The sequence below is a fragment of the Martes martes genome, assembly GCF_963455335.1.
Source record: "Martes martes genome assembly, chromosome: 6".
NCBI lineage: Eukaryota > Metazoa > Chordata > Mammalia > Carnivora > Mustelidae > Martes > Martes martes.
The window spans coordinates 136,048,758-136,192,936 of record NC_137893.1 but is presented as its reverse complement, the minus strand read 5'-3'; the positions used below and the strand labels follow the sequence as shown (position 1 = coordinate 136,192,936).

The 144,179-nt window shown below is 45.8% G+C and overlaps 2 long non-coding RNA genes across 2 annotated transcripts; one reads left to right on the top strand and one right to left on the bottom strand.

Annotated features, from left to right (window-relative positions):
• The first annotated feature begins 45,889 nt into the window (after positions 1-45,889).
• On the top strand, positions 45,890-111,324 carry LOC308344980. Its single transcript, XR_013967028.1, has 3 exons — positions 45,890-46,080; positions 69,901-70,004; positions 110,645-111,324. It is a non-coding gene; the product is annotated as an uncharacterized lncRNA (long non-coding RNA).
• LOC308344981 lies at positions 91,053-95,355 on the bottom strand. The gene is made up of 3 exons (XR_013967029.1): positions 95,044-95,355; positions 91,653-91,784; positions 91,053-91,323 (listed from the first exon to the last, which is right to left on the bottom strand). It is a non-coding gene; the product is annotated as an uncharacterized lncRNA (long non-coding RNA).
• Positions 111,325-144,179: the final 32,855 nt, after the last annotated feature.

Sequence of the window (144,179 nt, the reverse complement as noted above, 5' to 3'; positions counted from 1 at the left end):
GGGGTACAGGTCTTCTTTCATCAGTACGCCCTTTTTCTTTCATCCTTATTCACTTTTCCTTTGGTTTGCTTTCATCCACATAGAGGTGTCTCGGTTGCAAGGAGGACTCTTAAGTGAGAAGTTGCATTTTTTCCCTTCTCTTCTTTCGATGTGTGGAAGGCTGAACTAATTAGGTCACCGAGGAAGTGACAGAGAGACTCTTCCAGGTCGTTCTTCCTGGAGAGTCATCTTTAGATTCTTTCTGGAGACAGAGGAGGCATCTCCGTTGGGTTTCAAAAGGGCAGTATGTATACATGCATAACAAAGAACGTGTTTTGCTCACTGTTCCTTGTGTGCGAACACGAACAGTGTGAGTACTTCCTCAAATCTTTAATCGTTGTTTACACATGAAAGTGTCTTTGTGCAGACCAAGCGACAATACTTGTGAAGATGGGGTGGCGTAAGACAACTGAGATGCCCCGGGATGAAGGTGTGGTCGGTGTGTCTGGAACTTGGGGGATGAGAGGCGAGAGGAGGCACAGAAATGGTCTTGAGCCAGACTGGGAAGGGCTTAAAGGCATGCACGGCAGGGTGGGCTTCTTCTTGAGGGCTATAGGGGAGCCCCTGAAAAATTTTAAGCAGGGATCAGATTTGCATTTAGGAAAGATAGTTATGGCGGCTGTGTAAATCATGGCTGTGAGGGGCACAGGTGGTAAGGCAGGGAGTCTAATTAGGAGGCTATTGAAATAATCCACAGAAGAAATGATAAGGGCCTGAACAAAGTATGTTAGGGGATAATTTGAAAGCTATTAAGAAGTAGGATGGGTGGCCCTGATTTCTATCTTGCCCCACTAATAGCTGTTCTATGCTTTCTCTTTATGGCTAATGAAATATGAGCCAAAAGAAGTACGTGGATTGCCTCTTCCCTCTTTTTTTCTTTCTGCTTGGAACTTGGGAACAGACAGTGTGGAGCCATGATGTACTCTTAAGGATGGGAACCTCATGAAGAGCATGACAGAGAGGAAAGGCCAGGAGTCTAGGGGCCCAATGACATGGCGGACCCAGCGCACCAGCCTTGGATGGTTTCCCTTTGCACTTCATGCTGTATAAGAAAAAAAAAATCTTCTTCTTTAAGTCATTGCAGTATCCCTCATTTTCATCCAGCAGCCCAAAGCAACTCCTAACTGAGACAAATGGTAATAAGCTGGGTGTAGGGGGTGAACAGAAGGATTTGAGGGTGAGCTCCAATGTGTTGTTTGAGTGATGGGTAGATGATGATGTCAGTTGCAAAGATCAGGAATGGAAGGAGAATTTAGGAACCAGTATGCATTTCGTTTTGTACATGTTGAGTTTGCGGAAACTCTATGATGGCCAATCCATGTCCAAGAAATAATGGGATGTAGACCTTGGCAGGAGAGCTACCTCTGGAAATCAGCACCTTACAGATAAGAGCGGAAGTCATGGGAGTGTTTTAGGTCATGTAGGGAGAGCCTAGATGAAGAGGGGCAAGGGCAGAGCCCAAGAGCCTAGCACTTGGGATTGATTTGCCCATAAGCAGGGTGGGGAAGAAGCATCTAGAAAGTTAGGGAGAGGACTAGAAGAGACTGGAATCATGGAAATCAAGAACATTTAGAGGACAGAGTGAAGTCCTTAGAAGAAGAGAAGGTGCAGGTAGAAAAGTGGTCAGAAGATTCCTTCCTTCTACAGAAAGGCTATTCTCAGAATGATCTGTCCATGGAAAGGGGCCCACAGGTGCCATTTGTGTCACGACACCACTGTACTTCTCACTCTTTGGGAGTCTTGCAATACCTTTTATTTGTTTCACTTAAAAAAAAAACCATTTCCTCCTCCTCCAATTGTTCAATCTCCCCAGATGTGTCAAATGATATATTTTATTTAAGATCAAAGTTTACCTAAAGGTGTCAAATACTCATTTTAAGTTCTTTCTTTCTAAAGAGTTTTGGGCGACTCCTGTAGCAACACTGAGGTAAAACATAACTGAGATTGGATTTAATGAAATATATCATTAGACCTTCTCTATGAAGGGCTCTGCTATAAGAGGAAAATAAGTTTGTTTTTGTTTGTTTGTTTGTTTTTTTAAAGAAGGGTAAACTAGACAGGACATGGCAGAGGGCAAGCACACTTTGGTCTGCCTGTGTGGGACCCATGCTCCTCACAGACTCTCTGGCCTTTGCAGGCTGAGCTGAGTTATCATGGGCTAGACCTGCCTTTTGTCTCTGAAGTCAATTAGTGTGATGTTTAGGATTGTTCTCCTAAACTTTTAATTTACTGTTTTAAACCAAGAAGTGAGGAATATGTCTTCTGGGGAATGTCCTCAGATTACATCAGCCAGGAGCTCTGAGGACCAGCTCTCTCCCTGGTCCAGGTCTCTCAAGGATGCTCAGAGAACCTCTTCCAGCTCTGGGCAGCCTCCAGCTAGAAGTGATTAAAATAATTGTTTTCACATTTAAAGGGCAGTTGAGTGGGAAATAGTAAGGTGAACTCATTGCTTTTAGCTCTCTTAGTCAGTGTCCTCCCTGAGGAACAAATAATAGTACTCATCAGGAATATTTTAATTGGGGAGAGATCATATTTGATATTCCCAAGAAGACCCCAGATACCACTTCTATAAGGAGTGCCTTGTCGCTTAGGGGTTGGGGCTGTTCCTTGGTCCATTAGCCAGCTCTGGGAGAATCAGCAGCAATGTGAGTGCTGAACATCACTCTGGCATTTACTATGAACTTCCTGGGTATAAAGTTTCTCTTCAAGATGCCACACAATGATGCATTAATATGATACCTGCTCTCAAGTTGCTTGAACCCTCAGAGAAGACATTATAGTTGAACTCATCAACTTTCAGGCTAACATTCTATAAGCATATGCATAGATAAACACACAACCCATACACTTTACAGAGATGCCGTAAAACTTGGCTTATCTGGTGGTTATTTCTTTAGCCAGCTCAGCTATCCAGAAAAAAGCTGAGGTCTCCCAGCAGACACATTCAATGTTTAAAAAAAGAGTTATGATTCTACAGTTCATGCATTTTATTTGCACTGTTCCAAATTCATTTTCCTCCATTTCAGATATATTCTAGAAGCTTTTCCAGAACATTGTATTAGAGTTGGGGCGATGGGTTATAGTCTATAGACCACCTATGAGGAGAAGTGATTTCCAGGACCCAACATTAAAGCAGTGGTTCTCAAACACATCTGATACACATTATCATCACCTGAGTATCTTTTTTTTTTTTTTTTAATTTTAAATCCAGGCCGCCCCCGAGACAGAGTCATACAGTCTCTGGAGGTGGGACACAGGCATCGATAGTTTGGGAAGCTATGCAGGTGATTCCAACATGCAGATAAGCTTGGGAGTCACTGCACTGAAGGAGAAGGAAGAACAATGGATGTTTAATGGTGGGTGTTCTGGGGCCATTTTGCATGGGGCAACTACCCTTCACATTCTAGAAGCAGTCCATAACTTCCTAGGGGTGCATGAAGGTGAGACCATGTCTTCAACAGGTAGTGGGGATATGCTTTCCTCCCCAGCTCATTGGTAGTCCTGGGAGATGTCCCTCTCTTACAAACACAACACATATTAAAGGTCCCTTTTCTCTCTCCCAAGGTTTGTGCACAGGGATCCTCTGGAAATGGAGAATTTGGAAACTAGTGTGTCTTCAAGATGGGACATATTATGGTCTTCTCTGCTTGGATGATAGCCTTCGAAGGTGTTCCTTCCCTGGTGGGACAGTGTAGACTCTGAGGTGTTATCTCCTCTTTCTGCCAATGGGGGGTAGTGGAGAATGGATACCTCTGCTAGTCAGAGGGTCTCCCATATAGATGCCCCTGCTTCTCCTAGACATTTCTTTCCACTTCCTACAGGCCTCCCTTTTATTTCTTTCTGTCTCCATGTCTAGAACCTCCTATTGCTTGCTGTACCCTACTCCCTGAGACTTGTGATTCTTCTCTCCAGAAATAAGGAGGACTCTGTCTTTTAATTCATCCTTGGGTCCTACAGACTTCTCAGCCTTGGGCATGTTGTGTCCACCCCTCCTCTGCTCTTTCAAGCTTCTGCTGTCACAGCAGAGGGTGGGGTAAACTCTGCTCCCCTGGATGGGGGCAAGAGGGGCCAGAGAAGTAGGGGGCAAACAGGGCCTGGGATTTCTCTCCTGGTCGACATGGTTCAACCAAAGATGTTTCCAGGAAAACTGGCTACACCATGCTGGGAACGTGTAAGAGAGCAAGCTATGAACTTTTGTGTTCAATATATTATATCTCTATTATGGCAAACTTCCTAAAATTGGTTGGACAAAAGCCTAGAAAGATACACAAATATGTTAGTGGTGGTTGCTTTTTTGGATGGTATGACCATGGGTGACTAAAAAAAATTTTTTTTTGCAACTTTTCATAAGGAACATATTGTTTTTCTAATTAAAAAAAGAAATGTTCAAGTTGATGCACCCAAGTCAACACAAATGTCTCAGATGTTCATTCCTCTCTGTCTAAGAAGGCGGGGAACAGAATAATCTGCTTTAGTAAGATCTACCAAAGAAGGCAGTGGGAGCAATTAAGATGTAAGTTTTTCATCCCCTAAAGGAGTCCCAGGCTTGCTTCTTGGCCTATGTAATGAATACTTTCTCTGTGTTTATTTTCCTTTGTTTAAAATCTCCATTGTGTAGCACAGTGTTTGGCACATAACAAGGCCATGTTCAATAAATATTGGTCCATTCAATGAAGCAAATAAAATACTGAGGCTTAGAGGCAAAGCTCTGTTTCTCTAGAAAGGTCTGCTTATTCCCCTAAATAATTATGACAAATGACATGATTTCTGTAGGAAAAAAAATGCTAACACAGACCAAGTCTATAGTCATACGGTAGTAAGGGTGGATCTCAGTTGACCTACAGAGACAGAAAATGGACAGAAGCTTTGTAGACAGGGTAAGAATCAAGCATGACTTTGAAGAAATCAAGAGAAATTTTATAGAAAGAGTGGGGCATTCCAGGCACATGGCCTAGCTTATGCCAAGATCTGATGGCTAGAGAAAGGTGAACATAGACAATCGTCCAAGTTGTTGACCAGAGCAGATGGTGTGGCCATGAAGGATCCTGGCAGGGATCACTGTTAGACAGCGTGGGCTTCACTGGTGAGAAATCCATAAAAAAGGAAAAGAAGGATATTAGATATCCTTAAACCCATAAAGAAGGATATTAGGTTTCCTTAACCCCATGAAGGAGGATATTAGATTTCCTTTGGATGTTTGTAAATGCAGAGCTTGTGCTAGATTTTGTGGGGAAGGTGTTCCCAAGGCCCCGCTCTGCTCTCTTATCTTCCATTCTACGGCAAACAAGGAGAAGCTTCTTCTAGAGAGGCATACGGGAGGAAGCTGAGCCATTGTCCTCATCCTTCTTTCTCTCACCCAATTAGTTCTCCAGGCAGCCCTAGAAGATGAATATCATAGGACAGATGTGATGAGAAAACTGTCCCCTCCAAAGATGCCATGTGGCCTTGAACATCTAGGAGGAGGAAGAATTTGATCTCCTCGATGATTCATTGAAGGGCTCTTCCTCCCTCCTTATCTCCCAGACCTCCTTGCTTTCCCATGGAACTGTCCTCATTGATCTCTCCTCCGTTCCAGATACCTATTGCCTGTTGGGTCCCCTGTACCACCCTGTTTCTCTCGCCATGCTCATTGCTTATGCAGCTGAATACTCTTACAGGACGCCCATAGCTTCCCTTACGGCTCTTATCCCAGGAGCTGCCAAGTCTGTCTGCGCCCTGATTTCTCTTCCGAGCTCAGACTTTCGTTTCTCAGCATCTGCTGGAAACATCCCACTATCTCTCAGGTAACTCTAACACAGCATAATCCAAAACAAAACTCAATTGCTTCTCCCCCAGCCTGCTCCTTTTTTGCTCCGGGTGCCTGCCTCACCATTCAAACAGAATGCCTGTTTGCCCTGGATTCCCTCCCACTCACCTCCTATGCCTGGTTAATCACCGCCTCTTGCTCATTCTACCTGGACAATGTCTGCTGGATCTCTTCACTTTTCTTGATCACCCTCGTGCTAATCTTGACCCTTAACCTCTTTCTTCTGCGTCAGTTTGCCGACTCTTAACTGGTCCTCCCCCCTTAGTTCTCAGTTCTGTTTTTTCCCTCTCTCTGTCTCTTCCCACTCTATCTTCCTTATTTGCTGCCAGAGTGGTCGTCCTGAAACAAAGTGGGTTATGTCAATTTTGCTTAAAAAGCGCTAAGGGCTCCCCCTGGCCTAAGGATTGAGAGCAAGCTCCCGAGTGTGGCTTACAGAGGCTTCCCAGCCCAGCTCTGGTGCTTTCCCAGGTGTGTCTTACACCACCTGCTCCCTGCCTTTCCCTCTGCACAGGTCCCCATCCATGCAGAAATACTTTTTGTGCCTCATACACAACTTGATTCCATTCTCTCCTTTTGCAACTGCGACCTTTTCCTGATCTGGCATTCCCTCTTGCCCAACCCACAAACTCCTGACACCAAGTAATGTCACATACATGGCCATTCGCTGACGTACTCATCCTTCCTAGCACAGCCCAGGGCACGTTGGCAAAGCCTTGTCTGTTCCTTTGTCCATGCTTAGATTAGAGTTTGTACAAGGTGATTTATTTCTGTGGCATCTCTCTTGTACAACGTCTGTCCTATAGAAGACGAGAGGTGAGTACTTGTCTTCTCAGTCCCAGATCCTAGCACAGAGCCTGGTACTGGGTAGACCCTCAATGAGTATTTAATGAATGAAGTAGTGAATACGTTTTGCATTCTTTTCACATTTTTAATTCCCTCCCACCCCGCAAAAGGTCCCGTTTTCTTTAGAACGTCATCACCGAAGGTTTAACAGTAGACGTATTCTTACCCCTCTCCCTACGTTTGCATGGAGGGGTGAGAATTTCCTTGCCTCTGGCATGTGCGTGTGTGCGTGTGGTGTGGGAGGGGTAGGGGAGAGACACCCCTGGGGCTACATATAATGTGTGCAGCTGGTCTGCCTGGTAGCCCACGAGAGCCATGCAAGCTCTTGGTGGGCTTGATTATCCTCAGGAAACCCACTTTCCTCGGAGGCCCTGTACTAAGTAGCCATCACTGCACAGAAGACTGCCCTTTGCTGAGAAGGCCTGCTTATGACCGCGTGTATGGGTTTAATTGTGGCTTTTTTTGTTTGCTTGTTTTTTGATTCAGGGCAGATATGAGAAAACCCATCTGTTTCTGGGTCTAAGCTTTAGACTCCAATCGGCTTTATCAGACATAAAGCAGGTATTTTCATCCCCATCTGGCTGATTCCTGTGACTGCCTCTTGATTGGTCCCAACTTAGAGCTGGGTGGGGAGGGGATTGGGGACAGATTTGGGACAGGAATATTATTTATTTGCTCCTCCCAAACCCCAATAATTATCCTATGACTCTACCACGAAGAAATCAGGAGTTTTACTCCAACCCCAGCCATCTGGAGGACTCTTAAGCCATGGAAGGATTTGGAGAGAGATTCTACTTCACAGGGTGAAGGGGTGACTGGGATAAAAACTTCTATGTGGGAAATGCCCTATACTATTTAAACGAATGAATGAAAAGGTTTGTGGGCAACAAGTTACAGATTAAACTCAAGTAACCTGAGGCAAGAGAAGAAATGGGTTTTCCGTTTTCATCTATCAGATGGGCAAAGACCAAAAGGTTTAATAGTCCACTGTGTTGGAGAGGGTAAGGGAAAATAAACAATCTCATTTGTGGCTGGTAGGCATGTACTTTGTTAAAAATAATCTGTGGAAGGGGCACCTGGGTGGCTCAGTTGGTTAAGCATCCCACTCTTGATTTCGGCTCAGGTCACGATCTCAGGGTTGAGCCTTCCAAGGGCTCTGCTCTCAGCACAGTCTGCTTGTCCCTCTCCCCCTCCTTTAGCTTCTCTCCCTCTCTCTTTCTCAAAAAAAAAAAAAATCTTTGGAAGGCAATTTAGGAGTATCAATTAAAAATACCTGAGCACATGACCTTTGACCCAGCCATTCTGTTTCTAGAAATCTGTACTGTGGATCTACAAACATGCACAATGACAGAGTATTCATTGTCACATCATTTACAATAGGACACATTTAGAAATTTTCTGATTGTCCAACAGAAAGGAGGGTGCATCCTAATGGGTTATTTTTAGCTGTAAGGAAAGAGGAGGACACGCCTTATATACCAGTATGGAACGGTTTCCCATATTGACAAAAGGAAACAATCAAAGTACACAACATCGAGTTCCTTATGCTATCATTTAAAAAAAGAGAGTGAGACAAAATGTATTTGCTTGTAGTGCTTTTATCTAGAAATACACAATAGAAGCTGATAACATTGTTTGCCTCTGGGAAGGGGAACCAGATGGCTGGGAGAACAAGGTTAGGAGGGAGACTTTGCTTTAAACCATTTGTACCTTTTGAATTTTAAACAATGTGAATATTTAATATTTAAATTGTCTCATTAAATTAAAAGTCACCCACTCACACACACATACACACTTTGGTTTTTGTTTTAATTGAAAGGAAAACATTTTCAGGTGTTGGGAAGAAACCAGGCATTAGTTTAGATAACCATCTCGGGAGGACTGAGGAAGTACGCATTAAAGCAGGCTTAAAGGGATAATTCGGTAGCACGGTGGACAGTATGCAGGCTCCGAGCTAAAAGTAGATTTGCTTTCTGTGTGACTGCGGACAAGTTATCTCTCTAAGCTTCAATTTTCCCTTAAAGCCGGGATAAGATAGTATCTGACTCACAGGATTGCTGTGAGGACAGCCCGAGAGAATGTGTGTATAACCTGTGTAAAGGTGGGTTCCCATGTGGTCCTGTCTTCGCTCTGAATCATATTCAAAGAGAAAAACAAGTTAACAGAGATGCTTAATCAAAAGGAATTCAAGTGTTTACGGTAGTCTCGTAAGAAAATTCCAAGAGGGTAATGTATGCCTAAGAAATAGCTACACTTAAAAAATTTCTCTGCCTTCAATTTGCCCAGCCCTCACTTTCAACACAGAGTAGCTGTACTTGAAAATCTCTCCTTATTCCACTCTCAATTGCCAAGTAAAACTTCTCATACTCACTCTGCCGTGTTTTCTTGGAGCTATTCTTTTTTTAATGCCAGGAGTTCTCTTCATTTCAAATATAAATCTTCTTGCCTCTCAGGCTTACAGTATTTTCCCGCAATCTGTGAATTAAGGCCCATGAGCCGACGATATGGGGAAGTGCCAAGTAAACCAAATCAGAATTTTACTAGTGGAAGTGGGGGTGGAGAGACCTAGAAAGGGATGGAAAACAGGCTTCAAAAATATTCTTATATTAATAATTTTTAGCCCCCATACACATGTAAGGAATTTATAAAATTGCCTGGCGTATTATAAGCACTCAATAAATTTTGGCTATTAAAATTACTCATACTAACCACTTTTCCACAACCTGATAATACTCACGTTAACATTTACGGAGAGTCTGTTATGTGTCAAGCACTCTTCTAGCATTGTACATGTATTCGTGCTCATAAGCTTTACAACAACACTGTAAACATAGGTCTTTCCGTAACCCTCATTTTATAGATGACCTCTAGAGAGGTTTGGTAACATGGAGTGACAAGGTAGAAGGGGGAGTGTCAGTACTTTGAAGCCAAGCTGCCTGACTCTAGTCTCCTGTTGGCCGCCATGTTGGATTGCTTCTAAGTCACGTTTTCTATATAATGTACTTATCAGGGACCCAGCCAATTTGATTCTTCTGTCTTAGATGTTTTCTCAGGGTACCCCTCTTCTACTTTCCATAGTCCCTGGGGTTCTCAAGTGAGATATGGGCAAATAATAAGGGTGGTGGGCCTCCGTAAGCTCCTGGGAAGACAATTACTATTGGATACTGAAGGTTTCTGGCTCTGGACCAGAGAAAGCCCCCTGCCAGTGAATTCTTAACGAACATGTTTGATGGTTGTCTTCATTGCCTCCCTAGTTACCTATCTACTAAGGAAAATAATTCCAGTGCTAACTAGATCACTAAATGCCCATAACAATTCAGCTTATTCTGGGGGATGTCCCGGAATATTTGTTTCCCAGCTGCTAGTGCAACAAGAACTGTAGTCTTGACATATCCATGTATTTTCATTCCTTGCTATCACGCTGTCCTGGCATTGAATCTATCAATTCAGGGGAAGGAGGAGACCACCCAGAATAAAGAATCTTGGCTTAGCTGTGGGTTTCATGTTAGAATTGTTATGTGAAAAGTGAGAGAGTCTTCAAATCAATGCTTTGCTGCAAGAGAAAAGTGTTTCCCAAATTCCAAAAAGCTTCCATCTGTATATCAAGAGTAAAACTTGGAGGCCTGAGATAGTGTTATTATTTTGAGCCATGATGGAGGAAAGAGAGAATATGATATAAGGAAAGTTTCTATACTGCTGGAAATAGAAAATCCTTTTGGTTCAGGGAGGTAGAGTTGAAAGGAAGAGAGAGAGAGAAGTCTTAATTTCTTCCTTAGAATTCAAATATTTTGGCAAAGTGGGGGCTGTCGGAAGTCCAGAAGCAGTAGGTAGTAAACCCATCCTGAATAAGCTGAGAGGGAGTCAACATGGAGGGGGCTGGACTCCCCCTCCATGTTCTGAATTTGAAGGGAGGTCACCTCACATGGTGCTGCTGGCTCAGGTGGGGCAGCCCTACCCAGAAGAAGGCGGTGTAATGTGTTAGCCAACGTGCTGCAGCCCCACGCTCTGCCCCATGCTGCTGCCACAGTGTGCTTCAGTGGGAGGTGTGGATGAAGCCGAGGGACAGGTTGGTGAGTTTCACCATGGTGAAGGGCCAAGTTGTGCTGAAGAGGAGGGTTGGAAAGGTGATTGTGAATTGTGTCCTCCTCCCTGCCCCAATTCATATGTTGAAGTCCTAACTCTAGCCACCCCAGAATATGACCTTATTTGGAGATAGGATCTTGAAATTAAATGGATGGGCCCTAATCCAATACGACTGATGTCCTTGTAAGAGGAGATTAAGACACAGACACACACAGACGGATAGATGATGTGAGGACACAGCGAGAAGGTGGCCATCTACGAGCCACGGACTCGGGAAGAACCAACAGTGCTGACACCTTGATCTTGGACTTGTAGCCTCCAGAACTGGAAATATATATGGGAAAATAGGATTTCTGTTGTGTAAGCCACCCAGTTGGTGTTATTTCGTTAATGGCAACTCCAGCCAACTAAGACAGCAATCTGGATTGTTAAACATTTATGATGAAACTAATAGTCCCAGAGGCCCAGAAGCAAGTTATGGGCATAATGTAGATCCGAAACCAAGGGAGCAAAACGGGATGGCAGAGAGGCTGGGAGTGCCAGACAAGAGCCCAGGTAGGGCTAGGAGGTGGCTCTAACACATGCTACTCGATTCACTTTTTAGTGAAATTGCAATTTCTTCTCTATGATTTCCCCAAACCAATCCAGTGCCAGGAGACCATATAAATCGCTCCTAATTTTCCTAACTTTTCCTCCTATCCATGGAGAGTAAGGATACATAGCACGCAAAAATCGAGTGACACTGAGCTTATTAGTGGTATTCTCTGGGTCCCTATCAAGGGAGGAGGTGTTGGCAGGTGCTGGTGTTTGGCTGGGGAGGGCAAATGGGATGATGGCAGAGGAAGACCAAAATATCTTTATAGACAGTCTCGTTTTCATCTCTTCCTGAGAGGCCAGTTGCTGTGGTCTCGTAGCACCATGACACATAGTCCCAGACTCACAACACAATGTGATTTATGATATCCATAAATCACAGAGCTAAATGTTATGATTAAATCTCATATTTACAGCTACGAAGTCCAAAGGGGTGGTAATCATTTTTAATGTAAGACTGTGGTTCCTGTGTCAACAATGCATGATTTTGCACGACCTGGGGCCGGTATGAATGCAGTAGGAAAGTTGAACGTGCACCCACATATCACCCAGCAAGGCCCGGCTGGGACACGATGAGACACAGAGAGTGTCCCAGTCACCTTAGCACTTTTCTCCACTGTCCCCACTTCAAGTTGGGAACCATACAGTTAAAGTAAGTATTACGGTTGTACAGGGAATGTGGAATTGGATGAGTTATTTGCCAAGAAGGTCATTCTTACTTTGTTCCAGAAGAAATGACATCTTGAGACATCATTAATTAAAACTTCATCTGTTTTGCCACGATCCCTCTCTTCTTCTGTTTCTTCCCCTTCCCTGTCACATCAGCAATTAGTTCAAACAGGCTGCTGTGATGATGCTGCCATTAATTAATTTCTCTTCACATCGATAGAGACCGGTGGCTAGTGGGGCGTATTAAAAATCAAGAAGACCCCACGCATAAGCATTCCATCTGTCCCTGATGCACTGGGATTCCCTTCAGCCACATTTAGTGTTCACTCTCATGGAAGACGGTGGGCTGACAACCTTGTAAAACTACATCTTTTTTTTCTTTGAATGGCTACAGCACGCATTTTTTTAAAAAATAATGGAATCTCAGTTTGGTTCCTGAGATTCACCCGGTATTCTGGTCCCACTTCTAATCTGTGTGAGTGGCAGTGTGAACATAAATACATTGCATTAGGAGCCTTGTGGGGAAAGGACCAGGATCAGACCCACAATTTACTTTTCCCCCTGAAGGGCTCAGGTCAACTTGACAAAGTCCTTATGGAACGGGGCTGAGCTATGCTAGTACCGAGCTAGATCGGCAGTGGGTGGGGGCAAGAAAGAGGAGCCCGGAGGAGCCCAGAGGGTCCCAACTTTTCTAGGGTCCTTGACCCTGGAAATTAATATTTGAAACAAGGTGTCGGATGATTTGGGCTTGGTTGTCTGACACGGACTATGTGAATAGTAAGGATTTAGGGAAGGCAAGAGGCCCAGGAGCCTGAGTTAGGCAGGAAGACTTAGGGATATCAACACTGAACTTGACTGCCAAGAGATAAAATCCATCCCCTTGGGTTCATTTGTGAGAGTCAATATTCTGAGCTATTCCCCCCCCCCCAACCCCATTCGAAGCCTGAACTGTTGGGTAAGGTTCATACTTCCTTAGGGAATAATCAAGGGCATTGGTCGTATCTTTTGGCTAAATGGCAGCAAGATATGATCTAATCTTCTGTGTAGGGTGACAGAATTTAATTCCGTGTTCTGAGGGAAGCATCATGATGCTTGCATCTAATGAACACCTACTCCCCTCCCCCACCCCGCCCCATGCAAATGTCTTTAAATGGACACCTACTGGTTACTTCTCATTTAGCTCTCTGAAGGGGAGAGGAATGGTAATAGTATTCCCCTCACAGCTGGGGCTGAGGCTTAGCAAGAATCTGCTGAACGAGGGAGAAGAAACTTTTTTTTTCCAAAGGTGAGAAAACCCAGGACAGTAAGAGGAATCCTGAAACATAAAACTTATTTTCCTCTTAGTGTAGAAATTAAGGTGTTCTTTGTAGAAAACTTAGAAAACTCAAACATCTGTAGAGAAGAAAGAACCATCTGTACTTTCACAGCCAGGATACCTGTATTATCAGAGTGGATTTCCTCCATTTATCCATACAATATGAAAGTATCAAAAATATTTCTCTAAAATTGGATTGTGGTGTGTTTGTACTTCTGTATTTCTTTTTTTTTGGGGGGGGGACATTATATCAGAAATATAATGGTAGAAATTTCTAGCACTGCCCCCTCTCTGGCTTTCCTCTCCCCTTGGGTACGACGTAGTAGGATCGCATTCCCCCCTCCCACTGTTGTAGGTAGGTGGAGCCACGTGACTGGTTCTGGCCAATGGGCTGTCACCCTAAGTGAGGTGCCTCGCTTCTGGGTTGAAAATGCCTCCGCGGGACCACGTCGTCTTCTCTTTCCAGCCTGAGAGCTTGGTCCTAAGGTCATCTGAGCGTTTGGGGCTCCGGGTGACTGCGTGGAGGGAGCCTCCCCCAACCTCTCCGGCCTAATCCCATTTGGATGTGGAATGTGGAAGCGTGTCTGTCGTGCTTAAAACCACTGAGATTTTTAAAAGCGGTTACTGCAGGACAACCCAGCCTGTCCCAATGAAGACCCCATTTTCGCATGCCAGGAATTCTCCTGAAAACTGGATTTCTAGCGACGACAATAATTTTGCGTTAGATCCATATTCTAAATTTTATTTAGTCATCCCCCTATTGTCAGGCATATATTTGTTTCACACTTTTTTTTTTTTTAATAGCACAGCTGTGAAAACTCTTAAGTGCTTATCTGATGTATTCTCACGAGAAATTTTTATAAATGGAGTAGTTAGGTCAGAAAAATATGAATGTTTTCAAGGCTCTGGATACGAATTGACAAAATTCTCTCCGGAGACTTTTTTTTTTTTTTTTTTTTTTGAGTTTACACTTCTTTTGGCAGCACACGATAGTGCCCCCTTTCAATGCACAGTTGCCAAAACTGTGCCTTATAAGTTTAAGTACTTTTTAATTTTTTGTGCAATTTTAAACAAAGTAATTGCCATGGATTTGAATAACAATGAGTTGGAGCTGTCTTTAAATGCCCTTTTGCCTGCTTGTATGTTTGTGAATGCTGTGAAGGGTAGCCTGACCTACTGGGGCTCTTTTTTGTCTTTTTCTTGTTGATTTATAACTACCTTACAGCCTAACTCTTAAGATTCTTGTTGATTTAAATATTTTGATATTTTATATAGTTCCAGGGAGCAAAATGAGACAGGTTTGTATGGGATAGATGTTCCCTAAGGAGAGTTAATTATAGCCTTCAGAATGAGGGAAGAAAGAAGGAAAGCCTCTGAGGCGTGCCTGTCCGTCAGAGATGCTCCCTGAAAAGCCATCGGCATGGGGGAAGAAGGGAGGGCTCTGCCTAGTGCTCCGCCGTGACTCGGGGACACCAAGGGAGAGTGAGACGTGCAGCAGCATGTCCTGGTGTTGCCAGACACATTTGTCACCTGGCCTGACATGAACCCCAGCATTCGAGAAAGTTCTAGGTTTCCACAGGTGAGGCTCAAACACGGGATTGCAGCGCACTCTCCTAGAACAGGTCTGTATCGGTGAAGAGCTTCCGTTGAGCAGAGGAGGTGGGACGTGCACAGGAGTTGACTGTCCTGTGTCCCAGGATAGAAAAAGTGCAGGTGACTTACAGTGCATGCGCGGGGGTGGTGGTGGGGGCGGTTTGCTCCTACCTGCGGGGGCAGGTGGGAGGGAATGAGGGCACTGGGGCGGTGGTATTTGGCCCGGCCATGCAAGTTGGTAGAGATTCGCTATTCTGAGACATACATATACTAAATATGGAGCATTATTAAAAAAAAATGATTCCATGTTTATCTGACATCCAAATTTAACTGTGCATCCTGTGTTTGCTATCATGCTAGAGGCAGATGGGGGTGATGGCTTTCAGGGGGGCCCCATCACTTTGGCGTCTTGAGGAGTGGGAAGAGCATGGCTAGAGGAAAGTGGGAATGGTCGTCTGGGATGTGGGGTCCAGCTCGGGACCCCGGTTGCTAGATCTAAGGGCTGCAGTGCTTAGAGATGTTATGGGGATTAAAAATTAGAGAACAAATGTGAAGTTACTTGGTAAATGTTGGTGAAGTGACTTGAAGCAGGGAACCCGATGCTGGACTCCATCCCGGGGCTCCAGGATCATGACCTGAGCCAAAGGGTGTTGCTTAACCAACTGAGCAGCCACCGAGGCGCCCCCCCCCTTTTTTTTTCATTCTTGAAGACATATTTGGATATTTTGTATATAGATGCCTTTCAGAGTTCTACACTTTTGCTAACTTGATTGATTGATTGAGTTTTGGTCACATACGGAATGACTATCAGCTTCCTTGGAAATCTAGGCCTCAGATTCCCTATTTCCATTGTCTGCATTCTATTGTTACATAATAAAGGAAGGGACAGGTTTCCTAGTGTCCTATATTCAAATTCTGGGTCCCCTGAAGGGCCTTTGTCAGCTTTTGTTTTACGGAACTCCACGAGCTTAATCTTTCTCAAATTGTTTCATGACTGTCTATGGAGTTAGCATTATTCACTCCAGAAGGGCAGGGACCCTGTTTTGTTCTGCATTCCCTCAGCAGTCAGCTCTGAGGCCTGCAAGTTGCTGGTGTTTGTCATTCAACAAATACTTGATTGATTACGTGGATCACCAAAGGAGCTGGGTTCTTTCCCTGGGACCCCTGCTTGTTATCATGTAGGTACTGTATGTGGAATTTGTATAATGAATGTCTGAATTTTCAAATGTGCCAAGGCCTCCCCTACCTTCACATATTCCCTTAATTACTGAGTGTGTTCTACATACCAGGCACTGGGCTTGGCCCCGGGATACGAAGATAAACAGAAGTCCTCATCTTCAAGGAGCTTGTCGTCAACTGGGGAGATGAAAATCCAGAGAATTAAGTGACAGTGAAATCGTGCTATCAGGGAAGAATGCACTGGCTTTATAAAACACCTGAACATACGAGGTAGATGAATCACTTGGCATTCTTCAAACAGATACCCCTTTAATATATGCTCAACGTATAATCTGTGTGGATATAGAGAAAAGAATTCTCTAGTAATAAAAACTGTTTAGCTTTTTCTTTTTGTTCAAAATAAGAGATTTATGACAGACATGGAATGTACCAGAACAGTTTAACTTTTTTTGGAACTACAGTTTTTGAAACCAGGCAACTTTTTTGGGGAGGCCTACTAAAGTAGTTAAGATTTATATAAGAATATGACCCATCTACTCTGGGTAAATATTACCCTGCCACACATTGCTTGGTTTCAGAGGTTTTTTTGCAAGTTCCAACTATGACTTAAGGCAAGTGTCTCAGAAATGGCTTCTGTTTGTTTAGAGCGATTTCTCATGTCCAGGGCAAAAACACTCAGGAGTGATAAGCTTGTGGAGACATGGAATGGTTCCATTTTGGATCACTATTTACTTCCATCCTCGTTAATTCATATTTCACTGGTTACCTGAAGAGTCGCCTGGGAACCTGAGGTAACTGGTGTCATCCATCAAGTTTATCCCAGTGATGTTCTAGCAGCCCAAGTTTGTTGGTGTCTCGGGCTGATGTCCGATGGCTCTGCTCTTCGGGCCGACTGTAGGAGTAGAAGTCCCAATGTCAGTCCATGGGGACATAGGGACGTTTCCTCAGGACAGCAAGTATGGGGGCCTCAACTCGAAAGCTAAATTAAAATTTTACTGGAGCACCAAGAGAGGTGGAGGGGGAGAGACTATATTCTGGGTTAAGGAATCACATGTGAAAACACATGAAAGATTGAGGCGTGTCTGGATGACTCCCAGCAGCCCAGTGTTTCTAGACCATCAGGTGGTTCGAGATGTTAGGAGACAAAGAAGAGGTGAATGGGAGCCAGAGCCAGAAGACACAAGGCCAAAGAGAGCAATTTCACCTTTCAGGCTCAGACTCACAAAATGAGCTAAACATTTTTTTTAACATACCTACAAAAATTACCCCCCCCAATTTCATTATGAAAATGAACCTATAGAAAAATTTAAAGACTAATACAGTGAATACCAGTATACCTGCCACTAATTTTAAATGAGCCTCTTGGTATGTTTGCTTCAGCCATTGTCTAAATGTAACCTATGGGTCCTAGGGGCTATGGCACAATTTCAAGGCGTCCTTGAGGTTAAAGCAATTTTCATGATAATGCTAAAATGTTTCCTCCCTCCCTCCCTCCCTCCGCTCGTTCTTTCTTTCTTTCTTTCTTTCTTTCTTTCTTTCTTTCTTTCTTTCTTTCCTGTGTCGATATTTGTACTGATGGGGCACAATGAGAGTAGGGAAGACTCTGAAGACTCTGGTGCCTTAGCACGAACCAGGCCCTGGCACCCGCTATACCAGTAGCCGCAGTATTCTTCACTGCCACTTGTCGTTGTATAAAAAATGCCTCCTTCAGTCAAGAGTGTCCTTGAAGCATTACAAGTGACTCATTTTATTACATCTCAATTCTTGAGTACCTCTCCTTTTAGCATTTTGGGTGAGGAAATGAGAAGTATACATAAAGCACTAATGCTCTAATTCAACTGTGAGGACTACCTTGAGGGAAAGGACTTGCGTGATTGTTTGAGTTGCCAGCTGAACTAGCGGCCTTTTTCATGGACCACCAATGTTTACTTGCAAGAAGGACTATATTCCTAGAGCTGTCTTTTTTTTTTTTTTTAAGATTTTATTTATTTACTTGACAGAGATCACAAGTAGGCAGAGAGGCAGGCAAAGAGAGAGAGTGGGGGAAGCACGCTCCCTCCCGAGCAGAGAGCCTGATGCGGGGCTGGATCCCAGGACCCTGAGATCATGACCTGAGCCAAAGGCAGAGGCTTTAACCCACTGAGCCACCCAGGTGCCCCTCCTAGAGCTGTCTTAACAGATGATCTCAGTGTTGGTGGCTTAAAGCAGCAGATCCTTATTTTCTCATAGTTCTGGAGGCTGGAAGCCCAAAAACAAGGTGATGGCAGGTCTATGCTCTTTCCAGAGGCTCTGGTGGAGAACCTGTTCTTTGTCTCTTTTAGCTTCTGGTGGTGATGGCCTTCGTTGGCTTCAGCAGCATCACACAAGTCCCTGCCTTGTCTTCATGTCACCTTCTCTCCTTCGTGTCTCTGTGTCTTCTCTCTTATAGGGACTTGTCATTGGATAATCCAGCATAACCCCCTCATCTCAAGTTCCTTAAGTAACATTCACAGGTTGCAGAGACTGGGGAGTGAACAGATCTTTGGTGCAGGGAAGGCATTTTTTTCCGTCTACCACAATGATTGACAGATAAACTATGGTTATTCAGATTTGGGTATTTGCCAAAACTTTTCTTGGAAATGAACAAAGAGAGCCTATCACTTCAACGAAAGCAACTGATATTTTTGTTACCAATTAGAGAATTTGAGCTTCCAAATAAAAAGTAGAATTCTGGAAAACTCATATGTATTTACTGCTGTAAGGTTTACATTTTCTCAATACTTGAAAGCCAAGTTTTAATTTTCTTTTATGAGACTGGTGGTGAGACGAATGTATAGGATATATATATCACACACACACACACACACACACACACATCCCCTTTAATGAAATGTGTCAACATTTGGAAGTTCTGCACAACTCCATGAACCAATACTTTCCAAATGGTCAATGCTTGATGCTATAAAATTATCAGTAGATAAAAGGGCCATTCAAAGTACAAGACAAATCAATGAGTTTTCATATAACAGAGTTTGAAAAATTTATCGATAAATTTTCAGATTCCATATTGCCACCAACTTTTAAGAAACTATCACTTTTCTAGTTTGGAACAGGATGAAAAAGCAATGTCTACGATAATCTGAAAAGTATTATAATTCTTCTCCCTTAATCCAGGCAATGTCTAGATTTTCTTCAAATGCTTCAACCAAAACAACTTATCATAAAAGATTGAATGTAGGGACACCTGCGTAGCTCAGTCAGTTAAGTGCCTGACTCTTGGCTTCAACTCAGGTCATAATCTCAGGGTCCTGGGATCGAGTCCCACACTGGGCTCCTTGCTCAGCGGGGAGCCTGTTTCTTCCTCTGTCTGCTGCTCCCCCTGCTTGTTCTCCCTCTCTCTCTCTCTCTCTCATAATTAAGTAAATAAAACCTTAAAGAAAAAAATGGAATGCAGAAGCAGGAGAACCTAGCTGTCTTCTAGTCAGACAGACATTAAAGAAGATTTGCAAAAATCGAAAGCACCACCGCTTTTCTCATTGTTATTTTGTTGTTGTTTTGGCAGATAGAGTTGTTTTTCATAAAATATATATTTTTGTGTGGTAACACATAACAGTTTTTCAGAAGTGATTACCATATATATATGTGTGTGTGTGTATATATATATATACACACACATACGTATATATGTATTCACAGACCTGTACCCCTGGGGCTAAAAATACACACACACACACACACACACACATATGTGTGTGTGTGTGTGTGTATATATATATATACACATATATATATACATATATATATATATATATTTTTTTTTTTAGCCCCAGGAGTACAGGTCTGTGAATCATGAGGCTTACACACTTCACAGCACTCACCATTAGCACATACCCTCCCCAATGTCCATAACCCAACCACCCTCTTCCCCCCCCAACCCTCAGTTTGTTTTGTGAGATTAAGAGTCTCTTTGATTACCAAATATTTAAATGTGTTCCTGATTTAATTTATCTTATGGTAAGTTGGTAGATAAAACCCACAAGATAAAAACTCCTTAGGTTCCTTACTAATTATTAAGTGTGTAAAAGGGTCCTGAAACCAGGATGCTCAGGAGCTGCTGTTCTAGGAGTTTGAACAGAGGAGTGGAGGTTGAGGGTATGGGACTTGAAGGACTCTGGGTAAGGGGGAGGGAATTCCAAATGTGCTAAAGGGCAGGGACAAGGAATGATGCATATAGAAAGGGCATAGCATATCGGGGGAAGGTCAAAGCAGGCTGGTTTGGCAGGAGGAGAGCATTATGGGTGTGATGCAGTGGAAAACCCAAGGTTCAGGGTGGGGTGAGACCAGGCCATGAAGGATTCATCTGGAGGCAGGATTCATCTGGAGGCAGTGGGAAAGCATTGAAGATTCTGCAAGTGGGAATGCCTACTGGACAGTGCTGCTCAGGAGGGGGACTTGAGGCAGAGTATCTGTCCTCAGGTTGTTGTCACGATTCAGGCTGAAGGCAATGAGGACCACACCCAAGTCAGTGGAGGAGAACTGAAAACATAAAAGATTGAAAACATGGGGCAGACATTTTATAGAAACGCCCCCCCCCGCCGCCCACCGGGTATCCATGGTATACCATGATAAAATGAGTGAAAGCAAGGAGACAAAGATAAAGTCATTGTTATGTCCTACATAAAAGCAGTACCATGACATCTGAAGCTGTCTTTTCAACTGTCAGATGAAAAGATTTCCATTCATTCCCCGCCCTTCTGTCTTCTTTAATTTTACAGACTAATTTTGTTAAATGCAGATTGGTTTGTGAAATTCTTGGAGAGGACCAGAGTCCCCCTCTTCGGAATAATCAGCAAAATGTTATCCTTGATCACTCAGTGGCATTTACATCAGAATTTAGAAGTTATGCTCTGGTCTAGAGGGTTGGAAAAGCCAGGTCTGTTTACTGAAGGAGAAAGGAATTTTTTAGAAAAGAATGCACCCTGAAGGAAGAAAAGTGGGTTCCAATGCTTCCAGAAAAGTGGAGGTCACGTATTTGGTCTGGGGACATGACTGAGGACCATAGGATGGGCATTGCCCCATCATTCTCCAATTTTCTGTTGATGGCTTGTGCCAAAGCCTTCTTGGTGACCAGCCACCTCCTAATTATATTCTGTCTGACAGACTGTACTTTCCTCAAAACTGTCTTATCTTTTGGCTCCCAGGCCATCACTTTCTCTTGGTTCTCTTGTTATCTCAGAGTATTTTTGATCTCCCTCCAGGATTCTTTCCTCTGTACCCCTTAATCTTTTGATGTTTCTCAGAATTCTGCCCTTGGTTTTCTTTCATCCTATATTCTCTTCCTAAGTGATTTCACCCACTTCATGTTTTCATGACTAGAACATCAGTTCCACGTGGGTTGAGGATTTCTCTTTCTCGCAGATGCATTCCCAGCCCCTAGCAGAGTACCCGTCGTGTTGTGGGTGTTCGTGAAATATTCAACGAAGGAATGAATTGCCATGCACAGGGAAAATCTAAATGTAACTCTAAGAAAACCTGGACACCTTGAGTCCAGTTTAATGTAGTGAACATTCAAAAGAAACATACATTCGATTTGAGGAAAAAGCATTTGTAAGTGTAGACTGGCTGGAGCTATTCTGGAAGTCAATCTGGTAAATTTTAGTTGAAATAAGTACGGGTACACACCAGGGCTCCATACCTAATCAGGTCCCTGGTTATAGAGTCTAGGAAGAAAAAAATCTCAATCTGGGTCCGTACGAGAACAGAAACAAGGATGTTTGTTCTAGCGTTATTTGTGGTAGAGAGCGTTGGAGGCAGTCTAGGTGTCCTTCCTGGGGGAATGTGACATAAATGTGGCAGAAGAACAAAGGGGACACTGTGAAGCAGCTGGAAACAGATACGTAAACACAGAGGCATGCATCAACCTTGAAAATGTCGTGCTATGGAATGAGGTAAGGAACAGAACGATATCTATTATTCAATGTCACTTATGGAAATTAAAAATATGTGCAGAGAGCCACAGGCGATAGTCTATGTCTGGAGCTGGGTGTTGGCTACATGGGTGTACACAAGTGTATCAAGTCAACACGTTGTATCGTTAAGGTTATTGCCCTCTGCCAGACATGGTTGTATCTCAAAGCAAAACAAAACAAAACAAAAACCAACCCATGCACACAAAATAAGATGCATTGTATGTGAACACTTAGCGAAATGTAAGGCTACACATCAGACACTTTAGAAAATTGCTTATGGTGGGAGGGATGGGGCTACAAGGGAATGCATGAAATAGCTAATTTTAAAAAATCATGGGGTGCATGGCTGGCTCTGCTTGTTGAACATTGGACTCTTAATTTCGGCTCAGGTCAGGATCTCAGAGTCGTTAGATGGAGCCTCATCTCTCTCTCCCTGTCCTTCCCCCGGCTGCTGGCATACCCATGTGCTCTCTCTCCTTCTGAACAAAACAAAACAAAACAAAACAAAACAAAACAAAACAAAAATGGGGCTTTGCATGAGCCAGTGATGATAATGTACTGTGAACTTACAAGTTTCCTCCGTATATCAGTCTATCTATAGAGTTGTCTACACTTGTGATGTCACCTATGATACATCTATGTGGATGGTTCCCCAAATATTATCCAAAGCCCTACTGTCTTCCTGGACTCCAATTCAACATCTCCAGTTGCCTTCTAGGTGCCTCTGCTGGGTGCTTCTGTTTTGCATCTTCAACACTAAACAAACCTCTTTAGCTTCCTTCCGAGATGCTCCTTCCCAGCATATTGAAATCCTAGCGACTAAAGGAATCTCTGTGCCTGTCCAAATGTTTTAGATTGGAGTTTTGGGTGAATAGCATTGGCCTTGCCTGGAGGCTTGTTAGAAATGCAGAATCTCAGGCCCCACCCCCGACTCACTGACTCACAACTTTCATTTTAACAAGGTCCCAAGAGATTCGTGTACATGTTAAAGCTTGAGAAGCACCTGCTGTGTTTCTTGTTTATTTTGTTAGTTTTGCTCAGATGATTGGGTAGAAATAAGTGGGGGCTCCCCTCCAGGAGTACCCAAGTGAGGTTAAAGACATGTTCCATTCACTCTTTGTGAGAGTCTGTCTGTCCGTCTGTCTTGCCAGGGTCTGTTCGATGGAGAGGAAGGCATCCCGAGTTCTAGCCTCTTCTTTGCCGAGTGACCTTGAAGGGGCCAATCTTCATTATGCATTTCAACAGCACTCTGTATTAACAAAGCACTCCACCATCAATTTATTAGTGATTCTCTCTCAAACTCTTTGCATCATCTTTCCAAGCAATAAATCGTGGTGGATTTTCTTTGTAAGCCATAAGTGGTTATACATTGTAAACAAATGGGTTGAAAGGTAACATAGCAGAAGCGTGTTTCAATTTTCCTTCATCCACCTTCCATGCATCACTTAAGGAAGAACCAAGTGCTCCCTGGCTGAATTGTGTATCTAGAATATAACCCTAAACAGAGAAGAACTTTATGTTACACGATAGAAACCATTAGTCTAATAACTCTGGGTAGGTTTGACAAGGTGGTCTGTCAGTCCAATGAAACTGGGATAACGGAAGTCCAGTCTCAAGAAAATTAAGCTAATGCCTCCCGCCCTCTGACTGTACGCTTATCACTGCTGAGCTACCGTGTCCGCACAGAGATGGAGTGTATTCTGCATTATTTGGGAGCTGCCTCCGTTTGAGCTGGACATCAAACAAAACCATGCGTATGTAGTCTGATTTTTCGCCTGCGTAAACTGGTTCTTTTTATTTATTTTTATTTTTAAAAAATTTTTTTTAACTGATTCTTGTAACAGGTTCCTCCTTGCTCAGAGCGAGAGCAGAGGGCAGCTCTAAAATGCCCTCTCCGTCTGCATGCATCTGGATTCTCTCGAAGCTCTACATCTCTCTGTCTTGCTTTTCGGCAGTTCTATGCCTGGTTCTTTGGTTTCATGTTTTAAACTTCCCCTTGAGTCCAGAGACTTCCTTTTTTTCAGAGAGACAGGCTGCAGTTCCCTTTCGCTTTATATCCACAGCCTCACAAGAGCCTCCCCTCTGCCCATACACAATCCGGGCCTCCCTTTACTCCCCAGCCCCAGGTAGACACCACAACCAGTCCTGACTCGACCTCCCTCCCAAGAAGGTCGGATGTCCCCTCTTCATGCACGTCATTGTCAGGCTTCTTAAGTGCACCCAAGATAGGAAACAAAATGTGCAGACTTCTGATTTCAGGGCCAACTCGTCAATTTCTGGGATGGTGATGCTCTGAAAATCAATGTTTTGATTATGTTTGACTCCCAGAATAAGACGATTTCAAGACAGAATAAAGAAGCAGCAACTGCTGACCCACTGAGAAACCTACGTATTTATCATTTAAAAAAAAAAAAAGAGGAGTCAGCTGTGATACAGGTGAGAAGGCAAGTTTCAATGTCTAATACAACTGGGGGGAGGGTGGATAAGAAGAAGAGAGTGAGTGAGACAGAGCCAGGCATCGAAGAACCTGCTGACCCCACCAGAATTTCATGAGCACTGTGCCAGCCCTTAGTGGGGGAAAGCAATTATTTTAAGAACATCTGTTTAAGGGTAACATTGTCATTATCCTTTTATTTTTTTAAGATTTTATTTATTTGACAGAGATCACAAGTAGGCAGAGAGGCAGGCAGAGAGAGGAGGAAGCAGCTCTCCGCTGAGCAGAGAGCCCGATGGTGGGCTGGATCCCAGGACCCTGGGATCATGACCTGAGCTGAAGGCAGAAGCTTTAACCCACTGAGCCACCCAGGCGCTCCTGTCGTTATCCTTTTAATGGTGCTGCTCCAACAATCCAGTTAAAGTAGTCCTTAAAAAATAAAAAAGTGCTCTTTTTGCCAATACAATGAAGGCATTTTGGAGAGGCAGTTGTTGTTAGTTCAGTTTATAAAGGCTTTTTCTCACTGTTTTAGAAAAGAACATTTTTTGCAAGTGTGGTGGTATAGTGCGGCAACAAGTCCAATATAGGCATGCACAACCAAATGATTGTACTCTAGAAGGTCTAGGAGGAAATGCACACACACGCGTGCACGCACGCGCGCGTACATCCCCCCCCCAATGCAAAACAGAGCTTCCTCTAAGATCCAAACAAATCTGTTTCACATCAGTAGAGAGTAAGTGGAAAATTACTGTGCTTTCCAAATAATAAGGGGAGAGATAACGTTGGGGAAGCTAACAGGAAGTTTTTCTACATGCAATAAATCAGTTGCCTTCTAAGTGGCTTACCTCATCCTTCTCTTTGTCCGCGCGGGGCAACGACATTCGCCCGACACCAGGTGATTCCAAAGTTTAGCTAATTCAAGGAACTTGAGGAGGGAGCTGGAGAAGCAGGAGTAGAAAATAGAACAGGTTACAATGTTTAGGACTTGCCCAGCCATCACTTGAAATCCAAAACGAACCCACAGAATCGGATTCCTGAAAACAGCGGGAGCCTGAAGGCCAGGGTCCCTTCAAAGACTTTGCTGCATGTCTGCCGTTGAGAAGCCCGGAAACCCAGAGATGGTGTCTCTCTGGCACTATGCAAAGGCTCCTATTTAACATTAAATAGGGCTGATATGAGCAAAATAGAGAAGTGGTAAGAAGATTGCAGAAGTACATTGCCCCGGAACTTAGGACCAGCAGATCAATCCCAATTTGGGGGCACACTTGAAGATGGGGTTTGTTCTACCCAGATCCCGATGATTCTGTTGCTGTGGACACAGCACGGACACCCCTGTGATCAGGGTTATACCTTTGCAATGCTTCCTGGACTGGAATTTCAATTGTGTTGAAAAACAAAACCCTTCTCCTTACTGCAAACCACGATGTAAAGGACCCCTGTGGCTTGTTAACAACTACTCTGTACATGACCTTGGGTGACTCACTCTAATTTGGCCTTAGATTCTTCAGCCACAAGAGGAAGGACTACAGTCAATGATCTCCAATATCTTCAGGCTTTTATGCTCCGTAAGACTATGAGTGCAGTAAACAGTCCGCCTGTTTATGGAAGTTTAAGTCAAACCAGGGAGACAATGCAAGCACGCAATGACACTTGTCAGTGCACGGCCACGTATGTTAGATGTCAGCTGAATGACACAGGTGTTCATTTAATGGCCAAGGTGCTCTGCCCACAAAGCAAACCCTCCGGTGACCTTCATCCTCCTCTAAATGTGTATGCCTTACCTCGCTCCTGCCTCTCATGGCAAAATTTCTAGAATGATTAGTCTTCATGTACTGTCTATGACCTCATCTTTCATTCAATTCTCAACACACTGAAATTTGGCCTCGTTTCCCCAGCTCCTCGACAACTGTTTGCTACCAAGGTCACCGTCAATATCCAACTTGCCAAATCCCATAGACTCTGGTCTCCTCATTTTTCTTGACTTCTCTGTTTTATACCGTAGATAAGTTCATCTTAAACTTGTCTCCTCCCCTTATTCCCAAGTTTCCATTCTCCCTGGTTCTCCTCTTTCCTCGGCTTCTTCTGGTTCCTTTATGGGCATCTCCCCACTGCCCGCTCTTGAAGACCATGTGGCTTCAAGCTCTGTTCTTGGCTCCTGCTGCATACCGCCCTCTCTAGACAAAAACCATGCAATTCCCCACAAATGCTGCTGACTCCCGTCTGTCTCTCCAACACTCACAGTATCCCCCAAATTGCATCCCAAATCCAACTTACAGCTTTTCCCCCAACATACGTATCACCATCCAAAACAGTTCCTAACTGTTGCTCAAGGTAGAAATCTGGGAGCCGCTGTGATTCCCTTGCGTTCCCTCATCCTGCTCCTCGTGTATAATCTATTGTGGAGAGCTGTCATTTCCACCATCTGCTTGTCCCCTCCTCTACATTCTGCCTATCCCTGCCCTGGTCCTCATCATTTATCTCTGGAACTTTGGCAATAGCCCCTGACCATCCGCCTGAGGCTTTGAGTCTCTCTCTCTTGCACATCATTCTCCCCACTGACACCACTGACACCAGTGGACTCTTTCTCCCCCTCAAATGGGATCATGTTGAACATTCTTCGCCGGAGTCAACTCTAGCTGATGTGTGTAGGAGTCTGTCGGCAACTTACTGTGAAATCCATAAAAGAAAAAAAAGATGGATTGCTAGATGGATCAAGAGACTGATGGCGGTGCGGTAGAGTTTTGTTTTTGTTTTGCATTCTTAATAATTGCTAAGCAAATGCATATATGATCTTAGGATGCCATTCAAGTTTCCCAAGGGCTGGACATCATAATATACTTCTGTGTCCCTCATCGCTCCTAATGCAGGAACGGGTCAGAGAAACTTCTTTGCCCATGTTTTGGCAGAAACTAATGGAGGATACAGGCACCTGGGCTCAGTTGGTTAAGCATCTGCCTTTGGCTCAGGTCATGATCTCAGGGTCCTGGGATTGAGTCCTACATTGGAGTCCCTGCTCAGCAGGGAGCCTGCTTCTCCCTCTCCCTCTGCTGTTCCCCCTGCTTGTGTGCACCCTCTCTGTCTCAGTCTCTCTGTCAAATAAATACATAAAATCTTAAAAAAAAAAAAAGAAACTAAAGGAGGATATCATTTTTACTTAGCCCTTTGTCTAAGCTCAAAGTAACGATAAGGAATACTACAGAAAAAAATCAAGATGTATAAGAAGAACATATCTATACCTTCAGTTATATCTATTTTAAAAATCATTAATTGAAAAATGCTTTTTGAGGCATTAAGAGTTCATCTACCTACCAAAAAGTTGGTCTCCCCTCTCTGTTTTTCTTCGCATAAGAGATTAAAACAGAAGTAATCTTGAGGCAATTTTCATTTTGGAGAAAGTACAATGACAGATTATTTTGTCAATAGTAAGCTGTTAACATTGAGGTGTGTAGGTGTTTAAAAGGAATTCACTGGAGCCCCACTATGAAGCACTATTTGAGTTCCGTGCTTTGGAATCGACTATGAGACTATTTCCTAATAAGGCCTCTTTTAAAAAATTTTAATTTTGTTTTATTGAAATTCAATTAATTAACATATAGTGTATTACTGCTTTCAGAGGTAGAGTTCAGTGATGCATCAGTTGAGGACCCAGTGCTCATTCCATCCCGTGCCCTCCTTAATGCCCATCACCCAATTATCCCATCCGCCCACCAACCTCCCCTCCAGCAACCCTCATTGTTTCCTGTAGTTAAGAGTCTCTTATGGTTTGTCTCCCTCTCTGATATCATCTTATTTTTCCTTCCCTCTCCCTGTGCTCCTCTGTTTTGTTTCTTAAATTCCACATACGAATGTAATCATATGATAATTATCTTTTTCTGATTGACTTATTTCGCCTACTAAGCCCTTTCTGCCACTTCAATAAATACACACCTTTGGATGGTGTTGAATACACCCTTTTATATAAAATCCTCTTCTTTAGAGAACGGTACTGTGGTGAAGACCAGGGAAAGTTACGCATTTCCTTTGCAAATAACACAATGCTAGGGATATTTATAATATCTAAAAATAAGAAAGGATTTATTTCGCATCGCACACGTTGGCTGTAATCTGGAACTCTTTTGTCACAAGAAATCGGAACCAAGCATATCCTAGTTCCAAGCATAATTTGGCATTATTTTATTTTATGTGGTTCCAATTTCTTGGAGTGAAATAAGTCCAATTTGTTTTTCATGAATCCAATTCAGGGTAATCTTTCCAACAGAGTTTGGCATCGGGAAGAACGCTGAGGAATGTATGTGGTTAGGGGTGTTGCAAAAGGGGAATTGGTCATTAGTGCTGAATTCATACTAGTGAATTCTCTGTGGAGTTGCAAATAATTTTTCCTCACAACCTGACTTCCAGCTACCTTGTTAATTTTACAAAAACTCCTTCTTCAGGTATCTGAAAAACATAAGCCAAAAACCAGAACCCAAAACAAGATAACCTTTCCCCCCATTTTTGGTGTCAGCATAAAACATATACTGTAGGAACATGAGAGGAGAGCTATTAAGCAAGTCTTCTTCTGAGGATATAGACAAAGATGTACTTTTACCAAATGTCAAAATTATGTTGTCAGATTTGATATGCAAGCCACAAAAATGAATTTATTGCATAGATTTCCATGGTAGCAGTTCTCTGGGGGAAGGAGTATATTTGGTTAGGGAAATAGTTTGCAATCAAAGTATTATTGCTTTGGGGGCAAGGAGGATGCCATTCAGAATAAGACAGCAGCAAAACATACTGATAAAATTTTAGTTACTTATCACACTGTTAATAGAAAGTTACGTGTGATTAAGTATCAACCATAGTTTACATTCTTACTATTAGAAACTGTGGCATTAGATTTGGGGACATGGAAGAGTTTTGTAGGAACAAAGCAAAAGCAAAAGCGTTCATGGATCTTCTGGAAAATTCACTCTATCACTTGTGTCTGAGGCACAGTGACCTGAGAACGTTGCAAACTACTCTTCCACTCTGATTAAAACTACTAGTCTTTAACTGGGGCATTCTTGACCAGACTACATAAACTAGAACAACCCCAATCCGACTTCAGGCTAACATGTCTATTGCTTCCATAACTTTGTGCAAAGAGTAGAGACTTTGCATTGAATAGAGCTGGGATTACCCAGCTCTTCCAAATCCCAGCTCTTCTACTCACAACCTGGACGGTGCTGGACAAATGACTTGATGTTTGGAGGCCTCAGTCTTTTCGTCTGTGTAAAGGGTGTAATAACTCTTAGCTTTTAAATGTTATTGAAGGTTTCGTAGCATATCGTTCAGTAGGTTCTCGATAAAGAAGGCCCTTATTGCTGTGGTAATAGCAGCAGATTTGCTTTTGCTCTTAGGGTGACGGCGGCAGTTCCCCCAAATGATATAGAGGTGGGTACAGAATTTGGGGGGCAGAATTTTGTCATGAAAACCAAACCTGTTTTGACATTCCCTCCTAGTCTCCGCAAAGTAGATCCTCCTAGAAACTGCTTCTTCTTGGGTTACGCTGTTTCTGTCCCCATTGTGGGAGGACACCAGGGCCGCTATTTATAATATTAAAATACTCCTGGTCGACTGGGTGGTGCAGTTGAGCTTCTGTCTTTGGCTTGGGTCAGTGGTCCTGGGGTCCAGGATGGAGTCCTGTATCGGGCTCCCTGCTCAGCGGGGAGCCTGCTTCTCCCTCTGCCTCTGTCTGCTGCTCCCCCTGCTTATGCTCACTCTTATGTCTGTCTCTCTCAAACAAATAAGTAAAATATTTAAAATACAATAAAATACAATGAAGTATTAAAATACTCCTGAGTGGCGTGGTGGATAACATCTGTCTCAGATCCCCTGAGTGGACTTCCCCCTTTCTTACTCCCCACGGCCTCATCCCCCTGCCATGGTTATCATTAGTAACCAATTATTCAATCAAACACTCTTCTGGGAGTTGCCGTGAGGTGTTTTGTGGGTGTGGCTAACGTTCGTTGTCAGTTGGCTGTGAGGACAGGAGATTCCCCTTGATCATGTGGGTGGGCTTCATCAAATCAGGTGAAAGCCTGGAGTGTGAAAACAGGTTTTTCCAGAGAAGAAATTCTGCTTGGGACGTCAGCATCAACTCTTGCTTGCTGGCCTGTCCTACAGATTTTGACCTTGTCAACCAGGGTAATTGCCGGAGCCAATTCCTTAAAATCTCAATCTCTGTGTCTGTCTCCAGCCAGCTCTCTCGCTTCCTGTCTCTCTCTCTCTCTCTCTCTCACTGGATGTGTCTGTCTCTCTCTGTGTGTATATGTATTCATATGTGCCGCAGTGCCCAGTACAAGGTATACATAGTACATACGTACACATATATGCATGTATATATCCTACTACTTCTGTGATTCTGGAGAATCTTGAGTAATACACTCCCTTGCTGCCTTTTCCCCCGAGATCTTTCCAGGATCCAGAAGGGCAAGGGTTAAAGTCTGCTCCCCTTGCTCTGTCCGGATTGGTCAGTTTCCAGGCTGCACTGGTTGCTACATCTTTTGAAACCACTCTTGGCTCCCTGAGTGTGCCTTGCCCGGGAAGGCACAGAGAAGGCAGAGCTTCTGGAAGCTGGATTTCCTCTTCCCCGAAGCCTTTCTTGGTGGTCTGTCTATCATCCCAGCCCCGGTGTTCCATGTCAAGGAGGTTTCAATTTCTTGCAGAAGAAATTGCACTGCTGATAAACATTCGCTATGGAAAGGTTTTCTTTCAAACCCAAGGGAAGGAACAAGATAATTTCCCCTGGTTCAGGAAAGTCAGAGCAGAATAAAGCTACTTGAAATATGAGCTTGATAAAAATAATATTGTCAGGATGAAATAAAAATGAGGACTTGGAGACAGTTTCATTCAAACTCACTTGATCATATATAATAAAGGCAAGAGAAATCGGGTCGCGGCGGGGGGGAGGATTTTAACGCGCTGCCTTGAATCCAGCCCAGCTCTGTGCTCGTCATTCTGGCTTTCTCTGGTAGAAATGTGAAAGAATCACGCGGGCAAGGACTGTTAGTTGATCTCAGGGGTCTGGGTGGACAAAGGAATCTGCTGGGTCCCCAGTTAGAAGCAATTCTCTGAATTCAGGTTAACTTTGCTCTTTCCCGCCCTCACAAACAAAAACCCACAACTACTCTGTGTTAGTAGAGTCAGTCCCTAGAACGTGGGACACTGATACAGATAAAATCTACAGGAGCCCGAAGGCCAGTTTAGAGGGTAAAGGAAGGACACATTTCTGGTAATGTTCACATCACCATCACTCTGAGAGCTCCTTTATATCAGAAGGGAGAAATTCAGTGTTTATTTTTAAAAAAGATTTATTTATTTGAGAGAGAGAGAGCGCACATGAGTGCATGGGGGTGAGGGGCGGGGGGGGGGAGGGAGAGAATCTCAAGCAGGCTCCAAGCTCAGCCCAGAGCCAGACGTGGGGCTCGATCTCTGAACCCTCAGATCATCACCTGAGCTGAAATCGAAAGTCGGACGCTTCACCGAATGAGCCACCCAGGCGCTCCCAATGTTTTTTTAAGGGTGCACCTTATAGTGTCTGGGTATCTGCAATGAATGCCGTTTTGTTCCCCCCATTCATCCTGGTGGGATCCAGCCGTTTAGATCTGATATGTGAACCTACCTGGTAGGTTTTGCAGCGATGCTCTGTGTCCCCTCTTTATCCCAGAATATTCCCGGTCACACGGTCACTTGTTTCCCTTTCACCCCCGCCGTGGGTGCTCCCAGGCCTTGGAGGCCCCATGTCTGGTTCCCAGCAGATTCCCACGTATCTCTCCCAGGCCACCCCCTGGTATCTGGGAGCACCCCTCGGCCCCTTCTCTGGGAGCCTCTGCCCCGTGCTGCAGTGATAGTCCTCCCGTTTGACAAGGACTCCCTCCTTGAGTAAACTTTGGTGAGGCTCCTTTGAACCCTCTTCTTGGCCAGGCCTTGTCCTTGGCCTGCTGAGCCCAGTTGAGTGAGACCCCCCCCGCCCCGCCCCACTCTTGGTATCTAGTCAAGCTCCTCCTAGTCATTGTCCAAGCGCTGACCCCTCACTCACCCACGGGCCATGAATCTCTAGGGGTCTTTGCCACGTGGAGAGTCAGGCTTGACTCTGTCCTGCAGGCTCTCTCCTCCACCACGGCAGCTTGAAAGCAATCTACCTTGCCTTTTTTCAACAATGGTGGGGCCCAGTTTCCCTCTGGTACTGTCCCCAAGTCCAAAGCCCACTCCTTTTCTGTCTGTGGCCCTATGTGGTTGACAAGGGGGGGGGGCATTCATTTCCTTAGGAAGAAAAGGCCACCTCTACCCCCAAGGTGAGTCTAGCTTCCAAGAGGAGCCAGCCTTCTCAGGGACGTGTTGGTATCCACACAGCAGCTCCCGGTCTGGCCCCTCCCGGAGCCCCAAGGGACTGGTTTTGCCATCTGCCTTCATACTTCCTGCAGCGCCTGGCGCACCAGCCCTCCCGACCCTCCCTCCTTCCGCCTACGGTAGGGCCCTGCTCTGGCTCTCACCAGCCCTTACCTGTCCCATTACGATGGCCTCCAGACTCGTCATCCTCACATCTGCCCTCTGCGGAGTCCTCCCTCTGAAATCAAGGCCTCATGACTCCCTCCTGAGTGCTCCTTAATGGCTCCCCATTGCTCACAGAGTTGAGCCTTGCACGTGGCCCTTGGCCGTTCTCCATGTAATTCCTGCCGCCTTTCAGCTTTACACTCCGAGTAACAGCCCTGAGCGACTTGTCTTCCCTGGGACTCCCGGTGCCCTGCCGTGTGGTGTGGAAGAGCCAAGGGCATCCTCGACCTTATTAGGAGTCAGGGAAACTTACAGAAGAAATACGAGACATCCTTTCCCGACCTTGGAGGTGTAAAATGGGTATATTCTTATGTGGGTGAAATGACACTTGAGGAGAGAGGAAGAAGGTGTTTTGGCCCCTGGGTCTATGCTTGAAATTTCCAAGGCAGCCCTAATGGGGAAGAAAGCGCCAACCAGGGGGCAGCTGGGAATTGGGCCATTACTTCGAACCCTGATGTCTTGTTCGACAATTCCCTTTCTGTTCTCTTGCCTTTGGTATTACCTGATCGTCCCCCAGGTTCTTCTAATGAGAGAGGAGAAGGGAGAGCTGGTTGATTTCGGGTCAGCACTCACCATCCACTCGGTTTCTTCCCAAAGTGGACTTGATGAGAAATCGACGGGTCCACAGTTATTTACAATTTTGAACGTTCTGGGTGTGAGGGCCAAAGCAGCTGGGGGGCTGGCTGAGACAGCGACCACTTGCATGATTTCTGGTCCCCGACAGGCTGCTCCGAGTCTCTAGACCCTGGTGTTGGGAAACTTCGACTCCACAAGAGATAGACACTTCTGTCTTTTTATTTCGATTTCTTCTCTTTGCTTATGGCCCTGTCCAGGGCTTGAAGTCTCAGGCTCCTTGTTCAGCTGGAATGTTTCTGGATGTCTTTCCCGTTACCGTGACCCTCTTTCCTTCTGAGCTTGCGGCTTTAGGACGTGTATCTCTCTCTCTCTCTCCCCCCCTCTCTTTTTCCTTCTCCCCTGAGTCCTCCCTTTTTTTCTGGTGCATTGTCATTTCTGGTTAGCTACCATAGTTAGAAAATCACTCTGTGTTTCCATTTCTTTATCTGCGGACAGTTTCGCCAAGCTTTCATTGTGCTGTGTGGTGGGGCTCAAGATAAATGAGGCAAAATTCTCACTCCTGAGTCCAACAGTCGTAAACAATAGAAATCAGGAGAATGAAACCATGGAAGGTGGAACATATGCATAAAGGAGGAAGCAATTCTCTCTGCCTGGGGCATTAAGGGAGCCCTCCTAGAGGAGGTAACTTTGAGCCCATTCAATTCCAGATCATCCTGATAGAGACACCAAGAGGCTGGTGTATCCACACCCCCAGCCCAAGCCAGTCTAGAAGGGTCCATGCCAAGCAATTCTCAGCACACTAATTACCGGCATGCCCCCTCCCTGATCGTACTCTGTCTAACTCTGACGGTGGCGGGAGTGAGATGAAAAAGCTCAAACACGGTGGGTTTGGAGATTCTCCTTCTTCAGTGTGATCTCAGGCCAGAGCAAGGGGTTCAGCCTCAAGTTTCAAGCGTGGAGATCCTCTGGGCCTCACTGTCTTGCCTTCCCCCGGGGCTCCCGTGCCCTGTCCCGGCCCGCGCACGTGGGATGGGACCCCTTCTTTCGACACCGATGTGAATTTGTGCTCCTCTGGCCGAGTGCCCCCGGCTGTATTTGGCCTGAAGGGGTTGGTCGGGAAAAGTTCCTGAGGAGTCCTTTCCCTCTGCCCCTTTGGCTTATGATCTCCCTACCTAGGAAGACCTATAAAATGCAACCAACGCCTCATTAATTTTAAACCAATCTCCCCATGTAACCACTCGTCTCTGACGGCCACAATTAACCCCCACTCCATACTCCTCTCCTTTTGTGTTTGGCTGGCTGACTCCTTACCCGCCTGCCCTCTCTTAACGGGAACCCTGGGAGTGTTGCAGAAGGTTCAGTAAAACTCCAGGGGGAAATGCTCAAGTTTACAGCCCCTTCTTTTTCTACATCTCTCTGGACGCTCCCCACCCCCCTTTCATTCTGTACCTACTACTTCCAGACCAGACAATAATGCTTTAAATGTGCCGAGTAATCAGACTTCCTCAGGCGGTGGCTTTGACCTGGCAATTTCCTCCCTACCTTCCTCCTTCGACTCTCGAACTTGGGTCTTCCGCTCCGTGACGCGTGTGGGTCCCGGTGATGGCATGGGCATCATCGGCTATGCGTTTCCCCCAGCAGGAAGGAGGAAATTCAAGAGCTGGGCTTTTCTTCACAGCTTACCAAACCACTATTTTGCTTGCTGCCGGGGCCCCTGGATTTCTTTGTCTTGCCCGGGTCCTGGGTCCAGCTTCCTTTATGTGTCACAAAGAGCAAAACATTCCCTGTGGCCTCAAGGACCTGAAAGCTCTGTTTTCTCCAACCTACTTTATCTATCTTGTATTCTCTTGCACTTGGCCCATGGAAGGTTTCAAGGCCTTCTCTGTGTCCATGCAGCCCGTGACCGTGGACGCCCAGGGGAAGGCGTTATGGAGCCAATGTCATTGTCTTTGCCTCCCCTGGGCTTAGCCCGCAGCACTGGCTTCTGACGACTTGCACGTGTGATTTATGTCTTGGGTGACGGGAGGACCCGGCTAAGACCCGACGAGGTGTGGGGGGGACTTAATTCCCCGGGTGGGGAGAGACATAGTAATTATGGTAAATGCAATAAGGTGTCTGGAGAAAAGCAATCATGTGAGTGCAGACAGCCCAGGCCCCCGTGGAACCTGAGCGGGTGTCCCGGTTCCCTGAGGGGCTTAGGGGTCCTGCAGTGCTGACAAAACCTTGGTTCTTAACTCCCTGTGCGCTGGAAAGGACTAGAAGGAGACAGACTTTCCCCCTGCACCCGGTGGCGGGCCATGAGTTCCGCCTGCATCAAATGAGAAGCAAACCATCCATGACGCACGCGGTGTGCCGGTGGTCTTTCCAAACTCGCTGAGGAATTCTCTGTGTCTGTTTTCTGCTTTCCTTCTGTCGGGCTGTTCTTCCTCCCGGCCTGCTCGCGGTGGCTTGTCCTTGACCATTTTCCTCCCCCGCTCCCTGCCTTCCTCCCAAACCTGTCTCTGTGCTTCCTCCTACCTTTGCTCCTTTTGCCTCCCCCCATCCCTCCAGTCACATCCTGCCCCAGAGCAAGGGCTGTGTTTGAATTCGAAATAAAAGCAGATAAAGTTTAGGACAAGTTTGCCCGTGCAATATTTGGGACGGACTTACACTAAAAGAATTATTCCTTGTTCACTTGCAATTCAAAGGTAACCACACATCCTGCGCCGTATCTGGCACCCCCCCTCCCCCCACCAAAGATCTAAGGCCGGTGGTTGGTGTGCCGATGGCTGTGGGTTTTTGGCACCCCCTCCCTCCATAATTTTGGGTCTTTTGACAGGCGACGATCTATTCTTTTCCTGCGGCATTTTTTCCCTTCTCACTCTCAGTCCAGAGCTAACGAATCCTTAGCCCTGTTTAACCCCGGAGCCCTGAGTTCAGGTGTAAGGTGGTTACCTCAGGGACCACGGCACAGGACGGGTCCCAGCCCCACATGTTGACCGTCAGCTGGTCACCTGGTCATCCATGTGCTGGTCCTTTGGATGAATCACCTCAAGTCATATCCACAGCAAGTCCTTGACACAGATACTCCAACTCCGTTTAATAGATGAGACTCAGTGTCTGAGTTACGTGCTCAATGGCACACTGGATTCGAACCCTAGCTCCCATTTTGTTCTGAATTCCAGACGTTTCCACCCGGTGGAAACTCTGTGAAGACATTTTCTGTGAGGAAAATGCACTCATTTCTGTCTTGATGTAGAGCTATGTCCCAGTAATCCTAAAATGGACCCATTCCTCGGCTCCCTGGGGAATCATTTCCAAAGATTAATACTGTTTGGGACCGGGTCTGTTAGGAGGGAAATGACCAAAGTATTTCCGCACGGGGGGGCCATGGCTTTGTTCGGGAAAAATGGAGGTAAACTTGTAAGACGCTCTCTAGATTTGGGCGGGGTGTGGGGGAGAAATGTTCAGGAACTTTCTGATCCAGTGCCCCCTGGGATTATGGTACCTGGCGTGGGACGCCAGGAAGGAAGGGTCCCACGGCTGGCCAGGCCTTCTTTCTAGGCAGTTCCTTCACAGCCCTGCTCCTGGGTGACTTTGTCCTCCCTCCAGACTCCTTTTCTTTCTCACACACTTTTTTCACTTCCCAAACCCCCTCAACCTCAACTAGCCTCTCTCCTGGTAGCGCCAGGGAAGTGTTCTCTCTGACGCCCGCTTATCTGAGAGTGTTGTTTTAGCTTTAATGCTTGACAGCCCTCTTAGATACAAGAATTTAATACTATTTTAAATCGTCTATCTCTGGCGAGGTTAGGTCGTGTTGTTCTGTGACTTAAAATTGTATTAGCATTTTCCTCATTTGTGAAGAGCTCTGTTCCTGTAAGCCATAAATACCGAGCGGCAGATTTCAATGGATATGAATCTACTTAAAAAAAAAAAAAAAACGAGAAGGGAAAAAGAGAGTGCTCCGTCTTTGTCCCTATCCTGGTGCAAGTTTGTTTTCCTAATGGGGTATTTTCCAAGGGCTCTTAGTGCTGTGACTTTATGGGATAAATGTGGTGGAAAAGGGCACACTCCCCATGCAGAATATCCTTTTTTGCTCTCTTCTGCTCCTCTGAGCTTTGTTCTGAATACACAAAACCTGTATTTGTGACTGCCAAGAGGCCTTCTACTGTGAGGGAGAATGCATTGTAAATCAGTCTTTCACAGCTGGTTAACAGGCAGTGTCTTTCTCACCAATAATTACGGTTTGGCTTTGAGTTGAGAAGGTTGTTTTTGGGGCAATAAATTGTGATGTCAGTTATCCTTCACTCTCTTTGCGGGTGAGTCCTGTGTCGGAAATTGGTGTTCTTAACAGTTGAACCTCTGGGGTCTCTGAGGGTTTAGCAGCTGAAAATCTTGGAGTCCTCTTCTTTGGAAAGAGAGGAGACAGAGAGAGAGAGAGAGGGAGAGAGGGAGACTGAGATTCAGAGAAGGCCTTTTTGTTTTCAACTTTGACGATGGGAAACTTAAAAGGAGGGAAGGGAACTCTTCTTCTTAAACGTAATTTATGGTACAGAATTTCACCAAGATTGTCAACTAATAAGAACAAAAGAAAACAAAATCAAAAGTGTGTGCAGTAAGGTCATGACCATCTGATCACTGACTTTCTATAAAACCCTTTGTACACTCACGTCTTCTGGAAAGCATCCCCCTCCCCCGACATTTGGATCATCACTATGTCACACTGTCAAAGTTCATGAGTAAGAAAATTCCAAGGAGAGTAAGAGAATCCGAGCTCTTCAGTTCATGGAAATCATTAACGCAAGACCTCGTTCCCGGCATCGAAGTTTGTTTTACCGAGTGGCGGGTTGGGATGTGATTATTTTTATCGTAAAGCTATGCTGTTTTGTACGTCTTCTCTAATAGCTGTTTTTGACACTGTGATTCTGATCTCTTTAGGTAATCATTATCAGGGATCATTTGCAATTTCCCCAAGAGAGAAAAGCCATTCACTCAGATTTTAGGCAATCCAAGGGAGTTGGTAAAGCCTGTGGTGGCCGAAGCCTCAAACTCGTCCATGTCCAAGGTTGTGGCTTCAGGTCTAATTTCACATAAGGTGGGGGGGGGGGGACGGATTATTCAATACATAAGGGCAAAGCTGCTGAATTGGGGCTTGGCCTATTTTTGTTGTTGTTGTTTTTATTTAATTTCAGCTAACATACAGTCTGATATTAGTCTCAGGTATACAAAATAGTGATTCAACTCTTCCCTACATCACCCAGTGCTCATCACAAGTGCCCTCCTTGCTCTCTGTCTCCTATTTAGCCCATCCCCCCACCCACCTCCCCTCTGGTGACCGTCAGTTTGTTCTCTATAGCTAAGAGTCTGTTTCATGGTTTGCCTCTCTCTCTCTCTCTTTTTGTCCCTTTGCTCATTTGTTTGTGTTATGCCCCAATAACGGGTCCGTGATTAAAGGAGCGAGACTGATGCAAAGCAAAGGTCAAGCAAAGCTTTATTTCGCGCCAAGCATCAAGAATCTAACCGAACGTTCGGGGCTGCACCTCTTACAAGAGAGGGCGACCCTTCTCTGTTTCACAGTCTAGCTTTTAAGGGCAAAGGCCATGCGGTTGGGCCTGGCCACGCACAGGTGACCAATGAGATTGTAACACACACAGGAAACTCCACAGTGACGCTAGGTGACCAATTGAATTATAATTTACCCTAGTAGACATTTGAATCAGCCTATTACACCTTGATTAGGATTGGCGCCAAAAGGGTTCCCAAAGGGCGGGGGCCCATGCTCCTTGGTAGCTAGGGAGACAGTATGCAACCCCCTACTGATCGGATGTCTCCACCTGGCCTGACCCATCTTTGTATCTGGGCATTGTTACCTGGAGCTGGTTTCCGGGACCGCCTTTAAGTGAATCCCCTGGGGGAAGGGGAGCAAGGACAGTTCAAGGGCTAAACAACAAGGTTTTGTTTAACCTCAATGAAAGCCTCTTGACAAAATATAAACATAAAATAGGTCCTTACAGTTTGGTTTCTTAAATTCCACATATGTGTGAAATCATATGTATTTGTTTCTCTATGACTGACTTATTTTGCCCGGCATTATACCCTTTGGATCCGTTCCCTGTCATTGCAAATGGCAAGATTTTGTTCTTTCTTATGGATGAATAATATTCCATTCTGTGTGTGTATGTGTATATCTAGACACATCTCTTCTTTATCCATTCATCCATCGATGGACACTTGGGCTGCTTCCATAATTTGGCTGGTAGATAATGTTGCTACAATCATCGGAGTGCATGTTCCCCTTAGAATTAGTATTTTTATATCCTTTGGGTAAATGCCTAGCAGTGCAATTGCTGGATCGTTTCTATTTTTAATTTTTGGAGGAAACTCCATGTGGTTTTCCATAGTGGTTGTACCAGTTTGCATTCCCACCTCTTTCTGTTTTCTATGCAGATGGGGCATGGTAGAGATGGGGCGGTTTCACGGGTAGGGATTCCTGACTGATGAAGCCAAGAAGTTTCCCAAGTGGGACAGCAGGACAGCGTGGCGAAGAGGATGAGCTCTCACATCAAGTCAGTCCTGATTTGCGTTCTGGCTCTGTTTCATTAGCTGTCACCATCTCGGGCAAGTTACTCTGCCCTTCGTTTCCATTTGTAAAATGGATAGAATAATGCTAACAGTAATCAAGCTCTCTCTGCCTTCCAAATATCTCCGGAAGCTTGTTGCTTCTCACCGCTCCCTCTGCCACCATCATATTCCATCTGGATTATTACCTGAGTCTCTTAACCAGTCCCTCCTTCTCTGGCCTATTTATAGTAGACAGAGTGAGTCTTTGAAAAGATGAGCTCAGAACTCTCCCATGCTTTCCCAGCTCATTGAGAATAAAGCCCAAGCCCTCGTCATGATTTAGAAGGTCCTCCTTGGTTTGGCTTCTCATGACTTCTCTCTTCTCACATTTAAATACTCTCCTCTGGATCCTGGCGTTAGGATTGCTTTGTTATCCTTCGAGCACAAGAAGTAGGTTTCTGGCTCAAGGAATTGGACGTGCCGAAATGTTCTTCCCACATATCCATCCCTAGGGCTAATACCCTCATTTCTTGCTCAGATGTCTCCTGATCAGTAAGGCCTTTGTTGTGCATCCCCCCCCCCCCAAGAGGTTGCATTTTTCACTATCCTGTGCACTATGCACTTATAGCTTTTCTTCAACTCTGGAGTGCAAGTTCCATGAAGGGAGGGTTTTTGTCTCTGTTGCTTATTTCTGTGTCCCCTGTACCTGGAACAGTGCCTGGTTGATTCCTACTTGATAAGTAAATTAGTAGCATCTGCCTAATAAAGTTGTTAAAAATTAAAAGATAGAATACTTGTGAAAGGTTTGGTACAGTGCCTTACACATAGTAAGAATGCAATAAATGTAATAAATGTACTATTATTAGTACTGTAGAGTTTAGTAACAGGAAAATCATTTACGAAAATGGGGATTTAACTATAGCAAATTAGCAGAGCCAACTGGTGGGGAGAATCTCACGCAAACTTCTTAGCCGGGGCCTGGATTATCTTTGTACTTCTTCCCTTTGTGTCTTTCTTATTTTAATAGTAAGACACAAAAGTCAGAGAAGAGGAATAAAAATGAACTCAAAAGGCATACTGAAACAGTTACCACAAACAGCATGGGTTGGTGGGGACAAGTAAGTGCCTTCCAGGTGGGGCAGCTGAAATGACAGGTAGGGATCTATGCTGCTTGACGTCATAGGCTTGGGGGGTTACTGGCAGGAGGCACTGAGGTCGTGGCTCCCGTCTCCTAAGAGTCATGGGGTTAGTGCTCACCTTTTATTTTTTAAAGATTTTATTTATTTATTTGACAGACAGATCACAAGTAGGCAGAGGGGCAGGCAGAAAGAGAGGAGGAAGCAGGCTCCCCACTGAGCAGAGAGCCCTATGTGGGGCTTGATCCCAGGACTGCCAGGATCATGACCTGAGCCGAAGGCAGAGGCTTTAACCCACTGAGCCACCCAGGCACCCCAACGCTCACCTTTTGTACCAGTGACTTATTGCTGTGTAACAAATGATCCCAAAACTTAGTGACTCAAAACAACAATAATTTATTTATTTATTTAAAGATTTTATTTATTTATTTGACAGACAGATCACAAGTAGGCAGAGAGGCAGGCAGAGAGAGAAGGGAGGAAGCAGGCTCCCTGCTGAGCAGAGAGCCTGATGTTGGGTTCAATCCCAGGACGCTGGGATCATGACTTGAGCCGAAGGCAGAGGCTTTAACCCACTGAGCCACACAGGTGCCCCAACAATAATTTATTTTTAAAAAATTTTTCACAGTTCTGTGGGTCAGCTAGCCAGTTCTGCTTCTCCTTACATTAGCTGGGGCAGTGGTGGTGTACCTATCTGGGAGCTGGCTGGGGCCAGGACGGTTGGGAGGATGGTTATCTGAGTTTGTAGTGCTGGCTGCCAGTTGGGAAGCCTGGGTTCTCCTCCACAGAAGCTAGCCTAAGCGTCTTACCTTGGTGGTTGGCTTCCAAGGGAGCAAAAAGATTCAGCAAGGTCTCTTAAGGCCCGGGCCTGGAATTCACAAAATACCACTCTGCTTGCATTCTACTGGTTAAAGCAAGTTGCAAGAGTCCTTCTCCTGCCGGGAGGAGTGGTGCACACATGGGCATACGGAACCGAGAGGGTGGTTGGACGCCATCTTTGTGGATGATCAACTGTACCCTTTCACATGTACCAATCGACGGATCTTATTTTGAACCTCCTGTAACTCTTTCCTTGGTTCTGGGGAAGCTGGATTTCACAGCCATAAAGTTACAAGGCCAATAGTCTCAGTACACAGCTTTGTACAGAGGACCCTAACACCTGCGGTGAGGGGTACAGTTTTTCTCTTTGCTTAAAAAAGGAAATTGTCAATAATTATTGATTGGAAGGCAATTGCTTGGAAGCTTTAGGCTCTGTGAGGTTTTTCTTTTTTTCAGATTGCACAAGTATTTATCAAGTTCCTCCTACAAGTGAGAGGCCAGCCACGCTCTCTAATATATCACTTAATGCTCACAGCAAAACCAGTGGGGATTTTGGTGATTCAAATGGAAATTATTCACCCCGTTTTTTGAATACAGGATGTCATTTACTCAGGGTTACATGGCTAATAAAAGGCAGAGATGAGAGTCAATGTAAACTTCTCATACCACACATTTTGTGCATGTTCTGTGACACCCCTCAGCCTGTCTCTTAGTGGGTAAAGAAAGTCACAAAGGATTGAAGATGGGGAAAGAGAGCAGTACTTATTTTGGCCTATGTAGTTGAAATGAGTCATGGTTCCATTTAATACACAAAGGAAAAAATCGGCATCATACATGGACTTTGGAGGCAAAGCTGTGTAGTGTACATTGGGCAGGATCATGTTTTGGGGTTTCTGGAAGTTATGAATTGAGTTGTAAGTTTTTATTTCCAGGTGGGTTAGGTCTAGCTGCCCATTACAGAAAACCACAAATAACAGTGACTTAAATAGGATGGAGAGTTATTTCTCTCTCACAAAATGAACTCTGGAGGCAGGTGTTACACAGCTGGCATGTCTACTCTGTAAAGCTAAGGGCCAGGTTTCTTCTATTTCTTCTTCTACATGGACCCGTGGTTGGAGGGTCCAAGTCATTTGTATTTATAAGGAAAGACAAAGGAAGAAGGAAGGGAACATTCTTTCATCTCAGATACTTTCCAAAAGGGGCACCTGGGTGGCTCAGTTGGTTAAGTGTCTGCCTTCAGCTCAGGTCATGATCCCGGGGTCCTAGGATCGAGCCCCACATCGGGCTCCCTGCTCAGCAGGAAGCCTGCTTCCCCCTCTCCCACTCCCCCTGCTTGTGTTCCCTCTCGCTGTGTCCTTCTCTGTCAAATAAACAAATAAATCTTAAAAAATAAACAAATAAATAAAATCTTAAAAAGAAAGATTAAAAAAATTGATACTTTCCAGAAGCTGCACATGACATTTCTGCTTTTATCGTATTGGCCAAACACAGTCACAGCCCGATCTAGCTAACAGGCTGGCCAGTAGCCAGTTAAAAATTGGGGTTTCTATTATAAAAGAAGGAAAATGCACCCTGGGAGACAAGGAGTTGTTTTTGATATGGTAGATGTGGTTTGTAGAGGGAGAGTTTAATCAATGCACAAAATAAGAATACAAATTTATGGAGTTACTGACAATTAAAGGGGAACGAGAAAGACACTAATTTTTTTCCTTACGTGGGTCTTTTCTCCAGTAGAAAGCCACTCCCGTGTTGACCTTTAAACCTAGCGTTTGGTAATGGTATGGGGTGTTTAAATTTAGATGCTTCCACAATGGGCTCCATTTTGTGAAAAAGGAAAGTCTGCTTATCACCATTTCAGATAAACCACACCCATGGCGTAAGCCATCCTGTTTAGGCCACATAGCCAAATGTGGTCCCTTACTGTCACCCTGCCGTGGAGAAGGAGGAAACAAACACATCTATCTAGCACAGACTTTTTCAACCTACACCTGGGAAATGAAAATTGTAAATACACAACGATAGACTTTAGGATCACTTATGTTGGCAAAGCGAGCAATACTTGAACAAAAAGTATGCCTCTTGGCTTGTTGCTGTGGTAGTCAAGACAAAAGGACGCCTAGGTGAGGTATATGAAATGAATTTGTTCCGTATCTGTTCTATGTTTGGCTTCCCAATGTCCGCCCTAAGCGCTGAGGGCATCTTCAAGAGTGGGAGATGCATTCCTGGTCTCCTGGACATTAATAATACAAGTGAGACAAGATGAATGTTTAGCTAGATTTTGAAGTAGGAGTGGGATTTGGCCAGAGATGGTAGGAGGGACATGGTCAAGGTGGAGGTTTGGAGTTTATCTGCACATTCACACCTGTGGTCCCGGCGGGAGGAGGCCAGCAGCCGGGCTGTAGCAGAAGGCAGCATGGGGGTGAGGTGGGTGGGGTAGGGTCACGTAGAAGACCTCCGAGGCTATCCCCAGTTTGTACTTCGCTCTATCAGCAATGAGGATTGATGGGCGACTTTAGAGCATGTAAATAATGAGAAAAGTATAAGGGTGAGGAATATTATGGGGATGGATCACCCTCCCGCTCTCACCTTGGAAAGAGATCCCACAAGGAGACACAAGGGCAACACCCAGGGCAGTAGACCGGGAAGGCAGAGTACTGCACAGATCCCAATGGAGACTGGCTGGGCCGTGGAGACGGGGTGGTTGTTAACAAACTGTGGAATGTTTCAGAGAGTTAGAGGCAGTGAGAAATGAGAAAAGATGTTACTGAACATGGTCAAGGGTGACCGCTGACATTTGAGGGCTCCGAGGTTCGGGGTGCCAGGTGGTGTGGACCAGACTGTGGGAGGGTGAGGAAGGCGTGAGTGCTCAGGAAAGGCGATGGGGATGGTGTGAGATTCCTGGAGCCAAAGGAGGGAGGAGACGAGGGTCCCAGGAGCCTCCATCACACCCACAGGCTGAGATGGGGAGGGGGACAGATTTCTAAGCAGAAAGGCCAGGATCGGGATCTGCAGAAGGTATGGTCAGGGGGGGTGAGGACTCTCAGGTGTTAGGGCCGCTGCCCCTGGAGAGGAGGAAGTCCTCTGTGCTCCCAGGGCTGGTAGGATACCAGGCCAGAAGGGAAGCCGAGGAAGCAGGCTGGAGCTGGAGGCAAGGGTGAGGTGTGCAGGGAGCTTTGCAAGTCTCATAAATGTGCAAGCGGGGATGGGCAGGCATCCACAGATCCTAAAGCAGCAGGGAGGTGGGACACGTATCCTGGACTGGGGGCAATGCCGTGTGCGTGACTGCGGAGCACACGGGCCATGGTGATGGCCTTGGCTGGGGCTGGCGGGCCTGGGCAAGGACCGGAAGGACAGGATGCAGTCTCGTGGGGGCGTGGAGCTTCCCAGGTCCGTCTCTCCTTCGGCAGGAATCCCATAATGCGTATGTAGTCATCCTTTTGTCAGTGTCCGTAGGTGATCCTTTTATCTCACAAAAGCAGGTGGGGGAAGCAGGGTCCCCTTTGGCCCCTGGACTCTGGGATTCTCGGGTACATGGTAAGTCCTAAGGAAGTACTAAGGCACTAAACGTGGAGCTGGGCTTGGTGATAACAGCTTGCCCTAGCTCTAACAGTTTGCTTCCCAATCTATGTGTTTGGGGAGGAGCTGGAGTCCTTTTGTTCTTCCTCTTAATTCCATTCGAGGCCTTGACCTGACCGTACTTCCCCGGCAGTTTCCTGCAGTCCCAGTGTTACTGGCTTCAGGCGAGAGGGAAGCTCATGGATGCGGGAGGTGCCTTCGAAAGCCGTGTGGTTCTTAGCGCTTCTGAGGTGTCTGCAGGTGACCCCGAAAAGCAGGGGTGCAGAATCTGGGCACCAGGGCTTCTGGCCAGCGGTCAGAAATGCACAGGAAACAGACAGAGGGAAGAACACAATGGAAGGTGGCGCCTGGAGGTAAGTGCGGACACCTGCCCTCACCTCCTGCCCTCGCCTCCCTCATTCAGCTGTACTCTTACCCGAAGAGAGTCAAACAGAACCTGTTTGTTTCTCTGGCCCTCATTAAACAGTTACTCCCTGGGCCACGCAGAGAGAGCAGCTGCAGGCAGGTGAGTCAGAGTTCACAGCTGGCTCCGTGGGGGCCCTCTGTTCTGGAAACTAGCGTCTGTGCCACGCCTGACCCAAGTCCTCCTGAAATTGCGGGAGGATGGCAGTCTGGCCCCATCGCCCCGTGTCCAGGCACACAGACCTGCCCTTCGGAGCGGGAGGTCTTCCGTTGTGTGGGTTTCTGTAGACGACACCAACGACCAAATGGGCAGAGAGTGCTGGAAGGGAGGTCATGAATCTCGGAAGCGAGTGGCCAGGATCCCCAGGGGATCGTTGAAGGACGCCTGCACTTTGCCGGACCCCTGATCCTTGAGATGGGGAGTCACCCTAGAGCTGGGGGTTTGATGGCGTCTCAGATTCCCGAGAAGCAGGTAACTCTCCCGTGTGCACAGCACGTTCAATTAACTCACACTGTCTCCAGGAACCCAGAATTTGTTTATTCTGTGCAGCTTGTGAGCGGGGCTGTTAGAAGCCTGAGCGATTAGATTTGGAAAATGGATCTCTTTTTCTTAACCCCTGTATGAGATCCCCTGAGAACTCCAGGTTGGTCTTGCGAAGAATGACCATGAACACTGCTGGAAAAGAGCCGTTTTTTTGTTTTTTGTTTTTTGTTTTCTTTTTTCCTATTTCACTGGAAGCCACAGGTGGAGCTAAATAGTGCAGTGAAAGATAAGACTCAAGGTTAGGGGTTCATGTTACCCAAGGCTTGGCCTCCATCTGCTGGGTGACCTTGAATAAATCCCCTTTCCCTTTCCCTGGGAAATTGGAATGTGGGCTGATAACGCAATCTGGCCGCCAGCTGGCAGAGCTCAGGGAGGAGTGGGGAGGCTCACGCAGGTCACTTCTGGAAAGGGCAACTGTGATCCCTACGGGGTGGTGCCCAGCAGTGCCTGAGTCGGGGGCATAGGCCCAGGACGCTTGCTGCAGAATCATGTAGGCTCTGGGTGGAGTGTCGGTGGACATTCAATCTGATTGATCTGGGTCTGGCTTGGGCTGGATGCAGTCAGCTCGCCGACAGACCCGCTGAAGAAAAGCGGCTCAAAGGCAGTTCTCCTGCCACTTAATTTCCCTGGGTTGCAGGAAGAGCAAAGCTTGGATTTGAATGGGGGTATTTTGCATATCTGCGTGGCTTTCCTTCTGTTCACTGTCTCCCCAAACTCAAGGGATGATCCCGCAGCTCAGTCCTCGGATCTCAGGAGGCTTTTATTTATTTATTTTTTTACACTTTGGTTAGAAGAAATTGGTGATGAAGAAATGCAAACATTCTCTACTTTATTTGAGTTGCCGTCTGTGTTCTGTCACCGTTGGGTCTGCCTGTTCTCTGATTTTGTGTCTGGCTCCCATATACACATTCTTTTCTTAATATCTGATGCCTCAGGTCTCTCCAACTGCTATGGATGGTGTTCAGTGTTGACCCAGAACAATGTGCTGTGAAATACTCTTAGTGCCCCGAGACCACCTCTCATCCACCCCGAAGGGCTGTACGGGAGCAGGGGGCTGGGAGGGACTGTCTTCCCTGTAGACCAGAAGGCTGCTTTTCCATAGGCCTTTCTAGGATCAGCAGGACCTGGAGGGTGGGAGTTGCAGACTGACTCCAGGGGCAGCCTGTTGTCTTCCTCTTCCGAACAACGATGGCCAGTCCTTTTTCCGAAAATCCTGGGGTATTGTCCCTTCTTTCCCGCAGCTCGGACACTGAGGCTGGGTGGGTCTCATGATGTCCCCAGACTACCCAAAATAGTGTGAATAACTCCCTGTCCCGATCCACTGTCCTTTGTTCATGACTCAGGGACCACTTCCAGCAGTGAGTAAGCCACTTAATGTGACTTTTTGGGTCGCAAGGAGATGGCGTGTTCCATTTCTCTTTTCCCTTGACATTTCTCTGCCTGTGAGCTCCTCCAAGGCTCTTTTCATTCTTTTGGCCACAACAACAACTGGAAAGAAGGAGCCTATAATCATGGCTGTGTTTCTCCCCTCTCAGTTCGTTCATCGTTTAATTCCCCCCCTGGCTTTTGCCCCATCACTTGCCTTAAATGGCTCCGGCAAAGGTCAGTGACGACCTCATTGCCAGTTTGGGGACTTGCTTGGGGCGGGGGGGGGGGGGGGGTCTATGAATGTTGATGGGGCAAACACGCATCTGTAACTGAAGTTCAGCATTTCCTTCAATTATGAAGGTAGGCAATCAACCACAGTATCAGTGTTTGTTGTGATTAGATATCCCCATAGATATGTTAATACCCCATTATGGTTACAACAGACATCTCCATTTATTGTTGTCTTTCATCCCTACTGGGAAATTGCAATGGTTTACGACTACCTTCTAGATCTCACTGCTTAACGCACTAATAGAGAAGTGCAGATATGACTGTAGGGTGATGTTTTAATATTTTGATAGCTACTTCTGTATAAGTAGTTTTATTTGTCATCATGTGTATTGCGTTTTCGGTATGTGACAGTATTATTTTGAGAGGGGGCCCCTGGGTTTCAGCAGACCGCCAAAGAGGTCCATGGCGCAGAAAGGAGCAAAGAAACCAGTTTTAATCATTAGCCAAACTTATTTCCCTAGAGCATTTCTCTCAAGATGAGAAGAGCCTCCTACCTTTGCTTGCAAGATAGTATTCTTTCTGGCTCTTACATTTTCTTTAGTGGATGTCTTACACTTGAGACTTCTACAGGATTTTATCTTCCTTCCCCCGCCCCTCTCTTCCTCCTATCCTTCCTTCCCCTCCTTCCTTTCTTTCTTCCACAAATATTTTTAATTGATTTTTTAAATTTCCTTAAGTAATCTCTACGTCCAACGTGGGGCTCGAACTCATGACCCCGAGACCAAGAGTTGCACGTTCTACTGACAGAGCCAGCCAGGTGCCCCTCACAAATATTATTACGTGCCTGCTCTGACATGGCTGACAGGCTGTGAGGGCTACAGACAAGCAAGGAGGTCATTACCATACAGTCTATTATGTGCCACAGGATACCTAGGGGCACCTAGAAGAAAAGCCTAAACCAGCCTTGGGAGTTTCTCAGGAAAGTCTTTTCTCTAGAGGCATCCTTAAGCCAAGTTCTGGAAGGTGAGCTGGCATTAGCTTTCCTCGGTGGTGGGGACAGAGTGCTGTCCCATAAGGACTGGTTAGATTGTTGAGTCTGGAGAAATAAGAAGGGGTCAGACTGTGGAATGCATTTTGAACCATACTAAGGGGTTTTAAACAACTGCATTTTAGAAAGATTGCTCTGTTTTGGAGTGAAGAATGGGTTGGAGGGGGCAGCCAGAGGTGGGAGGCAAGAGGCTGAGACATGCTAATCTTTGCTCTTTCTTTTAAAAATTTATTTATTTATTATTTATTTTTTAAACATCATCTCTACTCCCAGTGTGGGGCTCGAACTCACAACCCTGAGATCAGTCACATGTTCTACTGAGTCAGCCAGGTTCCCCATGCTCTTTCTTGAATGTATCAGACGTGTCCAACCCCGGGCTCAAGCTTTTCTTCTGCCAGAGAACCTCCGAGGCAACATCCTTTCTTGAAAGTTCCTTGATTTCCTCACCATGGTCTTGGAGGATAATTAGAATTACTTTTTATGCTTTTTTTTTTTTTTTTAATTTCTTCTTTGAGTCACTTGAAGACAAGGACTGGGCCTTGTTCATCTTTATGTCTCTAGCATTTGGTGTATTGCTGGGCCCATTGTAGCTTTCTAAAATGAGCCAAATTAAGGGAGAGGAAGTACAAAGGAGTACAGAATCTGTCCACAGTCATATAGTAAGGGGAACCTGCAAATTCCCTCAGAGCTGGCCACAGAATCTTGAACTCTCAGGGTGAGAAAGTCATCTGGCTCTCCTTTGGCTTTTTAAATACAAGCCCTTTATTTTTGTGCAGAAGAATTCTCCTGGGCTTACATGTCCCCTGTCACCTCCAGCCCATCAGTGGGTGTTGCTAGATTTCAGAGGTGTTTTAACAGGATTTCAAAATTTTTTACTTTTCATAATATGGATCTAATGATCTTCTTTTGTTTTTAGTGGCAAAGAGATTTTCCCCCCCACCTCAGGATGACATAGTGGGGAGTACCTGAAGTTAAAAAAAGAAAAGCTTCAGTAAAGTTAGTTACAAAAGGTAAAGTGAAAAAAGTAAAACACGTTAAAGTGGACTGAATCACAGTCAAGGGAAGTTGTAGGTGGTAAGCCAGAAAATCCGAAAACCCCGTGGTGGAATGTATTTGTGTGTGGCACGCCATCTTGGCGGCAACGGTGGGGTCCAATGGTAGCCCCAGTTGTGGAATTTTCACCATGAACCGGGACAAAGCCCTTAAGTGGCCTTGATAATTACCAGGGAGCAGCCCCTTATATACCTCCCACTTTGGATTTCAGGTTCTAGAGGAAAAACGAGGCACAGACTATATATATATATATATATATATGTATATGAATATAGACATGTATGTATGGTGTGATTTCCCAGCTTTCCCCCATGATCCAAATGGAAAAAATGTTAATGTTCAGGCTCATTGCCTTTTATGCAGCCAAACAGCCAGACACTAGAGAACCCTGGGAATGGGAAAGAACACTATTAAGACTGCAGGTGACTCCTTAAGCCTTCTCTGTTGCGGGTCTAGCAGAGAAAGGGCTGCTTGCTGGCTCATAGGGATGAGCAAGTAATGGGTTCTTGTTCCCTGGCAGGGAGAATGTTGGTCAGTAGGAGAATCAGGCTTCTTCTCATGCTTTCCAAAATCAGGAATCCATGGCGATGGGGGTTGGGGGTGGGGGTTCAATGCCGAGGAGACAAACAGAACAGGAACTTCTTCTGAGGGCTCTAAAAATAAGACAGTTACTTGCCATGTGGGTGAAGGAACCCCAGTCTACATGTGACAAATGCCTTAATACATTTTCTCAGAAACCTAAGGCAAAATCTCTCCTTAGTCAGATTTTGGTAGGGAACGTTCCCTTTGCTCCCGTCAGGACTGATCCCTGGTATTGAAAATTTCATGAAGTAAGTTGTTGAGCTCTGCAGATTAAAAAAATTTGGAGGCCCAATTTTTGAGGTGGGGAAAAAGGAAGGGATAAACATTGTACTTTAAGAAGATCTTGGGATCAGAGTGGGCCCCTGCAATGGAGTAATGTTTGTGTCCTCCCCAAAAGTCATGTCAAAACCCTCCTCCCATTGTGATGGTATCTGGATAGTATTTGGGGCCTTTGGGACATAATCAGGTCATGAGGGTGACATCCTCCTAAGTGGGATTAGTGCACTTCGAAGGAGAGACTCTAGAAAGCTCTCTCATCTCTTCCACGGCATGAGGACACAAAGAAAAGTCAGCAGTCTACAACCTCAAAGAGAGCTCTTACCAGGACCTGACCGTGCCAGCATCCAGATCACAGACTTCTAGCTTCTAGGACTGTGAGAAGTCAGTTTCTGTTGTTTATAAGTCACCCAGCCCGTGGGACTTTGTTCTAGCAGCCCAAACAGACCAAGACAGCACGATGATCATGGCAACTGTTGAAAGCCCAGCTTGGCAGAGATAAGACTCTATTGAAAGGAATGTAGCACTAACTCATGATTAAGCTATGAACCAGCTATGCTGTGTGAACAACTGAATAGATGTTGAGCTAGTTTTCCAGCTAATATAGATAGATGAATGTTTAGTATGGTGTGGGTTTTTTCCAATTTACAATATTCCCTCCCTCTCTCTCTCTCTCTCTTTTTTTTTTAAAGATTTTATTTGAGAGAGTGAGCGAGAGAAAGAGAGCCCAACTGGGGTGGGAAGTGAAGGGGAGTGGGAGAGGGAGAAGCAGACTCCCCACTGAGCAAGGAGCCCAACGCAGGGCTCGATCCCAGGACCCTGAGATCATGACCCGAGCTGAAGGTAGACGCTTAACTGACTGAGCCTCCCAGGGGCCCCCCAATTTAAAATATTCTGTAGCACCTCTTTGAGTTTCTTGTGGCACACTGGGGTGCCTGCACAGCTTGGAATTCAGTATTAGGATGGGTATGGCAGACTAGAGACATTGTTGAAAACTAGAAAAGAGGAAACAAATGCCAGTGAGAACAAAATTCAACTTCCACCTCCAAAGCCTGTCCACATCGGCCAACTTCATAAAACAGAGGTTCTTGAATGCAGTGAACTATAGAACCATAAAATCTTAGGGCCTGAGGAAGTGGCTTAGCACACTAGCCACAGGTACCCATTTTGATTTAAATTCATTGGGGTGGCTCAGACAGTTAAGCATCTGATTCTTGATCTCAGCTCAGGTCTTGATCTCAGGGTTGTCAGTTCAAGCCCCGCACTGGGTTCCAAAGAATTAAAAGAGAAATTACTTCATGGAAATAAAACTAAAAATTCAATTCCTCCATCACACTTAGACACAACTCAAGTTCACATAGGCATAACACAGTTAGACATTTCCATCATTATAGAAAGTTCGGTTGACCACAATGCTCTGACCTGAGGCAGGGGCCAGCGGACTGCATCCCACGGGTCACGTCTGGTCTGCTGACTGTTTTGGCACCGCCCATGAACTAAGAATGGTTTTCACATTTTAAAAGGGTTGAAAAAAATTGTGGAAATTAATTTTCTCTCTTGTTCTCCAAGTACCTCTGAATATCCTCAGTTTTGCCTCTTGGCCCATAGAACCTAAATCATGTACTATCTAGATCCTTCTAGAACATATCTGCCGTCCTCTGGTCTCAAGCATCTTCTAGCTACACTTGAGGAAACTGAGGCCTGGAGGCCTAAAGGGCCACATGGGAGCTGACACAGCCCAAAACACAGTCTTAGCCCTGGCTTTGTGTAACCATTCTCCCCCTGGATCCCAGCCCCTTTCTGAGGGCCGCTGTTACCATTCTTCTAGCAGATAAAACAATAGGTTTCTTTTACTGCATCATGAACGAAGAAGATCCCTTCAAAGCCTTGGGCATCACTGACGTATGAGCCTGTCCCAGGGAGGATCAGGAAAAAATCATCTGCCCAGGCCACATGTTCGCAGAGGGCTTCAAATACAGAAATTGGGATTCTCCTTAAATGCGGTTACAGACACAGAAATATCCAGATGGAGTAAATGGTGATTGTCATCATATGACTTAAATCTTGTGTTCCTCTGCCAGACCAAACTGCCCGGGATGACCTATGAATGAATATTAAAAAAAAATCCTTTCATTTCAATATCGTTGGGTTACACGATATTGGTGCTGTTATGTTAAAGACATTAATTTGTCAAAGATAAAACATTCAATGTGCACTGCATTTTTTAATCACCCTGTTGGTCGTTTCTTCATTTTTATTTTTGTTTTAAGAATATAGTAAAATCGGGGCACCTGGGTGGCTCAGTGGGTTGAGGCTCTGACCGTTGATCTTGGCTCAGGTCATGATCTTGGGGGTTGTAGGATCCAGCCCCGAGTTGGGTTCTGCACTCAATGGGGAGTCTGCTGGAGAGTCTCTGCCCCTCCTCCACATGCTCTCTCTCTCAAATAATAAATAAATAAATAAATCTTAAAAAAAATATGTGTGTGTGTATATATATATATATATACACACACACACTAAAATCCGAAAGAAATAGAAATGACTTGAATGACCTTGAAGATGAACTGCTTTAAATGATGATGTACTTAAACATCTAGTTTATATCCCCTACAGAATAGCTAAGTTCCAGGAAAGAGCCCCATACAACCCATGTCGATCCTCATTACTCACAAATCCGTATCTGTGAATTTGCCTACTGGCTACAATATATTTATAACCCCCAGATCAATAATTAGAGTGCTTTCATAGTCCTTTGTGTATATGGGTCGTGGGGAAAAATTGGTCACTTAACCTGCGTGTTTCCAGCTGAGGGTGAACAAGACAATGCTCCGCCTTCTGGTTTCAGCTCTCAGACTGTGGACAGGTGTCTTTTTCATAGGGCCACATTTCCTACATTTTGGGGTGCTTTTTCTTGGAGATTTCACTGTTTAAAATGGTCCCAAGCACAGTGCTGGATAATTGTCTAATGCTCCTAGGGCAAGAAGACTGCGATGTGTCTTTTCTCTTTCTTTCCTGCCCACTTCCTCCATCCATCCCTCCCCCTTCCTTCCTTCCTTTCTTCCTTCCTTCTCCCTCCCTCCCACCCGCCCTCCCTACCTCCCTCTTTCTCTCTCTCTCTCTCTCTTTCTTTCTTTGTAGGATTTATTTATTTCAGAGAGAAAAAGACAAATCATGAGTGGGAGGGGCAGAGGGAGAGAGAGAGAAAATCTCAAGCAGACTCCACACTGAGCCCCATGTGGGTTCAATCTCACAACCCTGAGAGCCCCACCTGAACTGAAACCAAGAGTGGGATGGTCAACAGACTGTGGCACCCAGGCACCCCTGTGATATGTCTTAAATATATGTGTTAGACAAGCTTCATTCAGGCATGAATTATAGTGCTATTGACCATGAGATCAATGGTTGTGAATCAACAATATATAAAAATATATATATATTTTTCATATATGATATAAATATATCACATATCATATATAAGATACTAAATAATATATAATAGTGTATATAATTATGTAGAAATTATATATATGCATATATATATGTGTATATATATAATATTAAATAAGGTATCTTTAAATGGAAACACACATAAAACAAGGTTATGCATTTTTGACCAGAGGCTCCCAGGAACCTAACCCTGTATTTCCCCCCTAGGAGCCGTGGTTCTATATTTAATGGCTTAGTGCTCCTGACGGTTGTATAGAACATAACGACCGTGAATAATAAGTATGAACTCTATTGGTAACACACAGGATCGTGTGAACTTCTCGCAGTGTCTTTTCCTGGGCCGTGCATCTGGCTCGCCTCAGGGTCTGTACTGGAATTGAACTAGACGTGGTTGAATAGTTGGTCTAGTAATCCGTGTTCAGACTACCTTCTTCACAGGGAAGGCTGGAACTCCCTTCTCTAAAATGACAGGGATTCGTGACCATCTTATAACTGCGGACACTTACTGGAAGGCTGAGCTCTCACGGTCTGTGATATGATCTCCCCTGAAGTTGCTTGTTCTCTCTGTGCCCCAGCCAGGTAGTAATGAGACTCCGAGGGCTGACTTGGTTCATGGGCAGGTCTGCGGGAAGGGCAAGCTGACCACGATGATCCCTTCTGCCATGTTACAGCCAAATAGGTTTGGACTTCTCCCGGGCTCTATGTTGCACCTGGAAATGACAGGGTGCAGCAGACGGAAGTGGATTCATGGAATCTGGGGCAGATGCATTGATGTGAATGCTTAGCGAGAATTTCTTGGTTCTCGGGGAAGCCAGGATTACAAGAGACATATCCGAAGGGAAGGAGAGAATAAGGCCGTCTCTCTATTGACGGCTTGGGATCTCTTGTTTGGAATTCCACAGGGAGATGTCTGCTGGAACCATCACTGCGTGTGGGAAGCCTGCTGGTAGTTCAGATGAAACCACTGAGCCTGGGCTAAGACTCTGATGTGTGCCAAGGAGGAGGTTATTATTATTATTATTATTTTATAGTTCTTTTCTGCTTTAAATGGGGAAAGGTTCCTTGAGGTTACTGAGAGTGCTGGGGTTTCTTGCTGAGCTCTTTGGAACATGGGTGAGAAATAAGGTTGAGCTTTTCTCCCTATTTGGAAGTGTTCCTGGAGTCTGCTTTGTCATCACGTTAACTCAGTGGTGTCATCGCCGCCTTCTCATTGTGCTCTGCTTTCCGTGGTGTCTTCTGAATTAGCATCAGGTTTTCCTCAGCCATGGAAATGTTCTTATCAGGGGGATGACACATCCGGAAATTCTGGAGGCTGTGTGTGTGTGCGTGTGCGTGTGTGTGTGTGCCTGTGAGTGTGCATTCGCCTGAGATGGTGGCAAACCCCCCCCAAAACTCCATGCAAATCCCAGTCCAGCAAAGGTCCACTCTCCAGGACCATCTGCCTGGGCTCTAGAACTCCAGGACACACGCTGGATCGCTCCATCTGTCACGGCAAAGGCAACAGCCACCACGTGAAACACGCGTCTGCTCCAGCCTTCCTAGGCTCCTTTGTGTCCTATCACGTTGGCAGACTCCCCCACACCCCCATACCCCCAAGTTGCCCAAGCCAGAAGCTATTTGGAGCTCTTTCCTCCTTCATGTCTAGGGAGTTCCTGTATTTCATCCGAGGATAGCCTACCTCCCAGATATACCCATATTCATAGGTCCCCTCGACCCTGCTGCCAGTGCCTGTTCTCACCGCTCCACTTGCCCATTTCTTAACCTTCAGACATATTTTTTCTTTTCCCCCCAGAGCTCTTTTCTCATCAAACTAGTTTCATCAAGCCTCTTTCCGGGTAAACCTTCTGATGACTCCTTATCACCTTCGGGGTAAGGGCTGTCTTCCTGTGTGTAGTAGACTGTCCTCTATAAGTTTTGGTTCCAATGTGTCAGCCCGGCCTCCCTCTTGAGAATACCCTGGCTTATTGGTAAATTTCCATTCTCGTTTTCTGTGTCTGGATTGCCCCTTCTGTCCAGAATGCCCTGGCCAGCTTTTCTATTTGGGAAACTCCCATTTGGTTTTTAAGACCCATCTCCAGAGCTGTACTTCTCTCCCTGTGGATGATGGCCTAGATATTTAACAACTGGTCTTTCTGGAGGGCTCTGAGCCATCAGAACAGATGCCATGGAGAACTCTTGGTATGGCCTTGCCCTGATGCACAGGTAACTGGCATCTGGGTTTGTCTACCCCATCAGAGTTGATCATCCCTCCTTTGTGACCCCACTGCATGCATGGGGGCCCCCACTATTCACCCTGCAGTCATTCAACAAACATTTAACAGTTGCCTCCTCTGTGTAGACCTTGCCTGGACCTTGAGAATACAGAAGAGAATAAGATAGCATTTCTGTGCTTGGGGAGCTTGGAGTCCGGTCACGTAGCATTTTTATTTCTCATGGGATTATTTTGTAGAAGACTTAGTTGCTTGGATGGTGGGGAGCAGCCCTCTCATCTCAGCATCCTGGGTACCTGCCTGGTGCTTGACAAAGCATACGTTCAGTCAGTAGTTGTTGAATGAAGAGATCTGGCTGGGATCCCCGGGGTCTGGATTCAAGTGACAGGTGCTAAAACAGTCCATGGGGTTGACTGGTTATGGGGAGAAGGGCTTCCAGCAAGAGGGGTTAGATAACAATGTTTATTTATAAAGGTATAACCCAGAGAAACGATTCATTTGTCATCTCTGCTCCTCCTAATTTGGCTTTTTTTTTTTTTTCCTTTATAGCTCTTTTTTGAATGGAATAATGTCACCCACTCACTGGTTTTATATAGTTCCTACTGAAGTAGAACTCAACAAAAATTGTGCCTATTAATTAAAAACCCAGAATGTGGGCAGTTTTGAACTGCTAATTAAAACTCTTACCATTCGGTTTGCCTTAGCAATTTTAAACCTTTTTTTTTTTCTTTTTTTGAAGCCAGAGCTTTGCTTACCAGAGAAAATGACTTTAAAAAAGACAACTGCCAAGAATGAGAGCATCTTGTCTTAAGAACTGTTTCATGTACCTCCAGTAAAATTGCAGGGTTGGAGAGCTTACTAGTGCTTTGAAGGTGGCTAGTGGCTGGAGAGGACACAAGTGGCCTCCCAAGGCCATTTCCCACTGCCCTCCAATGATCACTCCCGCTCTGGGGCTGGGGATGACACCGCTGGTAGCGAAGGGCCTGAAAATGTTTTCCTCTTCAGGCTGATCAAGAAGGACAGTATCTTCCTGATGTCTAGGAGCTGCGGAGGCCATTGTGACCTCTGAGGTTCCAGCCCATCCACGGCCGATGTCCAGGGCTGCCCGTGGCCCACCAAGTGAGTTCCCCCGAGGTAGACGGCAGAAGAGTCTGGGGACTCCAGATCTGCTTTCTGGTCTACCTTCTTTCGCGGAGGGGAGTCTTCTGCTGTGCCCACCAATGCGGGCACTCGCATATGTGGCTTTCTGGGCACATTGCCAAAGGGCTCACACAGGACTCCCTATTCAGCCCTAAATGGCATCCTGCGCCGGCTTGTGGGGTGGGGCAGCCCAGCGGGGCTCCCCTCGTGACTGGAGTCGGATCTCATGTGGGCTCCTCTGAGGCAGGCACGAGTGAGGGTCCCGAGGCTGCTCCAACAAGCGGCCTCATTGTATCCGCCCCTGGCAGGGGGGGTGCTGGGCTGCGGAGGGGCGGCTCCGTGGTGACCGCCGGTGATGGAGCCCGGGCGCGTCTGTAGGGTTTGATTGCCTTGAACCCGGGGTGGGGGAAGAAGCCATGTGGTGAGCATGTGCTCGGGGCCACGTTCGGGTCCACGGGCTGGCAATGTGCTTTGAGTTTGGGTTTCCTTTCTTTTTCAGAAGGTGGTTGATTCATGCAAAATGCTTAATGATGCCTGCAACGCACGGAGCGGGGCTCGGATCCCCTTTGATGTGCAGGGTCTTTTTGGAGGTTCCAAAAAAACAGTTCAAAGGTTTACTTTGGACACCACACCTCCAGCACATGTCAGAGTCAAGGCCTGGCTCCCCAGGCAGCACGCTGGAGAAAACATTTTGTGCCGGTTTCTTCCTCTCTCTGTTTTGTCTTGTGCTGAGCAGATTTCCCGACTTCACGCGGTCTTGAAGGCAGAAAGGAGAGATCGAGCAAAGGAAAATAAACCGATCTGAGCAGTCGGAGGGGCCAGGGAAGCAAGGGTGCACTGTGGTCTCTCAGTCCTGCTGAAACCGGACCAGGGGAGCGGGGCTGATGTTTGCCTGTGGCGACAATTGCCTCCTCTTGCCTTGGAGCTTGGGGCTCTCCGAGGGAAGCATATTCCCAGGCAGAAAAAGAGCCATCTGGACGCCCCATGTGGGTCAAATTGCAGTTCTGCCTGGGTCTGTGTCAGGCTGCGGGCAGCAGGGCCGTCTTCCCTTGTTCCTTTCCTCTGTAGGATGTGGGACTCAGGGACAGGCTCAGGATGGGGGTGCGGGGTGCGGGGTGGGGCGGGTTTGGAGGTGGCTCTATCTGGTTGGAGACTGGAAGGGGAACCATTTATCATGCTTCCGTGTTCTGAGAGGTTTCTTGCCCTTCCTCAAGCCTGGGAGGCGTGCGTGCCTGGGGCAAGTCCCCCCAGCTCTGCTCGCAAGCTGGAGGCCCGCAGGGTGGATGGTGTAGGATTCCTGTCTGCCTTTTGAGAAAAAGCAAAGAAGAGCTGTGCCTGCCAGTGGATGTGGCTGTGACCTTGAAGTCAGGGGTTTGGGGAGAGGTTGTCTTCCCTCCCTCCATCTCTAATGATCTGGAGCTCTTGAGTCTCTTGGAGGAGCCACTGGTCTGGTCTGTGGGCTGTTTACCCACTGGCCAGAGGTGGCTGTTTCTTCTGTGACTTAACTGTTTCACAGAGTCTGAAACCCAGATGCCCCAATCTTCTGTTCTCTTAGAGAAAAGGAACAAATCAAATGACTTGTCCAGCTCAGGGTGGGCCAAGACCGTAGAACCTGGAGTGTCACTGGACAAGGTGGGAGGAGACGGGGAGGCCCCCAGGGCCCCACAGTTGGATCTTAGAATTAGCACAGACAGTGTGGGTTCCCGCCCCCCAGCAGCCCCCGACCCTTCCAAATCTGGCGTCTCTGAGACACCACACATGCTGTCCGTTTCCACAGCGACCTTACCACGACATATGCAAATCTCAAGGGGTCAGCTCTGCAACAGTTCAGCAAGTTGTAGGAATATGGGCCCTTAGATATCTTTTTGGTCATTTACCTCAGGCTTTTGTATGTCTCTTCAGGTCCCCCTCATCGGTTTGCCTTTTGCCCTGTTTCTGTCTTCACGGCAGGGGAATTCCACAGGCCTCTGCCTCGTGCGTGGTTGAAAATCATCCCCGTGCAGCCTTCGAGTCCATGGGGCTATGGCTGTGCCCATGTCCTGCCCATAGGAAAACTCAGTGACGTATTCTCTCTCTTTCCAGGGCTCATGTCCTTGGAGATCCTCTCTGGTTTCTGAGCCTTCCTACACATTTCTCTGACACCTCACGCGGCATCTTTGCCAGTTTTCTCAGGTTGCCTGAAATCTTTCCTCTTCAGAGGAGAGAGGTTCATTCCCTGGGTCCTTTTCCTGGTCTCTCATATTCTCTTCTGGCAGCCCTTCCCTCCATGTCCATCTAGTATCTTATTTTCATTTTCGAACAAATGTTAGCGTTTTGTAATGTCCGCTTCTGGTGGTGCTAACAACGAAAGAAGAATGACTCTGGGTCAGGCAGTGTGAGAAGCGCTTTCATTTATCAGTAACTTTCAGAGAAATCCTGTACCGCTCTCCCATTTTCCACACCTGAGAATACTGTCACTTGACAAGTTAGACTTGTAGTAAAGTAGTAGTTGGGCAGATCTTCTCCCACAACATGGTTTCTCTCTATATCACAAATGGTTCCCTCATACTAGATGGAGAAGATTGCTTTCCAGTTCATCTACTGTTTAGACATGGCTCCTGTTCCACCATATTACTAGCTCGGAGCCATCGCTAATCCAAAGTATTGGATTGATCTCCGTTTCGTGTGTGTGTGTGTTTTACTTACCGTTGGTCAATACTGGAGCTTGATTTTACTCTCGCCTCTGGTGAACAATGAAGCAATTTGATTCATTTAGAAAATAGCTCTAGAATCACTTGCCAATGCCATAGAAAGAATCAATCTCTAGTCCTCCTCATTTCATCAATTCATGTCCCGATTTTGTTCAGGCCAGCTAATCTTTTCTGGCCTTGACGCCTGGGCAGCCAGGCCAAATTTGCATAGCTCCTTTTCTCAGCTCCCACAAAGCAATCATCCAGCATGAGGCGCAGCAGGGACCAATATAAGAATGCAAGGTTTGCTATTTGGGTGGCAAGAAGAGAGGCGCTGAGCAATGATCTCCAACATTAATAATGCATGACTTAGAAGGAAACTATGCCATGGCCCGGACCCACTTCCATATGCCCTAGGAACAGAGAGAGGAAGGCATATTGGAGAGGTTGGGAATTCCAAGCCATAAAGTCAAAGGGATAAGGACATCAATAGTACACTTGGGGGCGCCTGGGTGGCTCAGTGGGTTAAGCCTCTGCCTTCAGCTCAGGTCATGATCTCGGGGTCCTGGGATCGAGCCTCACATCGGGCTCTCTGCTCGGCGAGGAGCCTGCTTCCTCACCTCTCTCTCTCTGCCTATTTGTGATCTCTCTCTGTCAAATAAATGAATAAAATCTTTAAAAAAAAAAAAAATAGTACACTTGGCCATTTCATAATCGCAAAATCGGAGGTAGAGGAAAACTAAGTGATCCGGGGAAGGGAAAACTTACTCAAACACGACAAAATCTTATTTCAAATTGGGAGGCCTATGGACCAGGAAGAGTGTTATTGATGAAGATGGAAGACATGTGGCTGTATGCTCGCCACCGATGCCCCTTGTATGGAGACTGACAATGCACAGGGCTGTGTTGTGGTATTTTCGTGTCTGCCTGGTCTTCATGGCAAGATGACACCCTTCCCAAGGGCTGGATAATGTCATGTATGTTTATAGGGCCTCACAGAGTGCTTTGAGTGGAGCCCATTCTCAGAAACATGTAATCAGTATACTGATTGACATACAATTAAAACTCACTTGAATAAGAGATTTGAGGAAATCACCATTTAGGTAATGCCCAGCTAAGTACTGTGACATCAAAGTCCTGATCCTCTGTATTTGTTAGGGCACGGACTAACATATTAAAACAGAATGATCCTAAAACACAGTGATATAAATAGGATCAAAGTTTCTTCTTCTCTTATGTAACAGTCCGGAGGTCAGCAGGCTAGGGCCGGAGGCAAGGCAGTGGCTACAGCTGCACTCAGCAGGAAGGAGGAAAAGAGCCAGGGTAGTGACCCGTGGCAGGGCTCATAGCCTTCTGCTCACATCCCATTGGCTACAACTTGATCACGTGGCCACCAAAGCTGCAAGGGAGGCTGGGAAATGTAGTCTCCAGCTGATGGGCTAAGCCCAGGTACAATTTAGGGGTTGCGTTCTTAAAAGGGGGGGAACGAATGTTGGTGGACAAATAGCCTCTGATAGTCCCTAAGCTAAATTTTTCCCTAAGCGCCTTCCCTTCCCTCCACTCCCCTGCGTGGCCCTCCTCTCCCATTCTCTTTCTTTCCTTTCTTCCTTTGAAAGGGGGTTAATGTTATCTGCTTAAGCAAATGGAAGGAACCTCCCAAAATATGCCTTGTGGTTGGCCCATTAATACTCCCAGTCTGGGAGGAATCCTCCACGTGTGACCAAAGGAAAGCAAAATCTCAGCTCTGATCTAAATACCGGGCAGGGACAGAGCTGTCCAGAGGAGCTGGGAACAAGGCAGGTGGCTGGGAGCTGAAGAACGTGATTGCCTGAGCCCTTGAGGAGAGTTGTGTGTCTGTGTATGGGGGGGGGGGGTTGCTAAGAATGTCAGGGAAGGAGGCTCTTGTCAACTGGAAATAGACCCCTCCCCACTACCACCTGATGAGGGTCAGGTGTGAGACAGGAAACACGTGGCCTCTGGAGGAAGCAGGCTTGGTTTTCTGAGCTGGCCCATCCAGGCCTAGGGAGCACAAGCAAAGTCAAGGAGGGGAAGACAGGCCAAGCTCCAGGGTCTAGGTTGGCAGGCAGAGCAGAAGGAGTGGACTCTCAGGGAGGATGGAAGACCTCCCTCAGAGGCCAAGACAGGGAGCCTGGGGAAACTGGACACAGTGACAGGCGGATGTCGAAGGAGATTGTTGTGTATAGGTTGGACATGCCAGCCACACAGGGGGAGGGAGGTGGGAGGAGGGAAAGTCCCCAGGAAGTGGCACATTGTGATAAAAGTGGTTTTAAAAGCTTACACACTTGAACTTGTTTATCTCTGATCTGTTTTCCTGGAGATGGTCTTAGAAGCATAGCCACTGTCTCTTCCGTCCTCCCTTCCTCCTCCTCTCTCTCCCTCCTTGTCTCTCTCCTTTCCCCCCCTTATAATAGACATTAACTTAACCCTTATTCCTTACCAACTACTATCCCAGGAGTTGGGGAAAACGAACACGAACCACTATTTGAAAATTCTAGTTGAGAGAGAAATGATTCATGGCCAATTCCTGGTCAAATATCCTTGTTCTCTGGGCCAAGTCTATTCCTGGCCTTTCCTTGCTGGGCCCATAACAGGGCAGCTCAGGTGGCATTGGCGAGATGATCAGTGGGGTGATTCATTCTCTTCCAAGGAGGTTTCAAGGAGCATGAGCAGTGGTTGCTGAATATTATTTGCAAACCACCCATAACCTTGTAGATGTTGACCGTGTGGAGCTATACCCAGGATCTGAACTCTGCTCCTCTAGAGGCGTATTAGAGACAGAGATGGAGTGAGATGATGAAATCCCCCGAGGGATACAGAGGCCAACCATCGAAGAGGCAAAGGATGTTTGCCCCAGAGAGCTGAAGTCTTCTTGTTTGGTTGTTGGGAGAAACATCATAAATGGACAGAGCATTGTGCAAAGTATTAAAGCTGGAGGAGAGCTGCCAAATACATTGTGTTCAGTACCTAATCCTCTTGGTTTTGAAGATGATGTTTTACCCATTTTAAAATTAGTTCATGCACAATTTTGGAAATGTACGACTACTCTGTATTTGACTTATGATTCCCCAATACGTATTGTAAATTGGTCTGGCCCTGCTGAGATCACTTCGTGGTAAAATGAAAGGATCTTTAGATTCTGATCTAGATGTTCAGGTGACTTGAGTGTGAATCCTGTATTTGAGTTTTTTTCAGCCACAGTGTTAATCTATACAAGGAGGATAACAGTAGCCGATTTAGACAGGTTGTGGGGATCAAATGTGATTTGGGAAAATACCCCATCAACTGTCAAGTATTGTACTGTTGTTAGATTTTATTATACCTATTCTATTACCAAGTGTCAGTTTACTTGAAATAACTTCGAATGGCCTGATATCAACTTGGTCATTTTGAAGCTTAACCACTAATCGCATAAAACTACAAAAATAATTGTAATGCTTGGATTGGGTCTCTACAAATCTTTGCCCAGATTCCTTTTGATAGGACACAAGCTTTCTGAAGTGTTTGGAATTGTCTTTAAATATCTTCGTGGTTCATTTTCTTTCTCAAGGTATACGACATAGGAGATTATTCTGGTGATAAAATGCATTTTATAACTGGAAAAAAATCTCTGCCCAGTGATCTTGAAAATACCAGGAAAGATTCCGGGCTCACAGTTCCTCTGTGTGACTTCTTCCTTTTCCCTCGATGAGAGGCCTACTTGTAGAAATCTTGTGTTTGGGTTGGCAATATTTTAAAAAAGGATTGGGGCGCCTGCGTGGCTCAGTGGGTCGAGGCCTCTGCCTTCAGCTTGGGTCATGGTCTCAGGGTCCTGGGATCAAGCCCCACATCGGGCTCTCTGCTCAGCGGGGAGACTACTTCTTCCCTCTCTCTCTGCCTGCCTCTCTGCCTACTTGTGATCTCTGTCAAAACAAAACAAAACAAAACAAAACAAACTTTAAAAAAGGATTATGTTGCTAAGATTGACTGATTTTGAAGAGTTGTCCACAGCCTTATTTTTATTTATGTATTTTTATTTTTTATTATGTTCAGTTAGCCAACATAGAGTACATCCTAAGTTTTTGTTGTGTTCAACGACTCGTTAATTGCGGATAACACCGTTATTACGTTATCTACAGAATAATTCCAAGATGAGAAGAAACCTGTGATCATACAAAAACTAATACAAAAGGCCCTTCCTTTGAACTTTTCTTATGCCTGTCACCCAGAGCTGGGGAGACAGAGCAACGACAGTCTGAAAGCCATGAGTATATATCCCTGGACAAATGTGGCCTAGACAGATGGCTCATCTCTTCTTCGTGTGAAGTTCTCTGTCAGTGGGAAGCCCACTGCTGGATTCTTACCCTGCAAGGCTGCTCTTTGGGGGTTCTGCGGAGGCATTCAAGGGTGGAGGTTGTTTAATACCACCTGGTCTTGGTTTAGACACTGCAGAGGCGTATACTCCTCCGTGGGCTGAAAGAGACATATTTCAAATACTGGAATATATAAAGAAGAGCTCCTTTGCAGCCCACGCCTTCTAGAAAGTACTATGGACTGAAAACTGGTGATCCCTATCGTGTCAGGTAGAAAGCTATGCCCCAGGAGCCAGATGAGAACTCTTCCTGCCACTAAAGTACTACTTATTTCCTTATAGGATACCCAGTTTGTTTCCAACGAGCTGACCCATTAAGTAAAATAAAACAAAGTGTTCTCTATTATCTTGTAAATTGGTCTGTTCCAATGACAGCAGACAATGACGGAGAGAAATTGCTAGGAGCTATAGACGTTCTAGTTATTATAAAATGGGGCTATGGTTTTCATGGGATTGCTAAATGAAGGGATCGTTCTCACAGTAGAGTTTGGACGTCAGATCTGTCCTACTTCTATCGAACTCCATAGGTTACCTTTTAAACAGTCAGGACCTTTAATATTCACCTGATAACCAGCTAGTGAAGACCTGCTGTGTTCTGAACTGCAAAATGGGGGAGGAAGGGGAAGATACTGGGGGATGTGAGATTCATTCTTGCTTGGGGCACTAGCCCAGGTGGTCAAAGGTAGAGGTCACAGGAGTCTGGAGAGAGACACCACAATGGACTTAGTTGCTCAGACAAAGATCAGGCTGGTCACAGTGCGGGTATTTGGTTTCTGACCTGCTTGGTGAAGCAAAACCACTTGCTCTTAGTTCCAAGAAAACCAGCCACTAAACTGAGAACTACCTCAGGTTTCGGGTGAAACCACCCGAGAGCTGCCCAGGGGCTTGTGAGCCTGACCTTATTTCTTGCCTTTCTACTCCCTGACTTGCCTGTCCTGGATCCTGCTCTTTCACTCTGGTACAAGCAAATATCCTCTGGCTTTGAGGTCACCCCGCCCATGCTGTGACATATTTATACCTATTTCTTGAAAATGCAAAGCACTTGTGATAAAAACATAGCTCAGGAGTGGGAGTATCTTCAACCCAAGGCTCACAAAACGCGTTTCCTGGTGCCTTTTGCCAATAAACAACAGTTCGGGTCGACTACCTCCACCGTGACCTACGTTACGTAGAAGGCTGGATATGGAAGGGACCTTTGGGTTCATTCACTAGTTTATTCTCCTCACTGTTAAAGAAGGGGAGGTCCAAGTGTTTAAAGGGACTTGCCAAGGCCACAGCTGGTCAGCAGTGGAGCCGATAGAACTCCATTTCCCGTGTCTTCGGTGTGAACCAAATCCCCTGGGAACACAATCCCGGATCCAGTGTAGATGATACCCTTGGGAAGAAGTCAGGGCTCCCTTTCAAGGCCATGACCCTGGGCTTGTGGCCTTTTTTTCCTTTCTCCGTTTTGGAGTGGCTGCCCAGTGTCACTGAGCCTATTTCCTGAAGCCTTCAAAAGAAGAACGCCTCACAAATTTCTGAGGTTGGCCCGATATTCATTATGAACCAATAGATGGAAAATGTCCCTTGTAATTTTGAAGCAAGTCTGCTGGTCCAAGATGTGTTTCTATAAATATCTACCACATAACATCATCAATCCACTTTTTTCTTTCTGTTGGCCTGGAGCACCTTAATCCTTAGGTTGGCTTTAATTAATTCCAGGTGTATGATTAATGCGTTAATGGCGCCCTCTCTCAGCGCTCAGCATCTCGTTGTGCGACAATTTCTCGGACTTCAGTTGCGCTCTGTGCTCTCAGGCTCAGCGGGGCTTTTGTGGCGAGAGGGTGTCTTTACGACAGTTGGAAAAATCCCCATTCCAGCAACAGATAAACCCGAGGGCTGATCATTTTTGCTGCGAATTGATTCCAGAGACCTGTGAACACGGACCTCTGCCAGTATGTAGAGAACGACTCATGTTACAAAAATTCAGATGAACATGCAGCGTCCCAGGCAATCAGCTATTGTTGGAAATCGGGAGAAACGTGGTGTTAGCCTAGGACCATGGGGGAGTTTCAGGAATGAATGTGGCCGCGCAGCGGTCCTTGGCAGGGGCAGGGAAAGAGTTTGTAATGGCCTTGGCGACCAAGGACAAAGTGCGATCTTGGACAAAGAGAAAAATTTCAAATCAATTCGTGTAATTGGTGTGTGTGGCCCAAGTTCAACCTCAGCTTCTCCTTCCTCCAAATCCCCTTTTCTTGGCCGTGCCATGAGGGAGTGGGTGGAGGAGATCGCTGTCTCTGTAGCTGTCTGCTGGGGCATCTATAGGCAAAGGCAAACAGGGAAATGAAGAAAAGTTCCTGTTTCAAGAGATTCTTTCAGAATGCAGCCCCACATGTCTGCTTTTGTCTTTGTTATTTTGCTCTGTGAGGATTTTCTCAGTCTCTGTGTGTCTGGCTTGATGGATAATCTTTCCAATGTGGAGGAATATTTTAGACTGGAACGACGCTATCTTAGGCCTTAGAAAAGCTTGAAGAACTCATTTCTCATACCTGCTGCAATGTGCTAATGACGGAAGGTTGTAGAAAACACGAAATATTTGAATCTCCTGGATACGGAAAGTTAGCGAAAATGCTTCGTGCCATTTTCCATTGCTGTTCCAAGATCACATCTGTTTGGAACTGAACCGTGGCATGTGTGCTGGGGAACCTGTATGAAATTAACTTTTATAGCTGCCTTTACAAGCAGGATCTTTTATTGTCTACAACTTGGCTGGGATTCAGGAAGTTCCCAAAATGATTTATTGTCATATGTGCCTATTCTATGGCGGCTGATGAAACTGATATATGATGGAACATATGCAGTCATTCTGGCTAGAGACAACAGATCATCTAAGCCTTTTATCCAAAAGGATTGGAGAATTCACATTGTAGAAGGAAAAAAAAAAGTATTTTGTTTTAAGCGAAGTAATTACTTGCAGGAGCAAAACATTTGTTACCAATCCTATGGTTCTTTTCTGTTTGCCAACATAGTAAAAACTTATTAGAGTCTAGAATACATTCTTTAACTAAATACTGAAGGTACTATTTCCCCGTAAATGTTGAATCGCATTCTTATAATATCTGGGATGGTTCATTCGGTTTATGAGACCGTGATATTAAGAATCAAAAGATCACGGACTTAAATTTCTTTCATGTTACTTAAGGCAAAAAGCCCCACATCTCTTCTAGTTTCACAGATGGGCCCCTTCAGTCCAGCCACTCATCCTTCCTATGGTTGCAAGAGGAATTTGGCGGAGTGAGGGCTGATAACAATGGAGTCTCTCTTTCCCGGTTAAAACCCTCAGAAGCACGTGTTTCTGCTGATGAATCAGAACTTCCGTATGTGAAGGACAGCACCGTGAGCCCATCAACGAGAACGAGAACGACGCCGCATTTGCCTCAAGTAGGATGCGGGAAAGAAAAAGATTCAGTCTAATTCTAGGATCTGCACTTAACAGCACATGCAGTATTTAATCCTGTGGCAAATCTGGAGTTTCTGGAGTCGGCGTGTTCTCCCTCAGCCAGAGAGCTAATTGACACATTCATATTTCAATTGGAAGTGGGGAGTCAGAGATCTGGGAGTTTCAGACGGATTTGGAAATGTTAACCAGCGAGAAGATTTAGATCCAGTTTTCTAGCGACAGTGGCGGTTGGAAACATTTGATGTACAGTGTCCGTGGAAAACGAAACAAAACAAAATCCTTAGATATGATATAAATATTGTCCATAGGGGCGTTCATAAAACAAAGGTGGTGATGGTTATTCCAGTGGAACTGGAGACAGTAGATGTCCACTTCTGGGGAACAGAATTTGGAGCCTGGTTCTGGGATTCCTGCCTGGTCTAACACTAATCCTCTTTATTTCAGAAGCATTTTATTTTTCCTTTAAAATGGCAGTGATCTATGTGTTTACCACCGCACTCATCTTCCTAAGGAATTTAGATATCAACAGATATCGTTATCTTCCCACAAATAGAAAAATGGAAACTGAATTTAAGGGATTTAGCAGCATCGATTGCAAACCTCCGGAAGGATCTGGCATTCTGTTTCTGTCTACGAGCCGACCGTGGAACCAGAAAGAGTCCCGGTTGGGTGAGAGCCTCGGTGGCCTTCGGAGCTTGCTCTCGCTCCCCTCCATCTGCCGGGCCTGATGGTTTGACACAGCCACATGTTAATCCACTTACTGCCCAGACAGGTGCGTCAGCTTCAAACGGTGAAGTCATCGTTCGTAATTGTGGACGATTGCTAACAGTGTCGGAGCCGAATGTTCCCGCACCGCGATGGATCACGCTCGGCACGCTCTTCCCTCGAGGCTTCGAGCAAACAATTCAAAGTACACATCTCCCTGTCAGGCGCGTGTCTTTGCTTACGAGGAAGGATCACACATTTTCAAGGGGCTTGGAAACAGTTGAATGCGGGTAATGTTAATTTGGTGTAAAACTTCAAGTGGCATATTACTAATGCCAAAGAACAAAGCAATCGAGGATCTGGTAACTAATTACTAACAGCACTGTCACTATTTTATGTAAGTGTGAACAAGAATCATATGTTTCTTATAGTTCATCCTTGTTGATGTACTTAGCGTTACTGGTAAGAGCGTGCTAATGAGCAGCTAGTTGATTAGGGAGAACTGCTGTGGCTACTTCTTGGTAGCAGCATTTTGTACCCGTGCCCAGAGGCCCCGGGGGCAGTGGACATTCTTTAAATAAATGAAGCAGTTTAGTAGCGGTTGTGATTTAAAGGCACTATCGCGGACTTGAATTAGGAGACCCTGTCATCATAATCTGGGGCTAATGACACTGTGATTTGGTGTTGCAGGAAGCTGCCGAGACTCCCCGATGGAGAAGTCTAGACTTCAGCCTGTGACTGTGGCTTCCCGGGGAGCCCGGGGTCTTGCTGTGACAGCGAATGAATAGATATCGGTGAGTATGAGGCGACTACATTAATTCAGGGGTTCCGGGAAGAGATGGGGACGTTAATATTTATTCGAGATCAAGGGAGCAGCTGCGATCAACCTGGTCTGTTGTGCGTATTTTATTGTATTGCATTTGTTTTTATTTGTTTTTTAAATGAGCCTTTTATTTGAGAATACCAAGAAGGTGTATGAATGACCTTGTGAAGACAAAGAAGACCCGTGCCCTCTCCTGGGTGATGATGGGTTGAAAGAACCTCTCACCAAGGGCTACAGGTTTGTGTGTTGACATGTAAAAAGGGATGCTGAAGACACGAAGGCAGAGTCATTTAAAGGACAGAACCTAGAATCACAGAATCCGAAAACGTAGAGCTGGAAGGGATGGGAAGGTAACTGTCTCATCTGCCAGGTAGTCCGTGATGCAATGAGAGCCCAATGACATCACCGTCTTCTAGTGAGAAAATCAGACTCAGGATCCCCTTCGTAACTACCCATCCCATATGCTCTCCAGAGCATTAATTCCTTAAGAAAACCCAATTGCTCGTCCACCCCCTGGGCGCATCCTCATCAGGAAAGCATCCAACTGTAATTTCATTGTTGGGCAGGTCTGTCTCTAGATAACTGGTCTGGTCAGACACGTCTCACTCCTCCTTGCAAATCAGTAAATTTATTCTCCGGTCTGTATCAATCTTGTGTGCCTCTGGTTAGTTTGAGTTCCTTCCTGGGGCCACCGGACCCAGAATCAGGAAGTGTGGGCTCTGGTCTCATTTCTGTCAAGTCAGGTAACACCTCAGGTCTGTTCTCTTCTTTGTAAGGTTAGAACATGATTGAGTGATATCTAGAGCTCTCTTGGCTCCAAATTGCTAAGACGGGAAACACATCTGAGGGAGAAACAATGGGGCCTGTCTCCTGGGCAGGGCGGTGACTATCTCTCTTTTTTTTTTTTTTTTGTAAGACTTTATTTATTTGAGAGAGTGAGACCATGCATAAGCACAAGCAGGCGAAGGGGCAGAGGGAGAGGGAGAAGCAGATTCCCCAGTGAGCAGGGAGCCCAACTTGGGTGGGGCTCGATCCCAGGACCCTGAGATCATGACCTGAGCTGAAGGTAGGCCCTTAACAGACTGAGCTACCCAGGAGCCCTGGTGACCATCTTTTCATAAAAAATGTGCATTATGAGTTCCAAAAGGGAGGGTGGGTATGAAGTGCTAGTGGAGGAGGATGGACCTGGGTGGCTTGACAACACCACCAAGCAAAATTGCAAAAGACCTAAGAGGTCTATGGACAAAATGATGTTTAGATGAAAGGGATGAGTAATGAACCCGGTAAACAGAACATCAGTGAAGCTCATTGAGAGTCCACTGGCTGAGGATGGGGTGGAAACCAGATCTTTGGTTTTCTCCAAATGTGCTCATTATAATAGTAATACCATAGGAACAAAATGATTCTAACATCACATACGTTTTTATTTTTATTTTTGAAAGATTTTATTTATTTTGAGAGAGAGATTGAGAGAGCACACGCAAGTGCACGAGCAAGGGCAGGGGGTGTGGGACAGAGGCAGAAGCAGACTCCCTGCTGAACCCAGAGCCGGAGTGGGCCTTGATCCCAGGACCCCGAGATCATGACCTGAGCTGAAGTCAGATGCTTAACCGACTGAGCAGCCCAGGTGCCCCAAATCACATAAGTTTTTCAAACTTTGGGAAAACAGAATTAAATGGATTTGTTTATGAAAGACTTCTCAGTGCCTTTAATAGGACAAAATGCTTTGGGAGTATCCAAGGTGCAGAATTTCCCAGATTCTTTTGTCCATGGACACATTGTTTTCTGGCACATTTCTGGGGAAATGTCTGAGAACAGACTTGGGGAGAGGGTAGTTCAGGCTGATAGCTTTAGCACTTAGAGAGGCTCCAGATCAAAAGCTGAAGGGCGAGAAGCAAACATCCAAGCGGGATCTTGTCCTGGCACCCGTGCAGGCTCAGAACACTTCTGAGCCTGGGACTGGAAACTAGAAGGTGGTGGGAATCTGTGGGAGAAACCGTAACCTTGAAATAAAGTGCACGCTTTCTAAAAGGGGCGGGCGGGCAAACAAGAACTCCTAGACTATCGAACGCTTTCAATTAGACCAAACTGGTTGTATTACTTAAATGGTTTCTAGTTATTTCCTGGCTTGTAAATGGTGTACGCAGCAGAATATTCTCATGCTGAAGCAGAGATGAATTTTTATATGATTTTGAGGGGCTTTGTTTTGCAAAGATTAATTCGTAGTACACAGTTTGAGCAAAAGGGAACAGGTTAGAGCCTAGGACAAAGTCCTAGATAAAGACATATGCCATCTCATTGTTGTAGGGATGCAGAGTTCTCATTTTCTTTGCATATATAGCCTGAAGTGGGATTGCCGGGTCACGCGCTAGAGGTGTTAACTGGAGGCCCACAGATATAGATCAGAAGGTTAGAGGCTGCGTGTGCACAATTGTGCAGGGGGGCAGGGATATGCACACCTACTATTGTTGTCCTTGTTGTTGTTGTTGTTTTGGAACAGTTTATAATATCAAAAGCAGTCCACAGTGCCTTACCGGAGCTCATTTTGCAGGGGGAAGAAACTGAAACTCAGAGAGAGAAAATATTTTATGGAACGTCAGTGTATTGTTTTGTCTTTGGTTGCTGGCAGGCAGGTTCACTTGTGAACAGATTAAGCAAGAGGTAGAATGAAGAACCCAATGAGTGAGACTCGACCATAGGTTTTGAGGTCACCTTGATGCCTAGACCGACGTAGGCTTTGAAATACGCGTTATACTTTCCATTCTACAGGCAGAACATGGACTGTACAGATTATTCCGAGTGACCTACAACTTGAACATTTCGCGAGAAACCCTGAGTCTTGACTCCCCATAAGAAATTACCCATAATTAATTTGTTGCCTGTTCCGTATATCTAAAAACAAAACGAAACGAATTTTGGTTTTCAACATGCCATAATCATGAAAGATTTTCTCTGGACTCAGTATCACACTGTGCTTTTGCCTTGAATATCACAAAGATTTTGAACTCAAAAGGGTTTTCATTTTACCTTTTAGAAACATGGTCTAATTTATCTGCATGATTGCATTTTAATTAGCACTCCCATTGCCTATTTAAACATGCAAAGATATAAAACGAGCCAACCACATAGGAAGACATATAGCCAAGGTGTTTGCTACGGTGCTGTCATTGAGCACTGCCTGGGGATAAACCCTGTACCAGACTCAAATTTAATAGTGTGAACGGGTTCAAAATAAACCCATTTGTATGCACAATATTTTACATAAGGGTTAAGCTGCCTTAGCAATTGTTGATAATTATGGATCCTGGCACAGCTCGGAAGATCTCCAAACATTCTTTGGAAGTAAATCAGCCATTCCCACAATTTAAAAACAAACGTGTAAAGGGTTTTATAAGTGGCATTTTGACACAAGTCAAAATGTTAGGTGATGACCCTTGGGAAGCTAAAACCACATCAGGGTCCTGTCTGCGTGCCTGTTGTTGCGGGTGGGGGGAGGGCAGGGAAGGGAGGCAAACCACAAGAATGGACTTCATCTGGGGGAGAGGTTTCAACTCTCTTTATAGCCTCTGAGAGCCCCTGCTTTGCAAAATTCGGAATCAGGCTATTCAGCTCAGGCATAAAGGCAAAGTAGAGAGAATTTGTCCTGTGGGACCCAGCCTTGGAAGCCTGAGCTTCCGACATCTTTTTAAGTAAGACCTTTGTAGGTCTGATTCCTTTGGCCTTTTAAGCAGTGGGGTCAGATGACCTCTAGCTCGGGCTCCAGGCCAGAGGGCCATGATTATCCACCAGCAATCAGGTTTCAAAAAATCGGTTGATAATTGGTTCAAATAGTAGTCTATGAATATTTCCCCAAATATCTGATATACGATAAAATGAAATATTTATTGTTATGTGTCTTGCTCCGCTACCAGTGACTCCGCTAAAGCTCAGGGTCATTGAAATGAGTATCTTACCCTCGTCATAAGTCACATTGTGACCACGAGTCTCCAGAGACAAATGACCTCTCCATGTTGCTGTGAATATGAAACAGAAGCAAGCTTAGAACTTGTAGCTCTACAGCCACACCGGGTTGTTGAGCAGCTCTGGGGTAATTTTCTCGCAACATCTCACTCAACCGAAGGGCGGAACTATTATTTTTTTTTTGGTGGAATTCAAACTCATGCTTCTTGCAAATCAGGGCATTTCCATCTTTGTAATCATAGATCGTTAGGAGGGCCACTGGCAAGAATTCTGTAATGAACTCTCAGTAACTGCAGATGTCTTGAGTGTTCTGGGCCCTAGGTGTAATAAATAGTCAGAGAGACTTGACCTCTGAACTCTTAATGCCTAAACAATGCATCTCCGGCTCAATAACTGACATCACCAACGACCAGGGCCCCAGCTGATGGCTTACTTCTCCTCTCCCATCACATTCCTCCTGAAAAGAAGGTGGGGGTGTAGACAACAAAACAAGGATGACCAGCCAGCGTCTTCCCCATGGTGCTGACAAGAGCGAAAGCACAGACTTCCTGCTCTTTGTCATTAAACCCATTAAGCCCTCTTTGGTAAACAGTCCGGATTTTGTTTCCCTCCTTACCCCAACAGGGAAGGTCCCAAGATGGCGGCGGCCGCCATCATTCTCCCAGAGTGCAACCTGCGCAATGGCGGGTTCCAATGGGAGAGGGCGGTGGGCCGCGGTTCCTTTGGGCCGCAGGCCGCAGGTGGTTTCCCCCAAGCAGCTATCCCTGCAGAGGTACCGAGGGCCAACAGGCGGAGCAGGCTCTCTGGAGTTCATCTGCAGGCCATATTTTTTGCAAGTGTTGCGGGGCATGGGTTAAGGAGGCTCTGGCAGAGGGCTCACTCGCTCCCACAGTTCGGACCTCTGGCTTGAGCACGGTGCAGGGTGAGTGGAAACACAGCACAGGGTGGTACCTGCCTCTGCCTTGCAAGAACCTCTAGGACTTTGTTCGATCCTCAGCGCCTGCCTCCGCCTCCTTTGTTGCTGGTGCGACGCCCGAGCCCCCATCCTTGGTGGTGTTTCTCAGGCTTGGATGAGAGGGAGAGGGAGAAGGTTGTAAGAACCGGAGCAGATGTCTCCTGTTTATTTAGGAAGCCACTCATTGTGAGGACCTTGGTTCAAGAATCTCCGCGTAACTCTTATTTCTTTCCTGTTCACTATATGCCCCTAAAACCTGGGTTGGATTACCAGGAATTTGTATAATTTTACATAAGTCACTTGCTGTGAGGTAATAGATAAAATATATATTGGGATCTGTCCCGGGTTCCTGGCACAGAGCTCCCCAAACCCCTGTAATTTCCTAAGTGCACTTAGGAGCATCTTTTGAGCTAATATCTACATAAGAGCACAGGGAGCATCTTTTGTTCTAATATTGGTCTTTGACCCCTGTTCCTGACACAGAGTTCCTAAATCTCTTGGAATTTCCTTGGTGATAGCATTGTCTTTTGTTCTCCTTAGGTGACTCTGGGTGGGCTCCCCAAGGACTCCCCAGTCGGGTTGGGGGCTGGTCTCCAGAAAGAGCAAGCCATGATTAAAAGCTTGGAATGTTCAGCTGCACCCCCATTCTGCAGAAACGGGAGGGGAGCTGGTGATGGAATTCATGATTGATCAAGCCTATGCGATGAAGACTACATAAAAATCCCCAAAACGTGGGGTTCAGAGAGCTGCTGGGTGGGTGAACCGTGGGCATGCTGGGAGGGCCGTGTCCAGAAAGAGCGTGAAAACCCTGGACCCTTCCCCACATTCCTTCTCCTGCATATCTCTTCTATCCAAGTATTTTTTTATTTTGTTTTTTTTTTTTAAATCATATTGTCTTATAATCAGTTGATAAACAGGAAGTAAACTCTTTTCCTGGGTTCTGTGAGCGGCTCTAGCCAATTAATCAAACCCAAAGAGGGGGTTGTGGGAACCTCCAATGTGTGGCCCAGGGGGCAACCGGGACTTGAGACCCATGTTTGAAATGGGCTGGAGAGGAGCGCTCTGGAGGGACTGAGGTCCAGGAAGATGGTGTCAGAATTGAGTTACATTGTGCGACACTAAGTGGTGTCCCAGAGAATTGCTTGGTGGGGAGCCCTCCACACCCTGTCCTGCCCCCTATGGTATGGTAAGCATCGTTAAGGTCATAGTTGAGTGAGCATGAAGGAGACACATGGGAGACTTGTAGGTTTTCTTGACCCGTTCACTGACTTTCAGTTTCTCCATCAGCAGAATTAGAGGAGTTCAGTGGGTCTCAAAGTGGGGTCCCCAGAACAGGAGCATCAGCACCATCTGGGAACTTGTTAGAGATGCAAATTCTGCAACCCCAGCGGAGGCTGGGGTTGAGTCAGACCCGTGGGAGCAGCCCTGCCAGCCCCGTGGTTTCCAGAAACCCTCCAGGGGTGCTGCTGCAGGTTCAAGGTTTGAGACCCCCTGGAGGAAGTTTCTAGCACCGGCATTTTGTCGGACTCCACGCTTCAGCTCATCAGGCCAGTGCAAACCCAGAGCCCCTTCAGATGTCTGAAGGACATCTCCAGAGTGAGACGTGTGACGTGTGTCAGCTGTGAGCATCCTCGCCCATATACAAATGAAGAATCCTAATTATGGGATGGAAGAAAAACGTCGGAAAGGTGAAGTCGCTTGGCAGGTGCAAAGAATTTCCGTTCGAAATTCTTTATCCCTCTTAAGTCGAATGGAAATGATTGCACAGGACAGTGATAAGTGCTCGGCTCCTGTTGGCCTGCTCGAGGCAAGATCGACTTGCATGTGCACATGTGCTGGCTCTGAAAAAAGAACTGAAGGCTTTTTTTTTCTTTTCTCCTCTTACACAGGGATCAGTTCTTTGTTTGATAAAGATGCCTCCAGAACGCTTATACATGCCAAGCGGCTCCACCTATGAAAGTAACTGGTCTGTTATATCTTCAGGCTAGGAAGACAGCCCTTCTGAAGTAGGGATCAGAGTTAATATGGTAAAGTTCTGACCCCGGGGCCCCACTGCATATATGATTTCTCCTGCTTCTTAGGTGCCCTCCCTCCCCACCCCCCCCCCATTCCTGCTGATGTAACTATTACTTACATTTTGGGACTCAGTACAAGCATCGGTCTCTCCTGGGATGCTCTTCCTGAACTTCCGCAGTGGGGCTAGGAGCCCCTGTGTGGTGTCCCCAGGGCCCCCCGTGCTCTGACCTGCGTCATAGCCATCAACACAGTCTGTTGTAATTGCCGCTTGACTCGTTGAGTTCTCTCTCAGCAGAACTCCATGGGGACGTGGACTGTCTCCTTCTTCACTCATTTCATTCCCAGGGTCTAGCATGGTGTTTGGCATATAAAAGAGCATCAGTAATTATTTATTTATAGGGCAGTTCCGTGGCTCCTGGCCATCCTCCATGGGATGGTGTTTTTCCTTTTATGGAGCCATTTGTGGATAGATCCCCCAGTCACGTATCTGTTGTACAAATACTAGACGTGGTCCAAAGACAGGACATGGCACTAGGTGTTGATGGGGATTCAGAAAGGAGCCCTTTGCCTCCTCTCCTCAAGGACCGGAGGACCGGATGGCTTCTCCTGGCCCATTTTTGCTTGTTTTTACACCCAGAAGTGTAGAAGACTGGTTTGCGGCGTGCTACAGTGACAGATCCCTTCAAGGCTCTTCTCTGGATAGATGGAACGTTTTCCATTTTTTCCCTTCCCCATCCTCATCTTTGTCCTCTCTGAAGGCAACCAGTTTAATGTGTTTGTGCGTATTGGTTTATTTGCTTGTGTTCTTGCAAAACATGTATTTCGGTTTGGGGAACATGTGTTTTAAGTTACGTAAATGGCATATTAGAGACCTCGTTCTGCTTCTTACTTTTTCTGCACTGCATGTTTTCAGGCATGTGTGTGGCTGTGTGTGGCTCCCCTGTGTTACCCATTTGTTCCAACAGGGAGGAGCACCCAGACTATCTCCAACTCCCTATTGCCACAATGCTGAGGTGAAGATCCCCAACCATGTCCCCTTGTTGACTGATAGGCTAATCCTTAAGAATTCCTGGCATATATCTCCTAGGACTCAGGGGCAGGAATGCTGGGTCATAGCCCTTCCGTTGGCTGAGTACTACCAGATTCTCTCCGGAATGGCCGCCTGGACCTTGTAGCTTGGCAGAAGTTCCTTATGTATATGCTAGATTGTAGTTCCTTGTCAGTTTGACATTGCAAAGATCTTCTTCCAATATGTTGTCCCTTAACTTTGTCCATGGTGTCCTTTTAAAAAATTTTTTTTCTAAAAAAAAAATATGTATTTTTTCATTCTTTCTCTAAAATGTATTACAGAGATTGGCTTTGAATGGCCTTACATGATCCTTTGATTATGAGCAAAAGTACGTAAATTTTCACCTGAGGGCAGATTTTGCTCTATTTTGGGATATAGCCACAGACAGTATCACACATATGGGGACCTCAGCATGCCTGAATGGGTTAATCAGTTGAGCCTTGATGAAGAGAAGTCTCTGGGTAGTTAACTATAAAACTACTGAATTATCAGTCCATTTTGAAAATAGGGCTATGAGTATGGTAAACGAGAAGTCATGCATATCTGGGATAACCTGTAAATATCCAAAACAAGAGAAAAGACAAACAAAAGCTCTTGAAAAGGTACTTGCATGGGACCTCCGAGCATGGGGCCTAGGACTTGGAGAAGCTGAAAGAGCCACATTGGTTTTCCCGTGGGCTGGCCCCTGTCTATACTCATTTTGAGAATTTAGAAGTAACCCTCTCAGTGGTGACCCTTGGCTCGGCAGATTTTCCCTTGGCTGGTGGGTGGCCTGTTAGAGTTAGTAAACATTCCAGGGGCGTATGTAGTACAAAAATATCCAAATTCCTTGGTATATATTAAGAGGTATTATCATACAGAAATTCTTGAGAAAGGAGCAGGGTCATGTTTCATTATATTGTCACTGGCAGAGTCTCAGACATATAGTGGAGACTCTAATTTTCTCCGACATAAAGAAAATCTGCTTTTTCACCCATTAAAGATTACCATAGGATAGCCTAGATCCTCAAGCTTTTACAAACTATCAACTAATGAATCTGATGACTAAATTCATGCTGTTGTGTAGTTTACTGTAGGGTATCTTCCATGTGATAGTCACATCTCAAGCAGAAAGTTCTCCAAATGGAGGGTTCATAGGAATATAGAGGAATGATTGTAATAGTGGAATTTACAGGGAGCTACGAGCACCCAGAAAGGACGGGGGACATTTGGGACCAGGCGGTTCTTTCAGCGTCACTCAGATTCTCTCATCGGTGTAAATATCAATGTGTAGAGATGTCTTGGGTATGTGAATACACAGAGTTAGCCTTTCCTCCCAGGCTTTATATTTGTGGGTTTGTCAGTAATGTGAGCAGATAAGTATAGAACACGTGGAATTTCTGGGTAGCTATTTTGATGTGGGTCAAATTTCATCATGACAATGGTACGCTGATACTTCGACCTTGAGTAAGATGTGTTTGATGATAAGCTTTGTTGCCGGACGTTCCCTGCTAGAAGAGGGGGACCTAACATGGGAGGCATTGAATGCTTCCCCTTGTTAGGATCCTCAGTGGGGTTTTCTAGCCTGACCTTTCTTCCCTGGCCCCTGCATGCCCGTGGAAGGGCTCTCCCTCCACGGATGCAGAAGTTGGCTAGACAAGTGGGCCCTGGGGGACCAGGACACTCCTCTGTGGACCGCTGGGCACCTAGGTGTGATCTCCCCCGCATCTCACTTTTCCCTTTCTTGTTGTACCTTTGTAGTATTTTCTTTCTTTTTTTAGTAAGATGACATTATCATTGTCTTAGTTCACAAAGCAGAAAACACAGCCATACCCTGATGTCCATTCCTTAATTTGTATTCTAAAGTCCTGGGGTCTGGAATGTGTGATTCTCACTGGCCTGGAATGGATCTGGTGCCTAGTCTGGTTCCGGTCCACTTGGCTGGGGTTGAAGGACCACGTTGAGCAGGCATGGCCCCTGAGAGTTCCCTGTGACCAAGGCAGGAGGGTGAAGGGTGGTTCTGGAAAGGAGGACTGCCCATAGAACCTAACAGGCATCTGCTCTCATGGCAATCCTTGTGTAAGAAGAGGCTTTTTGGGGCACTAACCTAAGGCCTGCTTTTGAGAAATAGCCAATAGTTTTTATGCCAACAGAAAGAAAGAAAAAAAGAAAAAAAAAGAAAGAAAGAAAGAGAAAGAAAGAAAGAGAAAAGAAGGAAGGAAGGGGGAAGGAGGGAGGGAGGAAGGAAGGAAGGAAGAAAGGAAATTACAAAAGAAAGGATAAAAGGAGGGAAGGAGGAAGAAAGGAAGGAAATTAAGAAAGAAATAAAAGGACAGAGGTTGGAAAGTATTGTTGTAATCCATGATCTGTGTACATACATGTGCCTGTGCTTAGAAATGCATTTGTCAGAGACACTACAGTGTGAACATATGATCCCTCAAGGAATCAGTGTATGTGAGCTTTTCAAGACACACAACCCACCCCCAAATCCCCCAACGAAAGCAAATGATTTGTCTCTGTTATGATAGTGTTCAAAAAGTATAACATTGTGGGCTCGAAGCAAATGCCTTGTGGGGGAGAAAAGGTCCTAAATGTCTTGATTGGGGTTTTAACGAGAGATTTTTCTCCTTTACTCCACCCGATGCTGCCCCCTCCTCTACACCCACCTATTTTCTCCGGCCGTCCAGTCAAGAGCCCTGTGCTGGGGAACACTGAGGGAATGTTAACAATTCAATCTACCAATTAATGGCGGGTACTCTCTCCAGCCTGCCCATCATGACCTCTGCTTCTCGCAGGCTGCTGAAACCCAACAATTGCGCCTCTCCGTTGTGAATGCCCAGTGGTCTGTTCATCGGGGGCTTAAAAATCCTCGGGGCTACGATATCTAGTCCTCAGGCACACATTAGGGAGGCGAGAGAATGTTGCCTGCCTTGTACTTGGATGGGAGTAAATTCTTAGGCGACGGTAAAATGTGAAACAGGAATCCGCTCTTCAAAGGGAAAAGGCAAGACCCACGGGACACAGGGAATGTACAGACCCATGGACTTCAAATTCACATGTCAACGTGCCTCTGGCTTCTCCATGAGGATTAAGGACCCAGGCTGGAGTTGTGGGTGGGACTGCCATCATGGCCTAGAACTGCATGGAAGTTGGAACAGAGCTGGCCTGTTAGTGCAATGGGTATGAAGATCTCCCGAGGCTGGAGCCGTGTGTCAGGAGAGACCAGAAGTCTACCACTGACAGGTCCTCCACGTGGATCTCGATGTCCGGCTTTGGAGCCCAAGTGCAGAGGTGAAGTGTGAACAGATTTAAGGGACAATGTGAGGCTGAGGATAATTAAGAAGCAAATAAGTATCATGAATAGTGAGAGCTGTGTTCAGCCCCAGTTTGGGACAAGAAAGGGAGGAAGGAGAAGAAAGTTGCCTTTCCTCGTGGTTCTCATTTTTGCCTCAGTGAGCGTGGTGGGTGTGTTGGGCCTGGAGCAGTACCCAGGGACTTAGGAGAGGAAGTGGTGAATACTTTTGTGAAAACAGGGGCATGTGATAGGGCCCTGAAGGAGGGGGTTTTATAAACTCTTCTGAATTTCACTGTAAACTTTACAATTTTGAAGTGGTGTCTCCAATTCAGTGGTTCTCAAAGCAGGGGCGGTTTGTGTATGGAAGGCTGGTGACAAAAGGGGGAACAGGGAGAAACACCTGACTGAAGGCATGGGAGCACGAGACAGCTATGCCATTGAATGGAGCTCATGTCTCCTGCAAGCAAAATGTTCTCCAGGTTCAGGGTGGTCCCTAGTTACACATAAATACCTAGGAATTTGGTAAAACTGTGAACAATCAAATTCCCTTGCAACAAAACCTTATTTTGACATCTCGGGCCCTGGAGTGTTTTATATTCTCACCATTCATACCTGTCAGCCTGTAGAAGTTCGTCTATAAGACAGGTAGTGTTTTCCAGGTTGTTCCTGAAACAGCAGAGAGAAAGGACGTTTGGGATCCCATGGTTTCCATAATGTTACTACTGGGGCCAGGAGAGGGATTCTCCCTGTCCCTTAGCACTCACTCCATTGACTAAAGAACTCTTTGATATCAAAATAAGACAAAACAAACCAGAAAATTTCATCAGAGCTGGTGCCACCCATTGAGGGTGATGGGAAGGAGGCATTTATAGCTGCTGTGATATCTGTTGGAATATATGCCAGCCCAGGAAAGAAGAAAAGACTCCACCATACCACCATGCCAAAGTTCATTATTTAGAAAGGGACAAGGTCAAAGTCACGATAGCAATGTCCTTTCTTCATGTGAAATAATATTGTAATGTCTTCAAGGAAAATTAATGCTTGGCTTGGCAAGGTGTTCTCTACAATTCCTGAGGAAACCAGCTGGGAGTTAGCCGGAGTGCTTCTTGGTAGAAGATTAAGGTATTACACTGGAATTGGGCGCCCACTTTTGTTCTCATTCACGGAACCGGAGCTCATTCCCTGCCCCACTCATGTCCCCAGCTTCTAATCATACCAGCTGACGTTGGGAATTGGCAAGAAACAAGAAAGAAAAATGGTGGAATCCCTCTTTGGGTTACAAGTAAATGCTCTGTGTTGGGAGATTTGAACAAGAAGACTCTGGAAAAGAAGTGAGGTGTTGGAGAGACAGAGAAAAATAGGAGAGAAGAAGCTTCCAGATGGGGCATTTTCCTTAAGAGGCTCAGCTCAGGAAGATATCCTTCCCTTCTTAGTGGGGAGGAATAGTTAAGTCAGACTGTTATAACTTCAGTTCCTACTATACTATATTGTCCAGAAAATATAATAAAAAATATGATGCTGTTCCAATAGGAACAAAAAAAAATACTTTTTAGGAATTGATTTAACCAAGATTGCCTCAGACCTCCATGGGGAAAAGCTTGAAAACTCTAATAAAAGACAAAGAAAATAATATCAATAAATATCATGTTCTTGGATGAAGAATTTAATATTATGAAGATTGCAATTCTTCCCAAATTAATTTATAATCTCCATGCACTCTCAGTCCAAATTCCAGTTGGACTTTTTTCCCAGGAACTCAATACATTTATATAAAAAAAAAGATTTACAAATAGCTAAGTGAATATTACAAAAGAAACACGAAAGTTAAAGAGGGCATGTATCTATTCAGATATTAAAACATACAACCAAATCGTGGTCACACAAATAGTATTCAGAAACAGACCTAGTGACCAAATGGAACACAATAGAAACCTCAAAGATAGATACGATCTCAAGTGGGAGATGATGTTTGCATCTGGAACGGACAAAGGAGTAATATGCAGAATTTGCAAAGGAGGCCTGCAAATCAACTCCAATGGAAAAATGAACAAAAGATAAAAAACAGACATTGTAGGAAGGAGAAAACCTAAAAGACAATGAATGTGTAAAGACATGTTCATCTGTACTAACAACCAGAGAAACGCAGATCTGAACACAGATTTCGCTCAACCCCACGTTAGGCTGGAAAACGTTAGAAAACTCAGGGACGTCAACTGGTGGTGGCAAATGGATTTTCTAGAACTCCCTCATGCCCTGCTGACTGAGCCTAACCACCAGGTTGGTGTTTTTATGAGTAACCTGGCATTGCTGGGGTACTTGAAGGATTTGTGTGAACCGTAACTCAGATATTTCATAGTGAGGTATGTATCCCAGAGAAAGTTTTACCCTGACCCAGACAGGAAAATCTATGAGGATATTTGTATTTGGATGTTGCCTTACTATTGTGTTGGTAGAGACTTAGAGACTCCTGACCATCAGCAGAATTACCGGTAGGACAGGTAGATGGAGGTCATCTGTGTACATGTTGTGCAATAATTCAAAGCAATGCACTAAATGTAAAAGCGGGATGGATTCTTTTTTAAAAAGGAGTGGTGGTGGGAAAAAGTAAGAAACAGAATAAAATGTGAAACACCAACCACTTGTGCAACTTAAAAATATATACACACCAACGAGCTGTAAATACTGTGCAAGAGAATGCACAGAAGAAGACAGCTGTAGACCGCATCAGAATAATGGCCCATGGGCAGAGTCAATGGAGTAACGCAGTCAGAGGGCATTGATAAAACCAAAGCCAGAAAGACAAGAGAAGGCCCCATCTATAGACCAAAGATGGTGTTGTGCTCAGAGCTGTCAAGTGCGATTATATCCATCGCGGTCCCACATCTAAGGTTGAAGGCAGGTGTAGACGGACCCACCAGTAAGGGATTCCTCAGACTTCTGTAAGAGTTGTGTGATAAAGACCAACAAGTCAAGAAACATCTGGAGGCTGGTGACCACCACCCGAGTCACCTGTGCGAAGCAAAAGAGCAGGGTCTAGAAGGGGACGTGCAGACCCTAGGCTCTCTGTGGGTCAGTGGGTGGAGTCACTGGGGCTGCAGGGCAGCAGAGACAAAGCCCCTCCGGGCAGGAGCGGTGGTGAGAGCTCATTCCCCAAGATCCCGCCAGGGTTACCCAGGAGGCAGAAACAAGACCACTTCTGCATTCTGAGCTTGGAGGACAGAGCGGAAAGTCCGAGCCCTTCATAGGGGTCTTCAGTAGAGGCAGCAGGTAGAGGGAACTAGGCAGGGGGGATATCATGGGAGGGCACAGAGAGGCAGGGCATGATGTGGAGAACACCCATGATGGGGGTGGTGGGCTGAGCCATAGAGAAGGGGGAGTGGGAGTACCCAAGAGCTGTAGGCTTATGAAGGGCTGGCGTGATCCTATGGGTACGAGACAAACAGGACTTCACCCATGTCCTGGAGTTCCTTGCCCTACTTTGAGCTCTCCCCACCCAGCTGATCAGCCCTGATAAACATCTGGGTCAGACACTCTTCAGGCCTGTCCGGGCAGCAGGACCTTGCCTGGGGGCCCTCCTACGCAGGGGTACGGCCATCTGGAAAAACACAGGAGACATTTACCCGTTTGTGGAGCTCCGTCTCCTCCCTTGCCCCTCCTGGGCACATTCCTGAAATATGGGATGGCCCAAGTCTATTTGGGGTTATTTTTAATCCCCGCACCCGCAGGCTCCTCATCTGCCCAGAAAGCCTTCTCCTCTCTTCTGGTGGAGAGCAGGGGCCTAACGCCCACCTCACATTCCTCAGGCCTTAACTCGTCTCCAGAATTTTCTTTGAACCTCCTCCTCTGCCACCCCACTTCCTTTTTCTTGTACATTCTACTGCAGCCAGTGGGAGATGACCGCTGTTGGTTTAATCGTAATAGCATCCTTCATGATGCTTTTAAACCTTTGGGAAGGCTTGGGGGAAAGCGAGGCTTATCACTTGGTGTTTTCTAGAGCTAAACTCTCTAGGCTGTGTGCGGATGGGCCATAATTCAGGGCAGATAGAGGGAGACGGAATGTGAAAATACCATCTCAGGTTCTGCTGTGTCCTTCTGCTGTTAGCCCTGCCAATTCGCCACACTAACGTCCACGAAAGTAACTGCGATGTCAAGTACAAGAGCCTTGTGTGTCTGGCTCTGCTCAGACTTGGTGTACTTTTTGTGTCTCTGTGTTCCGGAAACATTTCACTCCAATACCAACGGCTTGTGGTTGCTAGGAAGTTTTGAAAATATATCACTGATGGAGACAAGCTCAACCAAATGCCCCCTTGTTTTTACCGATGTGAATCAGGATGACCTTCTCACCCTCTTCAAGGGGTGTTTGGAAGAACAAGACACAGCGCACATGATAGAGAGAGCACACGGGGAGGCCAAGCACAGTTGGAAAGAAGCACAGAGCACACCTCTCTCTGGAATGATGTTCTTGAAAACCTGCCGGTGGCTGTTGTGTTTTTCTAGTTGGTCTTTGAAAAAGAGGGTGTTCTGTGCACAATGTATACACACAAACACACACACACACACACACACACAATTTTTGCTTGAGTATTTCCCTCCCAGAAGTCAGAAGCTTACTGCCATGGTGTTTAGAAGGAAGGAAGTGAATATCGGTCCTCCAGGTTAAGGCAGGATTATTTTTAGCAGCAGAGGAAGGTGACCTCCCGGACAGGCTAGCTGGCTGTTGGGGGAGGGACAGAGTGGGATGTGACTTCGGCTGCTCAGGCTGCCACAACAAAGGACCGCAGACTGATGTGCTTAAACCAGAGAGATTTGCTTTTCACGGGTCTGGAGGCTGGAAGTCCAAGGCCAATGGGCCAGCAGATCTGGGTCCTGGTGAGGAACTTTCTTCTTGGTTTGTAGATGGATGCCATTAGCCATGTCCTCACATGGTCTTTCCTTGGTGGTGGAAGGGATTGAGAGGGAGAGAGAGAGAGAGAGAGAGACTGTGGTCTTCCTGTGAAACCACTAATCCCATCATGGGGCTCTTACTCTCATTAACTAATCTCAGGCTAATCACCTCCCAGAGCCCCCATCTCCAGACCAGGGCTTAGGGCTTCAACAGCTGAATTTTGGGGGACATGGACATTCAGCCCATTTTGCATGGGTAGCCTGCAAGGTTCTGCTAATGGCTGCCTCTGTTCAGTCAGGTTCAGCTTTGGGAAACCTTGGACCTTCTGGAACACCCTTCGGTGGGAGGGGTCACCACCCCTTGGGGAGGGTGAGTTTCCCATGTACTGAATGGAGAGGGAGGTAGAAAGACTTTCTAAGAAACCCAGCTCAAAAGCTCTATTGTTCTACACAAATGTCCTGGCCTTTAGTTGGTCACCCCTTCCCCATCCCCCTCCAAATCATACTTATGCTTACACATTTCCTAAATGAAGCTTTTTAATTATATTAACTCAATAATTGGTGTTATATCTGATTAGGATCAAATGTCATATGGATTTAAAATTTTCATATCATTTTGATTGTCAACATTGAACTTTTTAATTGTCAAGGTATTTGCCTTGACACCATCTGGAAAGCTTACCTATCCATTTAAGCAAATCCCTACTTCTCTTTTACATCCATTTCCCTACCCCTTTACCTGATGGTACAAAGCATAGCATAGAATTAGTTAGTCCCTCCCGAGGGCCATTTGTTGTAAATGATTTCATTTTCCACTTCTCTTCGGCACTATATTTGGAAACAAAAAAATTGGACTGGGCTTATGGCTGGTGTTGCTTCTGATACCCAGGAGTTTTGCAGGGGAGGAGGGTGGAGGGGAGATGGGCATCTGGGGATCACACAGGGAGCACGAGATGGTGGTGATAGAATTTGCATGGCTCCTTTGATGGCTCGAGCTCCACGCCAGCCTGCACACCACCTGCTTGATTACCTCTCAATTCAGGGAGCTCACCCCTCTCAGGCTGGCCAATGTGAGCTGTGGAGGAAGGCCAGGAGCAGGGGCAGTTTTTATTTTTTTAGTAGCTAGGGAAAAAAAAGTTTCTTTGTTTTTGTGTTTTGCTTCTTCCTCCTTCTTTCTGGGACTCTTATAAAAGTTTCAAGTTGTTTGTGACCGTGAGGCCACAGTAACCTCATACCATGTCCCAGTAGCTTGAATTTGAGGGGCCAAACCTCACCATTTCAAAAGACACAGTGGCTGTGCACTCCATTTAGGGAGTTCTGTGCAATGGACACAATGGCCTTTGAGGCATTAATGCCTCATTTGCTTTGAGCAGATATAAGGATTTGCACTTTGGAAAACAAATTTAATTAACACCCTTTTCTTTGGGGAGGGGGGATGTCCTTTCTTTTTCCTTCAAAAGCCTTTCACCCCCTGTCTATTTATAACGGGTTCTTACGTAGAGTCAGGTGGTGGGTGGTGGTGTTCCCTTCAGTCCTGTCCTTTGTGGTGAACCAGGTAGTAACAACGAGCCCTTTTCTGTCTCTACGTTCAAGCTTATAGAAGGAAAGTGCCAAATTACCCTGTAGAATGTTGCAAGACCTGATTTGACCCCACACTGTACTGTGAGGAGAAACAGATGGAAAATAAAAGATGTCCTTTTAAAAAGAAATCCTCTCTTCCATCAGGAGTCTTCTAGCGAAAACTGTCCCCTCATTCCCAAGGATGTGGCTTGGTGTGTGCAGGGAAGCCACGCCCAGCTTGCCGGTGTCCACGGTCTGGTCCCCCAACAGATAGACTGCCTGATCGCTGCATGGTAATTGGTTTTGAAAACACATTTGCACAGGGGGTGGTGAGCCAAACACTCCCTTCCATTTCACAGGGCTGATCCCTTATTTTAAAGTATTTTCCCACTCTGTGTTCCCCAAACTTCTAAAGAGACAAAATATCTCCAATCTTTAGGACCGGGTCCTGCCTGCACTGAACTTGCTCCTGCTGAGAAGAAGACTCAGCTCAGATTGGCTGATCTTTACAGCAGAAACCGACCCACAATTTACTGGGGTTGCCCCAAGCCAGCTCAAATGCGGAGCGGACTGGAAACATCGTCAGACTTTTAGTCTTGGGGCGCTGGATTCAAAGTCCAATAAAAACAGAGAACCGGATCTTTTGAAGGCATAGGAGACAGAGGAAGGCATGAGTGTGTGTGTGTGTCTCCTCTGATGGGTGCATTGCTGTGAATCTGGTCCCTTCGGAGTTTTGTTTCAATCTGGAAGCTTTCATTTTCTCCCCTGAGCATTTCCAACCCTGAAGCCCAGCTTAACATCTTTTCGGGTGACAAGGGAGAATCCAATGTGGGAGTGAGGCTTGCTTTCAGTCTTGGGGGCTGGGATCATTGTGCAGGCAGAGGTGTGACACGATGTCAATGTGTGGGCACAGGAGAGTTTCATGGCCGTGGCTTGTGTGTGTACGTGTGTGTGTGTGTGTGTGTGTGTGTGTGTGTAGAAAGAAGGAAGAGCGACAGAATTCAGATTCTCCAGGGTAGAGTTTTTGGCCTTTGTTTTAGATTTTGAGTTACAAAGAGTTGCATACGGCTATAAATATGAACATGATTGGCAAAATCTACAGATTAAATAAAATCTGTGAATGGTGTAGAGTGCTTTGCATACACCAAACATTGACAGTGTCTATTCATAGAAGGCACATTCTAGAATTTGCTCTCTCTCCTTTTTCTGAGCTCACTCATTCTACTTTTGTGTGTACTTTTCTTCTCCTCGTTCTACCTTCAGAAATCTGATTTTGAGCAGCCTAACTGGAGATGTGTGTAAGCAGGGTAACTCTCGAGATCCTATCTGTTTAGATCAAAGGGCAAGGCTATTCCCCGATGTTGGCAGAGGGATTATTTAACAAGAAATCCTTGTCCGTGTCAACGGGACACATGGGATGACATCACACTTGGGAGAAATAAGGATATAAGTCAATATTCCCTCACCAGCTTCAAAGTTGGAAACGCTTTTACATAAGAAACTTCTAATTCCTTGCCTGTCACTCCGCAGTTGCAACTGACACCTGAAAATTTTCTCCTGGTAATTTTTTATTGTGATCTTGCCATGAGGGTGTGCATCAGAAATCTTGGCAAGGTTGCCTTCCTTTCCTTTCCTTTTTAAATATTTTACTTATTTATTTGAGAGAGAGAGAAAATGAGTCTGAGTGGGGAGAGCAGAAGAGGAAGAGGGAGAAGCAGAGTCTTTGCTGAGCAGGGAGCCCGATGTGGGACTCGATCCCAGGACCTTGGGATCATGACCTCGGCCAAAGGCAGGTTCTTAAGCAACGGAGCCACCCAGGCACCCCAAAGCTGCCTTTTCTAAGCAGTGGAATCATCCACAACTTCCAGCTTTGTCCCATTCCGATCTCCCCTTTCCAGCAAGGCATGGGAGGAGATCTGCTTTACTGTGGAATTTGGCAAGTTCAAAATACTTAAATCCTTCCTGCTGTTTATACTTTTCTGATTTAGGAGAGGCTGGGAGTATTAGAAATCTACATCCCTCTGGACTTTGCAAAAACCCAACCTGTTAAAGGCATTCTTGTGACTTTGTCACAGACGACAACCAACCTGAGAAGACCACGCCTCAGCTGCTTTGAAACGGACTATTGAGAATGAACGTGTGTGTTCCCCAGGCGTTTCCCAGGATGGGTTTTAGCTTTTAAAAAACTGTGCAAGTCTTACTCAGTCTTTAAACTCTCTGTGGTGTCTTCCTCCCGGGCCCTGAAAGTTTGTGACTGAGGGAGACACACTTGGGAAGAAGAACTTCCAATGTTTTCAACATTGTCGCTTCTCATACTTTAATGTGCACGTGAGTCGATCAGTCATCAGGACATCTTGTTAAAATGCAGACTTGGATCCCTCAGGTGTAAGGGTGGGTCGAAGATTTTGCATTAAAAAAAAAAAAGATTTATTTATTTGAGAGTGAGAGAGCGTGAATGGGGGGGAGGGGCAGAGAGAGAGAGAGAGAGAATTTCAAGCACACTTCCCACTGAATGTGGAGCCCCATGTTGGGCTTTATCTCACGACTCTTGAGCCAAAATCAAGGGTCGGACACTTAACCGACTGAGCCATCCAGGTGCCCCCAAGATTCTGCAATTTAACAGTGTAAGGTGATGCCCAGGAGCCAGAGTTTGAGGTGTGTGTGATGGGATCTCAGTCCCTCATTGGAAGTCGAGGCACAGGATGGACCCACCCCAAGCCCTCAAGTACAGAAGTTCTGGAAAATTCATTCTGACTGCTCCCAGGCCACCAGCATTTCACTCACTTGCAAGCCTTCCTCAAAAGTACTTAGGATAAATTAAATAACGCTGTGCTCTTTCAGGAGCCAGCATGTGGGAGACAGGATAGAGACAGGTTACAGAAGAGAATGGGATCAGACAGATACAGAGAAAGATAAAGACAGATAGGGGCAGACAGAGTCCCTCCTGTAATGTCTGTCACTCTCTATCTCTTCCATTCTTTCCTCTCTGTTTCAATTTCTTTTTTCTTTTCTTTTTTTTTTTTTTTCCATCTTGTTTCCCTCACTGCCTTCTGTCTGTTGTAAGATAACAGAATCATTCCACTCAAGTTCAGAGGCATATGGGGGCTTGTAAGAAAAGCGGACTGTACTAGGAGCCAAGAAAGCAACGCTTGAGCCCCAGCTCTGCTGGCCCACCCCTCCTCGGGGGCAGCTGTGCCCGTCTGGTGGGATTTCCGGGCCTCAGTTTCCTTTTCTGTAACAGGAGCCGGTCGGGGGAGATGATCTCTGGACCCCTGCGAGCTCTGCTGCACTGCGATTTACAATCTGTGTCAATATGTTTATCTGTTACTTGGGGCAGATCTGTTCACCTTTCAATGTAAACGAGTTAACGGTCATGTCCCCAGGGTTTCCAGAGTGCATAATTCCCATTTCTCCCCGGCCCGTCAGCGTCAGCGGGTGCTCCGGAAGTTCTCGAGCGACACCCACGTCCCCTGCATCGCCGGAGCACGCCTGTGGGAGGCTGCCTGAACGCGGCACCTTCCGCATTTCTGAAAATCTGGTCTTCTGTCGGGCTTTCACATCCTTTGTTGTTCCTGCGGTTTGAAAAGATTACCATTACTATTATTCATCTCATTTGAGGGGCAGATTCTTATCTGAAAGTCCCCAGAGTCAGAAAACTCACTTCTAAACCTTTAAAGCCCGGCAGCCTTTTGTCAATGACGTCATTGTTGTTTCTTGGGGAGGAGGAAGAAAGAAAGGAAGGGTCTGTTGATTAAGGGGATGGAGTACGATGGAGGGCAGGATGGTGACCCGTTATCTTTCATTCGTTCTTTCCTCTAAGTTGTTTGATTTATAAGTGTAATCACCAAGAAAGAACCAGATCCCCAAAAACCAAGCAGAAGGGAAAACAAAAAGGAGGCACCCAGAATTGCAGAGGAGAGGGCCTGTCCTCGACTCGGCAGATGACTGTGGGGGAACACACTGGAAGGTGAACGCAGGAGCCCCTCACTTGCAGAGTTTCCACTGGCTTCTTTTTCTGTTCTGGGTTCTGAGTCTGTAGAGAAAATGAAACCAGCTGGGATAGGACCGGAAGTTGTTTTGGACCATTTGATAACGATACAGAGAACAGGGTACACGTGCGGGAGGTAGGTGCGTTTTGAGATGACTTCTTAGGGATGCGTGACCAATGCTTACAGAGGGTCTTTCCGGGCCTGATATTGTCAGATTCATGGGTTGGTGCCCAGGTCCCTTAGCCAGTCAGGGACCCTTCCTTCACTGGGCTGGTCACAGTGAGGAACACGTGAGAGACAGAGGAGGCCTACCACTCATTGTCTTGAGCTGTCCTAACAGCGGTCTAACAAAGATGGCAACCCCTTTAATTGCGTGAAGCACTTGAGTCTAGGTAACAAACTTATCACTTGCCTTGGCTGGACTTTAACCTTGATCCTTGGACACCAAGCTACATTTACACACATGAGCAGCTAGCCAAGCTAAACATGCCAGTTGGGAGGCTAGTTTCCCAGAACGGGTACTTTGGAGAACTTCAAGCATGCTTGTGAGGGTCAGAGGTTGGTACAGTACGCGTGAGGGGAGAGAAGTTATGAGGAAGGGTGGGCGACCCTGTTTGAGGGTAGCTTTATTGTGTTTCTCTTGTTTATTTTTCCAGGAGATAAGAGGGTTTTCTAGAAGGTCTCCTAAGTTAGCCGGCCTTGCCCGTAGTGTTTCTAACGATCTCGAATCCTCATTCAGATGTAGGCTATGTTCATTCATGGGATCACTCGTTTTTCCAGTGGGTCGACTTGGAAATCTGTTGGTAAAAGGCACTGTCCTGATTTAGGTTCTGGTCCTTCTGCCTTTTCTACCTAACCTGTTTAAGGAAGCGTTGAGTTGCTGTTTGTTGAATACTGATGCCTTAAATGTAAAAACAGATGGCAAGTCACTTTGACCAAAGGGATGCCACTGTCTGTCTCTGCTGCCATGTCCCCGGTCTGAGCACAGCCCTGCTGCTGTGCCTACCCTCTCCCCTGGCCGGTCCGCCTCCTTCCATTGTTGCCCTGTTCCAAGTCAGTCTCCTCACGGCAGCCAGAGAGATTGTCTGAATCGCAAATCAGACTGTGTCACCCTCTGTTATAAAATGCTTTAACGGCTTCTCGTTACAATCAAAAATTTTTTTTAATATTATAAAAACCTATGAATCCATTGCCCGCAAGAACTGGAACATTAACAAGAACTGGCCGTGAAGCCCCATCCCGCAACGCAGCCAACTCACTCTCCTGGGCGTCGTATTTAATTGTTCCTTGCTTTATTTAAATATGGTTTTATTTTATAAGTGTATTTCTAAAAAGCGTCCTGTTAAATTTTAGTTAGCTTAAATGTTGTAAAAAGTTTATCATCCCCTGCATAATATTCTGAGGTTGCTTTTTCCCTCTAATAACAGGTGGCTGAGAGGCCACGATCCCGTCGCAGGTCACTGCAGTAGACTTGCTGGAACTACTTTGAAATAGTTCACTTTCCGAATATGCCTTCATTTCTCTCTTCTCCAGTGGGTGGGGCTTTGGTTGCCTCCAGAGTTTTGCTAAGGGGACACTGCTGCTGAGAATGTCCTTGTACAACTTCCCACTGCTCTTTCTTTCTTTTTTTTTTTTTTTAAGATTATTTATTTATGTATTTGAGAGAGAGAGAGAGCACAAGCAGAGGGGCAGAAGGAGAGAGAGGAGCAGACTCCCAACCGAGCAGGGAGCCTGATGCGGGGCTCGATCCTAGGACCCTGGGATCATGACCTGAGCCCATGGCAGAGGCTTAACCGAGGGAGCCCCACAGGTCCCCCTTCCCACTGCTCTTAAAGACAAAAGTCCTTCACGTGGCCTCCAGGTCTCTGCCTGGCCCGGCCCCCCTCAAACCGCTCGCTCTTACGTCATATTTTGTGCCTCCACTGCTCCGCGCCAGGCAGAAGTTCAGGGAAGGGTAGAAGACAGTGAGAAGGGTGTGCGCAAGAAGGTGGAACACGCAACCTTTCTCTTCCCCTTCTTGTCAACCTCACCATTTCCTATAAACCCCCAATCAATCATTAATCTAACCTGGGCATAATTTACTTGATACCGTGAAGCGGGAGGTCAATTCACCTCTTTTGTGTGTTTACAGCTCCCGGTACCTCCTGTGTGGAGCACTTGGCCGGGTTATCAGGGTGAGCATGCGGCCCTGGCGTGACTCTGCGTTGGACACCTGCTCTGCTCCTGGACTCTGAGCTCTGAGAGCAGGACTGTCTGTTACTGTTCCCAGTTGTACCTCCAGGACGGGGACCAGGAGCTCCATATATATTCTCAAATGAATACAACAATAATTCACAGAGGTTTAGGACAGGCATCTGAGACCACAGAACAAGATCCAGTATGCTTGTTCCTTAATCCTCTTGAGCAGGAGTTTGCAAACGTTTTTTGTGAAGGGGCAGAGAGTCAACATTTTAGACTTGGAGGACCCTACAGTCTTGGACATTACTTAATGTTGCCGCCATACCATGCAGGCAGCCATAATTAATATGTAGATGAATGAATGTGACCGTGTTTCAATAAAACTTTATTTACAGACACGGAGACTTGAATTTCACATAAATTTTAATTTTCATGGGTCATGAAACGTGTTCACGTGTTACAAGATACAATTCTTTTGCTTTTTTCGCAACCGCTAAAAGCTACGTGAACTGTTCTTAGCTTGTGGGATGTATAAAAGCAGGTAGTGGACCAGAACTGATCTGAAAAGGGGCGCCTGGGTGGCTCAGTGGGTTAAAGCCTCTGCCTTCGGCTCGGGTCATGATCCCAGGGTCCTGGGATCGAGCCCCACATTGGGCTCTCTGCTCAGTGGGGGGCCTGTCTCTCCCTCTGTCTCTGCCAGCCTCTCTGCCTGCTTGTGATCTCTCTCTGTCAGATAAATAAAATCATTAAAAAAAAAAAAAAAGAACTGATCTGAAAGCCATGGCTGGCTGTCCCCTGCTCTAGAGTAGTCCTGAACCTTGGCCAGTCCAGTGACCTTGGGTCAAGGTCTACCCTTAAGCACTATTTGTAAGCCACGAAGGATGGAGGGCAACACAAAGTCCAGAGTTAGTACCTTCATTAAAGAATTAAAAGATGTCCTTCCCCCTTTCTTCTTCTTTTTTATTTTTTTAAACCTTTCTTGAAAAGTTGTCACATGGATCTCCCACCCCTTAGCTCATCCCTCACCAGCTTCTTCCTCCTTTGATATGAGGATCAGAATTCAGGCACTTAACAGTGCCTGTAGGCACCCAGATTGCATGATCAAGACACTACCCACCCGCTCACCTTTGCTGTCGCTCTCCCCGATGATTGATCTGGTGGGAGGGAGAGACTGACCGCTGCAATTCACTGACACTTCGACGTTTCAAGGTCCTGGCCTGGCTGGAGAACCATGGTCCGCCTACCTTCACGGGGGCGCAGGCGTGGATCCGCTGACAGTATCATGAAACCAGGAAAACAAAGCAAAACAAAACAAACAGAGGCTTCTGCTTTGCAATATTTGTTAATCTAAAGCCATGTTGACACACTTTTTAATCTGTCAGCAGACAAACCCTGGAAGGTAGCCCACGCTATTGGTGCGTTAACTTGTTTTTGTTCACTGACATGGAAATACTCATTTATCGGAGGGGATGTGTATCCGTACGGCTCTGAAAAGACAGTGGCCGTGTTCTGTCCTGGCGAGCACCGTCAGGGACAGGAGGGAGGGAGGAACGGAGTGATGGGGAGGGAAGGCACCCTTGACCTCTCGTGGCCTGACCCACGGAAGGTGGCAGTATCTTGTGTTGACGTAACCGTGTGGAAATTGTCAGCACCGTCCACCCCTGCAGGCGCAAGGGCACTTGAGAGATGATCCAATTTGCCCTCTGCACTGAGAACCCTGGCCAAGTCACTTTCTGGTCTCAACCTGAAGGCTGATGGTTCCCAGGCTCCAATTTACCTCTTCCGGTGGGCGGTCCCCAGATAGCTTTCGCTCCGGAGCAGTTCTCCTGGGGAGGGTTAGCCCATTTCCTGGTGTAGTTCTTTGAGAGGGCACCGGGCCAAATGCTGTCTGTACCTGACTACAGGTATCAGGACACCTCCCAAGCCAGCCTTTTCTTGTCCCAAATAATTCTCTATCTATCCATCTATCGAACTTTTGAAAGCAGGAATCAGATCCTATCAAGCAGTTGCTTAAAAGCCTCTGAAGCATTTCATAAAACAAAATAAAATCCAGATTTCTTAAACTGTGTTATGGGTTGAACAGTCTCCTCCCCACGTGGGGTTGGCGCCCCGAGCCTAGCTGCAAAGGCCAATTTATGTGGAAACAGCATCTTTGCAAATGATCAAGATGAGTCAGTAGGGTGGGCCATAGCCCAGAGGACTAGTGTCCTTATAAAAAGGGAAATACGGGGGCACCTGGTGGCTCAGTGGGTTGAGCCTCTGCCTTCAGCTCAGGTCATGATCTCAGGGTCCTGGGATGGGGCCCCACATCGGGCTTTCTGCTGGGCAGGGAGCCTGCTTCCCCCTCCCTCTCTGCCTACCTTTCTGCTTACTTGTGATCTCTCTCTGTCAAATAAATAAAATCTTAAAAAAAAAAAAAAAAGGAAATACGGATCAGAGACAGATACGCCTGGTGGGGAGACAACATGAAAACTGGGAGTATGTCATCGACAAGCCAAAGAACTCCCGAGGCCACCAGAAGCAGGAGAAAGGCCTGGAACATTTTCTTCCTCATGGTCCCCAGAAAGAGCGGACCCTGCCAACGCCTTGATTTGGGATTCACAGCCTCTAGAACTGCGAAGGCATCAATTTCTGTACTTTAAACAGAAAACTAATATACTTGATTGCAAAGCCCCTTGAATATTCTCACTGCTGGGGCACCTGGGTGGCTCAGTGGGTTGAGCCGCTGCCTTCGGCTCGGGTCATGATCTCAGGGTCCTGGGATCAAATCCCGCATTGGGCTCTCTGCTCGGCAGGGGACCTGCTTCCCTCTCTCTCTCTCTCTCTGCCTCTGCCTGCCTCTGTCTACTGGGATCTCTCTCTGTCAAATAAATGAATAAAATCTTAAAAAAAAAATATTCTCACTGCTGACCTGCTGGTCTTTAATACTTCTCAGCTGGGGCAACTCTGGGGAGGGTGCCGGGGAGGGGGGGATGATTTTGGTGGTAAGAACCAGGTGCTTTATTGGTATTTATTGAGAGGACAGGCCAGGGATAGTAGAAATCCCTAAAATGCATGGAAGGATCCACCACAATGCCACTCGTGGCTCCCCGAGAATTACTGCACCAGACTGGCCTTCATTCAATTCTGTAAACCTTCCCCTTTTCGCAATAGCCTGGAGCCTTTGCATGAGCTGTTCTCTCTGCCTGGAACGCTCCCTACTGCTCTTCATGTGGTTTAGATCTTAACTTAGATGTGATCTTCTCAGACAGGCTTTCCAGATTGCAAACTATCCATTTGCTCACTCAATTTCACATCGGTCTTTAAACAGTGCTCTTCCGTAGATAGCGTTATCACCATTTGATTAAAAAAAAAAATCCTATGAGGGGCGTCTGGGTGGCTCAGATGGTTCAGCATCTGCCTTTGGCTCAGGTCATGATCTCAGGGTCCTGGGTTGGAGCCCCGCATCGGGCTCTCTGCTCAGCGGGGAGTCTGCTTCTCCCTTTCCCTCTGTGCCTCCCCCTGCTCATGCTCGTTCTCTTTCAAATAAATAAAATACAATAAAAATCTGTAACAAACCTATGAGCTTATTTTTTGTCTCCTCCCACTAGAATATAAGCTCTGTGAGACCAAGGACTGTTTGCACGCCAGGATCTAGAGCAAAGCCTGGCAGGTAGGCGGGGCTCACATTTCAACGTTGGCTGAATGAACCAGTCGTGAGCCCTGAAGCTGGAAATCCGTGAAAGCCTGGGGGTCTGGAAGAGAGGAAGGAAGAAATGGGAAGGAGATAGGGCAGGAAGTGGGTGGGGCCGGTGAAGTGTGGTGGGAGAGGTGAGAAGCACTGGTAAGGCAGGGCATTTAACTGCAGTGGGACTTCTTTCCAGACTGTTCTCGGACCATGAAACAAGAGTGCACAGGTTCCTAGAAGAGCCATGACTGGAGCAGCCCTTCTTCTTCTTCTTTATACAGGAAGAAATAAGCTTGTGGAGTTCATTACCCCTGGAATGGTGGAGCTTGGAAAACAGAACTAGTTCCTCTAGGGTTTCAGAGGAGCTTATGGATGGTGTTTGACATGCTGCCTTTTCGTGGGTTATAAGGATAATTGGGACCTACATGGGGAAAACCCAACTTGAATGTTGACATTGAGAAGGACAAGCCCATCATGCATGGAATGCCCTTTCATGCCCCTGTGAGAGCCAGAACTGGACTGAATGGGACCTAGACTTCCCCAGTGTGGCTATCCTTGCTTGCTCTGTAGAGGTTTACCTTGTCCTTGGAAAGATATACAGTATTCCACAAGCTTCCACAAGGACCTTGGAACATAGTCATTTCAAAGGACATCCAATCACGAAAACACTGTTATGTTTTTAAGCCATTTGCAGCCTTTATTTTCCTCTTAGAAGTCCTCTGTTTTACTTAGTTTGTTTTATATAAAGTTTCTTTTTCCATCTTGTAGCACACTCGGAACTTTGGAGGCGAGAGACAGTGTTCTCCACGGGGCGAGAGGTGGCCTGCCTTGTAACTCTACCTCTGCTGCTAATTTGCTGAGTGACCTCTAGTGTTTTACTTGACCTTGGAAGGGCCTTGATTATTCTACAGAAAATTTGACGGAATATGTTACACCACAGGGGACTGGTGATCGGTGAAAGAATGCAATAAAATATGGGAACGCACATGGAAGGAACTTTCTGTCTTGCTTTCCTGTTCCTTCGTTTTGTTATTTCAACTCTTGCCTGGAACCCTTCACGCCCAGGTGGCCCCTCACCTCTCTCTTCACCTTTCCCTCACACAGACTTCCTGGACTTCAGGCAATCACGTCCCACATTCGCAATCTGTGGACTATTTGAGCGCCGGTTGCACTCTTACTTGCTTAATATTGTCTTTACATTGGCTGGTTCACGTCTCAATTTACATTGGTTCCCTCCAAAAGGAAACATGGGCAGCTGTTTATATAGAACGGCAACCAGATCGGAAGTTTGTCAAGCGTGTTTTCTCCAACACACACCGTATCAGGACATGTTCGTTGAAGTTAAAAGAATAAAAACTTTGGAAGAGTCCTGGCTTACGCGCTGCTTCCTCAATAACACCTTCTCCAGCCCCCACACCGACCCCCAGACTGAGTCCGACCCCATGTGGCGTACACTTGTTTCCTCCTTTGTGACCATCTCTCCACCCACTGGGAATCCTCACGGCCTCTGTGCCCCCTCTCCTTGACTGTAAACACCATGTGGGCAAGACAGAGTTTGTACTTCTAGGTATTCAAAATTATTTTGTGCAGTTAGGTAAAAAGTTCATCTATGTACTGACCTAAGATTACCTTGAGACCAGTATTGGAAAATTGCAATGCACGGCATTTTCTCTTTCTTCCTAAAACTTGGGGACATTTGGGGTACCCGTGAGCAGCCAGGAAATGGTTAACTCGTAGGAAGCCCTGGGAGACGTAGTTAGGAGTCTAGGCACCACTTCCTCTACGGGTCCAAGTTTTAAGAGTTGATACATGCAGAGTTAAGAGCTTAGGGCAAGGGAATTCTCAAAGCTATGAGTTCTTGGAATGTGTAAGTAATGGGTAATTGGCAACTTACTTTTCTATCCTAAGGGACTTCTTCCCATATAAAGTGAATTCCCACAGGGAGTGTTTTGTTGTTGTTGATCATGCCTGGGCAGTACTTAAACCTCCACAGAATCCCCAGAGGAGGCCCCAAACCTTATTTGTACCTGGCGTTCCCTTGACCTCCCACATCTGGTTCTGTTCTAAGTTTCCACAAGTTTCTGAATGTCTGAGCAAGCGATCATGCAGACATTGTAGATGTCTTGGCAGGTGTCTGGTTCTGCATGGGTACTGAGTCCTTGACAGTGGTTTTCTAGAAAAATGATATGCTCCTTATCTAGTTGCTAATTCCTTCCACATATCACAAGCCTTTTCTGTAAATTCCCATCAGTCTTGACAAAGTTATCTTGTAGACCTATGTAGTGATTTTGATGGCTGCACAGAGCTGTTTGTCTTGTTCAGAAGTAAATTAATAACACCATGATGGCACCTACTTTAGCACCAAACTTCTTAAACTCTCCTAATATACTAATCAGCATGTCAGTGAAATATTTTTTTTTTCTGGATAAAGACAAGCCTGGTGAAATGGATTAGACATTCACACGGCATTGCATAATTCAGCATGCCAGTGTGGTGCATACGATTTGCATTAATAGCCTGCACTGGGAGGCGGCTGCTCATAGGTTTCTCTCATTAGGTCGAATATCGAAGATTCCAGACTGTCAATCAATTACGGCAATTTCCTTTTCCATATTTATTCCATCACGATCATTGACAGCTACCATTAAGTGACATTAATACAATACAGTATCATCTTGCATTTCTACAGAGCATCTCGGGGTGCCTCGTGGCTCCACTCCAGCCAAGAAATCACATTACAAAGGAGAAAGTGCCCTTATTCCCCAGGTAGAAAACAGGCTGCCAACTCTCTTGGATACTGTGGTAGTTGCCCAGAATCTCTGGAGATGCTCCTGACTTATGGGCATGGGTGTTTATCTTTTTGTTTTCTGAAAATACCCAAGGCTGTGACTCTGGGGATTGGGGTGGCTTAGTGGGCAGGGATGACTAATCAGGGAGCCCACTCAACTACACGCCCTGCCTCCATTTGCCCTTGATTTAGGACATGCTTACGAGACAGGGCCAGAGGGGACCCTTGCGGAGGAATTCAGCTTCTTAGAAGGGCAGTGGTTGCTGTATGCCACTCTTGGGCGATATTTTCCACTCCCATGCCTCCCTGCCTTGCCACCTTGCATGATCACTTAAAATACCATTGGCCACTTCGACTCAGAATGCAACAAAGCCCTCCTTTGCCAGACAGATTATTCATATGGGCTAAGTTGCCAGCTTTGGGATATCCTCCCTGCTCCTTCTGCCATTTCTGTAGTGAGGAATTATCAGAGTCTAGCTGCATGGAAGCCATCTCTGTTGTCCAAGCGTCACCAACTGAATATATGGAAAATTCCCTTGCTCAGCTTTAGGTGACACACCAGTAGGGTTTCCAGATAAATCACAGGATGCCCAAGTTATATTTGAATTTCAGATAAGTGATAATTATTTTAGTATAAATATGCTCCAAATATTGCCTAAAACGTATACAAGTTTTCATCATTTATCTGAAATTCAAATTGAACTGAGCATCCTGTTTTGTTTCGTTTTCCAGATCTGGCAACCCTACCCATCAGGTGAGTCAAAGGCTTAAGAACCAAGCCAGTCATGCTACTGAGATCCTAAAGAGAAATCAAATCAAGACAGTATGTCTACACTGAGCTGAAGTATTTGCAAAGTGCTGTGCTCACAGCTGTGGGAGATGCAAAACAGCGTCAGATCTGGCGAGAAAATAGAACAGGAGAGGAATGGCCACAAGCCAGAGAGAGACTTTGGTGCTAGGGCAATAAGTTTGGCTCAAGAACTATAGAAAAGCAAAAAAGTGTTTAAAAAAGTGTTTCTAGCAGTTTTCTTCATCTATAACCTTTTGTGATGGCTTCTTGCAAGCAGGGTTTCTGCTTCACTGCTCAGGGGAAGGCTAGAGAGACTAGAGAAGAACATTCTCTGACACGTAAGGAGTCTTGTGGGCACAGCACCTGCTTTAAGTCTTTTATTGCTGAGGTAAAGCAAACATCATCTTGATTGATGATTGCAGAGAACCTGGGGGAGACAATCAGCAGGTGTTTGTGGATTGGACGAGTGACAAGTTTTAAGTAGGGAGAGCATGATGAAAGATATTTTACTAAGACTGTTTTGGAGGTGTTGGGTGGGAGGACAAGAATAAGGCCCCTCTGATAAGTGGGAAAAAACCCATCCGGTCTGCTGTGCTGCCCATGGTTAAGTGTCCACACTGCGTAACACCTGACTGCCATCCCTTCTTGTCCCATCACCTAGCATCGGGTGGCCTAGGGTACCTTGAGCACTCATGATTACTGGAGCAAATTATGATTGCTCTGTTTCTTCTGAGAACTGGATGAATAATTACATGCCAGGGGAGGGAAAGTTGGAAAAAACAAGAGGGAGAATTGGGGCAGAGAGAGGACAACATTAAAAAAAAAAAAAAATGACTGAGAGAAAAACTAGATGAGCTAGAGAGTTGTGTTTCATTCATTTCTTTTCTTCATCAATTATTATTTGTGCGCTTGGGGATAAGGAACCATATGCCTCATATTTTTGTCTCCGTTTCCACAAGGCAAACTTCATTCTTATTTTTAATGACTTTGCAAGCCGCGAAAAAACTTTATTGAGTATCCAGCAGCAAGGGCAGTGCCAGGACTGGAGAACAGGTCTTTCTTGCTCCAAGACCTGTCCTGATTCACTGCCGAGGCTGCTGTTTCTGGCTGCAAAACTACTCTGCAGACCGCCTCTTCAGTTTCACAGATGTGTTTGTTGATGAAACCACACAGATAATCTCTTGCTTTTACGTGTGTGCCTTGTTCTTTATTTTGCTGTTTGGTACGAAAAGAAACTCACAGTCTGGATTCAGCATAATTGCGTCTCCCTCTGGGGTAGGATTTATTTGCAAAGGGATAAAGACAGGGACTCCCTTCCAATCTTTTAACTTTCTAGAATGGCCACCCTTTTGGGGAAAAAAAAGAAAAAAAAGTGCAGTGGTAAAGAGATTATCTGGTTATTTGGTAAAATAGTTAAACTCTAATCCGATGACGACCCATAGAGAGCAGCAATAACAGAACACCGCGAGTATGTGTCCTCTTTTCAAAGACATCTAGATTTGTTTCTTAGGAGGATGGGAAGGCTTTTGAGATCCCGGGAGAGGAAAAGGATATCAGAGCTGAAAAGAATCTTTGTGATCCTTAAAGCCTGTTGAAGTTTTGGAGGGAATGAATGAGACCAGACCCTCTTTATAAACCCTAGGTGATCACACTTCTCCCACAGAGCCTGCTTGGAAACCGAGAAAGAGTAAGTGACTCAAGAATTTAAAAATTTAGTAAAAGAAAAAGGGATCCAACCTACAATCTCCCCTCCTCTCTTTCCTACCCTTGGGCTTCATGTCCTCAGGTTCTTTTTAACATAAATTAAATAATGATTAGTTAATAAAAAGGTAACTGAGACCTATGATTTTGCCCTTGTGCTGACCTTGACACAGGGCTCTGCACTTCTGTGTGTCTCCCTCAATGAAAGTTCACTCCACAAAGCAGATTGTACTGCAGACTTTATTCTATTTTTTTAAATTATTTTTAATTTTTAAAATTTTTATTTTTTAAAAGATTTTATTTTTAAGTAACCACTACACTCAACCTGGAGCTCGAACTCCCAACCCCGAGATCAAAAGTCACCTGCTCTACCGACTGAGCCAGCCAGGCATCCCTTTAATTTTTAATTTTAAAATTTTAATTCCAGTGTAGTTAACTTACAGCATTACATTTGCTTTGGGTGTAAAATGGAGCGATTTGACAATTCCGTACCTTTTGCAGTGCTCGTCAAGATAAGCTGTACTGAAGATTTTATAAGGAAAACCGAAGAGGGGATTTACGTCTCATAATGCTCAAACTTCAATTCTCAATTTGCTGTTGAGATGTCTCTTCTCAATTTTATTTTCAACTGTTGGCCTTACTACAGAGTGGTTTCTCGAAGTCCACATGTTAGTGAATTCTCCCTCTGCCCCATCACTCATGATTCTTTTGCAGAAAACTTTTCACTGTTTCTCACCTCTCAGTCCTTGGCACTAGCCACCGACAGGCTGTGGGCACTCAGGTTTTATGAGAGCATCCTCCTTAAATTGCACATCTTTGCTTCTTGCAAGGGATTCGCGTAAAACTGCAAAGGAAAATGAAGGTATTTTGTAGGACCACAGGAACATAATTTATCAGGGAATAATATCTGGCAATGTTTACCATATGTTTTGGGTTTCTTAATTTTAGGTTATTTGCTGACTTCTTCTCCAAATCTAGAGGTTGGGCTTGGTGGCCATGGAGATAAATGGATTCCTGTCCCATCACTTTCAGAGGATGCCATTGATTCTTTCCCCACTGTTGAATGTATGTTGGCTAAGAATTCTGAGTTGATATTTTCCCCAGTAACTGAGAGAGAAACTGATTGTTTGTTTTGTAATTTCTCCAACCATGGGAGTGGCCAACCATCTTTCTTCCTTTTCTTTTGTTAGGGGCTACCCTCCTTGGAATTTCCCCGTTTTCTCCTGGGACATTCATGAACTGTGGCTTTCCTTGTGTGATAAGAATTCCTTTATGACCACCCTAAATCTCAGATTCTAAGATCCGAGGATCAGATCCTTAGATCTGTTTTAATTTTCAGATTTTAATATTACTGGTTGCTTATGTTCTCGGAGACACTGAAGAGTCTCCTGCATTGGGCCCTCCTAGGGGACTCCAAGATGTTTGCTCACAGGTCATCTTGTGAACTCTTTCCTCCCCTATGCTAATTCACCCTCCTGCAGTTTTGTGTTACTTATACATGAACGGCACTCGGTAAGGTCATATTTTTTGATGTGAAAATCATGCTTGACTTGATGTGTACCAGGCTCGCAAAGATGTTTGTTAAATAAATCTAGAAAGTTCAGGATATGTTGTTGGGTTTTAGACCCATGTAAGAAACACCTTCTCAGAGTCCATTGCATTTTGCTGCTCAGCATTTGTCTCCCTCAAAGACCTGGTTTCTGACATTCTTCTCCTTCTGACTCACCTACCTGTGATATTCTTTGACCACCTCATCATTATTTGATTGGTGATTCTGCTCAAGCCCAAGAATATTGTCCCTTCTTTTTCAACTTACAGGTTTCTATGGCTCGTCCTCCTTTCCAATATTTCTTTCTAAGTCAGATGTTTCTCCTTGTCATTCTTTCTCTCATTTGATATCTGTCATGTCCTAAGGACTATGAGATGCTAGCCCCACCCTGTGCATCCCACTCCCTCTCCACCAGACCTTCCTGTAGCTTCTGCCACCACGATGACGCCGCTCTTGCTCCCTCATTTCTATCCTTGTCATTCAAGGGTAACAGTTCAGTGATCTTTCCCCTTCTCTGTCCACAGAGTTCATTTACAACTTACAATCCAGCCAGCTTCTGGTTGTCAGCCCGCCTGACCATAACCCCTGCCGTTTACTCTTGCCCTCTGTCCCTTCCTCTAGATCTTCCCTGTCATCTTTCATCTCTGGAGTTGTCAATATTTTGCTCTAAGTTGTTTCTCTTTCCTTCTTTCTTTTATTTCCTTTCACTCTTTTTTTTCTCTTTATTTTTAAAAAAATTTAAATAATTATAGTTGTGTCAAAAGTTGCAATGAGAACAAGGATAGCCCCGATGGGTCCCCTGCTCCCTTTGCCAAGTCTCCCCCATGGTCCCATCTGACACAGTTAGAGTACTGCATCAGAACCGGGGAAATGACACTGGTACAATGCATGTGAGGAGTTCCATACCCTTCTACCCCATGTACTGATTCAGTAAGCATCAATGTGCAGAAATCTCCATCATGCTACCCGCTAATGCTCATATTCATCCACCATCCCCAGACCCATTACAACCACCAACTAGTCTATTCCTCAGTTCTGTGATTTGGCCATTTAGAATGTTATCGAAGTGATCTTGAAAAGTACGTGACCTGCCGAGACTGGCAGATTCCTTTTTATTCCTGGGCAATATTCTGTGACATAGATGTACATTTACCTACTGAAGAACATTTTGGTCACTTCTAGTTTTTGGCCATCTCACAGTATTTTCTTTCCTTTTATATTTACATATTTTCTTCCAGGTCGCTACTTTTAGCAGATGTTTGCAGGAAAAGAAAACCTTTTGAAAGAGGAAGACTTACCCAGGGGTTCTTTTGACTAATGGAGGTGTAGGTTCAACTCCAAGTGATTGACAAGGTACAGACACTGTTTTCTTTTCAGAAACAGGATCGGTTTCTTGGCATCTGGACTTAAACCTTCTCTTTCCATTCTTGGTTGTCAGCAAATCCCCTGTCTCGGGTAGAGGCACTGGATTTAAAGCCCACAGAGGTGTTCCAGTGTAAATTTCGATCACAAGTGAAAATCGGGTTTAGTTATTTTAAGTTAAGATGTTAATTTAAAATGACTACATTGTTACAAGGGCTTTGGTGCCTGTTCAGGAAAGCTTTCAAGTTATTTCTGGCAAAATATATTGAAACCAGTGGCCTTTAGAACTCAGTACTTACTCAAGGGAAACAGGGCAAGCTGAGTTTCAGCTGTTTGACTTGAAGGTGGGGTCACCCAGTGGCATTTGCTAAAGGAAAAAATTCGTAGGCTTATTTTCCAAATGAGTTTAAGGTTCAGTATTTTGTTAGCCCTGCATGTGTTTGAGAGGGACTCCTGAGCACTGGTGGGTAGTTTTATCTTGGTTCTAGTAAACGAGTGGGTTTGCGTGACATTTTTGGCGTGCGATGATGAAGGTTGACATAGGGTTTCCCTTCGGTGAGTAACTTGGCTTCATTTTATGTTTGAAGATTTCACATATTTGCATAATGTCTAAGCTGAGGTGATTATATGGCAGAGGAGTAAAAGTGTAAATATTAGGGGTGCCTGGGTGGCTCAGTGGGTTAAAGCCTCTGCCTTCAGCTCAGGTCATGATCCCAGGGTCCTGGGATGGAGCCCCGACATCGGGCTCTCTGCTTAGCGGGGAGCCTGCTTCCTCCTCTCTCTCTGCCTGCCTCTCTGCCTACTTGTGATCTCTGTCTGTCAAATAAATAAATAAAATCTTTTAAAAAAAGATTTTAAAAAAAGTGTAAATATTAAAATGTTACTGGACACTTGACAGTATTCCAGGGTAAAGGGGATTTAGTATATGTGAAATAGAAGTTCGGCACATCAAGATTTTTTCTTTTCTTCCCTTCCCTTCCCTTTCTTTTCCTTGAAGTTTGCTAGAAATTTAAAATTTCCACACTTAAACCGATAATCAGAATCTTCTCCATTTTAAGGTCTTGGCTTTGTTGGGGACATTCGGTTTCGGTTAAGACATTTGTGAAAGTAAGATCCCACGCCTTATCCCTCCCCTCCCCCCATCCCTCCCCTAAATGTTAATGCGCCTTAACACCTGGGAAGTGCCGTGTGTTCATGTGAACTGTATCCAGAAGAACTGAAAGCACTTTGTACACTTGACGTAATGAATCCCTCATTGCCGTCCAGGTGGGCAGAGGAAGGGGAACTAAGATAGGCGCTGTGCATCTCTGCATTTGTAGGACAAGCTCTGAATCACCAAAGTGAGTCACCGGCGATGGGGAAGGCGCTTTCCACCCAGGCTGATGTTCTCAAACCAGCACTTTCAGCATTTGTTTTTACAATATCTCAAGGTGTCTCCGAGTATCTCATGAGATTACTGTAAGATTCACATGAATGTGAGTGACTTTTAACCCAAAAAAGCAAAAGAAAAAAACAAACAAACACCGCTATTGGAAGGTTTCTCCAGCTGCATTATTGAAGGGTCCATCGCAGGGCAGTGTTGTAGTTCGAGAAAGTTTGAGCTCTAAATGAGGATTTATTGCAACCACTCCTGGGCCAAACCCGAGAACCAGGACATTCAATGTGAAGGGGAGGGGAAATCCAATGGTCTCTTTTTCAAAAGAAGTTGCTGATCAGAGTTCTTGGGCTTTCCTTCAGTAACACTGTGAACATTATAGTAATCAGAATTCAGTATTAATCAGTCTTTCTGCCCATCTGCAGCGTGAGGACTGATACTGGTAATGATGATTCAGATGGGAAACATCTCGGCTCTGAATGATCGAAAACCAGATTTCACTGAGCTTATAATGACGTTGGTGTTCATGCCCGGCCACCATATTTGAATCCCGTGAGAAGTAAGAGTGTCTGTGACAAGCCGTGGTGACAGTTCATAAGGAAGGTTGCTCATTTGCTGATATTTCTGGGACATGGAGTTCCCACTTGCATACTTCTTGGCAGCCAGGCTTCTAAGCACCCAGCCATCCAGAGGCCTGCTGGGACCTGGCTTTTTTCACGTAGAGCATTTCAAAACCAATGGTGGGGATCTGAGAGACAGAGGGCTCAAACCTGAGAAGTAAGACAAAGCAGTAGGCATTCAGTTTACCCAGCGCCTCCTGGGTTGTAAGTCCCATGCCAGGGGCTTTAGCTCGTGTTTTCTCGTCTGTCATTGAGAAATGACAACTGATGAGTGACAGGAGCCTCACCAGGGGAGGTCTGGGGTGATGTGGTTTAGGGACAAAGTATCGGAAGACTCTGGTAGGGGCTCAGGTGCTCCCATGGACAGTTAATAGAAACTGTGAAAGTGATCCAAGTGATAAGGACCTATAGTGACTCAGAAGAGGTCCAGCCGGTGGCTCAGCGATGATCGTGGGAACCCACGTTCTCTCCCTCTCTGTGTGTGGTATTGAGTGGATCCTCAGGCTGGTTGTCCTTGTGCGCATGGGATGATTGCCAGTAGCCTTAGCGCTAGTGTTCCTTTACTCTGTCAGAGAAGGAGAAAGAATGGGCTGCCACTACCTCTTGCAGAAAAGCTATGCACCTGCTTTCCCAGGTCCCTTCAGCCCTTCCATCTCATTGGCCAGAATGGGGTCACATGACCAACCTTCAGTTCCAGTAAGGAGCATGGAGATCCTGTTATAGGTTCAGACTAACAAGGGTATACTCTCTGATGTAAGAACGGGGTTTGTTGCCTGCATTGGGGCAAGATATATTCAAATGGAACTCTTGCCTTTGGTAAAAAGGAGCAAACCCCAAGATATCGAGAAGTGAAATTATGTTCTATATTGGGTTTGTTTTATGAGGTAATGGAATTTCAAAAGAGATACATCAAGAGGTGCCTGGGTGGCTCAGGCAGTGAAGTGTCTGGTTTCTTCTCAGGTCATGATCCCAGGGTTCCTAGATGGAGCCCTGATTCATTGCATTCCCTGCTCAGCAGGGAGTCTGCTTCTCCCTCTCCCTCTGTCCCCTTCTTGCTCCTGTGTTCTTTCTCAAATAAATAAATAAAATCTAAAAAAAATTAAAAACAAAAAATAAGAAGAGATGCATCAAAGATATAAGACACTTTCTACTTTTAAGGGGAAAACATAATTATCCAGAATGTCCTCTCAAACTTCACTCTAAAGCTTCAGACATATTTCATCCTGCTTACCAGAAATCTACCCCGGTGGGCCTCAGGGATCTTGCATTCAATCTATTGAACATGGTACCCGTCATCTCTTTATCCCACCTCAACAAACGTGCTCTTACTACTGGTTCTCTGGTTTGTGCAGTGACAGCATCATTTCCATAGGCACCTAAGCAATGTACTGGAATATTTTCTAGCAATCTCCTTCTAGCAATCTCCCCGATACGCCAGGTTGCCTTAGAAGTTCTTTCCCATAAAGGGGTGAAGCTTAGTTGGCAAAGTGAAGGTTGGCAGAAATATATCCAATATTGCTTTGAGGCACATTTGAAGACGTCTATGATGACCTGTATTTAATTCAGATTTCATTTCAATGACAGCTTCCAGAATGTGTGACAACAAATAAGCAAGTGTCTTGTATTTTTCTTCTGGGGCAAACATTGGAGTGGGGAGGAGGCCGCTGATGGTAAAGACACACATCGGGCCGAGTGGTGAACAGAACCAAAGTTTCATTCAAGGGGTGGCGAGATTGTTGGGGACACAGGTGGTAATGAGTGTTGGTGAACTTTAGAAGTTTTGCCTGATCGTGCCATGGCTGGCAGTCTGAAACCAAGGTGTCTAAAGGCCCTAGGGGAGACGCCCAGAAATCCTTCCTCACCTTTTCCAGCTTCCTCTTCCAGCTTCTAGTAACTTCACGTGTTCCTTGGCTTGTGGCTGTTGAACTCAATGTCTGCCTCTGTCTTCACATGGCCTTCTTCTCTCCATGTCTCCCTGTGTTCTTTTCTGTTTCTTCTAAGGACACTTGTCCTTGGATTAGGGCCCTCCAGACAATCCAGGATGAGCTCATCTCAAAATCCTTAACTCAATTACCTCTGCAAAGACCATTCTCCCAAATAAGGTTATATTCACAGATTCTGGGATGTGAGCACATCTTTCACAATGCCACCGCTCAGCCCATTACAATGGCCTCTTTTTTTCTCAGATGGTGGGGACGGAGACACTTGACAAGGATGGAACTGCCTGTCCTAAGTTCTTGGCTTCCAAATCCAAAGATTGGTGTCATCAGCGAAATGAACTGCTTCAAAAGGATGAGTCTCTGAGATCAGAAATAACAGGCTCTATCCCCCAGAATCCTCTTGTTTCTGTTTTTATTTATTGCCCAAGAAGCTGTCCATGTATGAGAAAGAGCTTCTGAGAGATACCAGCTAGGTACAATCAAGTTCCTTAGATTGAATCTTCTCAATGTTCTTGAATCTATTGGACCCCTTCCTTAATGTCAGCGCTGCCTTATCACATCCCCATCATTTCTCATCTGGATTGTGTTTTACTTCTCCTGATTCTCTCTGGCTTCCTTTCTCCGTACTGCTGCCTGATGAGCTGCCTGAAATTCCAATCTGGTATTACTCGCCTGATGCCAGATAGATTTTGTTTGTCTCTATAGAGCCATCCTTCTTCACCCTGCCTTCTTCCTCCAAAGCTCCTTTGCCTTCTGGCTTCCAGTAGGGTTTGGCCAATGGGGGTACTGGTGAGATGAGGTGGGAAGGGTGGGAGCAGTGAGAGGGGTCCTTTCTCTCCCTAAGTCCTTCCCAGGGCTCACTGCTCCCATCAGGTGGATTCTCACATGGCTCTCTTCCAAGTTGCAATAATTGTTTCTCCCCTCACCCATCTAGGCCTAAGGACAGCAATCGGGACCCCTTGTGGTTTCCCTACACCTTGTCTACACCTTTGAACAAAATTCTGCTGGAGACTCCTCTCAAATGATTGATTTCAACGTTTCTTGCCTGGACCAAGACCAATACAGCCATGCTGTAGGCATGTCACCGACTCTACCTTGCCCAGAAGACAAAGCAACATTCCATAGTAGGGGAACAGGACTCCAGCCTTGCTCCTTCCTGACACACACGTGGCGCTCCCACACGCTGGTGGATGTATGGTTCCCTGAACATGCAGTATTCTTTTTCTTCTTGGAGATTTTTGGAAGTGATGATTTCATTCCTGACTTACCTGCCTGGAGAGTGTCTTTTTCATCCTTCCAAACCACTCAGGTGTCACCTGTTGATTTGTTTTCTGACTTTCCTTGGCAAGATGCGCTGCTCCCTCCTCTGCGCTCGCGAGTCAGATCATACACGTGCCCATGAAAGCACTTACCATTGCTGCAAATAGTCACTCCTGTGTCTCTTTCCAACCAGCCTTGGAAAATCCCCTGGCTGTATTCTGTCTTTCTTTGTTCTCCAAGTAACTGCCGGCTTAATAAACATTTTTTGAATGACGATATTTGCTTTATGAACTATATTACTACTTGTTCCGTGCATATACACGAGATTGGTGGAATAAATTACTACTTGGGTCTATGCAACTGTGCACATTGTTTTCTGTGTTGATGACTATTACTTTGGTTTTTCCTCATGACCACTCTGAGAGATGGGTCAATGGGAGGTAAATTCCTCTCTGTCACCCAAATTGTTGGTGGCAGAACTATGCCAAGAATCTAGACTTCTTGATCTGGGTTTGTTTGTCTTTTCATTAGACCATTCTGCCTCCTGAGATGTCAGATTAAAACAACAACAACAAAACCAGAAGCAGGCTCGATGGACGGGCGCTTCCCCGATGGCCCCTTCCGACGGAAGACCATTCAAGCTGCTGTAGAGATAACGCCACGTGATTATAAACATATGTCGGGAAGGCTGTGTAGAGAGCTGGTTATGGAAGTGTCCTAAGCAACGGAACTGGTCACATTAACTCACTTCCTGTTGCTTGAGAATTATGCAGACTCCAGAGACCACTGACAGAACACACATTTGGATTAAAATTAGGATATGAACATCAAAAAGAAGTAGTCTGTGACCCTGGGGATGGGTTGGCAACCAACGGGGAAAGGAATGGATTGTTCCTATAATTCAAACCATATCCCATGAGAAAGTAATTTATAGGCAGCAGCACAAATGAAGATAAATTTGAGAGCATTTGGGACAATTTCTGTGTCAATGGAAGGCTTAGAGCTTCTTCCTTCTGTCTGCCTTTGGGGAGAAGCAGAATGTGGAAAGCAGAGCTAATAAAGTAGTTTGCTCCGGAGGAACATTTGCAGAGATACAGTCAGAATTTCAGCTGGAAAAGGAACCTTAGAAGTCATCTGATGGTAGGCTTTGGATGTTTGGATTTTTTCCAATGGGAAGGAAAAATGAAATCTGAGTACCCCAAGTGGTTGAGGGTCAGGAAGGACTCAGTTTTAGTGGGGACACTGAGGCATTGCCTCACATGCTCTTTGCAACACTGACAGTGTCAGAGCGCTCATGTGAGACCCATGGGTCCATGTTAGAACCCCACAATCAGCCTTCGGTTAACCAAAACACTCCGCAGTCACTTGGATCTCTTCCCCTACTCTCTATTGAAGACCCAGAGGTGAGTTAGCAGAAAAAAAAAAAACATTTCTATGCATCCAGTGTCATCTCTTAAACTTTTTCAATCTTCAAATGTTTTTATCTTTTAACCCAATGATTCCTTTATTGGGAATTTGTCTTAAGGAGATAATAAAACTTATAGACCAAGATCCGGAAAGAAACTTTCCTGTCCAATAATAAGGAAAGCATTAGTTAAATCCAATGAATAGACTTCAGTGCAATTATTTAAATCATATGTTTGAAAAACATTTAATGACATGAAGCTACTTATGATATAAATCATAAGGCAAGATTAAAACCTGTACCTATGGTATAATCTGTCTGATGTTTCTCAAAACCCTTTTCTTCCTGTCCCAATACATGTATCTATAAATAGAAAAATACCAGAAGGAATACCATCAAAATGTTAATTATGGTTATCTCTGGATGGTGGGATTATGAGATTATTTTATTTTCCCTTTGTACTTAGTGCATTTCCTAACCTCATAGTAAATCAGGAAAAAAAACCCCCATAAACAATATTGAACATCCTTCTCTGGCTTTTCCCTTATTTCTAAGATAGAATCCAGACTCGTTAGCACAGCCAGTGGGCTTCTTTATGATCTGGCTGCCCGCTTTCCTGGCTCGTTTCCCCCTTCTCCTCTCAGGTCCTGCCTTCCGACATACCTCATGAATCTGCTGAATTCCTGATGGTTTTCCAAATGTGCGATGCTTTCTGAAGGCTCCTTGCCTTGGCACGTTGCTCTTGTCTCTGCCTCGAACACTCTTCTTTCCTTGTGGGTATTTGCATGCTCTAAAACTCAGCTCAGATCGATTCTCTTCTAGAAAACCTCTGAGAGTGGGCACCGTGGCGTGCTGCTCTAGCTCCCCTTTAGGTCCGAGGTGGTCATCCCCCCAGCTTCTCCCCCCTGGGTGGGGTGTTGTCTGCTGCCGGCTCACAGATGAAGCACTCCCCAGACATTGCCCTTGGCCCATGGGGCAGCCTTGCCTGAGGTCATGTCCCTCTGTTCTTTGGGGCTGCCCATGGCTAACGAGTGGTCCGTGCAAAGGACGGAGACTCAATTCGTGGCATGGCTTCTGAAAAGCCATCCCAGCTTTCTGTCTCCCCGAGGGGTCAGCCGAAGCCCCTTGGGCAACCGAATCGTGGGCAAACTTCTTTCTCTGCTCAGCCTGCTTCTCTCTCTCCCTTTTAAGCGAGTCCTCTCCAGGAAGCCTCTTGCAGGTGGTCTCTGAGTCTATTTCTTGGGGAACCCCATGAGGACCCCTGCTGTGACCCCTCACCTCACCCCCTAAGTTAGAGCCCCATCCTTTGGGCTCCTTCACTGCCTTTATCTGTACTTGAACCCGTCTCATTGTACTGCGGTAGACCTCCATTCTAGCGTTTCTCCCACTTGACCGGGATCTCCCTGAGGGTAGCGGGGTGCTGTCTCACTTCCCCGTGTGTCACAGCGCCTGGCTCCTAGCACCCGGTGAACGAGTACATGTGAAAGGGAAGCACATAGTAGAGAGAATCATCGGCAGAAAAATGGAAGCAGAGCCTTACTGGCAAGGTGAAATAATAGATCCTTCTACATCCTTCCGAATAAAGTTACATTTCCTATTGAGCCTCTCTATCTACCAATAGACAAAGCTCTAAGTTTGAGGTCTTGGGGGCAGGTGGGGCACCCTTAGGAAATTCCAATTAGGAGTTGAAAAAATTCTGCATTTAATTTTTCCCTGGTCTTCTATTTGTAAGACGAACCCCCTTTTCTTCTCTTCTTCCTTAATCCAACATTTCCTTTCTCCTTCCCTTTCTTCCCACCATTTCCCTAGCTAGGTCTAAGGCCATTTTGTTGCCAAGAGAATGATAAAAAAGCCATGACGAAGGGCTAAGCCACCAATAGTTGTTCTTCAAGAAGCAGCAGGGGGAAAAGTTGGATGCCCTTTCAAATTCCAACCTCTCTCCGATGAATACTTTTTGGAGTGGGGTGTTCTGGTTTTTTATTCCTAAGGGATAATTCAGGGAAAGATTGCCTAATGGTGAAAGCTTTCAGAGTCAGCAGTGTAACGAGTCGCAAAGGACTTGTCAGGCCGCTGGATATGTGCTGTCCAGACTGACCCAGTAACACCCAGCCCTTCAGCTCACAGGTTTGGGGACATCCTTACCCTTCCTTTCTGCTCTCCAGTTTCACTTTCAGGGATATCTTGGATGTACTCCCTCATGCTGAAAAAGTTCTATGTGGTGAACTTTCTTTTTGAGAAAGACGTTACTATTTTCTCTTAATATGGGACCACCTTGGTGCCTCTGTGAAGTGGAGTTGAGTTCTATGGTGATGTTTTTCCCATTTTCTCTCTCACTTTATACACCCGACAGGATAGGTGCTGATTCCCAGTGCAGAGCTGGGAACAGAGCACCTGGAGGGAAATGACCTTGAATAACTACTGGGCCACTTAATGCCAATACTAGGACAGGAATTCAGGATGCTTGACTTAGGGGTCTACACCTCTAACATAGTGCCTGCTGAGGCCAATCCCTGACTTGGGAGCTTTCTCCGTGAGCATATTTGCTTTCCTCAGACTTAAAAGTTGTCATAAATCCTAGAACTACAGAGCATGACCATAGTATTGGCAGCCATGTGTGAGAGTGTGCGTGCATGTGTGTGTGTACATCTGTGTTATAGACTTCATCCCTGTGGGGAGTAAGACTTGCCTGTTGTGGGTGTTACATGGGAATGTTTATTCCCACCCTTATTGTTTCTAGGGGGACATGCTTGCATTGAGTGAATCCCCTGGGCTCTCCCCATCTTCTCTTTCACTGCACTGGAGGAAGAGAGGGGTGTTCAGTCTGGATGAAGTCACTGAGCATAAATGCCTCACCCTCTCTTCACTCTCTGGGAACTGCCTAGGGACAGTGAACATTCTCTGCTTCTTCAAGCCTGAAGTTTTAGGGGGCAGTGACCCACGTGGCAAAGTTTCTTGTCTTCCAGCCCTGCCAGGCACCTGCTAGGTGACTTCAGTGGTATCATATTAACAAGCCCACAGACCTGAAGTCACAGTCTCCAGCCAAGACTTTGTTCATCTAACAGATGGTGATATTTTTACCTCTAGATGTCTAATTCTTAACGCCTCTTAATTGGTTTAGAAATTGGGCAGGGAAGGGGGTACTATTTATTGGGTTTCCCAAAACCCCAGCTTCTGGGAGTGTGCCCTGCTTGGCTTCCAAAAATGACCTTGTGTGGATAAAGATCTACTCTTGGTGGATAGTCAAGGATTCAGGGGAAATCGTTGGGAATGGGAACACAGATGAACTTAACTGAGAGGCTAATTGGGCGAGGGTGTCTTGTCTACAGTCTGAGTGACTCAGGGAATGTTCTGACTCACTTGGGGCTTATGAAGAGAAAGGAGGGACCTTCCCAAGAAATCACTCCATGTTCAAGTGACAGTCAAAGTAGTCATGGAACAAACACATTTTCTGCCAGGCCTCCTTTTAGTTCCCACAGACTTTCAAGTTTAAATAACCGTGTGAACAGGGGGAGCTCAATAATTACTAGAATTATTCTCTTCTGCGTACTGAAATCCGGTTCATATCTGACTTCCCCAGCCAAAGTAATCTCTGATCTGCAAACTTCTATACCCAGTGCGTTGAACTGCATTTGAGACTTTTCATTCCTGACTGGTTTTATCACTTGCTTAATTGTCAGGGTAGTTGTTTCTGATCTTTGGGCATTTTATCTCAAATCCCACAGATTTTAAGTTTATTAAGTATAAGGACCATGTCTTATACGTCCTTGTATTTTTCCCTACCCTCCAAGAGTCTAGCATAGAATTTACTTGCATTTGGTGATGTGGAAGTAAATGGAAGACCAGCCAAATAAGAACAAGAAACGTTTATTCAAAGCTTACTATATAGCAAGGGAGTCAGCTACCATAACTTGTGTTTTGGCAAAGACTCAAAGGCAGGAAGAGGGGTGGGGAAGATTTATAATGGAAAAGGGGGAAAGCTTCAACTGTGCCTTGATTGGAGACCATTGATATGAGGAAGCTGGCAGCACACTAACTAGAAGCAAGCATCCCATGGGATTGGTTGGGGGTGCATACTTGATTTTCTCTGGTTGATCAAAGTTTGGCCATGGGGACCAAAATGAGGTAAGCTTTCAGTCTTTTTTTTTAAAGATTTTATTTATTTATTTGACAGACAGAGATCACAAGTAGGCAGAGAGGCAGGCAGAGAAAGAGGGGGAAGCAGGCTCCCCGCTGAGCAGAGAGTCTGATGCGGGGCTCGATCCCAGGACCCTGAGATCTCGACCTGAGCTGAAGGCAGAGGCTTAACCCACGGAACCACCCAGGTGCTCCAAGCTTTCAGTTTTTAATTAGGTCCTGGACATTTTGGATTAATTGTTACAGGGATTATTGTTTGGCTTCCTGGATTGTTGCTGGAGATAGTAATCCGACTTCATACAAGTCTGACTTACAGCAGGTTAACTTTCTGGGCTGGTTACTGTAGATAATGGGTTGGATTCCTGGCTGGTTGCTGCAGCTTGTAAGTTAGAAGTCAATTTTTTATATGCTCTCGTTGTTAACCATTTGTATATTTAATCTCTCCGTAGGCATCGGTAAATACTGGTTGATTAATTAGTTGGTTGCTCTGACTATGGTTTGCAGTATTTCCTTTGAATTCATAACCTTTATCTTTCCTCTTGCTACTTGCTAAACAGTGTATTCAAGAAATATTTTCCATTTAATTTTTTTAAGAACATGTTAGGACTAGCACAAGGGAGAAGGAAACGTATTACAGCCTTGTCCCCTTTCTTTTTCATCATCTTGGTGTCTAAAACACCAACAAAGAAAAACAGTTATGGTCTCCAGTGTTTCAGGCTAGGAATTACTGTACTTGGGGTCCTTCATCTTATAATGAAAAGACAGAGGCCTAGAGACTCACCCACAGTCATGCTGGTTAGGGAAAAAGTAAAATGATAAGGAAGTCACCCCTAAAAGCAGGTAGATGATCTGTCTCCAGCTCCGATCTGCCAAGTCTTTGTTCTACATGTTGGAGTAAGAGGCTGGAAGGCTAATAAAGGTCTTGCATGTTTTTTTCAGAACTGGAAAAAGGGCAAATCCCTGAAAGTAGAGACTTTTGGAAGAGTTTATTTACTTTATTTTATTTTTAAATTTAATTTCATTTCATTTTCAAAAAGATTTTATTTATTTGAGGGAGAGTGAAAGAGAGCATGAACAGGAGCAGAGGCAGATGAAGAAGGAGACTCCCTGCTGAGCAGGGAGCCTGGGATCATGACCTGAGCGGGAGGTGGACACTTAATTGAGTCACCCAGGTGCCCCTGGAAGAGTACATTGTTTTAGAAGTCATGGAACTGCAGAACACCTACCATGAATCTTGCTGGGTTCACCACAATGCAGGACACCTGAGCTTCCTGGGGCTGCCATATAGCAAAGAATGGATTTAAGACAGGATGCCTTAAACCACAGGAATTTACTCTTGTGGTTCTGGAGACTAGAAATCTGAAGTCAAGATGTCAGCAGCCACCACACTCCTGAAACCTGCAGGAGAGAATCCTTCCTTGCCTCCCCTAGCTTTGGTTATTTGTCAGCAACCCTTGGAATTCCTTGGCTTGTAGGGATTGTCAGACAATCTCTGTTTCCATCATCACATGATGTTCTTCCTGCAACTCTCTTTGTGTCCAAAGATGCTAGTCATACTGGATTGAGGGCCTGCCCTACAGTAGTCTGACCTCATCTTAACTAATTATATCTGCAAGAACCTTATTTCCAAATAAGGTCCCATTCCGAGGTGTTGGGGGCTGGAATTTCAACACATCTTTTTGGGAGATGTAAGTCAACCCATAACATACACCATCACTCGGAGCTACTTCCCCTCTGTGGATCCCTGAAGTCAAGAGCTGCTGGCCCTCCTGTCCGTCCCCAGCCACTGCCAGCACATGGTTCATGACTAAACAGTGATGCTTCCAGAAGAAACCCTGGTGATTAGCAGTGCTGCAAACAGGCCATTTGGAGGGGTGATGAATAAGAAGTTGTCATTTAAAATAGAGTCACCCAGTTCCTTTGTAAACATGTGTCACACGGTGTTTGGAACCATCATCCCCAACCCACTGCTGCATGTTGGTGGAACTATTAAGTAAATTACACACACATGTCTTTATTTGGAAATCTTTTATTCACAATTCCACCCCCCAAGCCTTATTTCCCTGAGGGAGCGTGCTCATCCACCTTCGTTTTCCTACGTAACCTTGCCTGTTTCTAACGTTCGTGCTGTTCTGAACTTCATTGCGTCAGCTTGTCACCTCCGTTAGTCATGCCTGACACTTTCTCTCTCTTTCCTCTTTCAGGAAGTAACGTTTTTGCTCAGGTAAAAGAGTCATAGGAAGAGTGTTCTGCCTGTTTGATGATTCATTCCTTTGCTTTTTGCCATTTCTCAATGTGAGAGAAGGAAAAACCATTTTATGAGGGGTTTGGTGAGTGGGCATGGTCAGTGAGGCTGAGTTAATGCTCGTAAAACACTCCTCCTTTAAAGCAGAAGGGATCTTGTTTACTGGTCTTTCTGATTCTTTTGAGAGGTGGCGGCATGACTCTCAAGGACCCTGCAATTCATGAGATTGACTTCCCTGCTTTCAAATGATGTGGCCATCCATTTTGTCTCCTTCATGTTTGGTTGTGACTGAATCATGGCAAGATGGTTGCCATGTGAGCCCTCTGCTCACCTTGGTTATGGACCCAGACTATGGCCTCAGAGTGTGTCAGAATTGATATAGATCTAAACTAATTTAGTCCAATGAGTCCCTCAGAAGGTATTATAGACTGAAACATGTTCCCCCCAAATTCATATGTTAAAGTCCTAATCCTCAGTACCTCAGAATGTGACTGTATTTAGAGTGAGGGTCTTTAAAGAGTTAAAAGTGAAAAATGAAGTCAATAAGGTTGGCTCTAATCCAATATGACTGGTGTCCTTATAAGAGGAGGAGATTAGGACACAGACACACACAGAAGGACGACCACGGGAAGATTCAGGGATGAGATGCACACCGCAAGCCAAGAGAGACCTCAGGAGAAACCAACCCTGCCAACACCTTGACCTTAGACTTTCAGCTTCCAGAACTGTGACAGAACATTTCTGTTACGTAAGCCCCCCCAGACCAAGCTGCTTTGTGTTAGCAGCCCTAGCAGACTGATAGGGATGAGGATAGGTTTAGATACACGAAGTGAGCCTTCAAAGGTACTATGTCCACCAGTGGGGCTCCAGATCCAGGACCCAAAGATCCTTAGCCCTGATGCGGCCTCATCCCACATCATGATGTCACATTGTATTTGTTTTGAAAAGGACCACAGTAGTCTACTTCATTTATGAACTCAATTTAATTGGCATCTGAATGGTGGTGTCAATTCTTTGCCGTTTTCTATAACACCAAGGGAGACTTTTTCTAAGCTATTTTTTTTAAGCTACAAAGATGACAAATGTTATCAACGATATCCAACCAGAGTATATTTTCATCCCTTTTCTTCCCGTCAAGATAAGCCAGAAGTATTTGTTGCCAGAAACGGAAAACAGCTTGCTCATCAGCCAGATGATCGCAGTGTTCAAAAGTTCTACTCGTTTGCCATGTGTGAAAAGTTAAGAATTGAAAACAGACAGGCTTCCTCCACTTAAACTGTGGGTTCTGTGAAGCAAGAAAAAGAGATACTTGGATACTATAAGAGTTGTGGAGAAGGCTTCCAATGGCAAAGTGAGGGAGGTCTTTTCAAATTGCTCTGAAGTGGGATACCTCGGTCGATTTGATGGTGGATATGGCTCTTCATCCACTGGATGGAAGATGAGTCTAAGGTGACCAAGCACGGCAAGCTACCTTTGTGTTCTAGAACAAATCCCAATGTCTTACATAATCGTGGCTCTTGGGACTTCTACTATATTGTCTGGAACAGAATCTTCTAGGCATTTCAGTGAGACTTCTTTCTAATTATCTTGATGGAGATATCTCTGTGAGTTCTTGGTAGAGGTCGGAAGTATACAGTAGAGCTGGGTCTTCGTCGGAAACAGACTTCAGATGACAGGTTTGCTTTGTTCCATTACTTTTCTAGTCATGAGGAAGTAAGAGATATTTGTTGAATTTTCGTGAGTTTGGGTTAAATTACCCAGTTACCAACCCCTTATTATGTTATAAGACTTTGTGTTTGCTGATTGATTTCTGATCATTTTGTTAGTCTCTCCTGGTCATGGCTTAAGAAACTTTTTGACAGTCAAGAGAGCCATTTTAAGAACTAGAAACACAGGCCTACAGAGGTCAAATGATTAACTTGAATTGACCAAAGGGGAAAAAAACAAAACAAAAACAAAAGGAAACCCCCGAAGAAAAATCATAGTTCACACTTAGGGCTCTAATTACCATTCTGTAAGTTTCTGGAAGCTCAGCACAGTCACATTCCACTTTATTGATGTCCTTAGAAGTTATTTGCATTTCAACACTTAGATTTCCTCCCTTACTCTGATTCTCAAGGTCTTGGAAGTTAAATTGGACTCAAGGATTTGGCTACCTAAGAGGGGAAAACAAAAAGCAAAAAACAACACCTGCCCTCATTCTTCTTTGTGAAGGCTAGCTCAAAATGGGGGGCCGAAATACGTGAGTTCTCACGGAAAGACAATGCTGCATTGAGCTCCACTTCCCATCAGTGAATGCAGGACTGCCAAATTGTCGTAAGGGTGGGTGTTTTGAGCAGCAGGGAACGCTGGTCTGGTCGGCTGGAGGCAAGACAATGAACAGGAGGAGGGGAGAAGAGAGAAAGTCTCAGGTGCACACAAAACGTGCTGCTCTGTCGACTTTCTCCCTCCCCATTTGAGTCAGCGCCATCTTGCCCCACCCACCGCTGGCCTTTCTCTGGGGTCCCAGGTTTTGAGTTGACTGGGCCTTCAGCAGTAGGCCGCAACTCTTCTTCAGATGAAAGGACAAATCAGAAGGTACCTATTACAGGGCTGTGAGCAGAGAGGCAAAGGCCTGGCTGCTGACACCCTCCCACTAACTTGGGTTTTAATGGTGGGTTTAATTTCCTCGTGCTAGCTGAAAGAAAGGGAAAAAAGTGAGCGGAAAGAGCCGGGCTGTGGGTAGTGGCGGCGGTGGGGAAGCGACAGCTGTTGTATTCATGGTTAATCAGGTGTGTCTGTCTTTGTGTGGCATCTGTCTGCTACTGTTGCCGGGCCACATGTGAAAGGGGACGGAGGGGAAGGGGCCATTCATGTTCAAAGCCAGCAGCACTGACCTCTGCTTCGTGCTCCTCGGGGTAGGCGAGCTTGTCTATTTAACTTTCCCCATTATAGGAAGCTGTAATTCTACTCGATGAGCCCACCCTCACCATTTGGGCCTGACAGACGCAAGCTGCATCCAGAATGCCATAAATCTGCCTGGAGACGGAGGACTCTTCCCTCCGCTGGCGTTTTTCCTCTGGGATTCCGTTTGATTTGTCAGACCAGAGAAAACCGGAAAGTGAGAGAAAAATGAGAACTGAGGGCAGCTTGGTGCACCTTCCATCTTACACTGGCCAACCCACCGAAGGTATATTTTCTCTCAGGAGCAGTGGGAAGGGGAGGGCTCCCCCATGTCCTGACTAAAACGCCCCTTTGCCTCCAGATCTGTTTGTCTCACGAATCCCCCACAGACGTGGTGTTTGGGTCAGACCTCAGTTAACTCCCTCCTCCAGCTTCCCTTGGTGGGTCAAAGCTGCCCTCTCTGCTCTACATACAGAGGGTTGCTAGGCGAGCGTGGGGGCCTTCTGGCTCCTCTGGGAGCCAGCTCTGCACTGGACATACCACCCTCGGAGAAACAGCTGAAATGCAAATGGCGCCCATTCTCCGCATCCCAATGCGGGAGACCCTACCAAGGCTGAGTGTCTATGAGTTCAAAGGTCTTCTCCAGGGAGAGGCTTCAAACTGAGCACCTCCTACCAGTGGTTTTGGAGGCTCTATCTCACCCCCTTGGAGGTGCTTTGTTTCTAGCCCTTCTGCTGTGGGGCCCACCCTTCTTCTTGGGGTCATGAGAGTCTGCAGCATTTTCAAGACCAAGGACCTCTCGCTCAAATTTCGACTTTCCTTAAGAATCCACCAATGCAGACCTTGTCCACAGAGCTTGCCACTTGCAAATCTATTTTGGTTTAAGCCACTTTTCAATATAGGCACAGTTTTTACCCCATCCTGTTCATTCTTCTTGTGGAAAGGTTGGATTTGGGCTCTGTTGACACTTTGGGTGCTTTTGGTGTGTGTGTACATGTATACACAGACATGCATACAAATGTGTGTATATAACATACACAAATATATTTTAAAAAATCTATCTATCTATTTTTAAAAATCAAAACTGTTACCTCTGCAGAGTGTGGGTTATCGTGAGCACAGCTGAGTTTGCTCTAGAAGCCTGGGCTGATTATCAAAGCTGTATTGTTGAGCTGCAGCTTTGAGGTCAGGAAGCTTCAGTTTTGCTGATGCTGAAGGATTTTGGAAAACGAACCCACTGCCCTCTTCCCTCTGACAACCCCTGGATCTCTACATTTCAGTGAAGTCACTGGGCACATCTGAAGCTTGTAATAAATCCTGGCACTGTGCTAGGCTCTTTAAGGCTTTCAGGAACTCATTATCTTGTGAGAGGCCCAAGATTATAACAATGAAGCAAGCAAGAATGGAGTAGGGCTGGAAAATTTTCTTAATAACTTAAAAAAAAAAAAAAACAAAGCCGATTTATGTACAGAAAAGCACACAGATCCTTATTGTACAGTTCAATGAATTTTCACAAAGTAAACATACTCATGTAACCACCACTCAGATCAAGAAGCAATATTACTGCTGCTGACAGCTTCTTAAATTTCTACCGATGTGGGAACCCCATTACATCTAAAACCATTCTTCTGCAACACAGTTTGGGACTGAGATTTGGTCTTGATCATGTGGCTACAGCAGGTCAGAGATAGGAAGTTTCCCATTAGCTGGAAGGCATTTGCTCATGGCAGGATTTTAATGGGACCTGGGCTGGTCTTCTAAGGTTGGACAATAGGGGGTCCAGTTGGGCTGGATGTGTGGTGCTCTTGGCTCCAGGGGAGGACATAGGTGATTTGGGCATCCCTCTTTAAAACATTGTGATCAAATATACACAATATAAAATTTACCGTCTTAAGCAGAGGGGTATACAACCAATCTCCAGCACTCTTCTCTTCTTGCAAATTGAAACTCTGTACCCATTAAATGATGACACGCCCCTCTTTCCTCCCTCCAGTTCCTGGGAAGCACGATTCTACTTTCTGTCTCCATGAATTTTATGGCTCTAACGACCTCACATAAGTGGAATTATATAGTATTTGTCCTCTTGTGACTGGCTTATTTCACTGAGCGTACTGTCCTGAAGGTTCATCCATATTGTAGCACGTGACAGAATTTCGCTGCTTTTTCAGGTCAAATGATATTGTATATGTTGGGTAATAGTGTATATGCCACATTTTGTTTCCATTATCTGTCAATGGGCCCTTGAGTTGCTTCTGCCTTTTGGCTATTGTGAAAAGTGTTAGATCCCATGGTAATTCTGCCTTTAATTTTTGGAGGAACCAGCATCTTACTTTCCATAGTGCCCCACCATTCTGGTGTCCTTCGTACCTGATCTGTTTCCCTGCTGACTAGCCTTCCCGAGGGCATGTGCAGGAGCCGGATGTGTGGATGGAGGGGGTCGTCATTGTTAGGATGGAGGTCCAGACTCTATGTGTGCCTGCCTGGAGAATTTAGACCAGATGACTCAGGGCTGGAGACCAGGCAGTCATGGTAGGAATTTGGAGACTCCAGTAAAGAGAGTGGAATTTGCACAAAAACAAAGAATTTCTGCTTTAATTTGTGGGGGAACAGGCAGGGGTGGGGGGCAAGGAGGTTCTCGATTGCTAGGTGTTCTGAGGCCTAATTCCCGTTCAGTGTATCACCCCCAAATCTTCTCTGGGTTTTGGGGAGTAAGTGTTGGAATATTTATGGAACAGGTAGTGAAGAAAAGGAAGGGAAATGGTGGACAATAAAATAATTGTGGAAGCCATACACTTTTTGCCTGACGGATTGTGAGGGTAAGGGTGTTCCTTGAATAAAAAGTACTTCTTAGAAATACAGGTGCTGTGGAGTGCATTTAGGGCTGGCTCCTAATGCCAGATGCACCTATGTATTGAATGTTTGGGGCACACAATTTTAAGTATTTTGGTTTTCTAAATCTTGATGCATAATTGCTAGGGCTAGCATGGTATTAGTATCCATCTGAAGGACATAATTTATGGGTCACCAGGGTAACGGCTTTCAAGACTATAGATCTGGGGGACTCATTATCATTGCTAGAAGAATATCCTGTTTCTTTCAAATCCCTTCGTTTTGGCCTCCTCCCATTTCATCATGAAAACAACTTCAGCCATAGTCCATATTTTTTCTTAATTTTATACTACATGGCTACCACCAAAAGTTTAAAGGAAACAAAATAAACCCTACCCCCCAAGGATGACCATTTCATTTAATGGTCTATTTTCTTTTGTTCCAGCATGTTCTGTATACATTAGGCCCATACATATATACACACAAATGCTTAAGATACACAGTTTAGTTTCGACTACTTAGAACTTCAACACTACTATTTCATACAAACATATGGACAGTACATTTATACAACTCCTTACCATCATAAACTGCTTTCATAGAGTGTTAAACCTCACTAAAATTATTTAAAGTTGTTATAATTCTCATTTAACAGAGAAGAGGCTGGAGAGATTCAGAGTCTTGTCCGAATTCATGCTAGTGTTGGAAATGGGACTCGGGACATGAATCCAGGTTTTTGCAGTAAGCTCTGTCTACTCACCTTTTTTCTCTGTCACAGGATCTGTAGTGATCCGTGGAGTCCAGACACGCCTTGCAGAAAGATTCAGAGCAGCTACCCAACACATCACCTTCATAAAACTTGTTAATCTTGATCTCTCCATGGCGTTAATTTATAAAACACTTTATCTTCTACTTGTGGGTACATGGAACTCATTTAAATAGAAATAAGATAAAATAAGAATTGAGACTATCAGCAGAGGCATAACTCCAATAGAATCTTAGAGAAGACAACTGTTGGCCAGGAAAATATTTTTAGTATTCATGACTACGTCGGCACCTGCTTATTTGTAAAGTTGCTTTGACAACGTACATGGCTTGAACTTTTTCAATAGAGATTTATAGAAAGGGAAATGGGGTGCTCTTCTTGTTTAGAGGGGTTTTAGGTCAAATGGCAAAGAGCTTGTGATCTGCCCCTTTGATAGAGAACAATAAGTATTTCTTTCCTGCTGACTTTATTCTTTTTAAGTATGTATGTTAATGAGGAACCATTTATCTAAAGATATGCTCCCTTATCAAGTACAATGTAAGAACTTGGCCGTAGACCCTGAATGGTGACAGAAGGGCTTCTGGGATTTTGGAGGTGAATTCTCTTAACTTTTTATTTCACAAGAGCAGAACAGGGAATTGTTGATGGTTCATGTTTTATTTCCTTTTGTTATAAAATTTTCATAGTTGGCAAAACTAAAAGTTATGAGCTTTGTGTCCTTTATTTGCTACTCCCTGTGAGAAAGGTTAAGATAGCGAAAAAAGATTCAGTAATGGCCTTGTGTGGTGGAGAGTGACGCTGCTGGTAATGGGTAAATGGGAAGGGGGAGGAAAGAGATTCCATACTCAGTCCTGCCCTGTTTCAGACTAGATGCAGCTTTACAGGGGCCAGAAATGTAACAGTGGCAGAAAAAAGGTAAAAGTTAATTTCTCTCTCAGATTGAAGATGTTCAGAGTTGGCAGTCCAGGGCTGGTCTGGATCCTCTATGAGGTTTTCAGATACAAAGTTTCCTCGTTGTTCATTCGTTTGTCATTCTTAGGATGCAGCTTTTGTCTCTGTGGTTTTCATGATCCAAGATGGCTGACTGGGCTCCAGCCATCCTATCCGTGTTCTGTTTAAAGAGGAGGAACTTCCCCAAAATTCCACGTAATATTTCTGCTTATATTTCATTATCCGAAACCTAGTCGTATGTTCACACTTCCCCCGCAAAGCAGGCTGAGGAATATAATATTTATTATAGATGACAATAAAAGGGGATAATAATTGAGGTTCCGTTATTAAAAAGGGAAGAAATAGATATTGAGAGGTAAACAGCATTTTTTGACACAGTCCACCCATATTGGTCCCCAAATGCCCATGCATACCTTTCTTCTACTTGGATTGTGATTGTAATGACTGGAGGTTCAGAGACATCCTGGACCAAGATGTAAACCCAGGAATGAAAGCCATACAGGGCAACAGCCTCCAGCAATGAGACTCGAGGCACACGGGTCCCTGGAGCTGGGACAGTGGACAGACGAGCCCTAGACTTCGACGTGAAAAGAAATACACATCTGTTTTGATTAAGCCCTTTTTGTTAGGGTATGGATGGAAGCAGCTGAGCTTGATCTTAACTGATACAAGTATGATATAAACTTATAAAACAGCTGTCTTTTTCAGATTGTATCTTTGCCTGCTAAGGTAGGTGGACTGACCAGCGGCTCATCCTTCCTAACCTACTATGTACTAGCACCGGATACACAAAGATGGCGAAGACGTTAGCCACGGGAGTTCACATTCCAGTGAGAGACACACCAACCAATGCCCTAAAGGGACTCCAGTTGCTTTAGTAGAAATCTGTATAGAGTGGAGCCCAGAGAGACATCTAGAATATTCTCTGCTGCCATCTTTAGACTGAAAAAGAAAAAAAAAAAAACTTTGTAAATAAATATGAGGTGTTGACCATAGCATAGTTCTTTTCATTATTAACCAATAATTGTTATCGTATTAATCACTCAGAATTATTTCTCAGATACACAAAATTTGTGGGTTTTTTTCCCCCCTACATTGGAAAGATGATGTTATCAAATTAAACACTAATTTTCTGTCAAGAAGCTTTCGGGATAATTGGAGCAGAATATTTTTGCATAAAACTAAAGCTAGATTGGCTACTTGTAATGCACTCAAGAGGTTTTCAAGAGCATTTTCATGAGAAGAAATATACGTTTCATGTTAGTTTTGAGAGGGAGCTGAATACTTGCTTACCACACTTAGCATCCCAACAACCAGCACCGTATCTGTGTGTTCCAAATGGCCCCAGTCTGATCTGATTTTCTGCAGCAACTGCTATTTTACGGGTGAGGAGAATGGGGTTGACAGGATATAGGCAATCTAGTCGAGGTCACGCCATTGGCCAACAGCAGAGGCAGGATTTGAATTCAGGTCCAGGACTCTGTTGGTATTCCCTCTGTGTGCTGGTAGCAACCTCCCTGTGGAGACTTAGCCGGGGAACCTCAGAAGGAGGTAGAAGGTTAGCAGGAGCCGAAGAAGGAAGAAGGTTCAGCTCTCTTGGAGTCTTCCTGCTCAGCGAGGAAAACATGGCGGTGTTATCAGGTAACTGAAGTGTCCACATGAGGCTGTCAGAGGGGCTGGATGAACGTGTTTTGTGGGCCGATCTGTGGCTAAGGATGCTGCAGGATCGCGGTCCTCGGTGAAGAAACTCTCTGGCCTCTGTGGGAGTCCCTCTTTAGAAACAGCCCCACTAACAAGCAAAATCAATGTCACTGCAGGTTTTGCTTATGTTCCTGTCTCCAACACCATTTGATCCTTACAGAAAAGAGACATTTGTCATTTGACAAGACGAAGACTGGGAAGTGGTATGGAGGCTTCCCCCGGCTTTGTGGCATAAATGTCTGCACACTCTGCTTCCCTGGTGCATTTTCATTGCAAAGTCTAGGTCACCCAGGGGGTCTCCCCTCACCCTTTGGCTTCGTGAATTACATTGCTTGCACTCCTGATGAGTTTGAAGAGCAAACCTCCATCATCTCACCTGCATTGGCAGGGAGGAATGCTAATCTTCCTTGGTTTCCTTTTTACCTCTATCCTCTTCACTTTTATTTTTCTTCCTCTGGATTCTTGTTCTTTTTCCCACAGTGACTACCCACCCCGCCATGTGACTGTCTCCCTCCACTTTCCTGGTACGCTGCCCCTCTATCCTGGCCACCACCCAGCTCAAAGCTCGCACCTTCTGGCTACGGAAATGGTGAGCCAGACAAAAAAGCTGTTCAGTGGTCCTCTGGATTTTCAGTGTCGTGACCCCTGATCACAGTTCAGCTGCCCAGATGGCTGGAAAGAAATAGCCCAAGCCCTTATGTTCTCAGTGACCAAAGAAGATTTGGTGTTAGTTAGAGGAGTATGCACCTTTCATCCACTTTCATTTCCAGTTCTCTGACATATTCTTCCAGAGGCCAAAGTCTGTTACTCGCAGAAGCTTAGCTGACGGGTGACTTATAAAACATGCATTTGATATAATAGATCCCAAGATCATGTCTCACAGACACTTGGAAAGAGTTGTCTTTTAATTGTTGAGAAAGTAGAGTTGAGAAAGTAGGAGTGTTGTTATAATATCTATCACAATGGAAGGCAGTCAGGAAATCTTTTAGTAAAAATGCGATAACCTCTACCTTCCCTCCACCCTCCCTTTGGAGGTCGTTTAAAGAAATGCCCCCCCTCTTCTCATTGCTCTAAGAATTTCTTAAGTCAATATGGGGAAGAGTCTATGCCCTGGGGAATCTCCTCAAATCACACTCCTAGTGTGGAAAATACATTTTTTACATAGCATTTTGAACAATATCCAATTAGAAATGGTGGATGTTCATTTTCAGGGAATTTGGAACTATATAAAACAACAAAAAATACTAATCATCCATAACGATGATAAAGTTGACATGTTTTATCTTTTCCTTTGTTCGGAGGATAACAGAGCCTTTGCTGGGTATTACACAGTTCTTATTGTCATTGGAGAATATGGCATTTTGGTGAGTGTGTTTTACGAAAGAGAGAGGGGACTTGATTCCTGTTAAAGTGCTGGAATCTTCCATGAGTCAGTTAACAGCAACAGTTATTTTTTGCTCAGTTGTTGGACATCAACAATGCCAGTGGTAGGCGTCTTAGGGTGTCTGAGAAGTCAGTGTTCTCAACCATGGTGTCCACACTGCATGTGAGAAGGAATGAGTTAATTAGTAAGAGTTGAAATAGCAAAGTTTTGAATAATTTGCTTTGTTGAAAAATTACAATGAGTACCAGAGAGAGCCCCCTTAAGGGTGCTGTTTTTAGGTTCTTGCATTCTGATATAATTTCTTGAGTGGGAGGAAAATGGCGGAGATGCATCTGGCCAGTGGGCATGCATTTAGGGCCATGTTGGTGTGAACTTCATCTGGGTTGTGAGCTGGGTCAGAAGAAACATAGAGGTTTGCTATGACACGTCACGCCTCCTCTACTCACGCCTTCAGAGGATGCGGCTGGTTTCCATTGGAGAGAAACCCACTAGACCCTCCATTACTAGTGGGTAGGGAGAGAGGATGGTGGTAGAGTATGGGGTCTACAGACTTTAATCCCACTGTAATAATCTGAGTTTCGGAGGTGGAGACGCCAGTGAGATTATTATTAGGTTTATAAATGCCACATAAAGGGAACCAACATAAGCTATATTCAGACATTGGCTATTAACAGCGTCAGAAATTTTCAGCATGAAAACAGAGAAGAAAGGCCTCCTTCAGAGAAAACGGGTAAAATCTGCCCTTTGGGTGCATGTAGCCATTTGTGACAGGAGGCAGAAGGCTGGATTCCCCCCCGCCCCCCACCCCCGGCATGAACCACATTCAGCAGAAAGAATCACCCTAGCAAATTCTTCTCCTCATGCCTTAGCTCTCAATTGATGTGTTCTCTGGCTGCCTGAGTTTTACAGAATCAACTCCTCCGTAGATGTTTTTTTGGTGGAGAATCACTATGGTAGAACTGGGCCATTTTCCTTGAGGATGACTTTCAAGCTTGACCCTTCCACAGTTATCTGAACGCAGGAGAACCTGACAGGCCCGTGACTATGCCATCGGCAGTCACGGAGGCTGCCCTGGTGTCGGGAGGAGGGAAGAAATCACGGCTTTTGGTTTGACCTCAAGATCTTTCTCAACTTTCTTTCCATGGTCCAGGGAGTTGTTATTCCATTTCAAACTCTCCCTTGTAGTTTGTTGGTCAACCTGGAGGAAGGAAGTTGAAGGTCTTACACATGGGCCTCTATTTTTATATCATGTTTATTTTTGCTTGACGACCTGAGAGGTATTAAATCAGGCTAAGTTCACAGGCATAATGTAGAGGGCTAAGCGGAAGGAAATCCCTCTTGAGCATCTCTGCGCTAGCAGCTATGAACACGAGGTTATGAATCTGATAAGACCCCTGACCCACAGTGCAAGGGGTGGGGGCCTAGCGGTGTTCTGAGAGCGACACGCGACACCGTCATGGAACAGAGGCTACGAAGCTGCTGTGTTAGGGTGTAAGGAGCAGAGAAGGCCTCCAGTCCGAGGCGATGGGGATTCATCACACGCATATGCAGGGAAGTAAGCAAGTAGGGGACACTGTGTCTGCAGCAGGTAACGGAGGCCAGGAGGGGAAAATGGCGCCTCCTTTCATTCCAAAGGGCCTTGACTGGACAAATGGGGCAGCTCCCTCTCCTTCCCTGCTCACCTGCCACTACCTACCTCAACCCTTCCTGCCTCTTGCTTTACATCTCAAGATTTTTGCTTCCGTGCGCCTTCTGGACTTCTGCTCGCTCACTGGCCCCTTCTTGGGATGTCTCTTGGATTCTTGCGGCTGTACCAGCTGTTCTAACTGCTGCTCTTGGCCGTGACTGTCTCCTGTAACCCAGCCTTCTGAGAGGAGATCCCTGGGGCCCGACTGGTTTCTACAAGGTGTGGAGGTCCTCTCTTGGCAGTTTTCCTGCCCGGTCTCATCAGAGGCTACCGGCCAGCTCTTGTTGGACTCTGGAGGTGATCCTCACTTCAGAGGACGGGATGGAGGAAGGACCCTGCTAGAGGCGGGTGACCTTTGAGTGAGGAGTTCTCGGAGGTAAGCCCATTCCTCAGAGGAAGGCTGTGACAGGCCATTGGAAAGAGACCTTTGTACTAGGCACTTGTGTCTGTGTTTGCTGAACTTCCTTACATGATGGAAAGAGGAAGACCAGGCTTTCTGTTGAGAGGCCCCGGGGCTGGGTGCTGGGTCTGAGGAAAAGGGGACCTCCTCCCTGCCCCAGGTTGTGGGGTTGCCAAGAGGAACTTGAGAACACATATCATGGATTCTTCATTTGTGCCTGAGGTAAATTTTTCCTCTTGCTCCCCAACCTATAGTCCTTATTAAGGATTTTGTAGGAGAGGTGTTGGACACAGGCTGAAGAGCCCAGTAGGATGTGGCCCAGAAACAGTCTGTCAAGGTATGGGGATCGGAAGCAGAGGCCGAATTGCAGGAAAGACTTTGGACATTTGGTAGGTTAGAACTGGGGGGCTTAGCAGTTGCCTGTATCTCCAAGGGATGGGGAGGTCTTACTTCACCTATAGATGCCATAGAAAAGGCAGCACCTTGAGTGTAAAGGTGGGGTCAGACACCAGGGGCACAAGGCGCATGAGCGTTCGGTCCAAATGGCCGAGTGGGAAGAAAAACCACGAGGCCAGAGGGGAGGCCAGATGGCATCTCCACGGAGGACAGACAGGCATTGCCAAGAGGATCCCAGAGCTGCAGGAACATGGGTCAGAGCCTTTTGTGTAGGGATGGCCTGGCCAGTGGGTGGAAGGCATTGTTTAGGGACACGTGCATGCTTGGGAAAGGGAAGCTGGCATGCCGGAGAGCGCCTCAGACACCCATCAGAACAGAGCGGCTCCAGTAAATGTGACCAAAGGCCTAGGAAGAACCACCCCGGAAGCCCGTTCTCCTTCCTTCCCTCTTCCCCTGGACCCCCTGGGAACCACAGACCCATCCTCCTAGAAGGCTTTGTTAGACGCTCACCTGGACCCACACCGTGAAGACGAGTGGATGAAGAGGAGGAAGTGTGCTGCCGAGTGGATTTTTGAGACCGAACTGGTATTGGTCACCTGCCTCCTTTGGCCGTAATAGGAGTCATGCAGCTTAAAAACTGACTGCTGATTTGAAAATTTACCCCATGCAGTGACTGATAATAGAAGCTTTCAGGGATGAGTTTAAAAAAAAAAAAAAAAAAAGAGGGGGAGGGGATGGCAAAGGCGTGCTGGGGAAACATTTGTGGACAGGTTCAGAGGCTGACCGGGAGGGCGATTAAAACCACAACAGTTCACCTGCACCCGAGTGGTGCTCAGATGTCCACACTTCCCGTGTCTGCAGCCCAGGTGGGGAAACAGAGGCCCAGGGAAAGAGACAAGGCTTGCAAGCTCGCGAGTCCTCCTTGCTGTCATTATTTAAAGACCTGCAGGGATCAGACCACCGCTGGTGGCTTGTTTTGAACCAACCATTTGCAGAAAAAAGGAGGCCTGTGGATTTGTGTTGGTCTCTTGCCGCAGCTCCCTTTCCTCCTGAACTTGTGGTGGTCATTTGGCCGTTCCTAGGAAGGTGCTGCTGCGTATAACGGGACATTTAGAAAGCTGAATGAGGAACAAGTTAAAAAAAAAAAAAAAAAAAAGACATTCTGTGCGACTGGGGCATGCTCCAGAGAGGGAAGGCCTTGCCTCAGCGTTTCCGGCTAGCTTTTACAGCTGGCTCTCTCTCTCTTTCCCTCCCTCCCTTGCCAGCTTTCATCAGATTAGAGCCCTTTTCTAGGTCCTTGGCTTTATTAGAGGTTTTCTTTGGGGCCGCTCAGTGGTTCAGATTTTAAAAGAAGGCCGTTAGATGGGACTTAACTTTGTTTTTGCTGAGGCTGAGGTGAGGGCCGTGGCCTGTCTTGTTCATTGCTGTCAAGGAAGGAAGGAAGAAGGGAAGGAAGGAAGGAAGGAGGGAAGGAACGAACTTATATCAAGTATCATGCATCATGGATTCTTTGAGAAGCCATCTTCAGAGTCAGCCCTGATTTTAGCAGAAGGAAGAGCATTTACAATCAGAAGAGTGACATCTAAAACACAATGGTGGTTGAAACGCCGGGAAACCTTGAGTCAGTACTGAAGCCTAGGTCTCATTCACGGAGCTTCTGATTCAATTGGCGGCCATAAGGGAAGTACCGCAGACTGGGGAGCTCACACAAGCCTGTTATCCTCTCGCAGGTCCGCAGGCTAGCAGGCAGAGATGGAGGCGTGGGCGGGTGGGTTTCTTCTGAAGCCTCTCTCCTTGGTTTGTGGACCTCAGGCTGCTCCCCGTGTCCTCACATGATCTCCCTTCTGTACTAGCCTATGTCCTAATCTCCTCTTCTTATAAGGACACCAGTCATACTGGATTTGCTCCCATCCTAATGACCTCATTTTCCCTTAATTAGCTCTTGAAAGATCCCATCGCAAATGCAGTCATCATCTGAAGGACTGGGACTTAGAATTTGAGGGGTGATGCAGTGCCGCTCCTAACGATTGGCCCGAGGGGAGTGTAGGCACCAGAACTTTCTAAAGAAGAATTGCAGCTGAGGTCAAGAATCCCTGTTTCCGATGGGTCCTTCCTAGCATCCAGGAACAGCTGTTTGGAATATAATCCCTGGACAGTAGAGCATTTCACATTGTCAAATTGTTGGGAACTCGTGTGGAAAAAGGCTGCTGTAAGCAGAGCAACGTGACAAGCTTTTGACACCAAATGAGAGGTGGAGGGGGGGTGGACTCTGATGTCACAGTGGGGTCCGGCACGCAGAGGGCTTTCTCCACTCAGGGAGAGCGGCCTGAGGAGAGGGTCGGCTCCTTGCATCCCACCGCTGGATTTTGCAAGCCTTGCGATCTGCGGTTTGGTTTCCTGAATTGACCTACCCCCTCGGAAGGGAGCGCCCTGTGCAGGCAGCTGGTCTCAGCTCTTGGGCAAGGACATCAGTACAACCTTACATAACCCTGCCTTTGAGCTCTTGGAAAGAAACCGCTTGCCTCATGTGAACACGCTCCATGAGAGGTGAACAGTTGGCGGAGGATGGGGCTCGGTTCCCAGGCCGACTTGGAGTGAGCGGGAGCTGGTGTGTGGGGCTGAGTGTCGTGGTGATGCAGTGCTCATCGTGACTCACCCACGGCTCACCCAGCTCACGACAGGCACCCGCCGATGTCTCCAGAGTTTATCTCGGCAAGGATTCTGTTTCTCTGTCGTCGTTGCCCTGCCAGCTCAGCTTTGGCGGTTTCAAGGATTGCTGTTTTGCTTTTTTTTTTTTTGAGAATCCTTTTGTGAATCTGTCTTCTCTCTTTGTTTCTGTCTAATGGTTGTCTGGCATCTCCTCTGACTCCCTGGCCAGTGATTCACAAGTTAGAGCAAGGATTCCCATATGCATCAGAAGGCACTCCTTTTGACTTCCTTTGTCCTTAGTTTCCTCACCGTGGGGGGTAAACTTGGCTGCTACCCCGTTCTCCAGCTTCGGATGCATGTCAGGCACTGTAAGGGCTTTGCTTACTTCCACCAGGCTTAATCCTCACATGGGAACGATGCAGTCAGTATGATGGTTATCATCCCCATTTTACAGATATGGAATCAAGGCTTGGAGTGGTGAGGAGCTGCCTGGGAATATCCAGTGGTGGTAGAGCTGGATTCAAGTCTATGACGTTCTGACTTCAAATCTTATTCCTAGCCATTGTGTCCGGTGGGCCTTTGTTGACATGTCATTACTGACCTCATCTAAGCATGTGGCTTTAAAATCCATCTTTGCAGTGGCTCCTGGGTGGCTCAGTCGGTTAAGCATCTGCCTTTGGTTCTGGTCAGGATCCCAGGGTCCTGGGATCCAGCCCTGCATTGGGCTTCCTGCTCTGTGGGGAGTCTGCTTCTCTCTCTGCCACTACCCCCCTCCCCAGCTCTCTCACTCTTAAATAAATAATCTTTAAAAAAAACCCATCTATGTGGTGAGTGAACCTCAGGATTACATCTTAACTTAGACCCCTTTCCTGAGCTCCAGACTTGGGTATCCAGCTGCCAGACCATCACTTGGACTTCTAATGGGTGTGCCAAACCCAAGTGGCCCCACCCAGAGCGCTCCAGTTAATCAGGCCAGAATGTGGGAGTCACCTTGACTCCTCACTTTCTTTCACAGCCCACAAGCAAGTGATCAGCAAATCCCACGGGCCCAGCAGTATCCAGAAGCCAAGGGCTTCTTCCCACCTCTGCCGCTCCTGCCCTCCCACCGTCTATGAACGCAGCCATCGGACTGAGTCAGCAATGCCCCTTTCTTGCTCAAAATTCCCCGACGCCCTCCTGCCTTGCTCAGAGGGTGTTGGTTGTTAAGGTATTGCCACTCGACTCCAAACCCATCCTTCCATACCGGGTTTTAAGTTGCTGGGGCTGGGTCCCCCCCAAACCACCTTTCCCCTGGTTCCGCCGCCTCCCTGCTGGGACCGGCCAGTAGGGGGCGCTGGAGGGAGGCCGCGCCCCTGGAGGAGCCGGAGGAGGTTCCGTTTCTCGGGGTATGGGGGTTTCCTTGTCCGGCTGCTGCCCTCCGAGTGGCACCCTGACCCCGCTCCCTGCCCCTGGCCGCGGCAGCTCCTTCTTGTAGACACAGTTAAATGCACTTGGCGCAAGAGCCAATCTCACGGTGCTTCCTCCGGGACGCCAGAACCAGCTGCCCTTGTCCCCTCGTCAGGGGTCTGGGCTCCTGCTCCGTGGGGACCCTGGTCTGAGCGTCTGAATTTTAATGATTCATCCTTCACTCGCCCAGCCCTAGCGGCGGAGCCAGCTCTGTGCATTTCTCTCTCTTACCCTGTCCCTGACCCGGTTAATGACTTTACTTCTCATTAACATTTCTTTATATTGAATTAGCTCTGTGGAAATAACTGGTGTGGCCTCTGTCTCCCGACCGGGCCCCACTGATAACGCTGAGTCAAAGCCGAAGCCCTTCAAGAGGCTCGTGAGGTCTTCCCCGAGCTGGCTTCCGGCCACGCGTCCCGTCTCGGCTCCTTCCACCTTGCCCTGCTTCGCTCCTGCTCCTCTAGTCCCTCCAGCCCCTCTGGCCCCTTGGTGCTCTGCAAACACACGAGCCCGGCTCCCGCCTCAGGGTCCCCCCGCCCTTTCTGATGCCTTGGCTCAGAAATCTCCCCCCTACCATGCCCCATGGCTTTCCTTCACCTCCTTAGGATCTCGGAGACGTCCCCTCTCCGGTGAGCCCGCCCCTGACCGCCCCTGACCGCCCCTCGTGATCCACGTCCCCCAGCTGTGGGCGGTTCCTCTCCCTTCTGATCTGCCCGGTTCGCCCACGAGCACCCGAGATCATCCGACAGTCTCTATATGGACACGTTGATTTGTTAATTGCCTATCTCTTCCGGACAGAAGGTAAGATCCAGGAGGGCAGAGACTGTTCTTATTTTAATGATGGCTCTTTTCCAGAGTTTATTTAGTTAATTTATTTAAGAGTCTTACTTATTTTTAGAGAGAGAGAGCGCGCATGCGCGCAAGCCAGCGCGTGAGGGGGAGGGCGAGGGGCAGAGAGTGAAGGGCGAGCAGACTCCCCACTGAGCAGGGAGCCTGATGAGGGGCTTGATGCTGGGCTTGGGCTCACGGCCCTGACACCTGAGCCGGTATCGAGAGTCTGATGCGCTGCCCACTGGGCCACACAGGCACCCCTGCCATCTTCCGGACTTTAGAACACCTGCCTCACGCATAGTGAATGCTTGATAAGTATTTGTTGAATGAATAAATGGATGGGTTTTCGACTCTCAAAAGGCTTTCGAGAACTCTGAGAGTTCTCGACTCTCTCAGGACTGACTCAGGTGCCCCAAGTCCAGGTAGTGCTGTTCTCATGCCTCAGGGAGGATCCTAAAGAGGATGCTGGCTTTGTAGGAGAATGAATATAGGCGCTTTCTCCACAGACGAGTAGGGGAAGGGGCAGGTTGGTAGTGTGGGCCCGGCCAGGGTGCCGTGGGCTTGGGATGTACTTATGAAAAGTGACTTGTACTTTTTCTCTCGTTTCTCCCAATTGCTATGGCTAGCCCCCGGGGGCAGGGGCAGGAAAGCTCCTGAGACTGAACATTACCCTCAATTTCCACTCTGACTAGCTTTTGAACTGGTGAACATTGGGGCACTGCCCTTCTAGAACACTATCCTGAACTTTTTTGTTTTTTTTTTTAAGATTTTATTTCTTTATTTGAGAGAGAGCATGAGAAGGAGGAGGGACAGAAGGAGAAGGAGAGACAGAATCCTCCAGCAGACTCCCCGCTGAGCAACGGAGCACAATGTGGGACTTGATCCCAGGACCCCGAGATCATGACCCGAGTCCAAGGCAGAGGCTTAACCGACTGAGCCACCCATGGACCCCTTTCCTGAGAACTTTATAGAACATTGTAAGTGTTAGTAGCTTCCTTTGAGCTTAGTTCATAATGAAACAGCCTAGGAATGTTGGTTGTTGGCTTTCTGTTGTCATCTGTGTATGGACCGTGGCTATGAGGGTGGGTCAGCTCTGTGGGTCGCCATACTTTCTTTCAAAGATGGGGCCTGGGTCCCTAATCCGGAAGGCTAAACACATTTTCAGACCAAGAAGAGGCAAGAGAATTTCTTGACTTTAGCAATTATTAGAGACACAGCTTCCGAGGGTGGAAGTTTGAGCCGACCCCATATCCAGCACCTTACAGATTACACCCTGCCCTGCTGGATTGTGGGTAAGCTCCCTGGATTACAATGGCCGCCACTGGGTTCTCGCTGCTGTGATTCATCTGTTCAGACTTGTTTGCCTTGGATTTCAGCCACCCATGTTTCAGAAGGTGCTGAGCTGGCCACTGTTCTTGGCCCCAGAACACAGGTGTGACTGGTGCCATGTTAAATGGTAGTGGCAATTATGGTTTCTGATTTGAAAGGAAGCTGAACACGCTGGCTTTCATCAGGTCAGCTTTGCTTGGCCCCGTGCAACTTTCCACTTGGGCAAATGAGCTCTGAATTCTTGACTCGGCCAGACTCTTTCAAGGTGTTATGTTTCTGGGTTTGGATAACTGAACAAGACAACCCTGTGAAGCTGGGTACTAGCGACACGACTGGTGCACTTGGTGTCCTCTGAAAAGAGGTTCTTAAAGCACATAGAACCCCTCGCCCCAAGGGTTTAGATTTTGCTCAGTTTTGGCTCCAGATTTGGCTCCATTTAGCCCCACCACAGCCTTCGTTTACTGTGCCATATTGGCAACCAAAAATCTGAGTTCTATTTTAACTTTTGAAATGTAGGATGCATGCGGGTAGGATATAATTAATAAGCACTTTAGAATATATAACACGGTGCTGAGTACCACGGAGGGTACAAAACCAGAGACTTGGTTACTGTCCTGAGGAGACTCCCAAAACTGGTAGGAAATGAATGGTATGCACACTTATAGACACACTAAGACAAAAATATACTTAAGCATGAAAATACTCCTATAGACAGGAGTACTAGAGACACTCAGAGGGAAAAAAAAATAGGTAATTGCGGACCTGTGTTTGCTGGAGAAGGTGTCATTGGAATTGGAAGTGGCCTTGAACAAAGAGTATGGATTTAGATTGACAGGGAGAAGAAGAAAGGAGCCTAAGGCCAGGGGTAGCCTGAGCAGGGGCTTAATGGCACGGATATACGTGTAGCCTCCACGGTATTTCGCAAGTGGATGAGCTCTCTCCAAGGGAGTTATTAGAAAGGAAGATGAGCAGGTGGGAAAGGACAGAGCATTGGAGGACACCCAATCTGGTTGGGTAGATAGACAGGATACGTGCATAAAAAAGATAAGTCAGACTGTTCGTGCCATTTAGAATATTAAAAGAAGATTCAAAGGGAGAAAGGTAAGAAATACTTGGCAACTGGACCTTAATAAGATGTATAAACAAGTGTGCTTGAGGACATCAAGGGAGGGAGGAAACACTCAGGGCAGGCTTTGTAGAAGAGCGTGGAAGGCGACCTGGTCTTAGGAAGGCGGAGAGGCAGGAAAAAAAAGGGTGTATGGTGGATGAAGGAGGGCTCCAAAGTGAAGCTGATTCCAGAAGGTCTCCAGCTACTTGGTGAAGAAGGAGATGGGTATTTGACCAGGATTGGGGTCTTCAGACAAGACAAGAAGATCTGTAACTGTTCCACTGGGGAAAAAAGCCAGGGAGTGGATGAAGGACAGATACTGGGATGACTCAGCACTTGCCAGGGCCAAGCTGTATTTGTATGGTGGGAGCCTGTGGTGGGCCAGGTCTGGGGGTATGGGCCCTTCTCCAGTCGTGTTTTGTGATTCAAAAGGTCAGGATCAGGAGTAGGTGCAGCTGACCTGAAGGGAGGTTTTGAGAGACTTAAATCCCAGTTGTTAAAGAAGGCAGCGTTTATTCAGCTGAATATAAAGTTTAGGGAGTCTGGTGGTGGTGGTGGTGGGATTCCGGGCAATGGGAGGAGACCAGTGTGGAGGTAGAGGCAGGCTTGTACAAGGTCCTGGGGAGACCTTGATGGCCAATATGGCAATGAGTTGAGAGGAAAAAAAAGGGAACCTGGAAGATGATTCTTCAAGAAGAAAGCAGAGCATACATGTTTTCTTTGACACTTCTCTACATAAAGGAAATTAGGTTGAATTAGGTTGTCAACAGATGTGTGAATAACATGACAATGATAACTAACGTAGAAGATCTTTGAAGACACCATTCTCCAAATTTCTTTAGATCTTCTTTGTTTTCTATCCAAACTGATTTTATGAAACACCCTTTGGTTAATATTTCTGACAGATGTTAGAGGTGGAAAGAGCAGGGATTTCACTTAGTTTGGAAACTCAATTCTATCATTTCCCAGTTGTGAGATCTTGGGCAACTTACCCCCTTTTGCTTTTTATTTTCTCCTCTGTAAAATGGGAATACAACCAATGCTTTTCCTTGGGGCTGCTGTGAGGATAAATACTGGGTTCCAACAAGCGGGGACTGCTGTTATTTTATAATTATAATTTCCAAGAAGTTTGAGTGTTTCAGTGTGGGTTGCTGTTCAGCCTTGCTCATTTTCCCCTCTGAGTCTCCTTTCTCTCTCTCCCACTCCTCACTCACTCAGTAAACGTGTCTACTTAACATTTGTGATTTGGAATAGGTAACTGAAAGTAAGCCAGTATTTTCTTTTTTTTTTAGTAAGTTGCAAATGATGCCACTTTTAAGCGCTATAAGGAAAGAAGAGGGAATGAGCTCTGTGGGGTAGGGTCGCTTGGCCAATCGCAACAGTTTTCATAGACCAGCTGGGACCTTCCTCTTTCAGAGACTCATACTGGCTCCGACGGCAGTCTCCTCCTACGGTGACTGAGTCAGCGGTCACTTGAGTAATGCAGCCCTTTGCTGGGAGGGAAGTGGGCAGCACTGGGAAGGGAATCTGAGAGTGAGCGACGTTGGTATTGTGGGAAACCGTGGAGGAATTCCGCGAGCCCAACATATGGGTCAAAACCACGCAGTCCCTGAGTCGTGTTTCCAAATGTAACTCACATCTGTGAAGTATATCAGGGAAAATTAAATGAGTCCAAGAAGGAAACAAGTTCAGATATATTTGGAAGATATTAAAGAAAGGGAAAAAAAAATTCTCCAAGGGGTCTGATCTCACCTTTCATTTTTTATAGAAAACATTTGGTTCTCTGGTTACACCTCTGCTTGAAGTATATTAGCAATACTGGGTTCACTTGACAACGATGGTATTTCTTTCTTAGCGTTGTATGTGGGATGCAGTTCTAGCTCTTAGTTCCTTGAGGAGTTCTACTTCCTTGGCATAGAAAGTCTGTAACAGTCATGGGCTTGGCCAGGATTTTGTTTTCTCTAATTTAATTTGTCTAAAGCGTAAGTGAAGACTCTATGGGCTGAGGCCAAGAAATCATTCTTCATGTTTGCCTAACGCTTATTGCCTATAGATCTCAGATTCTTAGCTCATTGACGGATTAGTTGAGAGAACACAGAATTACATTAAAACATAATCCTTACTCAAGTGTTTCCATTGTGTGAATTTGACAAAGATGCTTAACTCACCTGTGCTGTCCCCAGTTTCTCTGCTTCTATGACTCATCCTGGAAACTTCCTGACTCGAAGAAACAACGAAAATGAGTGTGAAGTTTTATCATACGAAAGTACTGTGGTATAAAACTTTTCCAGAGGCAGACATTGCAAAAATTGCCCACTGGAGTATAATTTTGGTGCTTACGTGTAGAGAGGGGAGGGGAAAGGTTGTTTATTAAAAGTTCAATTTGGATGTCTCTTGCTATTTGACCGCTGGTCATCCAGATTTCCGTCTTGGAGCTCAGCCAGCAAACTGATTTGGATAAAGCCATCACTCTCTGAAATGTCAGGTCTTGTTTTCTGAAACTCAGGAACTGGATAGATTTCTTATTCTCCAAACTCAATTTCTAAACACTCGCTCTCAGAACTTAGGAGTCAAATAAATTTAGATAACAAGGGGCACTTCTCCCACTTCTTACTTACTCGAAACCACCAGTTTACTGTAGAAAATTAGGAACGCACGAAGAAGACTAGAGACGAAAGACAAAATGACTCATCGACACAGGTATAATCCCGAATGCTCATTTCCTGAGAATGGCTTATGGCAGGGGGTAAGGAATAGCCTTTCTTTGCTTCTCATTCTCCCCAGTTCAGAACCACCCCAAATCCATGGGCATTTCTAAAAAGCAGTTTGTTGATGGACCGACTTGTTGGCTCGGATGACCTTTAAGATCCGGCCAGCATGGACTGTGTAGGAGATTTTTCTATAGGTGTTAGAAGGTGCTAGCCATTTGCACTTGAGTCTGAATTAGGCCCCTGGGCCTGTTCTTGGTGATCAGTGTCTTGTTGCTCTTCTCGGATACCTCAGGACAGTCTGCTAGGCTGCTTTTTCAGGGTGACATTTGTAGCCACAGGATCTGTGAAAGTGTGTGATCCATCATTGACAGTAACTCATTTCCCTACTGATAGACAAGGTCGAAAACATCTAGTTGAAATACAGTTTGAAACCTACGCACAAAGAAATTCGGGGATGAAAGTGATGCAGAACTGATAGTGCACACTGACCTAAAAAAACACAGTTTCCCCCAAGTGCTCAAAAAATAACCACCACTGCTGTCTGGTGTCCAACTGAGTATGTGAGCAAAACAAAGCCAGATGCAGTCCATTAACTTCCTGGCTTTCCTACGCAACACTGCCAGGGCCAGTCTCCCCACTGCACTGATTCTAAATGAGCTTTTCCAGCTTCATCTGCATTGCTGCTTCGGGCTGTAGCCATAGGTGAAGGGGCAGGACATGGAGTGTCTGGCCGGGTGCTAGGTCTTATGGCCGTGGTTCCAAAGGTGGCCGTGAACACCTTATGTCCGCTGGTCTCCGGCATTTCTGACCACACATGTTCATTGTGGATCTGACTCTCACCAAAGCAGCTCCTTTGTAAATGTTTCCCTTGCCATGGTTTTGTGCAAGAGGACGTTGATTCTGAGAGTTGATCCATCCCTGGTTAGGGCTCAGGTCACTGTTGATGGGGTGTCTGTAACAGAAGTAGACAAGTCACCGCCTCTGAGCCGATGGGGCTTCTGGGCCTGGAGGCAGCTAGCACCGTGCATGGAGGCAAGGCGGTTTCCTTCAGTGGGCGAAGCCCTGCTCAAAGAGGACTTGACCTTAGCTCCGACTGGCCCTTTGCGCCTCACAGACTACACCGTCGTGCACAACGGCCCAGTTAGGGGCAACAGAGCACGTGGCTGGCAACACTCATGGTGAATTTCCAATTCCACAGAGACACCTCTCTTGCCCGGAGCTGTGAGGTCCTGGCCTACACACTCTCGCCTCGCCACTCCTATGCACTCAGGGCAGAAATGTAGGCTTCCCGGGCAAACAGAAGCCCAGTGAGAGAAATTATTTAGCTGGGGGGCAATGTGAGCCAGCAGTCCTGCCAAGACCAGACCCCTGGTCTTTTAACTGGGTTCTATAAATCCCCCAGTGGGACATGATTTAGATTTAATTTAGTTTTTAAGTCTTGGCAAGCTAGATGCCGTCTGTTTGTGTAGACTTGCGCCATTTAAAAGGTTCTTGGAGTTTAGATCTTGCATGTAATTTGCAACATTAGCTTTGGGCAAAAATATTTGCTTTTTGGTCCTTTGTGGTTTAAGTTCCTTCTCAGCATTAACCTGGCATGTTAGAGAGAGCTGTGCGAGCTGTGCTGTGGAACACAGCAGGGGCCCGGGGTTCAGGGCAGGGCGAGTGAGGGAAGAGGGAAGGCTTATTACTGATGGCAGCTTTTCAGGCTGCGGGAGCTCATAGACGATTTTGCTGGTTTGGTTGGTTGGTTGTTTATATATTCTGGATGTTATACGGTTGAGATTAGGAATCTGAAGAACTTCAAACGAAGCCCTTTAGATTTGGATGAAGGTTGGGAAAAACTTTCTCCTGGTACCTTGGATTAAGTAAGAACATCACTGGGATGTTTGTCATGAAAGTGACATTCACGCTGTCGTGCTTGTCCCAACACCCCAACGTCTGGCCGCCTTTGAGGTGAACAGAACCAGCGTGGATTATTCCGATCAGAATTCGTCTGTCATCTTTGACTCTCAACCATTGGAGAATGGCTTACTTGGGAATTAGATCTAATCACTAGATATTCTTTTGTGACAATAAGCAAGAGGAAGGTATCATGCCCCCATCTCTTGAGGCGGATAGCCGAGGTGGAGCAAAGGAAGTCACTGGTTTAGTCATGTGATGAAATCTCAGAGCAGTATCTGGGCACCAGGGGGACAGCCTGTGAAGATAAATCCTGGCAGTGATACTGATTTCCAGCACTGTCTTCTCTTCCTCCTCTCCCTTTTTGAAGGTAAGGCTTATACTCTTGTTTTGGTAGAAGTGAAACTCCTCCCTGTTCCTGCACCACCACCAGCCTCTCCACTGAATTTTCTTTT